Source organism: Cherax quadricarinatus, chromosome 23 (assembly GCF_038502225.1).
Source record: "Cherax quadricarinatus isolate ZL_2023a chromosome 23, ASM3850222v1, whole genome shotgun sequence".
Taxonomy (NCBI): Eukaryota; Metazoa; Arthropoda; class Malacostraca; order Decapoda; family Parastacidae; genus Cherax; species Cherax quadricarinatus.
In genome coordinates this window covers 17,510,813-17,654,991 of record NC_091314.1, presented here as the reverse complement: position 1 = coordinate 17,654,991, position 144,179 = coordinate 17,510,813, and the positions used below count along the sequence as shown (strand labels likewise).

At 41.8% G+C, this 144,179-nt stretch overlaps 2 protein-coding genes across 10 annotated transcripts in view; both read left to right on the top strand.

Moving 5' to 3' along the window:
* gus (splA/ryanodine receptor domain and SOCS box containing gustavus) overlaps positions 1-22,313 on the top strand; it is an 843,229-nt gene extending 820,916 nt beyond the window's left edge. For all 9 annotated transcript variants that reach the window (XM_053772378.2, XM_053772374.1, XM_070087992.1 and 6 more), the window contains 4 exons: positions 12,813-12,998; positions 14,295-14,442; positions 20,625-20,783; positions 20,946-22,313. In XM_053772378.2, the coding sequence (XP_053628353.1) occupies positions 12,813-12,998; positions 14,295-14,442; positions 20,625-20,783; positions 20,946-21,082 (630 nt within the window). In that variant the 3' untranslated portion in view covers positions 21,083-22,313. The remainder of the gene's footprint in view (positions 1-12,812; positions 12,999-14,294; positions 14,443-20,624; positions 20,784-20,945) is intronic.
* A 19,850-nt stretch (positions 22,314-42,163) lies between these two features.
* Positions 42,164-124,618, top strand: Got1 (Glutamate oxaloacetate transaminase 1). Its single transcript, XM_053772372.2, has 8 exons — positions 42,164-42,352; positions 44,936-45,117; positions 51,590-51,698; positions 55,598-55,782; positions 80,251-80,434; positions 90,013-90,178; positions 95,594-95,736; positions 121,008-124,618. The coding sequence occupies exons 1-8, from the start codon at positions 42,238-42,240 to the stop codon at positions 121,145-121,147; spliced, it is 1,224 nt and encodes a 407-aa protein (XP_053628347.1). The 5' UTR covers positions 42,164-42,237; the 3' UTR covers positions 121,148-124,618.
* Positions 124,619-144,179: the final 19,561 nt, after the last annotated feature.

Sequence of the window (144,179 nt, the reverse complement as noted above, 5' to 3'; positions counted from 1 at the left end):
GGATAAAAGGTTGATGGGTAGGCTCCAGGATGTACATGTTTATAGAGGGGCAACTGATATATCGGATCATTATTTAGTTGTAGCTACAGTTAGAGTAAGAGGTAGATGGGAAAAGAGGAAGGTGGCAACAACAAGTAAGAGGGAGGTGAAAGTGTATAAACTAAGGGAGGAGGAAGTTCGGGTGAGATATAAGCAACTATTGGCAGAAAGGTGGGCTAGTGCAAAGATGAGTAGTGGGGGGGTTGAAGAGGGTTGAAATAGTTTTAAAAATGCAGTATTAGAATGTGGGGCAGAAGTTTGTGGTTATAGGAGGGTGGGGGCAGGAGGAAAGAGGAGTGATTGGTAGAATGATGAAGTAAAGGGTGTGATAAAAGAGAAAAAGGTAGCTTACGAGAGGTTTTTACAAAGCAGAAGTGTTATAAGAAGAGCAGAGTATATGGAGAGTAAAAGAAAGGTGAAGAGAGTGGTGAGAGAGTGCAAAAGGAGAGCAGATGAAAGAGTGGGAGAGGCACTGTCAAGAAATTTTAATGAAAATAAGAAAAAATTTTTGAGTTAAACAAGTTAAGAAAGCCTAAGGAAAGTATGGATTTGTCAGTTAAAAACAGAGTAGGGGGGTTAGTAGATGGGGAGAGGGAGGTATTAGGTAGATGGCGAGAATATTTTGAGGAACTTTTAAATGTTGAGGAAGAAAGGGAGGCGGTAATTTCATGCACTGGCCAGGGAGGTATACCATCTTTTAGGAGTGAAGAAGAGCAGAATGTAAGTGTGGTGGAGGTACGTGAGGCATTACGTAGAATGAAAGGGGGTAAAGCAGCTGGAACTGATGGGATCATGACAGAAATGTTAAAAGCAGGGGGGGATATAGTGTTGGAGTGGTTGGTACTTTTGTTTAATAAATGTATGAAAGAGGGGAAGGTACCTAGGGATTGGCAGAGAGCATGTATAGTCCCTTTATATAAAGGGAAGGGGGACAAAAGAGATTGTAAAAATTATAGAGGAATAAGTTTACTGAGTATACCAGGAAAAGTATACGGTAGGGTTATAATTGAAAGAATTAGAGGTAAGACAGAATGTAGGATTGCAGATGAGCAAGGAGGCTTCAGAGTGGGTAGGGGATGTGTAGATCAAGTGTTTACATTGAAGCATATATGTGAACAGTATTTAGATAAAGGTAGGGAAGTTTTTATTGCATTTATGGATTTAGAAAAGGCATATGATAGAGTGGATAGAGGAGCAATGTGGCAGATGTTGCAAGTATATGGAATAGGTGGTAAGTTACTAAATGCTGTAAAGAGCTTTTATGAGGATAGTGAGGCTCAGGTTAGGGTGTGTAGAAGAGAGGGAGAATACTTCCCGGTAAAAGTAGGTCTTAGAGAGGGATGTGTAATGTCACCATGGTTGTTTAATATATTTATAGATGGGGTTGTAAAAGAAGTAAATGCTAGGGTGTTCGGGAGAGGGGTGGGATTAAATTATGGGGAATCAAATTCAGAATGGGAATTGACACAGTTACTTTTTGCTGATGATACTGTGCTTATGGGAGATTCTAAAGAAAAATTGCAAAGGTTAGTGGATGAGTTTGAGAATGTGTGTAAAGGTAGAAAGTTGAAAGTGAACATAGAAAAGAGTAAGGTGATGAGGGTATCAAATGATTTAGATAAAGAAAAATTGGATATCAAATTGGGGAGGAGGGGTATGGAAGAAGTGAATGTTTTCAGATACTTGGGAGTTGACGTGTCAGCGGATGGATTTATGAAGGATGAGGTTAATCATAGAATTGATGAGGGAAAAAAGGTGAGTGGTGCATTGAGGTATATGTGGAGTCAAAAAACGTTATCTATGGAGGCAAAGAAGGGAATGTATGAAAGTATAGTAGTACCAACACTCTTATATGGATGTGAAGCTTGGGTGGTAAATGCAGCAGCGAGGAGACGGTTGGAGGCAGTGGAGATGTCCTGTCTAAGGGCAATGTGTGGTGTAAATATTATGCAGAAAATTCGGAGTGTGGAAATTAGGAGAAGGTGTGGAGTTAATAAAAGCATTAGTCAGAGGGCAGAAGAGGGGTTGTTGATGTGGTTTGGTCATTTAGAGAGAATGGATCAAAGTAGAATGACATGGAAAGCATATAAATCTATAGGGGAAGGAAAGAGGGGTAGGGGTCGTCCTCGAAAGGGTTGGAAAGAGGGGGTAAAGGAGGTTTTGTGGGCGAGGGGCTTGGACTTCCAGCAAGCGTGCATGAGCGTGTTAGATAGCAGTGAATGGAGACGAATGATACTTGGGACCTGACGATCTGTTGGAGTGTGAGCAGGGTAATATTTAGTGAAGGGATTCAGGGAAACCGGTTATTTTCATATAGTCGGACTTGAGTCCTGGAAATGGGAAGTACATTGCCTGCACTTTAAAGGAGGGGTTTGGGATATTGGCAGTTTGGAGGGATATGTTGTGTATCTTTATACGTATATGCTTCTAAACTGTTGTATTCTGAGCACCTCTGCAAAAGCAGTGATAATGTGTGAGTGTGGTGAAAGTGTTGAATGATGATGAAAGTATTTTCTTTTTGGGGATTTTCTTTCTTTTTTGGGTCACCCTGCCTCGGTGGGAGACGGCCGACTTGTTGAAAAAAAAAAAAAACATGTATTCATATTTGACTTTCAGTATTTTGAACTTAAAAAGGGTTCGTTGGAACATAATCCCTAAATAAGTCAAGGGGCACCTGTATATTGAAATCAGAGTGGTTCATTGTATGATTTTTTTTTTTTTTTGCTAGTGCTTTGTGCTGCTACTGTATTCTGATCTGGTGTATTTTTTAAATACAGTGGACCCTCAAGTTTCGTGATAAATCCGTTCAAGAGAGTCTGCCGAATGGCAAAATTCACGAATAGCGAAATCATTTTCCTCATAAGAAATCATGAAAATTCAATTAATCCGTTTCATACATACAAAAGGATTAACAAAAAATATTTTTTTTAAAGATTAATTATAGATTACATGCAGAAAACAATGACAGATAAATTCAAAGCTCTAATAAAATTGATATATGAACATTTAACATCAAATTCACCTTTTTGAAGACTTGTTGGTGTATGGCAGACAGGTAGGAGGGGAGAGGGAGGAGAGTTTATTATGCTTCAATATGGCGCTAATATCATCTCTACAGCTTATTTATCTATCACAATTCATCTAATATGATATTATAAAGAATATTAACATAGAAACATGATATATACTCAAGAATGAATAAAATATGTCATTCCATATGTCACAAGTGGTGGTGATGTTGTTGGGTTTATATAAGGGCCACTGACAGCAAAAGCCGTACATATTAGTGGTGGTGGAGGCTGCAGCAGAAGCCACCACCACTATTCACACAGACAATGTACATAATTTATAAATAAGAAATATTTGCACTTGATAAGTAAGAAATATTTACACCTGGAGGAGATGTTGGTTTGATTAGTTTGTTGGAGGAGATGCTGGCAGAGGTTTAGGGTGGTGGAAGATAGCAGGGCAGCATAGGTTCATTGGCCCTATACACCTCTAACAACATTGGAGAGTTACTTTCATGTCGTTTTTCTATCGCTTAATCACTTAACTTACTTGCTACACTGTTAATACAGTGGACCCCCGCATAACGATCACCTCCGAATGCGACCAATTATGTAAGTGTATTTATGTAAGTGTGTTTGTACGTGTATGTTTGGGGGTCTGAAATGGACTAATCTACTTCACAATATTCCTTATGGGAACAAATTCGGTCAGTACTGGCACCTGAACATACTTCTGGAGTGAAAAAATATCGTTAACCGGGGGTCCACTGTACTACACTTTATAACTGGCTGGCGCTATAGCCTTTATCAATACCTGCTGCTTTAGTATTGTACATATCGTAGAATCACTGAGGAAGGCACATTCTCCCCTCTCTCTTGCTCCTCCACTTTGGTACTTTGCTGAGTTTTTTCTTGAATTCTATCACGTTTCTTTCCTTCTTTACCAAAGAGCTGGCACTAGGAGCCTTCTTTGGGCCCATGGTGGCTTATTTAGCAGTTCCAAGCACAAAAAACAATGGATTATTATGAAATGTATCATATGAACTCATGGGGTGATGGTCACTTGCCCACAAATCATGCCACACTGACTCTATGGAAGTTGCTTGGGAGCCTTTGTGTATGCCCGGCCGGGAGCAGCCACATGGACGCATCCCATATGACGGGCGAATCACGAGGCAGGTCACGAACCGCGAGCTTTATTTTGATGAAAGAAGTTGCCGAAAGTCGAAATTCACGAAGGGCGAGGCTCGCGAAACTCCTGGGTCCACTGTGCAGTGATCCCTTGTGCTATGATGGGCTGGAGTTAAGATGATTTTAAGTTGTGATTTGCCCTTGTATAGGTATTTAGTTTTGATTTGCAATCGAAAATTCGAGATATGATATGCATTAGTGATTTATTTACGCCATCTTTTGTGTTACCAAGCTGTCGTGGCCCCTAAATTGTACAGTAAGCAGACAGTTTCTCCGAATATCAAACAAGAACTTGTGGAAAAAACCTGATGTAGGAGTTTGAATTAGTGCATGAGTATGACTTTCCACAGTTAACCCTTATCCCTTTCAGGGTCCACAGGCCCTCTCAGAGACTTGTTCTCAGGGTCCCCCAAATTTCAAAAAAAAAAAAAAAAAAAAAAAAAAAAAAATTCTTATGAAAAGATAGAGAATCCTTTCCCGATCATAATGACACCAAAAGTATGAAATTTGATGGAAAACTTACGGAATTATGCTCTCGCGAAGTTAGCGGTCTCAACGATGTTTACGCATCGGCAATTTTGCCCACTTTGAGCCCTACTTTCGGCCAATTCCAATGTGCTGGTCGACAAGAATCGTAAATATTTCACTAGACCTCCATTTTTTCTATCGAATGAGTACAAGAAACCACCAATTTACCGATTTCAACTATTCAATACAGTGGTCAGAATTTAGCAATTTTGCCAATTTCACACAAATTTCAAAAGATGCCAATTTCCAAAAAGGGTCCAGAATAAACAAGAAAGACATTCCTGGCACTAAAATAACATTTCCTCTGCTCATTAGTCATGTCCCCAGGCCCCTCTTACATTTCTTTTGCTTTCCACTTGGAATTTTTATTCTCACAAAAAATAGAAGATTTACTGTTATGCAGACTACTGCATTAGTATAGAAATGGTATAAATAATATCGGCGCACTTGTGAAAGAATATTAGACTCACCAGTTCACGTGTATTGGACACTTAGCATGATTTGTTTATTTTAAACTTTGGTAAAAATTTAACATTTCTGCTACTTTGAGCTCAATTTCAGGGTACTTTTCATTGTAAAACCAGTCAAAATCATCTCAATTTCTGTAATATGTCTTCCATTCTATAAAATGAGACCAGGAAAACTAGAATACAGTGGACCCTCGACTAACGCTATTAATCCGTTCCTGAGAGCTCATTGTTAGTCAAAATAATCGTTAGTCAAGTTAATTTTCCCCCATAAGAAATAATAGAAATCAAATTAATCCGTGCAAGACACCCAAAAGTATTGAAAAAAAAAATTTTAACACATGAAATATTAATTTTAATACACACAAACTGAAGAAGACATGCACAGTTACATGACACTTACCTTTATTGAAGATCTGGTGATGATTGATGGGATGGGAAGAGGGGAGTGTGTTGATGGTCATAGTGTTTAGAAGGGGAATCCCCTTCCATTAGGACTTGAGGTGGCAAGTCCTTTTTCGGGGTTACTTCCCTTCTTTTAATGCCACTAGGACCAGCTTGAGAGTCACTGGACCTCTGTCGCACAACATATCTGCCCATAGAGGCCTGTACCTCCCGTTCCTTTATGACATTCCTAACGTGTTTCACAACATTGTCAGTGTCACCATTAAACACTTGTTCAGGTTTCAGTCCTTCACTGTCTATGTACTCCTTGAATTCCTGCACATATTTTTCAGCTGCTTTTTGGTCCAAACTGGCAGCCTCACCATGCCTTATCACACTATGTATGCCACTACGATTCTTAAATCTCTCAAACCAACCTTTGCTGGCCTTAAATTCACTCACATCACCACTAGTTGCTGGCATTTTTCTAATTAAATCGTCATGCAACTTCCTAGCCTTTTCACATATGATCGCTTGAGAGATGCTATCTCCTGCTATCTGTTTTTTGTTTATCCATACCAATAACAGTCTCTCAACATCTTCTATCACTTGCGATCTCAGTTTCGAAAACATAGTTGCACCTTTGGCAAGAACAGCTTCCTTGATTGCCGCTTTCTTGGCCACAATAGTAGCGATTGTTGATTGGGGTTTTGTGTACAGCCTGTCCAGCTCGGAGACATGCACTCCACTTTCATACTTAGCAATGATCTCTTTCTTCATATCCATAGTAATTCTCACCCTTTTTGCTGTAGGGTTGGCACTAGAAGCTTTCTTGGGGCCCATGGTGACTTATTTTGCAGGTGCAATCACTAAAAAGGCTGTGATAATATGAAATGTTCCGATTGTATGCTTGGAAGCGACCGCGGTGGCTGGCTGGCTTATAAACACTGGCCAGAAGTGGACGCGTCTCAGACGGAAGGAATAGTGTTGGTCGAGTTTTTTAGCGCTAATCGAGGCAAAATTTTTGCGATAAAGTGTATCACTAGTCAGATTTATCGTTAATCGATGCCATCGCTGATCGAGGGTCCACTGTACAACAATAAATACCATGCAAAAATACAGTGTAAAGCTGCTGTTTTAATCCAAAAACACAGTCAAAGTTTTTTTTTTTCTCGTTACACACTGTGTGCTGCAGGATTTTTTTTATACTGCGCACACTGGCCACACAGACCCATTCTTTCATATGTAGGACTACCATCTTTCTCTCACAAGATTTGAAGGCGCTAGAATTTATGAGTACTACAACGTCATGAACCCTGGTGCGTAAGCCGTACTAGTATGGCCGAAACCCTGAAAGGGTTAAACTGTCCAAGCAGATCTATGTTCACATGCGTAGTGCTCCAAAAGTAGATCTACGTTTTTTTACGTATTTTCAAATATAACAAAAAAAAAGTAGATCAGTTTTTTACATGTTTTCAAATGTAAAAAAAAAAAATTATTTTTTTTACATACAGTGGACCCCCGCATAACGATATTAATCCGTTCCTGAGGGCTCATTGTTATGCGAAATTATCGTTACGCGAATGAATTTTCCCCATAAGAAATAATGGAAATCAAATTAATCCGTGCAAGACACCCCAAAGTATGAAAAAAAAAATTTTTACCACATGAAATATTAATTTTAATACACGCAAACTGAAAAAGACATGCACAGTTACATGACACTTACCTTTATTGAAGATCTGGTGATGATTGATGGGATGGGAGGAGGAGAGAGTCTTAGTGTTTAGAAGGGGAATCCCCTTCCATTAAGACTTGAGGTGTCAAGTCCTTTTCCGGGGTTACTTCCCTTCTTCTTTTAATGCCACTAGGACCAGCTTCAGAGTCACTGGATTTCTGTCGCACAACATATCTGTCCATAGAGGCCTGTACCTCCCATTCCTTTATGACTTTCCTAAAGTGGTTCACAACATTGTCAGTGTAATAGTCACCAGCACGGCTTGCAATAGCTGTGTTAGGGTGATTGTCATCAAAAAAGGTTTGCACTTTAAGCCACATTCCACACATTTCCTTAATCTTTGAAGTAGGCAACTTCTTCAATTTCTCTCTCCCCTCCTCCGAAGCAGTTTCCTCAGGTCTGGCCTCATGCTGATGAAGATGATCTAGCAGCTCATCAGTGGTTAGTTCTTCATTGTCCTCCTCCACCAACTCTTCCACATCATCCCCACTAACCTCCAACCCCAAGGACTTTCCCAATGCCATGATGGATTCCTCAACTGGCATAGGATTCCCAGGGTTAGCCTCAAACCCTTCAAAATCCCTTTGGTCTACACATTCTGGCCACAGTTTCTTCCAAGCAGAGTTCAAGGTCCTCTTAGTCACTCCCTCCCAAGCCTTACCTATAAGGTTTACACAATTGAGGATATTAAAGTGCTCTCTCCAAAACTCTCTTAGAGTCAGTTGAGTTTCTGAGGTCACTACAAAGCACCTTTCAAAAAGAGCTTTTGTGTACAGTTTTTTGAAGTTTGCAATAACCTGCTGGTCCATGGGCTGCAGAAGAGGAGTGGTATTAGGAGGCAAAAACTTCACCTTAATGAAGCTCATGTCCCCATAAAGTTGCTCTGCCACGTCTGTAGGATGACCAGGGGCATTGTCTAACACCAGGAGGCATTTAAGGTCTAATTTCTTTTCAGTTAGGTAATTTTTCACATTGGGGGCAAATACTTGGTGTAACCAGTCATAGAAAAAGTCCCTAGTGACCCATGCCTTACTGTTTGCCCTCCACAGCACACACAAATTAGCCTTGAGGATTTTCTTTTGCCTGAACGCTCTGGGAGTTTCTGAGTGATACACTAATAAAGGCTTCACTTTGCAATCACCACTAGCATTGCAACACATCAACAGAGTAAGCCTGTCTTTCATAGGCTTATGTCCTGGGAGTGCCTTTTCCTCCTGAGTAATGTAGGTCCTGCTTGGCATTTTCTTCCAAAACAGGCCTGTTTCATCACAATTAAACACTTTTTCAGGTTTCAGTCCTTCACTGTCTATGTACTCCTTGAATTCCTGCACATATTTTTCAGCTGCTTTGTGGTCCGAACTGGCAGCCTCACCATGCCTTATCACACTATGTATGCCACTACGCTTCTTAAATCTCTCAAACCAACCTTTGCTGGCCTTAAATTCACTCACATCATCACTAGTTGCAGGCATTTTTTTAATTAAATCCTCATGCAACTTCCTAGCCTTTTCACTTATGATCACTTGAGAGATGCTATCTCCTGCTATCTGTTTTTCATTTATCCACACCAATGAGTCTCTCAACATCTTCCATCACTTGCAATCTCTGTTTCGAAAACATAGTTAAACCTTTGGCAAGAACAGCTTCCTTGATTGCTGTTTTCTTGGACACAATAGTAGCGATGGTTGATTGGGGTTTACTGTACAACCTGGCCAGCTCGGACACACGCACTCCACTTTCATACTTAACAATGATCTCTTTCTTCATCTCTATAGTAATTCTCACCCTTATTCCTGTAGGGTTGGCACTAGAAGCTTTCTTGGGGCCCATGGTCACTTATTTTGCAGATAAAATCACCAAAAACACTGTAATAATACGAAATGTTCCGATTGTATGCTTGGATGTTACCGCGGAGGCTGGGTGGTAAACAATGCCACTGGCGGAACATGTGAGGCTGGCTCAGGCCGCACATTAGACGCGTCTCGGACGAATAGCATTGAGCGGGTTTTTTAGCGGTATGCGAGGCAAAATCTTAGCGATAAAATGTATCGGTATGCGGATTTAACGTTATGTGATGCCAACGGTATGCGGGGGTCCACTGTACTTTCAAATGTTGAAAAAACATAGATCTACGTTTGGACAGTTTAAGGGTTAATCATGTCATTACGAGTTCATAGGTCAGTTAACCCGTAAACGGTCCAAACATATATATATACGTTCTCTCCCGTAGTGCTCCAAATTTTTTGAGAAAAAAAAATCGTTGTTTTTTAATAGGGAAAAAGAGCATATGGTACCCAGGCATCCCCAATTATTTTCATATGGCGCACAGTGAGTGCGCACACGCATTCTCTCATGTCTAGGTGACTCAGACTTATCGTGGCAATGTTGAATGTATGACAAATAAAACGTATATATACGTTTGGGGCACTAGCGGTAAAAACATATACAGTGGTCTCTCGTTTATTGTAGTTAATCCGTTCCTGGAGTTGCTACTATTATCGAAATCTACGATTTTTGAACAATTTTCCCCCTAAGGAATAATGTAAATACAATTAATCCATTCCTGACACCCAGAAGTATTAAAACAAAAATTTTTTTTACATGAAATATAGATGTAGTACATAAACAATACAATGGGAAATGATGAATGAAATATTAACAGCATAACACTTACCTTTATTGGAGATTCTTCTTAGTGTATGGGAGACTGGAGGAGGAGAGATTGGATTGTTTACAGTTTGGAAGGGGAATCCCCTTCCAGCAACACCTCGGGTACCAATTGCTTTTCTGGGGTTGCTTCTCTTCTCTGTTTCTTAATGCCACTAGGACCAGCTTGAGAGTCACTGGAGTCCTGTCTTGCAAAATAACTGTGGAGAGAGCTCTGTTTCTGGCATCTCTTTAACACTTCCCTAAAATTGCCAAGACTTTGCCACTGTACATGTTGCCAACATGGCTTGCAACAGCCTTGTCAGGGTGATGTTTCTCCATAAATCTTTCCATCTTACCCCACATAGCAAAAATCTCTTTAATTTCTGACGAAGGCACCTTCTTCCATCTCTCTTCCTCCTCCTCCTCTGCAGCAAGATTCTGAGCTGCAGTCTGTTGCTGTTCCTGCTGAAGCTCTTGCAGCTCCTCAGTGGTGAGCTCTTCGTTGTGGTCTTCCACCAACTCTTCCACATTCTTCAAACTCACATCCAACCCCATGGAACTCCCCAGTGCCACAATTGATTTAACAACAGACATAGGCTCATCAGGGTCAGTCCCAAACCCTTCAAAATCCCTCTTGTCGACACAATCTGGCCACAATTTTCTCCAAGCAGAGTTCAAAGTCCTGGTAGTCACTCCCTCCCAAGCCGTACCTATAAGAGTTATGCAATGGAGGATGCTGAAGTGTTCTCTCCAAAATTCTCTTAGGGTCAAGTGAGTGTCTGTGGTCACAGTCAAGCACCTTTGAAACATTGCTTTGATGTAGAGTTTTTTAAAGTTTGCAATGACCTGCTGGTCCATGGGCTGGAGGAGAGGAGTGGTATTCGGGGGCAAGAACTTTACTGTGATGAACCCAAACTCCTCGAAAATTAGGTCATCCAAGTTTGGAGGATGAGCTGGTGCATTGTCCATTACTAGGAGGCACTTGAGATCCAATTTCTTTTCCAGGAGGTAATTCTTCACACTAGGGCCAAACACTTCATTGAACCACTTGACGAAAATTTCCCTCGTGACCCATGCCTTACTATTGGATTTCCAAAACACATACAATTTACTCTTCATAACATTGTTTTTCCTGAACACTCTGGGATTTTCAGAATGGTACACTAGTAATGACTTCACTTTGAAATCCCGACTAGCATTAGCACAGAACATGAGCATCAGCCTGTCTTTCATAGGCTTGTGCCCTGGCATTGCCTTTTCCTCCTGTGTAATGAAGGTCCTCTTTGGCATTTTCTTCCAAAAGAGGCCTGTTTCGTCACAACTGAACACTTGTTCAGGTTTCAGTCCTTCAGCCTCTATGTACTCCTGGAATTCATGCACATATTTTTCAGCCGCTTTGTGGTCCGAACTGGCAGCCTTACCATGCCTTACCAGACTGTGTATGCCACTACAGTTCTTAAATCTCTCAAACCATCCTTTGCTGGCCTTAAATTCACAAATATCAGTACTCGTTGCAGGCAATTTCTTTACCAGAGTGTTGTGCAACTTTTTTAGTTTAATATGTTTATTATGCACCCCATACCCATCCTGTGGGCGGTAGTCAAAAGATTACAGAGGTACATAATTGGTCCAGGGACTGGACTCCAAAGTTTTGATAGCTGAGCAAGTTACAAAGGTAATGAACTAGATCTGGTCATAATCATGACCAAGTTACAAAGGTAATGAGCTCCGGGTAGAGCTGGTCACACTCATGAATAATTGCAAAGGTAATGAATCATAAACACATTAATCATGAGAATTTACAAAGGTAATGAGCTCCAGGTAGAGCTGGTCACAATCATGACAAGTTTCAAAGGTAATGAGTGATAAACACGTTATCACATGATTACAATCATAGACAAATTACAGAGTAATGAGCAGTAAACAAACATAGCAGGGAATTCATCCATTGCCCCAACAACAGATGTTGCTAGGTGCCTGTCTCTCCTCGGTAGACAGCCATTGCAAACAGCAGCAAGTTGCCCTGGGATCTGCTGCTTGCACGAGCACCATCGACCCTCCCCAAGAGGTCCAAGAAGCCAGTGACTCCGTTAGCAGCCCGATGAAGAGCTCAACTGCCTAGCCTTTTCACAAATAATCAAAGTCATAAGAGTATCTCCTGCTAATTGTTTCTCGTTTATCCACACCAATAATAACTTCTCAACATCTTCGAGTACTGGTGATCTCATTTTTGTCAGCATATTTACCCCCTTTGCAACAACAGCATCTTTGATTTCCTCTTTCTTGGCCACTATGGAACATATGGTTGTGTAGGGTTTCTTATACATCCTGGCCAGTTTGGCCGCACTTATGCCACTTGCACATTGTTCAATGATGCTTTTCTTAAATTCAATCGTATTTCTCACCTTCTTTACCACAGGCTTGGCACTATGAGCTTTCTTTGGAGCCATGGTAGCTTATTTAGTACTTGCAAGCACTAAAATGAGTGGAATATTATGAAATGTTTCATAGGAGCACGTGAGGGGACCTTCGCTCACTGGTAAACAATGCCACACTGGCTGGGTAGGGAGGCCGCCCCGGCTCACACCATACATACGCGTCCTGGACGACCTACTATTCGCGAGTCAACCTACGATTTGCGAGCCCATGTTTATATGAAAATATCCCTATGATTTCCGAAATCTACGATTCCCGAGAACTACGATTATCGAGGGACCACTGTATTAAAATTAAATTCTTTGTTTTCCTGCCAGTGTACAACAGATGCTGATTATTGGTTTCAGATTAATGCAGTATATGTTTTTTCAGGAGGATGATAAAATGACGTTCCACCGGCATCCTGTAGCTCAGAGTACCGATTGCATTCGGGGTAGAGTTGGGTACACCCGGGGCCTTCATGTTTGGGAGATCCACTGGTCCACTCGGCAACGAGGTACTCATGCAGTAGTGGGTGTAGCAACTGATGAAGCTCCACTACATTCACAAGGGTATCAGGTGAGTTGAAATTGCACAAATATAAACAATAGTAAATCCATGCTAAGAATATTTATTATTGCTGAAGATTAATGATGCTCAATGTAGTACATAGGTAGAGAACAAAGACAGTCTTATCAATGTGTTTATGATTTAAGGTTCAAAGACTGGAAACCTCCTTGTATCAGTTTTAGAAATGAGCTTAGAATAAATGAGAGTGGAATTTCCAGAGAGAACTGCTATAGCCATTTTAGGAATGATGTAAAATTACAGGATTTAAACAATTGTTGCAATTGTGAAACACTAATGAATTGAATTGGAGAAAATTATATTTCCTTGAGATGCTTGGAGGATGTTCACCAGCTAGTGAGGGTTACTAATTATTTGTACCAACTACAGACATAAAAGGACAAAATATAATGAAGGTATTTAATGTTGGACCTTGACTACTGTGTTATTTAGGGGGTGGAATATGGTGTGGGGCTGGAGAGAAAATATAATGTTCTCAGATATATAGTGGAGTGGGAGGGAGGTAAGAGAAAAGGAGAGAAAGGGTAAGGAAAGAGAGGGTCTTCACGTTATTGTACAGTACATTGTTTTTTAATATCAATGTTGACAAATGTAGCTCGAGTGCATCTCCAATTGTAACATGAATTATTGTGGAAAAACTGATTCAGTTTACAAATATCCCCCATTTAGGAGAGGAAACTTATGAAGATGTTTCAGTCTGTCCTGGACAATTATCAAAGTACATGTGAACTATGAACTTGACAGTGACCCAAGATGAAGTGAAGCATCATCATTAGTTTCCTCTTTTTAATTGTTTGTTACAGTGGACCCCCGCATAACGATCACCTCCGAATGCGACCAATTATGTAAGTGTATTTATGTAAGTGCGTTTGTACGTGTATGTTTGGGGGTCTGAAATGGACTAATCTACTTCACAATATTCCTTATGGGAACAAATTCGGTCAGTACTGGCACCTGAACATACTTCTGGAGTGAAAAAATATCGTTAACCGGGGGTCCACTGTATTTGCAAATTGTTCCATTGACTTTATTCTTTATACGTTCAGTGTTCCAAATAATTGACTTAAAAATTTCAGGAACACTTTAATGTCATAAGTGGTGACCTGTAAACTGTATTAATATGACAGTGTAACTTGGCTCTTACTTTAGTGTTTAGATGATATTACTAAAATAAGTTTTGTGGGGTGTTACTTATAGGTTTGATCATATAACTGTTAGTACTGTTGCAATGCACTTGGCTTTGATATTAGATATTCATATACGTACTAATTTTTTTTCTCTTGGCAGAGTTTGGTGGGCAGCAATGACCAATCATGGGGATGGGATTTAGGACGCAATAAATTGTATCACAATGCTAAACAAGGCAATTCCGGCATTACATATCCTTCACTTTTAAACAATGATGAGACTTTTGTCGTTCCAGATAAATTTTATGGTACGTATTTCCCATATGTTAAAAATACTTGTTAATGTAAAGTTACTGTTTCTGTAACAATCAATTTTTTCTTTTGCTTGCTGCGTCTCGCCTTCGGCAGGGAAATTGAAGAAAGAAACATTCACTATCACCTCACAACCAACCTCTCCAGTAGGTCACAGTTGTGATCTAGTGTTGAGCCATTTTTCCCCACTTTGTGAGCACATGTACTCCACTTTTCAGTTGCGTTAATGAAATACGTAATTTTACTTTTCCTTATCTGAATACTGATTGTGTATGATTCATAGCCTTCAGTAAGCATAACTTTTCCTTTCAATCATTGTCAGTCAGTTTTGTTGTTCACTTTACCTTACAACACATTTAAGGATGAAAAAGGAAGAAATGTGCAGAACATCATCACCCACCAAGTAGGTGTAACACTGGCACACGCTAACCCCTATACCTAGAATTAACAGAACCCCAATAATTAGTTATTTTTCATGTTATTTCTTTCACAGTATTGTGAAATTTGAGTTTCGATACAAGTGTTGTTCTCTTGTAACAGCCTGGTTGATCAGGCCCTGATCCACCATGAGGCCTGGTCACAGACCAGGCTGCGAGGGTGTTGACCTTCAAAACCCTCTCCAGGTATACTCCAGGTGTTGTAACTCCTACAGTGAATTAAAATACTATTCCAACACTTGATTCCCATTTGCTTTTAGCATCTCAATCTAAATCCCATTCACCCCTATAAATTCCTCCTTCCCATATTTTTTCTGCTTTGCTCACTTCTTTCACATATTCTTGACACTTGTCCAAAACTGGTTTCAGCCTCATGTAAAGCACTACATATGGACAAAGGCTCCTTACATCTGTTTTCCTCTTTTCATCTGGCAGTGTTACATTACTTCGTATCTTATGTTATCCTGGCTGTTGCACAGGTAGCTAACTGGTCAAATAGGCAGTTACAGCAACACAAATATAACAAAGATTGGGCATTACAAACAGTGGCTGTCCTAAGCCATGCCTGAATGGCAGCTCAAAATTACTATAAAAGAGCAAATAAACTGGGTATCATAATTAAACTATAATATCACCTTAATAACAAATAAGATAAAAAAAAAAGATTGGTAACTGACCATGCTAAGATGCCTTAACCCTTTGACTGTTTCTGTCGTATATATACGTCTTACAAGCCAATGTGTTTGACGTATATACTCAAAAATTCTAGCAGCTTCAAGTCAAGCAGGAGAAAGCTGATAGGCCCACATGTGAAAGAATGGGTCTGTGTGGTCAGTGTGCGCAGTATAAAAAAAATCCTGCAGCATGCAGTGCATAATGAGAAAAAAAAAACTCCAACCGTGTTTTTGGATTAAAATGCCAACTTTGAGGTGTATTTTCGTATAGTATTTATGGTTGTATTCTTGTTTTCTTCATCTCATTTGATAGACTTGAAAACATATTATAGAAATAGAAGTGATTTTGATTGGTTTTCCTATTAAAAGGATCTTGAAATGGAGTTCAAAGTAGCAGAAATGTTTGATTTTTGCCGATGTTCAAGAGTAAACAAATGACGTCGTTGACCAATAAATGTCCAACTAGCCATTCCAATACGCAGTCACGAATGGGTTGACATTATTTATACAAATATTACAATATTGCGGTAGTCAGCAAAGCAGTAAATCTTCTATTTTTTGTGTGAATAAAAATTCAAAGTAGAAAGCAAGAGTACTATAACGGGCCTGGCGACGTGACTAATGAACAGAGAAAATATTATTTTAGTGCCAGGAATGTCTACATTGTTCATTCTGGACCCTATTTTGAAACTGACATATTTTTTAATTTGCATGAAATTGGCCAAATTGCCAATTTCTGACCACTTTATTGAGTAGTTGAAATCAGTAAATGGGCAGTTTCTTGTACTCAATTGATAAAACAAATGGAGTTCTAAAGAAATAGCTATGGATTTGGTCAACTGGAACAATGGAATTGGCCGAAAATAGGGCTCAAAGTGGGCAACATCGCCGATGCATAAATGTCGCCGAGGTCGCTAACTTCACAAGAGAGTAATTTCGTAAGTTTCCATCAAATTTGTACTTTTGGTGTCATTATTATTGGGAAAAGGTTCTCTATTATTTCATAGGAATTTTTTTTTTTTTATAGATATTTTGCGACATCAGGAGACACTTCAGGATTTGGGGTTGCGACAGTCAAAAGGTTAAAACATGTACAGTGAAACCTCGATTTACGAGTGTCCAAACATGCGAGTTTTTTGAGATACGAGCCTTCGGTCAGTCAAATTTTTTGTTCTGAGTTATGAGCCAACATCCGAGTTACGAGTGAGCTTCCCCTGCTTCCCGCTCAGCCCACAACCTGCACACCTCGCTTGTTTATCTATGATTTCATGCTTTAATTCCATGGAAATCATCCTCTTTTTCTTCTCAGCACTGTCCTTTACACTTAACTTTCTTAGGACCCATGGTTAGAAAAAAGAAATTTGGCCAAATGTCTGTAAAAAATGTAAGAAAAGCATGAGAAAAATCCTTCCAGACCGAGGTAAACAGTGCACTGAGTTGGCAGCATTCTGAAACTTTCATTATTATTATTATTATTATTATTATTATTATTATTATTATTATTCTTTCTTTCTTTCAACACACTGGCCGTATCCCACCGAGGCGGGGTGGCCCAAAAGGAAAAACGAAAGCTTCTCCTTTTACATTTAGTAATATACGTATACAGGAGAAGGGGTTACTAACCCCTTGCTCCTGGCATTTTAGTCGCCTTTTACAACACGCATAGCGTACGGAGGAAGAATTCTGTTCCACTTCCCCATGGAGATAAGAGGAAATAAACAAGAACAAGAACTAGAAAGAAAATAGGAGAAAACCCATGTATGTGCTTGTACACGTATGTGTAGTGTAACCTAAGTGTAAGTAGAAGTAGCAAGACGTACCTGAAATCTTGCATGTGTATGAGACAGAAAAAAAAAAGGCACCAGCAATCCTACCATCATGTAAAACAATTACAGGCTTCCGTTTTACACTCGCTTGGCAGGATGGTAGTACCTCCCTGGGCAGTTGCTGTCTTCCAACCTACCTAGGAAAAATAAAATTCTTTCTTTCTTTCAACACACCAGCCATATCCCACCGAGGCGGGGTGGCCCAAAAGGAAAAACGAAAGTTTCTCCTTTTACATTTAGTAATATATACAGGAGAAGGGGTTACTAGCCCTTTGCTCCCGGAATTTTAGTCGCCTCTTACGACACGCTTGGCTTACGGAGGAAGAATTCTGTTCCACTTCCCCATGGAGATAAGAGGAAATAAATAAGAACAAGAACTAGAAAGAAAATAGAAGAAAACCCAGAGGGGTATGTAAGTATATATATGCTTGTACATGTATGTGTAGTGTGACCTAAGTGTAAGTAGAAGTAGCAAAATGTACCTGATATCTTGCATGTTTATGAAACAGAAAAAAGGACACCAACAATCCTACCATCATGTAAAACAATTACAGGCTTCCGTTTTACACTCACTTGGCAGGACGGTAGTACCTCCCTGAGTGGTTGCTGTCTACCAACCTACTACCTAGGAAAAATAAAATTAACTTCACAAAAAAAAAAAAAAAAAAAACCCTCCCCATTGCCTCTATGACTTTATAGCAGCTAAAACATATCTTTTAACCCTTTGACTGTTTTGGTCGTATATATACTTCTTACGAGCCAATGTGTTTGACGTATATATACTCAAAAATTCTAGCGGCTTCAGATCAAGCGGGAGAAAGCTGGTACTCCCACATGAGAGAGAATGGGTCTGTGGTCAGTGTGCACAGTATGAAAAAATCCTGCAGCACGCAGTGCATAATGAGAAAAACCACCAACCTTGTTTTTTGATTAAAATGCCGACTGGCATGCTCTCTGCCAATCTCTAAGTACCTTACATTTTTTTAATAAAAGCACTAACCATTTCAAAACTATATCCCCACCTACTTTTAACATTTCTATCTTTACCCCATCAATCCCAGCTTCTTTACCCCCCTTTCATTCTACCCACTACCCCATGCACTTCCCCCACACTCACAACTGGGTCTTCCTCACTCCTGTAAGATGTTGTTCCTCCTTGCTCTAAACACAAAATCACAGCTTCCCTATCTTCATCAACATTTAACAATTCCTCAAAATATTCCCTCCATCTTCCCGATACCTCTAACTCTCTGTTTAATAACTCTCCTCTCCTATTTTTAACTAACAAATACTTTCATGTCAACAAATGTATTTTGTTTCTTTTTTTGTGCTCTAATTAACATAACCTTATTTTTTAACAGTTGTTTATTACACCTTAATTTGAGTTCATATGTAGTTTAGTTTGAATAACAGTAGAGCAAAACCTCTCATTAACAGATCTTACATTAAAGGATTCTGGACAAAAAATTTGTTGGACAAACATGGAAATGTTGGACAAACTGGATAAAAGTCTGTAATTCCGTATTTTGTCCATTGGCATGCTTTTTTATTAACGATGTCTTAAATTTTTTAGCTAACACATTCATATGCTGGGGAAGCATCTTGTATACTTGTATAACGAGTTGACATTTATTTGGTGAAGAACTATAAATTTATTATTTACATTGTGTTAGCTGTGAGTGGTTGCCAGGTTGGGGGAGGGGATGGATAGCCACCTAGCCAATGAGGGAGGCAAGAGTCCTGGCAGAGGGGTAAGGAAAGGAGGGTGTATTGGATGACAGCCATGGAGCGAGGCCTTTCCATCTCGTACTGCTTCTCTTCATGTATTAAAAAAAACTCTTGTGTTTTATATATATAAAATGTCAATGATCTGTACTGTAGATTTATTAATTACATTGTGTTAGTTGGGTGGCAGGAAAGGTCTGGTGGAGTATTGCTGGTACACCCCTTCTGCCTGCCTGCCTGCCCACCCACCCACCTACCTACCCACCCACCCACCCACCCACCCACCTACCCACCTACCCACCCACCTACCCACCTACCCACCCACCCACCCACCCACCCACCCACCCACCCACCCACCTACCCACCTACCTACCTACCCACCTACCCACCACACCCCTTCTGCCTGCCCTCCCACCCACCCACCCACCTACCCACCCACCCACCCACCCACCCACCCACCCACCTACCCACCCACCCACCTACCCACCTACCCACCTACCTACCCACCCACCTACCTACCCACCCACCTACCTACCCACCCACCCACCCCACCTACCTACCCACCCACCTCCCCTCCCACCCCACCAACCCCACCCACCCCACCTACCTACCCACCCACCTCCCCTCCCACCCACCCCACCTACCTACCCACCCACCTCCCCTTCCACCTACCCACCCACCCTCCCACCTCCCCTCCCACCCACCTCCCCTCCCACCCACCTACCTACCCACCTACCCACCCACCTACCCACCCACCTACCCACCCACCCACCCACCCACCCACCTACCTACCTACCCACCCACCCACCCACCTACCTAAACACTCACCCACCTACCTACCTACCTACCCACCCACCCTTCTACCTAGCTAGCTACCTACCTACCTACCCACCCTTCTACCTAGCTAGCTACCTACCTACCCTTCTACCTACCTAGCTAGCTACCTACCTATCCACCCACCTGCCCACCCACCTGCCCACCTACCTACCTACCTACCCATACACCTGCCTACCTGAACCCACCCACCTGCCTACCTGAAATCACCTATCTACCTAAACCCACCCACCTACTGTCTTACCTTCCTACCTACCTAAATCCACCTACCTACCTACCTACCTACCTACCTACCTACCTACCTACCTACCTACCTACCTACCTACCTACCTACCTACCTACCTACTTGCCTACCTGCCTGCCTGCCTGCCTAAACCCACTCACCCACTTACCTGCCTAACCACCCACCCACACCACCTGGGTGTGTGTGTGTGTGTGAGTGTGTTTTTGTGAACCAGGTGTCATTGGATTGCATTGGGTCATAAGACGATTTGGATAATGGAGAGTGTCTTCATGCTGCAGATATGCAAGAAACTAGAAGGAAAGAAATATGAAAAGCTAGATAGGCATAAGAAAAAAAGACAGTATCTGGAAATGGGATATTTTTGAAGGTTAATCCCTAAAGCATGTTTAAACAGTTATATTTTTCAGTGTGTTCTAATACTGGCTTTGTCTCTTACAGTTGTTCTTGACATGGATGAGGGGACGTTGGCATTTGTGGTAGAGGGTCAGTACCTGGGTGTAGCATTTAGAGGTTTGAAAGGAAAGAAACTTTACCCAATAGTCTCTGCTGTGTGGGGGCATTGTGAGATCACCATCAGATATATAGGTGGATTAGATCGTAAGTAATTGATTTTGACTTTTAATTTACACCAAGTAGTATATTAGGAAAAATTTTTTACAGCATTAAAATCTATGTATATTCTGATGGAATAACATATTGTTGTAATAATAGAATAATGTTTTGGGTATTAAAAAATGTAACAAGCTTATCCATTTTCAGCTGAGCCTCTACCACTGATGGATTTGTGTCGACGTGTGATAAGACAGGCAGTTGGGAAACAGCGACTTTCTCGAATTGAAGAATTAAATCTGCCACCTTCAATCACACAGTACCTTTTATATCATGACCGTAGGTGATAGTTTGAGACAGCTGGTCACCCTTGTACCCCCCCCTCCAACACCAACCACCAGACCTCCCAGCCCCGCATCCCGCAGGCTCAGGCAAAGGGAGACGCTCTGCATCAAGTTGAATGATGGCGGCATGTGAGATAAAGCGTCTGCATCATCAGTTGTTTGATAATCAAAACATCCTGTTTTTGAGATGTTATTAAATTACTTGTGCCATATGGCATATTTAGTTTACCAGCATAATTTCATGCTGAAATTTGTTTCCTAATGGAATTTTAGCAGGTATTGAATCAGTGTAGGCAATTTCATTTAGATGGCCGAGACCACTGGCCTTTGAAAAATACTGCAGGTAGACGCAGTAAAATGCATATGCGGGACTTTTAGATGTACATTTGTGTCTGTGTGTGTTAGTGTGGCCATGAGCCATTGTGATAGACCAGGTCAGACTGGCATGCTGCCCCCACAGCCACCCCACTCAGGTACCCAGCCGGGAATAGTGGCAATGGAAAGAGGCAGCACCAGTGTTATGCATGGACATTGTGACAAATGCATGGAAAGTTGCATGAGAAATCAAGAAAATGAACTTTACAAATGTGTGATGTTTCTGCTACAGACTATTGTTGAAAATAGTGAAAGTGAAAACTTTTATTAGTGAAATGTGGTGGGTGGCATCCGTCTGACCAACAAGCCGACTGGTGAAGTGTTCATTGCAGGCCAACCTTGCATCTATCCTCGTCGCCTCTCTCATGTTTGTTCTGAAGACTTAGTAGTGTAAAATCGAGAGAATAGGCACTAGCACTGCAGTGGTGCTGGTTGGTTCAAGGGTGAATAGGGAGGTTATTATTGTATTGCCCCTAGTCCTTACTCTAAATCTTTGGCTCTGCCATGGAGGCTTCACTGTTTTTATGTCTTTTTTACACAGTTATTTAATGTGAAAAAAAAAGAAACTTGTCCATTACCAATTTGTGAGATGGCCATTTGGGGGCTCTGTAGTTTCCATCTTAACCCAAAACTGACTTAGTTGCTGGTTATCTCATGCAGTTCCCTCATTGTATTGTATGCTTAAGTATTTTTTTTAAAAAGTGCCATTTGCAGTAAGACTATGGTAGGACTGTGTCAAGAGCTCAACCAACCAGCATGACACAGCATCAAGATCTACTGTTCTAGTGTGTTCTTATACTGCAACAACTCTCACCTAGTACACAGCATCTTTGTACAAAAATATTAAATATTAATTACATTCCATTGTGTTATTCTTCCTTCTTTTGTATCGATGGGCAGCACTGATCATTGTGTATGATAATCTTATTCTTCAATGGATCACAACTGAGTAAAGTTGAAAAAGTTAACTGAATAACAATCATTAACTATGAATGAAGCAGCATTGCCTCGATAAATATGGAAATCAAAATAGACAGTTGTTTGAATCACTAACATCATGGATGATCAAAAGAAGTATCAATAGTTATTTTATATGTATTAACAGTATTTTTACCTTATCAAACAAAGAGTAGGTTATTTTAACTTGGGACCCTGGGATGGCAGCTCCTTTACAATCCTTTTGGTAGTGGCTGTGCTGGGTGGGCTTCAAGTTTCTCCAGGGTAGCTCTGATCTATAGAGGCTAAGCTAAGCATTGTCCTGTCCATTTACCATGCACTGACCCATGTACCCCTTGCTTTGGCATGCCTAGTTTAGCCAGCCCTTAAGAGTTGCATTTTTGGGCTTACACCCTTCAATGGAGGTTCCTTGGTGTGGAATTATAGTCACCCAAATGATCTTGACAACAGCAGGCTCATGGGGTCGCTACATTCCCAGCACAACTGTGTACATTATCTTCCATTCATCCAGGCACTGTATGACCCCTACAGGTACCTCCTCCCCAGCTCCTTCACTAACATAATGTAAATGGTTTTCTACCCATGATTTTGTATTCATATTGTTTCTTGATTTCCAGTGAATACACCCTCTGTCTCTTGTACATTCCAGATTTGAAGGGCTCTTTGGAATTCCTGCCTTGTTTACAATTTCATGCAGATTACACAATGTTTTCATTCTTCAGGTATTAGCAGTGGAACTTCACATGGGGCCACTCTCTGACTTTCCAGGATTCCATCTCCTTCCTACTCTCCCGGTACTCTTGCTCTGTACACCTCTCTTCTGTCACTCCTAAAATTCCTGAGACTTCCTCCCCATTTCTGAATTGATGTCCAGGATCTTCTTCCACTGCCCCTATGATGAATGTCTTAATAATACAAACTCCTTACAGTCTCCCATTATGCCCCACAACAATAAATTACATTCTACAGTAGTATCTTGAACACTCACTGAAGGTCAGGAACAAAAATCTCGCCTATAGCCCCTTATTTGGAGGTACTCCTGCCCTCTTTCCTCTGTGTAGCTCTGCATGAAGCTGACTGTAGAAAATATTTTAATAGTTTGCCCATGGTTTTGGCTTTTCTGCATTCATCATGGGTTCTATAATTACCAAGGTGCTTGTGGGGATCTTGTGAACTTCAAGGGGATTTTTTTGTTATTAACTTAATGAAGCTTTCATTGATGCTGGTTATTTTAATTTGGTATGGCTATTTATTATGTTATTAATTTTTTCTTTGTTTTTATTGTATTTGTTGCATATAATTTTTTATTACTGAGAATGCTGAGTGACCTTCATGACCAGGTGCTCTTTAAATGTCACAACTACTACTACTATTACATACAGTATAACTACATTTCCAGCAAATTAAAACAGTAACCTAAGCAGCCATATGACAGGATGTAGTCCATTTGTTCATCTACTTTTATCAACTCATTTGTTTCATTTTAACTCCATTGTCTATGCCTGTTGCAGACACTTAAAATAAAACAAATTCTTAGTATTATATTTTATACCTACACAACAGTTACACTAAACATTGCAATATTTAGTTTTTATAATACAGTGGACCCTCGACCAACGATGGCATCGACTAACGATAAAGTCTGGTAACAATGCGTTTTTGCATAAAAATATTGGCTCGACCAACGATGAAAAACTCAGGTAAGGACATTTGTCCCGAATGCGTCTACCTGTCCATCCAGCCTGAGTGCCTCAACTGTCTTGCCTTCAGCTAGTGTGCCATTGTTTACAAGCCAGGGCAGACGGTTCCACACATACGTTCGATACATTTTGTATTCCATTGCTTTTAGTGTTTGTAACTGCTAAATAAGCCACCAGGGGCCCAAAGAAAGCTTCTAGTGCCAACCCTGTGGTAGAAAGGGTGAGAAATACTATTGAAATACTATCGTACCATGGTCAGCTGCTGCTGTACCACTGTCAGCTGCTGCTGTACCACTGTCAGCTGCTGCTGTACCACTGTCAGCTGCTGCTGTACCACCATCAGCTGCTGCTGTACCAGTCAGCAGCTGCTGTTGCTGCACCACCATCAGCTGCTGCTGCACCACTGTCAGCTGCTGCTGTACCACAGTCAGCTGCTGCTGCACCACCATCAGCTGCTGCTGTACCACAGTCAGCTGCTGCTGCTGCTGCACCACCATCAGCTGTGCTACTCGATGAGGAGAAAGTGTTGTTGGTGTGGCTTAATGAGAAACAATTAACCCCAGAGGGTTAGCCACCCAGGATAACCCCGGAAAGTCAGTGCGTCATCGAGGACTGTCTAACTAATTTCCATTGGGTCCTTAATCTTGTCCCCCAGGATGTGACCTACACCAGTCGACTAACACCCAGGTGAACAGGAAAAACTGCCTGGAACTAGTGCTCATATTGGTGAATTTAAGGTCAGCAAAGGTTGGTTTGAGAGATTTAAGAATCGTAGTGGCATACACAGTGTGATAAGGCATGGTGAAGCTGAAAAATTCCAACCTCAACAAGTGTTCAGTTGTGACGAAAGAGGCCTGTTCTGGAAGAAAATGCCAAACAGGACCTACATTACTCAGGAGGAAAAGGTACTCCCAGGACACAAGCCTATGAAAGACAGGCTAACTCTCATGTTTTGTTGTAATGCTAGTGGGGATTGCAAAGTGAAGCCTTTACTCATGTATCACTTTGAAAATCCCAGAGTGTTCAAGAAAAAGTGTCTCATCACTCGTCAATTTATGTATTTATTGTGCATATCTCATTGTTTCTTTGTATGGAAATGTATATTTCACGTAAAAATTAGATTTCCATTATTTCTTATGGAGAAAATTAATTCGGCTAACGATAAATTTGGCTAAGGACAAGCTCTCTGGAACGAATTAAAATCGTTGGTCGAGGGTCCACTGTATATGTTTCAAATTATTTATTAGAACTTAAATGCTAAATTTTAATTTAAAGAAAAATATAATGAACTGTTAAAGAGTACTAATGATATTTGCATTTATTGAATTTTATGCAAGTTTTTGTTTTTAAATATTAAAATTATATTTCCATTAGTCACAAAAGAATGACCCTCTGTATAAAAACTCGCATTTTGACTGTACTTTTCTCTGCCTACTTCTAGTATTAACTTAATTTCTTAAGACTTTTTTTTTAGATTCTGAATCATTAATAACCTGTGTGCACTAATGATTTAATAGGGTCATTCTTCACAGATGACCAATGACCCATGCATAATGTTAGTGTGACACTGGTCATTTGGCTGTTCTTTTAAACAATTCAGTTTAATATAAAAAATGCCCTGCAAGATCTTTGTGATAAAAATTCTTTATCTCTTGTTAATAATGTAACTTATTTAGGGCATTTATATAAGTGAGCTCTTATCTTTTCAATTTAATTATTATGCTTACAAGGAAGCTTTCTCTGTTTATTGTACATTTAATGCTCTTCAACATTATTTGCTCTTATAAATTTTCCTCTTATACCTGATACGTGTAGCATTTTGTAAGTTATATACAGTACATACTGAGTTTATGAAATGTAAATCTGTAAAAAATATGAACTGTTTTAAAACAATTATACTAGAATCTAATATAGTATATGCAAAGCTATTTAGCAGTCAGTCTTACACAAAATAGTTTAAGTTATAGCTAATAACTCTAGCTAAGTAAAGTATGTCAAATACTCATACATGACACTTGTTTATAACCTCTCTCACTACTGGCTACCAACTGACTGCAGTGTATTCTTTAGCTGAGTGATTTAAACTAAAGTTAGAACATAGTACATGTTCAAACAAGTAACAGGGTTGTTCTAATTTATACTTAACAGCTTCCATATACAGTGGACCCCCGCCTTACGAATGCATCGCCTTACGTTAAATCCGCCATACGAAGCATTTGAATGCAAAAATTTTGCCTCGCCTTACGTGATTCGTCCAGGACGCATCCCACGCGTGGCCTCAGCTGCCTCGTGGGTGCCCGTGTTTACAAGCCAGCCAGTGCGGTTGCATCTAAGCACACTATTGGTACATTTCATATTATCAGTGTTTTTAGTGCTTGTAGCTGCAAAATAAGTCACCATGTGCCCCAAGAAAGCTTCTAGTGCTAACCCTGTGGTAAAAAGGGTGAAAATTACTATGGAAATGAAAGAGATAATTACTAAGTACGAAAGTGGAGTATGTGTCTCGGAGCTGGCCAGGTTGTATACCAAACCCCAATCAACCATCACTACTATCTTGGCCAACAAAACGACAATCAAGGAAGCTGTTCTTACAAAAGGTGCAACTTTGTTTTCGAATAAGAGATCGCAAGTGATAGAAGATGTTGAGAGACTGTTATTGGTGTGGATAAACGAAAAACAGATAGCAGGAGATAGCATCTCTCAAGCGATCGTATGTGAAAAGGCTAGGAAGTTGCATGACGATTTAATTAGAAAAATGCCTGCAACTAGTGGTGATGTGAGTGAATTTAAGGCCAACGAAGGTTGGTTTGAGAGATTTAAGAATCGTAGTGGCATACATAATGTGATAAGGCATGATGAGGCTGCCAGTTCGGACCAAAAAGCGGCTGAAAAATATGTGAAGGAATTCAAGGAGTACATAGACAGTGAAGAATTGAAACCTGAACAAGTGTTTAATTGCGATGAAACAGGCCTGTTATGGAAGAAATTGCCAATCAGGACCTACATTACTCAGGAGGAAAAGGCACTCCCAGGACATAAGCTTATGAAAGACAGGCTTATTCTTCTGATGTGTGCTAATGCTAGTGGTGATTGCAAAGTGAAACCTTTATTGGTGTATCACTCTGAAACTCCCAGAGCGTTCAGGCAAAACAATGTCCTCAAGGCTAATTTGTGTGTGCTATGGAGGGCAAACAGTAAGGCATGGGTCACTAGGGACTTTTTCTATGACTGGTTACACCATGCATTTGCCCCCACTGTCAAAAATTACCTAATGGAAAAGAAATTGGACCTTAAGTGCCTCCTGGTATTAAACAATATTCCTGGTCATCCTACAGACTTGGCAGAGCAACTTTCTGGGGACATGAGCTTCATTAAGGTCAAGTTTTTGCTTCCTAATACCACTCCTCTCCTGCAGCCCATGGACCAGCAGGTCATTTCAAACTTCAAAAAACTCTACACAAAAGCTATGTTTCAAAAGTGCTTTGAAGTGACCTCAGACACTCGATTGACTCTAAGAGAGTTTTGGAAAGATCACTTTAGTATCCTCAGTTGTATAAACCTTTTAGGTAAGGCTTGAGAGGGAGTGACTAAGAGGACCTTGAACTCTGCTTGGAAGAAACTGTGGCCACAATGTGTAGAATAAAGGGACTTTGAAGGGTTTGAGGCTAACCCTGAAAAGCGTATGCCAGTTGTGGAATCCATTGTGGCATTGGGGAAGTCCTTGGGGTTGGAAGTTAGTGGGGAGGATGTGGAAGAGTTGGTGGAGGAGGACAATGAAGAACTAACCACTGATGAGCTGCTAGATCATCTTCAACAGCAAGAGGCCAGACCTGAGGAAACTGCTTCAGAGGAGGGGGGAGAGAAATTGAGGAAGTTGCCTACTTCAAAGATTAAGGAAATGTGTGCAATGTGGGTTGAACTGCAAACCTTTACAGATGAAAATCACCCTGACACAGCTACTGCAAGCCATGTTGGCAACCTGTACAATGACAATGTTATGGCCCATTTTAGGAAAGTCTTAAAGGAGTGGGAGGTACAGAGCTCTATGGACAGATTTGTTGTGTGACAGAGGTCCAGTGACTCAAGCTGGTCCTAGTGGCATTAAAAGAAGAAGGGAAATCACCCCGGAAAAGGACTTGCTACCGCTAGTCCTAATGGAAAGGGATTCCTCTTCTAAACAATAACAACTTCCACACACTCCCCTCCTCCCATCCCATCAATCATCACCAGATCTTCAATAAAGGTAAGTGTCATGTATTCTGTTCTTAGTAGAGTAGTAATTGTGCATGTCTTCTTCAGTTTGTGTGTATTAAAATTAATATTTCATGTAGTAAAAATTTTTTTTTCATACTTTAGGGTGTCTTGCACGGATTAATTTGATTTCCATTATTTCTTATGGGGAAAATGAATTCGCCTTACGATAATTTCGCCTTACGATGAGCTCTCAGGACTGGATTAATAATGTAAGGCAGGGATCCACTGTACTGACTCTCAGGCAAGTGGGTGAAAATGTATTTGAATGCATTTTTACCTGGGTATAATAAAAAATCTAATTCTTTTTTTACCAGAGTTCTGGATTTATCTAAAATACATGAGTTAGTGATGTGATCACACTTCTACAAAGCATTTCTTCTTTTTTTGGGTCACCTTACTTTACCTCGGTGGGAGTTCTTCAGATTCTGTTGACTGAATTCCTTTTAAATGTTTATTAACCTATGATGTTATTAAAATCTGTAGCAGGCATAAAATATGTGGTTACCATAAAGTAGTCAACTATTACATTTTTATAGTAAATAAAAAAAAAATCTCAAGTTTGCCCACTGTTTCACACATGAAGAAATCTACCAGCAGCAATATATATTTTTTAATTATTTCTCAAACCAAACTACTTGAGATGCTCCCCTCTTTCTCTAGTTGAGATGTAGATAGATAGTTTGTCGTGTAGAGTGATACATGCAAGCAGCAGCTCCAAACATTTTGCTGTTGTCATGTTCCTCAGATCAAACCTGATTGACTTCCATTCCTCAGGCTTATCAAGTTCTAAACTCTGCTTAGAGTGAACCCTTCCAGGAAGGTTTCTTGATGCCAATTAAGGGCATCTAAACAGGAATTGGACCTGTGCTCACTGTATTGGGTCAAACCTGATTGCCTCCCATTTCTCTAGGCACTACATTACCCATATTCATATTGGTTTAGCACTTCCCCTTGGTTAAAATAATTAAACTCATTCCTACTCTGAATCATTCCATTATTTCTACCTCCATTTGTTAAAAAAAAGTCCTTTCTTCAATGTTTATATTAGTTAACACATGCCCTCTCTTATTCTTCATATTTATTGCATTGAAGATTATTTTCTTTCAGTGTCCATTTATGGCCTCGTGTGATTATGTCTTATTTCCTTTCTATCAACCATCAAGGGCTTTTTTTTTCTTTCTTTCTTGAAGCTATAGGACCCATTTTCTAGCTTATTTTTGAACACATTATGTCAGTAGTGTCACTGTGTACTTGTGAGGTACACTTAATGTACACTGAATGCATATTTTGAGCAGCTCTTCTTTAGTTTTTCCTGGCCACATGCATGCAGCCAAGCACAAACCAACTCAAGAAGGTTTAAATTATTATTATAATTCATGAGGAAGTGCTAAACCCATATGGGTCATACAACACCTTGGGATTGGGAGGCATGGGTGAGCAACTGGGTTTGATCTCAAGGAACAGGTGGTTTAATATCTCTATCTATGCAGTATCTATGCACCCTTCTTGAAGGATGGTGACAAAGCCAGGCTGCCAAGGAGGGACCAGGATGCTGGGACACTTAAAGTATGAAGTTAATAATGAAATAAGATGCATTAAGAAGCAGTGTAGAAGAGGTTGACCCCATATATGGCTTTAAACTTAGGCAAAACACGTGCTAATTCCACCGAACTTAGATATGTTAGAGTTAAATCACTTAGGATCTTGACCCCACAAGCTCTGTTAGGTAATTTTATATATGCACATATAGGAATAGCTGTAAAGACACCAAACAAGAGATCCTTTAAGATAACATACATTACATACTGTTGTGCCAGCTTATAACATGTATCAATCACCTTACCTGAAAAAAATTGAGAAGATCCAAAAAATTGCCACCCTTGTGTCACTGAGATAAAGTGCCTGTGTTATGAGGACTGACGAAAATATCCTCCCCCTCAAGGGACCTAAAAGTTATAACTTGCTCTTCAAGGGGAGGAGGGGTGCCTTGAGGCTGCTAAAGTGCTCTTGATTCAATAAATTAAGCTACCCTCCCCTTCCCTATAGGTTTAACACTTCCCCATGAAGACGGAGAAATTTAAACAACTTTCAGGCAGGCTTGAAAAGGCAGGCCCCATGCTTTCCCTTGACTCAACGTGTTTTAGAGTGTGGCACGGTGCTACTACTACGTATATACACTCGATGAATAAAGAATAGGACTTCCCAAGTGGGATGGCCCAACCTTATGAGAGGTTTGTTAACAACTACTAGACCATCATAACAGGCAAACAGTAGGGAAGCTGGGCAGACTTATTTTGTTCATCAGTCTCCTGGGAAGGCATTCATACAGTTGAAGATTGAGACACTTATGCAATATATGGGAATCTTTATTGAAGAAACGTTTTGCCACACGGTGGCTTCATCAGTCCAATACAAAGTAGAAAGTTGTAAGGAGAGGAATTTGAGGTAATCAGTCCCTCAGCCTGGTGTTGATGTGTTCAGTCCATCAATCTTGTAGAATGTACAGCATAGGGCCATTGATGTGGCTTATATACTGTAGTCAGGTGAGGCGAAGCAGGAGGAAGTGGGGTCGTAGTGGTACCATCCACTAACTGAAGTAGGTCTTCGTCCAAAGATTGGACAAGTTTTGAAGAATTCTTTGTATCAAGATCCCATGATGCTGCAGTGTCTGACATGTGATAAATGGTTTAAAAATCCGACAAGTTGAAGTTTGAGACACTTATGCAACATATGGGAATCTTTATTGAGGAAATGTAGCCTTTACGCTAATGAAGGGCTCTTGAACCAAAGAATTACAGTTACCCTCCCTTTCCTTAGAGTGAATCTGATTACTTCCCATTCCCCCAGTGTAGTATGACCCCTACAGTTTAGAGTTTTTCCCTAAATATACTTCTTAGCCCTTCAATAAAATGCTGAAAATCTGAGGCAGACAAAATATTGTTCAGGTAACCTGAAGGGGTCCAGATGTTTATAAACACTACAAGGTGCTGTATATATGACCATTATGGATTTAACACACCATGAATGTAATGATAATAACCTTAACCCATACAGGTTTAATGCTTGTTTTTTAATATATTAAGGATCCTCAAGAGACCCAGAAACTGGAACTGTAACATGTAATGCCCCTCAAGGAAGGTTCCTTGATGTAGGTGAGGGGCTCTTGATCTAGAGAATTGTACCTGTGTTCCAGTTCCCTGAATTATGCTTGAATACCTTCCACATCTCCCCACAGGTGCTGCATAATCCTATGGGTTTAGCGCTCCCCCTTGATTATAATAATAATGTAATAATAATTATGTGTAATGACTATTTTACTAAAGATATGACTTTATCATGGGATGCTTGTACAACCTGGCCATGTACCAATTTCAAATGTCAGATGCTGCCAGAGAAGCAAAGAACATAAGGGTTAATGGTTTTCAGGAGGGTATTAGTTCTTCCTGTAGAAGTATGAAAAGCAACAAATCTTTCATTGGGTGCCTATAGATATAGTCACAACATACAAGATTCTCAAGAGAGGTTCTTTGATGTCAGTGAAGGGGTCTTGATCTAAGGAATTGGAGCTGACCTTCCTTTCCCTGGATCAACCTAATTTACTTCCATTACCATAGATGCTGCATGACCCACCCTCTATGAATGTAATAACTGCTTTGGAATTCCATCGTTATTTTATGCTTTTCTATACATACCAAGTAGTAGTCGATAACTATTACCTTATTACATTATTTAGAGGGGATGAGGGCTAAACCTGTAGTGGAGCCCATGCACATCATGGACTAAGTAATAATTTCCTGTTCAAATTTCTGCTCCGGTTCCCTGAATACCTTCCATCCCCCCCACTCACATGTGCTGCATAGTCCTCTGTGTTTAGCGCTCCCCCATGATCACAATAATCCTGTTTAAATTATTTTGGGATATATGGAAAATAAGCGCATTGAAGTGAGTGTCGTGCCTGACCAAATACTGTGAATAAAGACATTCGAGTTAAGCCAAGTAACCAAGCATAACGTTACCTAATTTAACCTAACCATTTCTTATTTTAATTTCTATTGGGGTCCTCAATCTTGTCCCCCAGGATGCAACCCACACCAGTTGACTAATACCCAGGTACCTACTTGCTAGGAGAAAGGGACAAGAGGTCTAAGGAAACACACTCAATGTTTTCACCCTTACCGGGAATTGAACCATGGACACTTAGCGTGTTGAGGAAATAAACAAGAAGAAAAAGAAAATAGAAGAAAACCCAGAGGGGTGTGTATATATAGGCTTGTATATGTAGTGTGACCTAAGTATAAGTAGAAGGAGCAAGACGTGCCCGAAATAATGCATCTTTATAAGACAGAAAAAAAGCACCAGGAATCCTACCATCATGTAAAACAATTACAGGTTTCTGTTTTACACTCACTTGGCAGGACGATAGTACCTCCCTGGGTGGTTGCTGTCTACCAACCTGCTACCACATGATGATAGTACCTCCCTGGGTGGTTGCTGTCTACCAACCGGCTACCACATGATTGTAGTAACCCCCTGGGCAGTTGCTGTCTACCAACCTGCTACCACATGATTGTAGTAACTCCCTGGGCGGTTGCTGTCTACCAACCTACTACCACAGGATGGTAGTACCACCCTGGGTGGTTGCTGTCTACCAACCTACTACCACATGATGGTACTACCTCCTTGGGTGGTTGCTGTCTACTAACCTGCTACCACATGACGGTAGTATCACCCTGGGTGGTTGCTGTTTTCCAGCCTACTACGACATGATTGTAGTAACTCCCTGGGCGGTTGCTGTCTACCAACCTACTACCACAGGATGGTAGTACCACCCTGGGGGGTTGCTGTCTACCAACCTACTACCACATGATGGTACTACCTCCTTGGGTGGTTGCTGTCTACTAACCTGCTACCACATGACGGTAGTATCACCCTGGGTGGTTGCTGTCTACCAACCTACTACCACAGGATGGTAGTACTACTCTGGGTGGTTGCTGTCTACCAACCTACTACCATATGATGGTAGTACCTCCCTGGGTGGTTGCTGTCTATCAACCTACTACCACAGGACGTTAGTACCACGCTGAGTGGGTGCTGTCTGCCAACCTACTACCACAGGACGGTAGTACCACCCTGGGTGGTTGCTGTCTACCAACCTACTACCACAGGATGGTAGTACTACCCTGGGTGGTTGCTGTCTACCAGCCCACTACCACATGACGGTAGTACCTCCCTGGGTGGTTGCTGTCTACTAGCCTACTACAACATGACGGTAGTACCTCCCTGGGTGGTTGCTGTCTACCAACCTACTACCACATGATGGTAGTACCACCCTGGGTGGTTGCTGTCTACCAACCTACTACCACATGACAGTAGTACCTCCCTTGGTGGTTGCTGTCTACCAACCTACTACCACATGATGGTAGTACCTCCTTGGGTGGTTGCTGTTTACCAACCTACTACCACATGATGGTAGTACCACCCTGGGTGGTTGCTGTCTACCAACCTACTACCACAGGATGGTAGTACCACCCTGGGTGGTTGCTGTCTACTAACCTATTACCACAGGACGGTAGTACCACCTTGGGTGGTTGCTGTCTACCAACCTACTACCACATGATGGTAGTACCTCCCTGGGTGGTTGCTGTCTACCAACCTACTACCACATGATTGTAGTACCACCCTGGGTGATTGCTGTCTACCAACCTACTACCACATGATGGTACTACCACCCTGGGTGGTTGCTGTCTACCAACCTACTACCACAGGACGGTAGTACCACCCTGGGTGGTTGCTGTCTACCAACCTACTACCACAGGACGGTAGCACCACCCTGGGTGGGTGCTGTCTACCAACCTACTACCACACATGATGGTAGTACCTCCCTGGGTGGGTGCTGTCTACCAACCTACTACCACAGGACGGTAGCACCACCCTGGGTGGGTGCTGTCTACCAACCTACTACCACATGATGGTAGTACCTCCCTGGGTGGGTGCTGTCTACCAACCTACTACCACAGGACAGTAGTACCACCCTGGGTGGTTGCTGTCTACTAGCCTACTACCACATGACGGTAGTACCACCCTGGGTGGTTGCTGTCTACCAACCTACTACCACAGGACGGCAGTACCACCCTGAGTGGTTGCTGTCTACCAACCTACCACAGGATAGTAGTACCACCCTGGGTGGGTGCTGTCTACCAACCTACTACCACAGGACGGCAATACCACCCTGGGTGGGTGCTGTCTACCAACCTACTACCACATGATGGTAGTACCTCCCTGGGTGGTTGCTGTCTACCAACCTACTTCCACATGATTGTAGTACCACCCTGGGTGGTTGCTGTCTACCAACCTACTACCACATGATGGTAGTACCACCCTGGGTGATTGCTGTCTTCCAACCTACTACCACATGACGGTAGTACCATCCTGGGTGGTTGCTATCAACCTACTACCACAGGACGGTAGTACCACCCTGGGTGGTTGCTGTCTACCAACCTACTACCACAGGAAGGTAGCACCACCCTGGGTGGGTGCTGTCTGCCAACCTACTACCACATGACGGTAGTACCTCCCTGGGTGGGTGCTGTCTACCAACCTACTACCACAGGACGGTAGTACCACCCTGGGTGGTTGCTGTTTACTAGCCTACTACCACAGGATGGTAGTACCACCCTAGGTGGGTGCTGTCTACCAACCTACTACCACAGGACGGTAGTACCACCCTGAGTGGTTGCTGTCTACCAACCTACTACCACAGGATGGTAGTACCACCCTGGGTGGGTGCTGTCTACCAACCTACTACCACAGGACGGCAGTACCACCCTGGTAGGGTGCTGTCTACCAACCTACTACCACATGACGGTAGTACCACCATGGGTTCGTGCTGTCTACCAACCTACTACCACAGGACGGCAGTACCACCCTGGTAGGGTGCTGTCTACCAACCTACTACCACATGACGGTTGTACGACCATGGGTGGGTGCTGTCTACGAACCTAGTACCACAGGACGGTAGTACCACCCTGGGTGGTTGCTGTCTACCAACCTACTACCACAGGACGGTAGTACCACCCTGGGTGGTTGCTGTCTACTAACCTACTACCACAGGACGGTAGTACCACTTGGGTGGTTGCTGTCTACCAACCTACTACCACAGGACGGTAGTACCACCCTGAGTGGGTGCTGCCTACCAACCTACTACCACATGATGGTAGTACCACCCTGGGTGGGTGCCGTCTACCAACCTACTACCACATGATGGTAGTACCACCCTGGGTGGTTGCTGTCTACCAACCTACTACCACATGATGGTAGTACCACCCTGGGTGGTTGCTGTCTACCAACCTACTACCACATGATGGTAGTACCACCCTGGATGGTTGCTGTCTACCAACCTACTACCACATGACGGTAGTACCACCCTGGGTGGTTACTGTCTACCAACCTACTACCACATGACGGTAGTACCACCCTGGGTGGTTACTATCTACCAACCTACTACCACATGACGGTAGTGCCACCCTGGGTGGTTACTATCTACCAACCTACTACCACAGGACGGTAGTACCACTTGGGTGGTTGCTGTCTACCAACGTACTACCACAGGACGGTAGTACCACCCTGAGTGGGTGCTGCCTACCAACCTACTACCACATGATGGTAGTACCACCCTGGGTGGGTGCCGTCTACCAACCTACTACCACATCATGGTAGTACCACCCTGGGTGGTTGCTGTCTACCAACCTACTACCACATGATGGTAGTACCTCCCTGGGTGGTTGCTATCTACCAACCTACTACCACATGACGGTAGTACCATCCTGGGTGGTTGCTGTCTACCAACCTACTACCACATGACGGTAGTACCACCCTGGGTGGTTACTATCTACCAACCTACTACCACATGACGGTAGTACCACCCTGGGTGGTTACTATCTACCAACCTACTACCACACGACGGTAGTACTACCCTGGGTGGTTACTATCTACCAGCCTTATAGCAGACAAATTCAAGTGATGGGAACAAGAATAAAGCTGTTCACCCAAATGGTTTACAAGTGAGATATTAAAGCATTTTTACGCTATATAGATTGTAAAAAAAGTAAAACAATATATGAGATTGATTTCATACTCATGAAAAAAAAATAGACGTGATTATAAAATCAGGCCAGTTTAACACAAGTCATGCTCAAGAGCTGGAGCTCAATTCTGAATATGTAGCCATGAGTTTTTACTCACCTAAGGATGTCACAATAGTCCTTATTTAGTCGGGAAGTGATGGTATTTTTGGTGTTTTATTGGTTAGGAAACAGGACAAGTCTGTCCTGGTGCAGGTGTCACTCATGCAGGTGTCACTCATGCAGGTGTCACTCATGCAGGTGTCACTCATGCATGTATCACTCATGCATGTATCACTCATGCAAGTGTCACTCATGCAGGTGTCCCTCATGCAGGTGTCACTCATGCAGGTGTCACTCATGCAGGTGTCACTCATGCAGGTGTCACTCATGCAGGTGTCACTCATGCAGGTGTCACTCATGCATGTATCACTCATGCAAGTGTCACTCATGCAGGTGTCACTCATGCAGGTGTCACTCATGCAGGTGTCACTCATGCATGTATCACTCATGCAAGTGTCACTCATGCAGGTGTCACTCATGCAGGTGTCACTCATGCAGGTGTCACTCATGCAGGTGTCACTCATGCATGTATCACTCATGCAAGTGTCACTCATGCAGGTGTCACTCATGCAGGTGTCACTCATGCAGGTGTCACTCATGCAGGTGTCACTCATGCATGTATCACTCATGCAAGTGTCACTCATGCAGGTGTCACTCATGCAGGTGTCACTCATGCAGGTGTCACTCATGCATGTATCACTCATGCAAGTGTCACTCATGCAGGTGTCACTCATGCAGGTGTCACTCATGCAGGTGTCACTCATGCAGGTGTCACTCATGCATGTATCACTCATGCAAGTGTCACTCATGCAGGTGTCCCTCATGCAGGTGTCACTCATGCAGGTGTCACTCATGCAGGTGTCACTCATGCAGGTGTCACTCATGCAGGTGTCCCTCATGCAGGTGTCACTCATGCAGGTGTCACTCGTGCAAATGCCACTCATGCAGGTGTTACTCATGCAAGTGTCACTTATGCAGGTGTCTCATGAAGGTGTCCCACATGCAGGTGTCACTCATGCAGGTGTCACTCATGCAGGTGTCACTCATGCAGGTGTCACTCATGCAGGTGTCCCTCATGCAGGTGTCACTCATGCAGGTGTCACTCATGCAGGTGTCACTCGTGCAAATGCCACTCATGCAGGTGTTACTCATGCAAGTGTCACTTATGCAGGTGTCTCATGAAGGTGTCCCACATGCAGGTGTCACTCATGCAGGTGTCACTCATGAAGGTGTCACTCATGCAGGTGTCACTCATGCAGGTGTCACTCATGCAGGTGTCACTCATGAAAGTGTCACTAATGCAGGTGTTATGCAGGTGTCACTCATGCAGGTGCCACTCATGAAGGTGTCACTCATAAAGGTGTCACTCATGCAGGTGTCACTAATGAAGGTGTCACTCATAAAGGTGTCACTCATGGAGGTGTCACTCATGGAGGTGTCATTCATGATGTCAGTCATGCAGGTGTTACTCATGCAGGTGTCACTCATGCACGTGTTACTCATGCAGGTGTCACTCATTTAGGTGTCACTCATGCAAGTGTCACTCATGCAGGTGTCATGCAGGTGTCACTCATGCAGGTGTCACTCATGCAGGTGTCACTCATGTATGTGTCACTCATGAAGGTGTTACTCATGTAGGTGTTACTCATGAAATTGTTACTTAAGCAGGTGTCACTCATGCAGGTGTCACTCATGCAGGTGTTACTCATGCAGGTGTTACTCATGGTGTCACTCATGAAGGTGTCATTCACGCAGGTGTCACTCATGCAGGTGCCACTCATGCAGGTGTTACTCATGAAGGTGTCACTCATGCAGGTGTTACTCATGCAAGTGTCACTCATGAAGGTGTCACTCATGCAGGTGTTACTCATGAAGGTGTCACTCATGCAGGTGTCACTCATGAAGGTGTCACTCATGAGAGTGTCACTCATGAAGGTGTCACTCATGCAAGTGTTACTCATGAAGGTGTCACTCATGCAGATGTCATGCAGGTGTCACTCATGCACTTGTCACTCATGCAGGTGTTACTCATGGTGTCACTCATGAAGGTGTCATTCATGCAGGTGTCACTCATGCACTTGTCACTCATGCAGGTGTTACTCATGAAGGTGTCACTCATGCACTTGATACTCATGCAGGTGTTACTCATGAAGGTGTCACTCATGCAGGTGTTACTCATGAAGGTGTCACTCATGCAGGTGTCACTCATGAAGGTGTCACTCATGAAGGTGTCAGTCATGCAGGTGTTACTCGTGAATGTGTCACTCATGCAGGTGTCACTCATGAAGGTGTCACTCATGCAGGTGTTACTCATGCAGGTGTCACTCATGAAGGTGTCATTCATGCAGGTGTCACTCATGCACTTGTCACTCATGCAGGTGTTACTCATGAAGGTGTCACTCATGCAGGTGTTACTCATGCAGGTGTCACTCATGAAGGTGTCACTCATGAAGCTGTCACTCATGCAGGTATTACTCATGAAGGTGTCACTCATGAAGGTGTCACTCATGAAGGTGTCACTCATGAAGGTGTCACTCATGCAGGTGTCACTCATGAAGGTGTCATTCATGCAGGTGTCACTCATGCAGGTGTCACTCATGCAGGTGTTACTCATGAAGGTGTCATGCAGGTGTTACTCATGAAGGTGTCACTCATGCAGGTGTTACTAATGAGGGTGTCACTCATGAAGGTGTCACTCATGAAGGTGTCACTCATGAAGGCGTCACTCATGAAGCTGTCACTCATGCAGGTGTCACTCATGAAGGTGTCACTCATGAAAGTGTCACTCATGCAGGTGTTATTCATGAAGGTGTCACTCATGCAGGTGTCACTCATGAAGGTGTCACTCATGAAAGTGTCACTCATGCAGGTGTCACTCATGCAGGTGTTACTCATGAAGGTGTCACTCATGAAGGTGTCACTCATGCAGGTGTTACTCATGAAGGTGTCACTCATGCAGGTGTCACTCATGAAGGTGTCACTCATGAAAGTGTCACTCATGCAGGTGTCACTCATGCAGGTGTTACTCATGCAAGTGTCACTCATGCAGGTGTCACTCATGCAGGTGTTACTCATGCAGGTGTCACTCATGCAAGTGTCACTCGTGCAGGTGTCATGCAGGTGTCATGCAGGTGTCACGCAGGCGTTACTCATGCAGGTGTCATGCAGGTGTCACTCATGAAGGTGTCACTCATGAAGGTGTCACTTATGAAGGTGTCACTCATGCAGGTGTCACTAATGAGGGTGTCACTCATGAAGGTGTCACTCATGAAGGTGTCACTTATGCAGGTGTTACTCGTGAAGGTGTCACTCATGCAGGTGTCACTCATGAAGGTGTCACTCATGCAGGTGTTACTCATGCAGGTGTCACTCATGCAGGTATTACTCATGCAGGTGTCACTCGTGCAGGTGTCACTCATGCAGGTGTCACTCATGTAGGTGTCACTCATGCAGGTGTCACTCATGCAGGTGTCATGCAGGTGTCACTCATGCAGGTGTCACTCATGCAGGTGTCACGCAGGTGTTATTCATGCAGGTGTCACTCATGCAGGTGTTACTCATGCAGGTGTCACTTATGAACGTGTCACTTATGCAGGTGTCACTCATGAAGGTGTCACTCATGCAGGTGTCACTCATGCAGGTGTTACTCATGCAGGTGTCACTCATGCAGGTGTCACTCATGCAGGTGTCACTCACGAAGGTGTCACTCATGTAGGTGTCACTCATGCAGGTGTCACTCATGAAGGTGTCACTCATGCAGTTGTCACTCATGCAGGTGTCACTCATGCAGGTGTCACTCATGAAGGTATCATGCAGGTGTCACTCATGCAGATGTCACTCATGAAGGTGTCACTCTTGAAGGTGTCACTCATGCAGGTGTCACTCATGCAGGTGTCACTCATGAAGGTGTCATGCAGGTGTCACTCATGCAGATGTCACTCATGAAGGTGTCACTCTTGAAGGTGTCACTCATGCAGATGTCACTCATTCAGGTGTCACTCATGCAGGTGTCACTCATGAAGGTGTCACTCATGCAGGTGTCACTCATGCAGGTGTCAGTCATGCAGGTGTCAGTCATGCAGGTGTCACTCATGCAGGTGTCACTCATGAAGGTGTCACTCATGCAGGTGTCACTCATGCAGGTGTCAGTCATGCAGGTGTCACTCATGCAGGTGTCACTCATGCAGGTGTCAGTCATGCAGGTGTCACTCATGCAGGTGTCACTCATGAAGGTGTCACTCATGCATGTGTCACTCATGCAGATGTCACTCATGAAGGTGTCACTCTTGAAGGTGTCACTCATGCAGATGTCACTCATTCAGGTGTCACTCATGCAGGTGTCACTCATGAAGGTGTCACTCATGCAGGTGTCACTCATGCAGGTGTCACTCATGTAGGTGTCAGTCATGCAGGTGTCACTCATGCAGGTGTCACTCATGCAGGTGTCACTCATGCAGGTGTCACTCATGAAGGTGTCACTCATGCAGGTGCCACTCATGCAGGTGTCACTCATGCAGGTGTCAATCATGCAGGTGTCACTCATGCAGGTGTCACTCATGCAGGTGTCACTCATGAAGGTGTCACTCATGCAGGTGCCACTCATGCAGGTGTCAATCATGCAGGTGTCACTCATGCAGGTGTCACTCATGCAGGTGTCACTCATGAAGGTGCCACTCATGCAGGTGCCACTCATGCAGGTGTCACTCATGCAGGTGTCACTCATGCAGGTGTCACTCATGCAGGTGTCACTCCTGCAGGTATCACTCATGAAGGTGTCACTCATGCAGGTGTCAATCACGCAGGTGTTACTCATGCAGGTGTCATGCAGGTGTCACTCATGCAGGTGTCACTCATGCAGGTGTCACGCAGGTGTTACTCATGCAGGTGTCACTCATGCAGGTGTCACGCAGGTGTTACTCATGCAGGTGTCACTCATGCAGGTGTCACGCAGGTGTTACTCATGCAGGTGTCACTCATGCAGGTGTAACTTATGAACGTGTCACTCATGCAGGTGTCAGTCATGCAGGTGTCAGTCATGCAGGTGTCGGTCATGCAGGTGTCACTCATGCAGGTGTCACTCATGCAGGTGTCACTCATGTCCAGGTAACTGGTGTTTGGTCATATAACTCAGGCCGTTTCCTGATTTATTTCTCTACTTTTTTCAAAACTGAAAAAGTAAATTTTTGCCAAGAATTTGTCAACTTGCAACGCATGGAATGCAACCTCATTCTTACACATAAAAAATATGTCAATAACTACTGTATCAAATAAATTTGCAGAATTTTTTTTATGATGTATTTTGCACCGTACATATAATTAAACAACGTATAATTGATATTTATTTTCCTGATGTTTATAATTTAAGAATAAATGACATTTTTTTCGAAATAAGAACTATACGAAGGAAGGAATATGGCTGCAGCAGAATGCCAAAGTTGCCAGCAGAACATTTAAATATATATTTCACACTGTTGAGTTTATTGTTAATAATATATAGTATTTTTGTTTTGTTTAGTGGGGTATATAATGAAATTGGAGATTGTAAAGGCATTATTGTCTTGAATATTCAAATATGTTGGTGGTGAATGATGGCAGTTTGTTTAGTGATGGAGGTGGAAAGTGTTAGTGATGGCAGTGTTGCAGCTGACGTCCAGGAGGTAGCACACTTCACTTCACCTTCATCATAGTCATGGCAACCAGTCGTTTTGCAGAGGTGCAGCAAGGTGCTCCTATTGAGGTGTTCGCCGTCAGTAAGGCCTTCAGTGACAGCACTCACCAGAAGAAGGTTAACCTCAGTGTTGGAGGTCAGTTACCAGTTGCTCTTCTTATTATTATTTATTTGTTTCTTTTTATATATATATATAATACATTTCGTTGTTGGTCTCCGCCCAACCTTAAGGGTCTGGCAACCATTAGCTAGGCCCAGGTCACCCATTAATTTACTGACCAGTTGCTGTGGTGTTCACTAGTTTTCTAAGCTACTTAGTTCATATCCGCAGCTCACCAATATAAAACATTTTAGTAAGTGTTCGACTCTTAAGGAAAAATCTATAAATACTCTGCCCCTGAAGGGAGACTCCCCGATGCCGGTGATGTGTTGTGTGTTAACTTGAACCAGACCTCCCCTTCCTTGGATCGAACCAGACTGCCTTCTTTTTCATCATGCGCTGTATTTTGAAAATGAAAATGTTTATTTCCTTGCAAAGCTTACAATGTGTGGTTTACATATAAAATATTAATTACAAAGAAGACCTACATAATATACCCCAATAAAAATGTCACTGACTTTTTTGGGGTTATCTTGGGTAATTATCATTTTGTATGATAATTGTACTTGTGTACCTGTGCCTAAATAAACTTGCTGTACATTTCAAGATAGAGAAGAATTTGTTCAGATTTTTAACCCAAAGAGTTAATTACCCGGAATAACCCAAGAAAGTCAGCAAGTTATTGAGGCCTGTCTGTCATTTCCATTGGGATCCTTCAATCTTGTTTCCCAGGATGCAACCCACACCAGTCTGCTAACACCCAGGTATATACTTGCTAGGCGAACGGGGACAGCAGGGAATCGAACCATGGACACTGTGTGAAGAGAGAGCATCACCCAAAACGTGTGCCCCCCCGAAGGCACACATGTACTCGAAGCATAAATGAAACTCGCCAACAGGATTAATGTCTCCCATGAATGTAATATAATTTTTTTTTTTACGGTAGCAGATTCCTATTGAAATTGTCACAGGAAAGTTATTAAAATATAAAAACAAAATTGTAAGTCTTCACTTCCAACAGGTGGTGCTTAGTAAGCAAAATGTTTGTCGACAAAAATCCTCAACTGTTGCACATGTCTCGCTTTTCAGAGAAAATGTTACTTTAGTGGCTGGAATTAACCTGTTTTTGAATTGGGTTTTGTCAAAAATAGTACAGAATTGTCCAAAAATACTTCTGGACACTCAGAGTATACTTCTGATGAATGGACAGTTTCCTTTAATTAGTGAATGGTACAAAAGGCGTACTAGCAAATAGCTGGGAATTGGGTCAGTTTGAGCACTGGAATTGGCCTAAAATAGGTCCCAATGTGGGGGGAAAATCAATGTTCCCCAACCTCCCACTTGCATAATTCCATAAGTACATCAAATTTTGTATTTTTATTTTTATTTTAAAATATAATAAAAATGGTAACACAGAAGCCATGATTTTGGGGGGTGTCGGCAGTTAAGGGGGTAATGTGCTTTAGGACAGTATAATTGGGATCTCGGGTTAATTTGATTTTGGGTGTTGGTCTATTAATTTTCTTTACATAGTAGTACACATGTACTATATATTTGTTTATATGGTACTTAGGATAATATTCAAATATCAAAGATCCATGAGTATTTTTCAGTTTACTGAAGCAGACTATTGAATTGCCCAGGCTAAAACGGCCAATTTTAATTATCCCTTTGAGTCCCTCTTCCTTCATGGGAATGGGCTATGTTGAAAAATTTAATTTCTCTACAGTACTAGTCCTTTCAACATAATCCAGTGTATTTAGTTTACCCTTGCAAGGCATCCAGGTGTAATAACTAGATTACTAAGGGTTGTTAGTATTGTGTAATGTTTTTAAAATTGTGGGCGTTAAATGTAAACAGTATCTAGTAAAGAATGTTTGCAGCTAACATACTTATGCAGACCTACTAGAAAAGTGTTTATTTCTTGAGGAAAACTAAAACTAGGTAATTACCCATTTCCAGTTGTCGGTTCATAGGGATAGCAGATTTATACTTGTGTACTCTTCAGTAATTTGCTTATATAATTTTTAAAAATTCTAATGGTTAAATCATTTGTTAAATGTATCTTGCAATTCATTGAACTGATATACAATTATTTGAGGAAAAATTTCCTATAACACGTACTAATATCTTTATTTCTACAAGTACATATACAAGTTATACAGGCCTAGCTGACATCAGTGATGTACTACTATATAGAATGCTGCTTGTTATGCAGATCTCTTTGGGCAAATTAGATCACTTTTGTTCCAGGATGTGACCCACACCCATCAACTAACACCCAGGTACCCATTTTACTTATGGGTGAAGAGGGACAGCAAGTGTCTTATGGAAACACATCCTAATGTTTTCCAGCCATACCAAGGGATTGATCCCCAGGCCTCAGTGTGTAAGCTGAGTGTGCCAACCTCTTGTTATTCCTGTTGCAGATATTTTTTGTCTGATCTTGTGTGGTTATGTCCCCTTTTTTCTATTGGCAGAATGCCAAAGCAAAACTTCATCGTGCTAGTAATTGACACACAGGTACCTTCGATTTGGTAAATAACCTTTCCATAAAAGTGCAATCCCTGTACAAATTAAACCGATTTAAATGCTTACAAAATTAACATTCTTTGGCAGCTTACCGTACAGATGAGGGAAAACCATGGGTGTTGCCAGTGGTTAGGAAGGTGGAAGTGGAGCTTGCAGCAGATACATCTCTCAACCATGAATACTTGCCAATTTTGGGTTTTGATGCATTTTCCACTGCTGCAGCAAAAATGCTTTTAGGTGCATCTCATCCAGTCATTGCTGAAGGAAAGGTATGTTTGTTTCTTTTAAACTGGTGATTTGCACCCCCCCACCCCAAAAAAAAAAAAAAAAAAAAAAAAAAAAAAACTCGTTCAGTAACTCTTACAAGAAGTGTGCAGACATAACAGTTCAAATGACCCAAGAAATCACAACATCCGTCCCTCCTTCAGAATACAGGCAGTGTACTTCCCACTTCCGGGATCCAAGTCTGGCCTATTGGTTTTTCCTAAATCCCTTAATAAATATTACCTTGCTCACACTCCAATAGCACATAAAGCTTTAAGAACTGCTTATCTCCATTCACTTTATTATGCACTTGCACAACCCTGTTAGATGCTCAAACTACTAGCACTAATGCCCTCCTTTATTCCCCCTCCCTTCCTTCCATCCTGGGATGACCCTTACCTCTCCTTTCACTCAAGAAGCACCTTTATGGCCATCTTGGTCTGCTTCAACCTCTGTAAATGCCCAAATCACTAACCCCTCCTCAGTCCTCTAAGCTATACTTTAGATAACCCCACTTCTAATTTCTGTGTTCTGAATACTATGCATATTACTCACACCACACATTGCTCTCAAACATCACCTCTCCACTGCTTTCAGCTTCTCCTTGCTGCAGTGTTTAAAGCCCATGCTTTTCACCCATATAAGTGTTGGTACCATTATACTCTGGTACATACCCCATTTTTCCTCTAGATGCTTCAACACCACCTACCTCACCCTCCTCCTCCATCTGTTCTGTGGTTCCCCTCATCTTTTATAGCCCCATCTGCCAACATGTTGACTTCAGTATCTGAATGTTCATTGCCTCTGTATCTGATCCCCTAATATGCAGTTCATTGGTAATATTTTTTTATCTTGCTCTTTTCTATGTTCACTTTTAATTACCTCCTTTTACATACCCTCCCAAATTCCACCACAAATCTTAACTTTTCAGACTCCCAATATAACTGTCATCAGTAATGAGCAACTGTGACAACACCCAGCCTGTATCGGATCATTATCCTTTAATCCCATACCTCCCAGACATCCTAGCATTCACTTTTACAACCACTTCTACAAATATTTTTGTAGGTGTTCCTGTACCCCCCTCTGTGTAGCTTGTGACAGTACTGTTAACTGTGGCTCATGTTTCCACCAGTTTGACCTTGGCTTAGGCCATTAACCTTTATCATGATTTTTATAATTACTTATGTGCCTGTAGGTATCTTGGAATGTTTGAGTTTTAATAATGTATGGGCTATTATAACTTGGCTATTATAACTTGGTATGAGAGTATTGGGGTTGTATATTTTTGTTTATTCTTGTGTAATTTTTTTATGCCTGTGAGTGCAGTGATCTGTGATGTCAGTGCTCTGTAAATGTCACAGCTACCAATACTCCTGTAAATGTTAATCCTTAAACAGTGTCTGATTTATGGCTTATGTCAGGAAATTTGTTTAACATATATGTTGTATGCCACCTGCCATTTTGAGTCTACTCAACTGTTTGGGTCACCTGTCGTCTCATGCTTAGGGAAGAAATCTAGGCCCTGGTGGGCCTATGCTGTCCATCATAGGTGGCACTGCCTCGGGAACATGCATAAATATCCAGGACCTGTCATGCCAGCACCAACTTTCCTGCCAGCAAATGGTGTTCACTGGGATGATTTCACTGAAGGCCAGGGTACAAATCTGTGGATCAGTGTGATTTTATATTATGCTTATAGACATAAGGCATAAACATTATTGTTGCAAAAAGAAAATTCATTTCAGCCACAGTTGTCTCTTTCTACTGGTGTAGTCTTGACTGTGATGATATGGACGTATTTGCCATGGTGTACTCAAAATACTTGTTACTTTCCCTGACAATAATTTCTGTCAAGGGCTGGTCAAAGAATAGTTCAAAGAATACCAGTTCATTTGCAGTGTTTCCAAGGGAACAAGCTGGTAGGATTTCACTTTGAGTGTCTTCAAACTGATGGGGATTGGGAACAAAATTGGAACTTTGCTGCCAATCCCAGATGCGGTTTGCTGGTGGATACTGGGCATCATAAGCTGGTTGTGGTTGTAGTTGTGGTGTGGCGGTGGATGATGCTCCGCTTTGTCCTGGATCTGATGAGTCAGTGGCATGGGTCCCAGCCTGGGCTGGTGAGTCATGCATGGCTGTGGCACTACCACCACCATTACCACCACCTACTGATGCCTGTAGTCTATCCATACCAAGTGTAGCCACATCCTCACTTTTACTGTCCATTCCTGATTTAGGGCCATGGGATGTACTCCGTCCCCTTGGCACTGCACATGGAACACTACCTGAGTGCATGCAGTAGCGTATATACTGACACTTCACTGGTGAATGATTCATCACTGTCACTACTCGAATGGTCATCAAGAGCAATAAAATCAAAGTCCACATCACTATCATCACCATTACTCAAGTCTGAAGCCTGGCCATGTGAAAATGTTAGTTTTCTCTTGCGACAAGGTACAACTGAACATGACTGAGACTTGCCTATGCCAGAGGTAGATGGTTAAGGATTGTCAGGATTTTCCCCATACTATTTTCGGTATCCTGATAATTGCTTTTGGTCACTAATTGATCAAAACCATAGAATTCTTCATTTCCACTTCCATCAGAGTCAGAATTATCAGTTAGGAAGAGGAGAGTCCCATTTCACCTCGGAGTGAGAGCTGCCTTGCCACGAGGCATGGTGAACAAAGCTTACCGAGGCGGCATTCCCACAGTGCCATGCGGGCGCCTAGAATTTTTTACTGCGCGCGCACACCACGCAGGCCACTTAGGCCTACCGGCCTTCTCACACTGAATTTGAGGCTGCTAGAATTTTGGCATAGTTCTATGGTTTGGACCACAACTCAAAGCCGTAGAACTACGGCATGGACCCTGAGAGTGTTAAATGAAGAGGTTGTAGGAAACCCAAAGAGTTGAGCCGAGGTCAAAAATATTGGCAGGTGGCATATTTGAAGACAAGGAAAAATTGTGCATACTAATACATTGGACACATTCTCATCACCTGTGTACTAGTTTATTGGTTACAGTTTAAGGGCTAAGTAACTGATACAGAATGGATTGCTAGTCCCCTGCTTCCAACTTTTGTCTCCTAACACATACATTGATTACAGAGGAAGAATTCTCATTCACTTCCCCATGGCATGAAAGGAAATGCTGAGAGAGCAAGAATTCTCTAAGAAATTAGAAGGAAGCTCAGATGTGTATACACAAACGTGTAGCTACATATGATGTGTTATCTGGTGTAAGTAGTACAATAGTGGCAAGATTTACCTGTCATCTTGCACATTTGAGACAAGACCAGCAATACAGCCAGTGCAAAAATGACAGGTTTTCACTCGTGACAGGATGGCAGTACCTTCCTGGGTGGTTACTGTCTACATATCTAAAACCTGTGTGCATACTTATGGTATGTATTTTTATTAAAAAATCTAAACAGTTTAATTGCTTTAACTTTTATCTTTGCTCCTTTGTCTTGGTAAATTGTTTATTGGACATATCACATGCCTTGAAATCTTGACACCTAATAGCTCACCAAAAACATGTTTTACAAAAAATGACACATGGTCTGTTTATTACTAAAGCTGTTGCTAATTTCTTAGATTTTTTTTTTTTTTTAAAGACTGCTTTCATCAAATGCATGTCAGTGGAGTAGTATATCATATTTCATGAAATGTTAAACCCATAAGTCGTCATGTGCAAGGAATGGTGGAGGCTCAACCTTCAGCCCATTAAGTGTGGCATAATAGACGAGAGAAGAAAAATTGCTGGGAAAGTAGTACAGTTGATAAAGAATGTAGGTAAGCAAAGTGGAATTGTAGTGATTGTGTTGTATAGCCAAAACCTTAACATAGTGAAGTATACTGTCTAACTCTGCCCACTGGTTTGGAAACAAAGGTAAATTAGTGTACTGTACTTTACATTAAAATTAAATTTATCAGCCATAAAGAAATTAGTTGATATACATAATTTGATACACAATTTGATATAATGTAGGCACAGAAGAAAGTTACTAATTAAGCAATGCATTTGAGGCAAACTAATCATAATGCTTTTGTACTAAAATGTAGACATGGCATATGACATTATCAGTACAACTTGTGTAAATCACTACAATCATAACTACAGTGAGACAGGTTGCAAATGATAAATTGGTCAAGTACAAATAAATTACATGGAATTTATGTAGGTACATTTTGTGGAGTGATTGAATTGAGTTGGTGAAATCAAAACACGAGACTTTACAGACAGTTAATGGATATTACATTTGTGAGATTTAATAAGTGATCTTTAACATTAATAAAGATGTTTGCAGATGGGGGAAACTTTTGGCATTTTCAGGCATTGAGGGTCTTTTATTTTCATGGGGTTTTTGAACAAGTTGAGATATACATGGACTGTGATATATATTCCATGTATTGTATCCATATGTTTTGTTACAGATGAATACTTGTTGTATATCAGATTTAACTCATTTTATGTTTAGGAATTCTGTCCATCAAAGATGAGCTGTTGGAATGTGAGCAGGTTAATATTTTGTGAAGGGATTCAGGGAAACCAGTTAGCTGGACTTGAGTCCTGGAAATGGGAATTACAGTGCCTGCACTTCAGAGGAGTGATTTGGGATATTGGCAGTTTGGAGGGACTTCTAATCCGTTGTATCTGAGTGTTTGCAAAGAGTGATTATATATGAGTGATGGTGAAAGTGTTGAATAATGATGAAAGTTTTTTCTTTCTTTTTGAATTTTTCTTTCTATTGGGTCACCTTTCCTTGGTGGAAAATGGCTGGCATGTTAAAAAAAAAAAAAAAATCTGTTATTCAGTGCATAACTATCTTGGCTTGTTACAAAATTGTACTCTATTTCCAAAGTAGTTCCTTCCCATTTTGAATTCCAGTAAGGGCATATACAGTATTAAAGTTTACATGACTCATGAAATTGTAATGACATGATTGCAAACAAACCATACCACGGGCAGGGATAGAACCTGTGATCAGTGTCTCTCAAAACTAACACGACTGTCTGGAGTTTTGAGACTGATATCGGGTTCTATCCCCGCCCGTGGTATGGAAAATTTACATGGTAGTACATTTCAGACAGCTTCACAGATGGACCAGAGCTGCAAATGTTCCACTTAATGTAACAGTAAATGGATCACCCATCACAAGACTCAAGAGGGAAAATTCCTAGGAATCCACCTAGACAGTAGCCTCAGATTCCAGACATATACAACAAATTTCCAAGGAAATCTCTAAGACAGTAGGCATACTATCAGAGATACGGTACTATGTTCCACAATCGGCTCTCCTTGCACTGTGTCATTCACTTGTCTACCCTTATCTCGCATATGGAATTTGTACATGGGGATCAACATCATCAAATCATCTAAGGCCTCTAATAACCCAGCAAAAGGCTGCAATCAGAATAACAAATTCCCACTCGCGACCGCATACTCCACTTCTATTCAAAAGTCTAAATTTGCTCACCATAAAGAACATCCACAGTTATTCATGTGCCTACTACATACATAGAACAATACATGCAAACATAAACCCTCCACTCAAACTTCTCACCAGCCTTAACAGTACACGACCACAACACAAGACACAGATCTCTCTTTGATGTACCCTGTGTCCATATCGCACTGTAAAAACTATGGAGATAAAGGGCCCCAAAATCTGGAATTCATTACCAGAACATACTAAAGTAACCAGGCCTGAAAGTCAGTTTAAGACTCTTCTAAAAAAAAAAAAAAAAAACACTTACTCGCCCAGGACTAAGTAATCAACACTCAATATTTAACATTACCGATAAATCTCCCAATTACTTAAATCTTTAAACTTCAAGACAACATACAGTAAATTGATCATCTTGTTTGTTATACATTGTAATGCAACAAATTTGTACAACTATAATGCTTCAAAATCGAAATGTTAAAATTTCATTGTTCCAAATACTCAATTGTACTTCATATAGTAAATTGTTTACGGTAATTTTTACCACTGAACCTATCATTGCTTAGTTAATTTTAAGCCTGCCCATAATGCTCTGCATACAAGGGGCTTTTGGCATATACACCCAACTACTATAATTCCTTGTATGTATTATGTCCAAATAAACTAAATAAATATGAATATATGACTACTTATAAATTAAGAAGTACAATGGGAAGTACAATGCCTGCACTCTAAAGGAGGGGTTTCGGGATATTAGCAGTTTGGAGGGATATGTTGTATATCTTTATACATATATGTTTCTAAACTGTTGTGTTATGAGCACCTCTGCAAAAACAGAGGTTGTGCGAGTGAGGTGAGTGTTGAATGATGATGAAAGTACATATTTTCTTTTTGGGGATTTTCTTTCTTTTTTGGGTCACCCTGCCTCGGTGGGAGACGGCCGACTTGTTAAAAAAAAAAAATTATAAATTAAGCACATTATTTTGAAAACTTTACTTTATTCTGGTATAACTGAACAGGTAACAGCAGTACAAACATTGTCTGGAACAGGAGGCCTTCGTATAGCAGCTGATTTCCTGGGCCATGTCCTGAAATACAATACAGTTTACTACTCTACACCAACTTGGGGTTAGTGGCATTATACAGTATATTGGATTAATAATGATGTGCAGTTAATCATACCACAGTGCAAAATTGTTTTGCATATGTATGGAATTAGCTTATTCTTAAATACTGCACATTAATTTTCTGCTCATGCCCTGGACATTCCTGTGTTTTCTTCCATCATTTCCATAGTTGTAGGAGAGTACTGTATTTCCTGAATTTATCTTAATTTTCAGTAGGATCTGAATAAAAGATGTATCCTGTTGGAAACAGGAAGCCTGTTCTGTGTCAAAGTAACTGTAAGAGTGAGGATGCTCTGTCCAGGTTAACCATACTTTTAAACCATATCCATTTTCGTACCTTACCTTGCCAGTGCAATATGCAGGTCATCCTGGTTAATGCTGCACTGGTGATGTGCAATAAAATGTGTGATTAATTTTCATTACAGTGTACAGTGGAACCTTGGTATATGACCAGCTCCCTACTTGAACAAAGCTCAGCACTCGACCAAACAAATATGATCTGCTAGAACTTCGCTGTAAACTATTTTGTGTTTCTTCACATTTTTTGGTGTTTTTTGCATTTGTACAAGTCACCATGGAGCCTACAACGATTAGTGATAACAGCCAACCAAACAGAAAATTGGTTGGGAAGAACTTGTTTTATACTCTAACAGAGCAGCAATCGAACAGCCTTCTGGAATGAATTAAGGTCACATACCGAGGTTCCATTGTATATGAATTTTCTTGGATATTTAGAAAAATATGATAGGAAATGATGCTCAAAGGCTTAAACACAACTGGTTAAATCCAAAGGTTGCTATTTGTCACATTAAAAATGCAAGTACTTTGTGTGGATTGTTTAAGTTAGTTCACAGGTAGACCAACCCATAAGCTTAAGCAAATTAATAATCAGAAATTTGAATTATGCATCATAACATGTCCCAAAAAATTAGTATTTAGGTAGATAAATTGCTTAAATATTTTTACTGGCAAGTCCAGTAATGTTATATTAACCCCAGTCTGTTATATATTTGTAATGTGCAGCATAAAGATTGCTTCTCTTAAGAAAGGCACATAAAGAACAAAAGGGCACAATTCTGTGACAGGAACGATACACAAATAACCTGCACACAGTGGAGCTTAAGGCAACGTAAGCTCCTTCCACCTCTCTTGTCCCGTCCCTGCCAGCTGGCCTATATATACTGGCTCCTCTCCATTCTGTTAGTGTGACCAAAACGTCGTAAGCTCCCCTCTCTTATGTGCAGGTTTCTTGTGTAACGGTGCATGAGTGACTTAGTGCATTTAGTTTTGTTTTGCAAGGTTCTAATGGAAATAGAGGAAGAACAAGGTGATGTCAGGTGAGATTCAGCACACGAGTGTATCACATTTTGATATCTGTACAAGGGGAGGTCAGGCCTGCACTCAATGGTTAGCATATTCCATAATTTGTCTGCAAAATAGCCCAGAGGATAGTTGTGGAGTGCATAATAAACCAGTTAAACTCTTAAACTAAAATGGCAAAATAACAGTGTGCTGTTGAAACTTCCTTGCCTTTGATCAGCTATTGAATGAATCCATTCTCATGCACTCTCTCCATCTTGTTTTCCCTGTGATTGTTCCAGTTGTGTTGTCTTTTGTAAGAGACTGTAATGTTATGTTGTGATACTCGTTCTTTAAATTTTATAAAATTGTACTTGAGCACATTTAGCAATATTCCCAAAATAATGAATAGTATCATACAGCTACTTTCTACTGAGTTCCAAAGATGCAAATCTCATCCTACAATAAGAGTGCCTGTTCTTTCAAGAAATTAAAGTGCTTTCACACCAAACCATGATGAGGAAGAAATACCGAGGTATATACTCAAGAGTATAACAAGATCATAAGCTCTAGAAAAAAGATGCTTTCATCTGAAATTTTAAGGCATGAACAGATTTCTGACTCCTAAAACACTGGCAAGCTGTTGATCATTCCAGCTACATAAAGATTTTCTGCAAATGATTTCTCTCCAACAGCATGAAGGTGTCTAAAGGTCTGCCACAATCTGCAGAAACATTCCCAAGCCCAATATTTGGGCTGATTAAACTCTAAATGTTAAAGGGTTCATATTAAATTTTTGCCTTTATAGTGAGCCTACAGCATTTGTTCTTAATGGCCAAGTCTATATGCTCTCCAGGCTTCCTTCACTTGAAGTTATTGTATTCATAATAGCATTGTCTGTAATTTTTATTTATTAAATAACAAAAAAGACAATACCATGACTGGAATGATGCACAAATAACCCGCATGTGGAAGAGAAGAGCTTACGATGATGTTTCGGTCTGACTTGGACCACTTACAAAGTCACACTAGTGAGAGGAGGAGGAAAAGGAAGAGGAGGAGGAAAAGGAAAAGGAAAAGGAGGAAAAGGAAAAGGAGGAGGAAAAGAAGCCGCCGCCAGTCAAATACTAAGAAAGGGGAGCACTGCAAGGGAGCTAGGTGCCCACAGAGGGTAAGGGGAAGATCAGAGGGGGGGGGATAATAAAAAATACTGAAGGAACAAAAACACAAGGCAGAAGAAAGACAACCCAGAGAAGAAAAAGGAAAGGGGAAGAGGGAGAAGAAAAAGGAGCAATCAGGTTAGGTCATGGGTGTTCTGAAGTTTGGATCATTTTACAATGTAGTGGGAAAGGAAGGCATCTACAGAGTCAGATTAAGATTCATACAAGGGAAGTTGTGTATTAGGGAGGATTCAATGAGACGGCGATGTTAAAGTTGGAAGTAGGGAAGACAGTTTTAGCAGAAGACTGATCAGTAGGATGACTGTGATCACTGACATGACAGAAAAGAGCATTGTTAGTGTCGGCAAGCCTAACACTACTTTTGTGCTCCCTAAGTCTATCAGAAAGAGATCAGCCAGTTTCTCCAAAGTATTGAAGACAGGAGGAACAAGAATTAGAGTAGACACCAGGAGCATCAGTAGAGGGAGAAGAGGTATGAATGAGATTAGTGTGAAGTGTGTTAGTCTTCTGCTAAAACTGTCTTCCCTACTTCCAACTTTAACAGTTGCCATCTGGTTGAATTCTCCTTAGTACACAACTTTCCTTGTATGAATCTTAGTCCTTGCTTCGTCTCTGTAGATGCCTTCCTTTCCCACTACATTGTAAAATGCTCCAAACTTCAGAACACCCATGACTTAACCTGATTCCTCTTTCTTCTTCTCCCTCTTCCCCTTTCCTCTTCCCTTTTTCTTCTCTGGGTTGTCTGTCTTCTGCCTTGTGTTTTTGTTCCTTCATTATTTTTTATTCGCCCCCTCTGTGTTCTTGTTCTTACCCTCTGTGGGCACCTAGCTCCCTTGCAGTGCTCCCCTTTCTTAGTATTTAACTGGCTCCTCCTCCTTACTTCCCCACTACTTCCTTCCACCACCACTACTGCTACCACCACTACTGCTACCACTTCCTGCCTATATATACCCTTCCTGCTCTACTTCTTGTTAGTGTGACTTTGTAAGTGGTCCAAGTCGGACCGAAACGTCGTCGTAAGCTCCTCTCTTCTATGTGCGGGTTATTTGTGTATTTTTATTTATTATTTTAGAAAAGTCGTTAAAGTACAGAAAAGTATAAATTTAACCAGTTCTTTGTCTGGCAGTAAGGTAAGGAGGCACCATCTTCCATTCAAAAGTTGCCCTGGTACTTGTCAAACTTCTTGGGCAAATTGTAAAAAGTGTAGTTGTGGGTGTGCATGTTTAAAATGCCTGCTGTAAATTCACATTATCTAGATTGTCTTTTGGCTCCATGATTATTTCTTTTTAAACATGAACTCTTTATGCAAAATTAAATTTGAAGTTAAAAGGACTTGGATGGGTTTATCCTGAAGCTCTTGTGTGTAATAAACTTTTTATATTTTTGCGAGTTATTTTTTTATTGATCTACCTTATTCTAGGCAACCATCGTCTGATTTTCCTTCAAGCTGGGTTTTCTGAGATTTGTCAGTATCGGTACTGGGATGCAGAATCACGTGGCCTTGACATTAATGGCATGATAGAAGACCTGTCTAAAGCCCCAGAAAACTCTGTTATTATCCTCCATGCCTGTGCTCATAACCCAACTGGTGTTGATCCCACACAAGTAAGTAACACATTTTCCTCTAGCAGAAGTAAACATAATCGCCTGCTTAATATTATGTAATTTCATTTTTAAAAAAATATTCTATCAAGATCTGACTGATGGTCTGACTGTTTATTAGGTTTACAGAAAAGAAATGTAGTGTTAATTGATTTGACAAATCTGATGTGGATCTTGTATTGCTTTAAGGTTAATATTTAGTTAGGATAGGATGATGCAAAAATGTTTACTGATACAGATCTATTTTAGGCCAGTACTGTCAAAATTAGCAGATACCCACCAATACCAGTACAGATACTTACCAGTGCTCAATTTTAGACAGATACCCACCAATACTGTTAGAGACATCCCTAATATTTAGCCATTTTCTTCTCAAAGCTTTCACCGTTTCAAGTTTCTGGATGTATAATCAATTCAGTATTTGTTTTCCTGTATTATTGGGAGGAGGCATCCCACTAAAAATAAATAATTCTAGTTTTCTGCATTGTAAGTAGATTTTACTTGGTTACCCTTTGTTACAGATGATTTACTCAAGATCTGTTAAGCACAGTGTACTCCAGTGTTTTGGGTAGAAGTTAGTCTTTGTAAGGGGGACAGGAGATTGTAAAAATTATAATAGGGGAAGAAGTTTGCCAAGTATACCAAGTAAAGCGTATGATAGGGTTGTTATTGAAAGAATTGGAAGTAAGACAGAGAGCAGGATTGCAGATGAACAAGGAGGCTTTAGAATGGGTAGGGGATGTGTAGATCAAGTGTTCACATTGAATCATATACGTGAACAGTATTTAGATAAAGGTAGGGAAGTTTTCATTGCATTTATGGATTTGGAAAAGGCATATGATAGTGGATAGGGGAGCAATGTGGCAGATGTTGCAAGTGTATGGGGTAAGTAGTAAGTTGCTAAATGCTGTAAAGATTTTTATGAGTAACAAAAAAAGGCACAATACCGTGACTGGAACGATACACAAATAACCCGCACATAAGAGAAGCTTACAACGACGTTTCGGTCCGACTTGGACCATTTACAAAGTCACACTAACCAGAAGTGGAGCAGGACGGCTATATATAGGCAGGAAGAGGTGGTGGTGGTAGTAGTAGTACAAGAATGGTATATAATACCGACAAGATGAAATCGCGACACATGCGCAACACCCAGGCATCACCATCGTAGACGTTTTGCCATTCAGCCAGCCACTGGATGGCGAAACGTCCACAACAAAGACAACCAGATGCCGCGCAGATGTCTTGCTCTCTGACTCGCGTACCTACACTCCTCTCGTTTCCAACCCTCTTGATCGCATAGAGAACTTTCAACAAGAAACTAAAGACTCTCCGACCTCTGTCCTCCTGACTTTGACTTTGTTCAATGGTTTCGTGTCATCTGTCCCTCTCTTCCCTATTTCTATGGCCTTCCCAAAACTCATAAACCTGATATTCCTCTTCTTCCTTTCATATCCTCTAGAGGTTCTGTCTCTTATTCTCTTGCTTCTTGGCTGGCCAAAACCCTCACTCCCTTTCTTGGTACTTTTTCTCCTGCCCACCTCAGTCACTCTCAAGACTTCATTGAACGGGTTCGCTCTCTTCCAACCTGTAAGATGCTTAGTCTTGACGTTGAGTCCCTCTTCACCAATGTCCCTCTTGATGATGTCCTTGATTTCCTCAGAGAAGGCCCATGAAGGATTTCTACATCTCCCTATACCTACTGATGTCTTTCTTGATCTTATCCGCCTCTGTGTGGACTCGAATTCCTTTTCCTTCCAAGGGAAATATTATTCTCAAACCTTCGGTGTCGCTATGGGCTCTCCTTTCTCTCCTGTCCTTGCTAATCTTTACATGGAATACTTCGAGACTGTTCTTCCTACCCTCGATATGCAACCTTCACTCTGGCTCCGCTATGTGGATGACATCTTTGCTCTGTGGCCTCATGACTCCAGTCTCTTCCAACCTTTTCTTGAAGCTCTTAATAATCTTGCCCCTTCCGTTAAGTTTAAAGCTGAATGGGAATCTAATTCCTTGCTTCCTTTCCTTGATGTCCATGTCCACCGCTCAGATACAGGTTTTTCCTTTTCCGTTTACCGAAAACCTATGCACAGTAGCATGTACATTCACTACTTTTCCTATCATGCTTTCTCTGTCAAGAAGTGTTCTTATCTCCCTCTGTGATCCTCGGTTCCTTCCAGCAGAAATTTCCGCTCTTCATAATTCGTTTTCCCGTCTTGGCTACCCTTCCCATTTCATAGACTCTGCCCTCTCACGTGCTAAACGCAATTTCTTCTCTCCCAAACACACTACTCCTGAGAACTCTTCTATCCTCTGCCTTCCCTACATTTCAGGTCATTCTAATCTCAGCAATTCTCTGTCCCTTAGACATCAAGCTTACCTTCCGCCAGACTAACACTCTTCGCACTAATCTCGTTCATACCTCTCCTCCCTCTACAGATGTTCCTGGTATCTACTCTATTTCTTGCTCCTCCTATCCTCTTCAATACTTCAGAGAAACTGGTTGATCTCTCTGACAGACTTAGGGAGCACAAAAATAGTGTTAGGCTTGCCAACACTAACAATGCTCTTTTCTGTCATGTCAGAGATCATAGCCATCCTATTGACTGGTCTTCTGCCAAAACTGTCTTCCCTACTTCCAACTCGAACAGTCGCCATCTAGTTGAATCCTCTCTAATACACAACTTTCCTTGTATGAATCTTAGCCCTGGCTTCGTCTCTGTAGATGCCTTCCTCTCCCACTACATTGTAAAATGCTCCAAACTTCAGAACACCCGTGACTTAACCTGACTCCTCATTTTTTCTTTCTTTTTCTTCTCCCTCTTCCCCTTTCCTCTTTCCTTTTTCTCCTCTGGGTTGTCTTTCTCTCTTCTGTCTCGTGTTTCTGTTCCTTCATTTATTTCACCACTTCCCCTTTCATGCACCTCTGTGCGCTTTCTCTCCCTTTGTGGGCACCTAGCTCTCTTGCAGTGCTCCCCTTCCTTTGTATTTGACTGGCTCCTCGTCCTTATTCCCCACTACTACCTACTACTACTACCTACTACTACTACTACCTACTACTACTACCTACTACTACTACCTACTACTACTACCTACTACTACTACCTACTACTACTACCTACTACTACTACCTACTACTACTACCTACTACTACTACCTACTACCTACTACTACCTACTACTACTACTACCTACTACTACCTACTACTACCTACTACTGCTACTACTACTACTACTACTACTACTACCTACTACCTGCTACTACTACCTGCTACTACTACCTACTACTACTACTACTACCACCTACTACTACTACTACTACTACCTACTACTACTACTACTACTACCTACTACTACTACTACTACCTACTACTACTACTACCTACTACTACTAACAACTACTACTACTACTACCTACTAATGATGAAATTAAGACACATGCGTGGCGTCTGGTTGTCTTTGTTGTGGACGTTTCGCCAGCCAGCCACTGGATGGCGAAACGTCTACAATGGTGATGCCCGGGTGTTGCGCATGTGTCGCGATTTCATCTTGTCGGTATTATATACCATTCTTGTACTATTATTACTATTATTACTATTACTACTATTACTACTATTACTATTATTACTATTATTACTATTACTATTACTATTACTACTATTACTACCTCTTCCTGCCTACATATAGCCGTCCTGCTCCACTTCTGGTTAGTGTGACTTTGTAAATGGTCCAAGTCGGACCGAAACGTCGTCACAAGCTTCTCTTTTATGTGCGGGTTATTTGTGTATTTTTATGATAGTGAAGTTCAGGTTAGGGTGTGTAGGAGAGAGTGAGATTACTTCCCAGTAAAAGTAGGTCTTAGACAGGGATGTGTAATGTCACCATGGTTGTTGAACATATTTATAGATGGGGTTGTAGAAGTAAATGCTAGGGTGTTGATACTGTGTTGCACAGGTTAGAGGACAAGTTTGGGAGGGTGTGTAAAGGTAGAAACCCAAAAGTGAACATGGGTAAGAGTTGAAGATTGAGACACTTGTGCAGCATATGGAAATCTTTATTCAGGAAATGTTTCGCCACACAGTGGCTTCATCAGTCCAATACAAAGAGGAAGGCGTAAGGAGAGGAGGAGTATGAGGTAATCAGTCCCTCAACCTGGAGTCAATGTGTTCAGTCCATCAATCTTGTAGAATGTACAAGATGGTACATTCTACAAGATTGATGGACTGAACACATTGACTCTAGGTTGAAGGACTGATTACCTCATACTCCTCCTCTCCTTACGCCTTCCACTTTGTATTGGACTGATGAAGCCACTGTGTGGCGAAACATTTCCTGAATAAAGATTTCCATATGCTGCATAAGTGTCTCAATCTTCAACTTGTCGGTTTTTCAAACCATTCATCACAATGGGTAAGAGTAACGTGATGAGGGTATCAAACAACTTAAAGAAAAATTGGATATCACATTGGAAGGAGGGAGTATGGAAGAAGTGAAAGTTTTCAGATATTTGGGAGTTGACTTGTCAGTGGATGGGTTTTTGAAGGATGAGGTTAACCATAGAATTGAAGGAAAAAAGGCGAGTGGTGTTGAGGTATCTATGGAGACAAAAAAACGTTATCCATGGAGGCAAAGAAGGTAATGTATGAGAATATAGTGGTACCAACACTCTTATATGGGTGTGAAGCATGGGTTGTAAGTGCTGCAGTGAGGAGGATGCTGGAGGCAGTGGAGATGTTGTATCTAAGGGCAATATATGGTGTAAATATTGCACAGAGAATTTGTAGTGTGGAGTTACTAAAAGTATTAGTCAGAGGGCTAAAGAGGGGTTGAGGTGGTTTGGTCGTTTAGAGAGAATGGAACAAAGTAGAATGGCTTGGAGAGAGTATAACTCTGTAGGGGAAGGAAGGCGGGGAAGGGGTTGTCCTCGAAAAGGTTGGTAGAGGGGGGGTAAAGAAGGTTTGGTGGGCGAGGGGACTTGGACTTCCAGCAAGCGTGCGTGAGCATGTTAGATAGGAGTGAATGGAGACTAACGGTTTTTGGGACCTGATGAGCTGTTGGAGTGTGAGCAGGGTAATATTTTGTGAAGGGATTCGGGGAAACCGTTTAGCCAGACTTGAGTTCTGGAAATGAGAAGTACAATCCTTGCACTTTAAAGGAGGGGTTTGGGATATTGGAAATTTGGAGGGACACCTAAACTGTTGTATCCGAGTGCCTCTGCAAAGACAGTGATTGTGTAAGTGTAGGTGAAAGTGTTGAATGATGAAAGTTTTTTCTTTTTTTTTTTGGTGTGTGTGTGTGTGTGTGTGTGTGTGTTCTTTTCTTTTCTTTTTGGGTCACCCTGCCTCACTGGGAAATGGCAGACTTGTTAAAAAAAAAAAAAAAAAAAAAAAAAAAATTTGGTCATTGTCGGTGAAAAAGGGACTTTTTTGTAGGGGAATATTAGGAGTTTTCTCTTACTCTTGTAATTTGTGAAATTGTGCTCCATGGGAGATGTTTAGAGTAAATTTACTAATATTGTACATGCATATTCATGTATATCCAGTGGACTGTTTCCCACAAAAGCAAGATAGCACATGCACTCTTCCTAAATACTTGTATACTGTACTTTAGCCCTTTTCACTTTCACAACCTTCAAAATTAAAAGTGCTGATTGCTATGATTTAAAACAAAATCTAAAGTGATGGAGAATTGAAACTTGATGCACAATTTAATGGGAGACTTGCAGAGTTAGCAATCTGGGCACAATTTATGCATCAGTGATTTTGCCCAGTTGGTCCTATTGTAAGCCAATTCCATTGCTCAGTTTGACTTAATCTATAGCTATTTAGCTAGGTTTCCTTCCATACTATTGAGTGTAAGAAACTGCTCATTCAACTGTCAGAACTACCCCTATAATGTGCACAGAAATTGGTAGATTGGCCAATTTTACACAGTTCAACAAATTTAAATTTGAAAAAAAAAAAGTCCAAAATAAACACTAGTCTTTCCAGTGACTAAAGCAACCTTTCTTCTGTTCATTAATCTTGTTCCCAGGTCTCCTATAATAACACTTGCTTTCCATTTTGAATTCATTATCACACCAAAAACTGAAGTTATGTCCAATTTCTTGGACAATAAAATATAACCAAGAATAGTTGGTCATGGTTTAGGGCATCCTAATTTAAGCAGACCTAGTAAAAATCCATGAAACAATTGAGAAAGGGTAAAGGGGGCCTACCCTTCCTTGGTAAAATTGCCAAAAATCATCTGTTTCTCTAGTCTAGAAAACACTTCTGTTATTTTAAATAGAACATGAAGTCAGATGCATACTTTCCCCCTTATGCACTGTGTAAGGGCAGGATTATTTATACCGTACAAACCCACTGCACAGACCCATTCTCTCAATTTTAGGCCAAAATTTACTGTTCACAGTATACTAAAGCCTTAACTAGTACTAATTTAAATAGTACGAAATTAGAATAATTTTTTTTTATTATTTTTTTATTTTTTTTTATTTATTTTTTTTTTTTTTTTTTTTCCCAACAAGTCGGTCGTCTCCCACCGAGGCAGGGTGACCCAAAAAAGAAAGAAAATCCCCAAAAAGAAAATACTTTCATCATCATTCAACACTTTTACCACACTCACACATTATCACTGCTTTTGCAGAGGTGCTCAGAATACAACAGTTTAGAAGCATATACGTATAAAGATACACAACATATCCCTCCAAACTGCCAATATCCCAAACCCCTCCTTTAAAGTGCAGGCATTGTACTTCCCATTTCCAGGACTCAAGTCCGACTATATGAAAATAACCGGTTTCCCTGAATCCCTTCACTAAATATTACCCTGCTCACACTCCAACAGATCGTCAGGTCCCAAGTATCATTCGTCTCCATTCACTCCTATCTAACACGCTCATGCACGCTTGCTGGAAGTCCAAGCCCCTCACCCACAAAACCTCCTTTACCCCCTCTTTCCAACCCTTTCGAGGACGACCCCTACCCCTCTTTCCTTCCCCTATAGATTTATATGCTTTCCATGTCATTCTACTTTGATCCATTCTCTCTAAATGACCAAACCACCTCAACAACCCCTCTTCTGCCCTCTGACTAATGCTTTTATTAACTCCACACCTTCTCCTAATTTCCACACTCCGAATTTTCTGCATAATATTTACACCACACATTGCCCTTAGACAGGACATCTCCACTGCCTCCAACCGTCTCCTCGCTGCTGCATTTACCACCCAAGCTTCACATCCATATAAGAGTGTTGGTACTACTATACTTTCATACATTCCCTTCTTTGCCTCCATAGATAACGTTTTTTGACTCCACATATACCTCAACGCACCACTCGCCTTTTTTCCCTCATCAATTCTATGATTAACCTCATCCTTCATAAATCCATCCGCCGACACGTCAACTCCCAAGTATCTGAAAACATTCACTTCTTCCATACTCCTCCTCCCCAATTTGATATCCAATTTTTCTTTATCTAAATCATTTGATACCCTCATCACCTTACTCTTTTCTATGTTCACTTTCAACTTTCTACCTTTACACACATTCTCAAACTCACCCACTAACCTTTGCAATTTTTCTTTAGAATCTCCCATAAGCACAGTATCATCAGCAAAAAGTAACTGTGTCAATTCCCATTTTGAATTTGATTCCCCATAATTTAATCCCACCCCTCTCCCGAACACCCTAGCATTTACTTCTTTTACAACCCCATCTATAAATATATTAAACAACCATGGTGACATTACACATCCCTGTCTAAGACCTACTTTTACCGGGAAGTATTCTCCCTCTTTTCTACACACCCTAACCTGAGCCTCACTATCCTCATAAAAGCTCTTTACAGCATTTAGTAACTTACCACCTATTCCATATACTTGCAACATCTGCCACATTGCTCCTCTATCCACTCTATCATATGCCTTTTCTAAATCCATAAATGCAATAAAAACTTCCCTACCTTTATCTAAATACTGTTCACATATATGCTTCAATGTAAACACTTGATCTACACATCCCCTACCCACTCTGAAACCTCCTTGTTCGTCCGCAATTCTACATTCTGTCTTACCTCTAATTCTTTCAATTATAACCCTACCGTATACTTTTCCTGGTATACTCAGTAAACTTATTCCTCTATAATTTTTACAATCTCTTTTGTCCCCTTTCCCTTTATATAAAGGGACTATACATGCTCTCCGCCAATCCCTAGGTACCTTCCCCTCTTTCATACATTTATTAAACAAAAGTACCAACCACTCCAACACTATATCTTCCCCTGCTTTTAACATTTCTGTCATGATCCCATCAGTTCCAGCTGCTTTACCCCCTTTCATTCTACGTAATGCCTCACGTACCTCCACCACACTTACAGTCTGCTCTTCTTCACTCCTAAAAGATGGTATACCTCCCTGGCCAGTGCATGAAATTACCGCCTCCCTTTCTTCCTTAACATTTAAAAGTTCCTCAAAATATTCTCGCCATCTACCTAATACCTCCCTCTCCCCATCTACTAACTCCCCTACTCTGTTTTTAACTGACAAATCCATACTTTCCCTAGGCTTTCTTAACTTGTTTAACTCACTCCAAAATTTTTTCTTATTTTCATTAAAATTTCTTGACAGTGCCTCTCCCACTCTTTCATCTGCTCTCCTTTTGCACTCTCTCACCACTCTCTTCACCTTTCTTTTACTCTCCATATACTCTGCTCTTCTTATAACACTTCTGCTTTGTAAAAACCTCTCGTAAGCTACCTTTTTCTCTTTTATCACACCCTTTACTTCATCATTCCACCAATCACTCCTCTTTCCTCCTGCCCCCACCCTCCTATAACCACAAACTTCTGCCCCACATTCTAATACTGCATTTTTAAAACTATTCCAACCCTCTTCAACCCCCCCACTACTCATCTTTGCACTAGCCCACCTTTCTGCCAATAGTCGCTTATATCTCGCCCTAACTTCCTCCTCCCTTAGTTTATACACTTTCACCTCCCTCTTACTTGTTGTTGCCACCTTCCTCTTTTCCCATCTACCTCTTACTCTAACTGTAGCTACAACTAAATAATGATCCGATATATCAGTTGCCCCTCTATAAACATGTACATCCTGGAGCCTACCCATCAACCTTTTATCCACCAATACATAATCTAACAAACTACTTTCATTACGTGCTACATCATACCTTGTATATTTATTTATCCTCTTTTTCATAAAATATGTATTACTTATTACCAAATTTCTTTCTACACATAGCTCAATTAAAGGCTCCCCATTTACATTTACCCCTGGCACCCCAAAATTACCTACTACTCCCTCCATAACATTTTTACCCACTTTAGCATTGAAATCCCCAACCACCATTACTCTCACACTTGATTCAAAACTCCCCACGCATTCACTCAACATTTCCCAGAATCTCTCTCTCTCCTCTACACTTCTCTCTTCTCCAGGTGCATACACGCTTACTATAACCCACTTTTCACATCCAATCTTTATTTTACTCCACATAATCCTTGAATTTATACATTTGTAGTCCCTCTTTTCCTGCCATAGCTTATCCTTCAACATTATTGCTACTCCTTCTTTAGCTCTAACTCTATTTGAAACCCCTGACCTAATCCCATTTATTCCTCTCCATTGAAACTCTCCCACCCCCTTCAGCTTTGTTTCACTTAAAGCCAGGACATCCAGTTTCTTCTCATTCATAACATCCACAATCATCTCTTTCTTATCATTTGCACAACATCCACGCACATTCAGACTTCCCACTTTGACAATTTTCTTCTTCTTATTCTTTTTAGTAATCTTTACAGGAAAAGGGGTTACTAGCCCATTGTTCCCGGCATTTTAGTTGACTTTTACAACACGCATGGCTTACGGAGGAAAGATTCTTATTCCACTTCCCCATGGATATAAAAGGAAAAGTAATAAGACCAAGAACTATTAAGATAAAATCAAAGAAAACTCAGATGAGTGTGTATAAATAAACGTGTCCATGTATGTGTAGTGTGACCTAAGTGTAAGTAGAAGTAGCAAGACGTACCTGTAATCTTGCATATTTATGAGACAGACAAAAGACACCAGCAATCCTACCATCATGTAAAACAATTACAGGCTTACGTTTTACACTCACTTGGCAGGACGGTAGTACCTCCCTGGGTGGTTGCTGTCTACCAACCTACTACATAAATGTGAATTGTAAAATACCAGACCTTATTTAGAGTCAAACTTTGGTTAGTAAAAGTTTGCTGCCCACCCTGCTTGCTCCTGCTTCAGTTGTCAGTAAGACTGCCTGTTGTGCAAAGATATGCTGCAGCTTATATACCCATTTACAGTAATATTTTAAATTTTGATAAACTGCTCTTAGCAGATATGGATAAATGGAAAAATACTTAGTGCAGATAATGCAAGGGTAAAAAAAGAGGCTTATTATGTTTGAACAAAACACTGATGTAATAAAGTAACTTACACATAATAGCAATTCTAAAAGTAGTAGAGATGTTGGAATACTTGAATCTGTGGTATGTAATATTATAAAACACAGATGAACAAAACACTGATGTAATAAAGTAACTTACACATAATAGCAATTCTAAAAGTAGTAGAGATGTTGGAATACTTGAATCTGTGGTATGTAATATTATAAAACACAGATGAACTAAAAGAAAAAGGTACAGTGCATCGGCTTTTTGTGGCTTGCAAATAACTCCTAGAAATAGCATTGCAGTAATGGAAATGGAGTGTCTTATTGAACAAAAGCTTTGAGTCTTTACTGCAGTGAGAGAATACAGAATTCATGTAGAAACTGAAGAAATTTTTATTGCAAACAAAGGTTGGCTTGACCATTTTAGAAATAGAATTCAATTGCATAATGCTAAAATTACTTGAGTCTGTCAGTGCAGATAAGTAGCAGCTGCTGCTAAATAATTTTTTTTTTTTAAATAGTGGAAGATGGTGGATGCACAGACCAACAAATTTGAAAGTATTTCCCATGCTCGGGAAGAATTAACTCCAAGCAATAAGTGTGCAGTGTGAAAACACACTTTGCCTCATTGCACAAATAATTTGAGGGCTTTTCCTCTAAATACAATCTGCTGTTGAGGAAATAAGACATTGGAAGGCAGCTTGGTTTCCATGATCTGTACTCTACAGATGTGAATAACTTGTTTTATTCATACTTAGAAGAAATGACTTATGGAGACCTTCTTAATTTAGCTCAACAATAAAACTGTTTTTGTTGGTTAGAATGTACGGTGGAACCTCGGATTTCGTCCGGTGCGGATATCGTATAATCTGCATTTCGACCACTTTTTGGGCAAAATTTTACCCCGGGTTTCATACCTCCGCTTGGAAATCGTCTGTACCAAACGCTTCCGCTCACATGTATGTGACTTGCTCTGCCTCTCATTTGTTCAGTGAGCAATACTTTGTGCATTCATCTGAAACATTTCATAATAATCCATTGTTTTTTGTGCTTGTTTATTGAGTGCGACTGCAAAATAAGCCACCATGGGGTCAAAGAAAATTTCTAATGCCAGCCCTTTGGTAAAGGTGAGAAACATCATAAAATTCAAGAAAGAGCTTGTAGCAAAATATGAAAGTGGCATACGTGTGGCTGAGCTTGCCAGGATGTATGGCAAGTTCAAATCAAGTCATTTCTATCCTGACAAAGTAGAAATCAAGGAAACTGATGTTGCAAAGGGGTAAATATGCTAACAAAACAGATCACAAACAATCGAAGACGTGGAGAAGTTGTTTTTGTGGATCATTGGAAAACAGTTAGCAGGAGAGTGTTGTGGAGGCAATAATTTGTGAAAAAGCAAAGCAATTTCATGCAGATCTCTTAAAGAAAATGCCTGGAATGAATGCTGCTGTTAGTGAATTTAAGGCCAGCAAAGGCTGGTTCGACAGATTCACGAAGCGAAGTGGCATGCACAGTGTGGTAGGGCATGGCGAGGCTGCAAGTTCGGACAAACGTGTGGCTGAAGAATTCGTTGATGAATTCAAGGAGTACATAGAGGCTGAAGGATTCCTCCCCCAGCAAGTGTTCAGTTGTGACGAAACAGGCCTCTTTTGGAAGAAAATGCCAGAGGACCTACATCACGCAGGAGGAAAAGGCACTGCGAGGATAGAAGCCAATGAAGGATAAATAACACTCTTGTTCTGTGGTAATGCTAGTGGGGATTTCAAAGTGAAGCCTTTACTGGTGTATCACTCTGAAAATCTCCAAGTGTTCAAGAAGAACAATGTCAAGAGTAAATTGTGTGTGATGTGGAAGGCTGACAATAAGGCATGGGTCACGAGACTAATTTTCATAGTGGGTCAATGAAGTGTTTGGCCCGAGTGTGAAGAAATACCTCCTGGAAAATAAATTACCACTCAGGTGCCTCCTGGTAATGGACAATGCTCCTTTTCATCCTCCAGACTTAGAAGACCAATTGTTTGAGGAGTTTAGTTTCATCAGAGTGAAGTTCTTTCCCCCTAATACCACTCCTCTCATCCAGCCCATGGACCAGCAGGTTATTTCAAACTTCAAAAAACTCTACACCAAAGCAATATTTCAAAGGTGCTTTGAAGTGACCTTGGACACTGAAATGACCCTGAGAGTTCTGGAGGAATCACTTCAATATCCTCCATTGCATAAGCCTTATAGATGAGGCTTGGCAAGAAGTGACTTCCAGGACGATGAATTCTGCTTGGAGAAAATTGTGGCCAGAATGTGTCCTTGAGAAGGATTTTGAAGGGTTTGAGGCTGACCCTGATGACCCTATGCCTATTGTGGAATGTATTGTCTTTGGGGAAGTCCATGGGGGGTTGGATGTGAGTGGCCAGGATGGGGAAGAGTTGGTGGAGGACCACGGGGAAGAGCTAACTACTGAAGATCTGCAACACCTTCAACTGGAGCAGCAACAGATTGCAGCTGAGGAAATTGCTTCACAGGAGGCACAGAGAGGGGAGAATGTGCCTTCTTCAGTGATTAAGGACATTTGTGCAAAGTGGAGTGAGGTGCAAAGTTCTGTGGAGAATTATCGCCCATATAAAACTGTTGCAAGCAGTGTCTGCAACATGTTCAGTGACAATGCCTTGTCCCACTTTAGGCAAATCTTAGAGACGCCAGAAACAGCTGTCTGGACAGATTTTTGGTTTGTGCGACAGGGGTCCAGTGACTCAAGTTGGTCCTAGTGCTAGTAAAAGACAAAGAAGGGAAGTAACTCCAGATAGGGCTTTGTACCTGAAGTCCTTATGGAGGGGGATTTTCCTTCCAAACAGTAACCTCTCCTCCCTCCCCCCTCCTCGCCTTCTTCCATACGCCAACAACTGTCTTCAATAAAGGTATGTAATAGTGATTTAAGTGTTCATTTATCCATTAAAATTAGTCATTTATATTTATTTCTCATTGTTTTCGGTATGTAAAACTATAATTATTCTCTATGAAATGTATTTTTTTTTTGTTAATATTTTTGGGTGTCTGGAACGGATTAATTGGATTTACGTTATTTCTTAAGGGAAATATTACTTCGGTTTTCATCCATTACGGATTTCAACCAACCTTCTGGAATGGATTAAGGACGAAAACTGGGGTTCCACTGTATTAAACTTTAATAAGAAATACATTTTTGTTATCTTTTGCTAATATATTAAAAAATTTTATATGCTATTTTATTGGTGTGGGACTAATTACCATACTTTGCATTATAACAGCTTCAAAAAGTACAAATTTGATGAATGCAATCATTTAATGGGATTCATCATTCATACTAATCAAAGCTTTGCTCTATATTTGACTGTTTGCTTAAAACGACACTGGCATCAATAAATTAATCTCCGTGGGAGACAGTGAAACGGTTAACTCTACTTTTATTCTTGGGTTGATATTTTATTTGCCAAAATGTTAATCTGTTTTTTCCAATTATTTAACTTTTTTCTGTTGTCTTGTTCTTGTGATTTTCTCATTCATGTCTTGCTGGATAACTTGACTAAAACCCATCTAATATTCCTACTGTAACTACCTGTATTTGTGGGAAGTGTTGCTCTTTAATGTCCTTTAACACTTTTATTTGTGTATGATTTAGTAATTACGAAGAATTGTTGAGGCTTGCTAATTGTTAAATAAAGAGGAGTTGCAGCATCTTCCCTTATTGAGTCTCCAATTTTTTCCCTGGACTTTTTCTGGCTTTGAAGCCAGGGTCTGTGCCATAGTACTGTCATGAGCTCAGCTCGCTCAGATAAGCTGTGAGTGGTAAATTTCGGCCTAGATATGAGAGAATGCATCTGTGGTAAGTGTGCACTATATAAAACAAATCCTGCAGCATTCAGTGCATAATGAGGGAAAAAAAAACTGTGACAGTGTTTTTGGATTAAAACAGTGACCAGTGTATTTTTGCATAGTTCTTATGGTTGTATTTGTGGTTTCTTGGTCTTGTTTGATAGAATGGAAGATATATTACAGAAATAGAGATGATTTTGATTGGTTTTAGTACTCAAAATAGCTTGAAATTGAGCTCAGTAGCAGAAATGTTTGATTTTTGCCGATGTTCAAAAGGAAACCAGTCACATCACGCATCCAATACATGTCAGCTGGTGGTTCTGATGTATGTTCACAAATGTGCTAATAATATTTATACAATTATTACAGTGTTGCATAACAGTAAATCTTCTATTTTTTGGTGTGAATAAAAAATAAAAATGTGTGAAGCCTAGAAATGTAACTGATAAACAGAAGAAATATTATTTTAGTGCCAGAAATACCTGCATTGTTTATTCTGGATCCTATTTTGAAATTGGAATATTTTGAAATTCGTGTGAAATTGGCAACATTACCAATTTCCAATTTATTGGGTAGTTGAAATAGTTGATTGGGCGATTTCCTGTGCTCGATAGATAAAATGCAACACATACTAGCAAAATAGTTAAGAATTTGGTCTAATGGAACAATGTAATTGGCCAAAAATAGGACTCAAATTGGGCAAAATCACCGTTGTGTAAATATCACTGACACAACAAAATTAGCGAGTGTAATTTTGTCAGTTTTTGATCAGATTTCGTACTTGTTTCATTATCTTCAGAAAGATTCTCTACCATTTCATTTTTTTTTTTTTTCAATTGTTGGACCCTGTGGGGAATTTTCAGATTGGGGGGGGGGGGTCTGGACCCTCAGATGGTTAAGGAGTGGGATTAGGTAACTGATAAAAAATGGGAGCTAATTATGAAGATTCTGAAGATAATTCTGCAAAGATTGGTGGATGAATTTAGGAGAGAATGTATTAGGAAATTAAAAGTTAACGTGGAAAAAGAGTAAAAGTTAAGAGTAACAAGGTCTAGACAATGAAAAGATTGGGGGTGTTGAGGTAGTGGGTATACAGTACAGTGGACCCCTGCCTTACGATATTAATCCGTTCCTGAGAGCTCATCGTAAGCCGAAATTATCGTAAGGCGAATTAATTTTCCCCATAAGAAATAATGGAAATCAAATTAATCCGTGCAAGACACCCCAAAGTGTGAACATTTTTTTTTTTAACCACGTGAAATATTAATTTTAATACACACAAACTGAAGAAGACATGCACAATTACTACTCTACTAAGAATAGAATACATGACACTTACCTTTATTGAAGATCTGGTGATGATTGATTGGATGGGAGGAGGGGAGAGTATGAAAGTTATTGTTTAGAAGGGGAATCCCCTTCCATTAGGACTTGAGGTAGCAAGTCCTTTTCTGGGGTTACTTCCCATCTTCTTTTAATGCCACTAGGACCAGCTTGAGTCACTGGACCTCTGTTGCACAACAAATCTGTCCATGGAGCTCTGTACCTCTCGTTCCTTTAAGATTTGCCTAAAATGAGCCACAACGTTGTCATTGTAATAGTCACCAGCACAGCTTGCAATAGCTGTGTTAGGGTGATTTTCATCCTTAAAGGTTTGCACTTTAACCCACTTTGCACACATTTCCTTAATCTTTGAAGTGGGCACAGTGGATTCCACAACTGGCATAGGCTTCTCAGGGTTAGCCCCAAACCCTTCAAAATCTTCCTTAATTTCCATACCAATTCTCACCCTTTTTACCACAGGGTTGGCACTAGAAGCTTTCTTGGGGCCCATGGTGACTTTGCAGTTACAAGCACAAAAAACACTGGGATAAGATGAAATGTACTGAATGTATGCATGAATGCGACCGCACTGGCTGGCTTGTAAACACTGGTGCTGAGGCCACACGTGGGATGTGTCCCGGATGAATCACATAAGGCGAGTTTATCGTGAGGCAAGGCAAAATTTTTGCACTCAAATGCTTCGTATGGCGGATTTAACGTAACGCGATACGTTCGTAAGGCGGGGGTCCACTGTACTTAGATATTTGGGGGTGGCCATGGTGAAGTGAACCCGTGATTAAGGAAAGAAGGTAGGTGTTGAGGCATCTGCGGAAAGAAGTTTATATGCAGAGGAAAAAAGGGGTAAGGTACAGTGGTACCTCGAATTTCGGCTTTAAATTGTTCGAGAAGGCTGTTTGAGTGCCGTTACTGAACGAATTTGTTCCTATAAGGAATAATGTAAATTAGATTAGTCTGTGTCAGACCCCCCAAAAATACACTTAAAAAAAGTACTTACAAAAATATACTTACATAATTGTTCGAGTTGGGAGCTGTTCGAAATTCACGGTACCACTACCAAAATACTTGTAGGGGTGTGACACATTGACATTGGAGGCATAAACTTTCAACATTGCAGCAAGGATCCTTGAGGCAGAGGAAATGTCATGTTTATAGCAATAAGTGTATCAATATTATGCAGAGAATTAAGAGTTTAAATACTAGATGGTATGGGGTCAGGATGATATGGGATGGTATGGGAGGAGGATGAGGTGGAGGATGATCTAGAAAAGATGAAGGATAAGATGAAGAGGGTATATAAATGAGGGGAAGGAAGGAAAGGTAGGGGTTATAGAAGGATGGAAGAAGGAAATAAAAAGTTTTGAATGCTAGGAGCTTGAGCATCCAGCAGGTTTGTGAGATAATTAGATCAGAATGAATAGAGAAATCTTTTAATGAATGACGAAATTGGTTGGACAGGTACACGAGTGAGTGAGATTTGGACTTGCCTAGCATGGGCCAGTAGGGTTACTGCAGTGCTCTCTGTTCTTTATGCTGGCATGCTATTAGCACGAGTAAGGAAACACATGGAGGGATTCAGATGCTGCCTGATTGTATTAGTCCTGGAGGTGGGAAGGGCAGTACCTTCACTGAAAGAGTGGTAGGTATGTACTGGACTGAGGTCACTAGTTTGTGAAATGTTTCCACAGCAAATATACTCAAGTGTTGCATGAGTGTCTCATTAATCAGTTTGTTTTTTGAACCTGCAGGAAGATGGGGTCTTGTAAAAAATTGAAATTCCATGGGTACTGCCTTACCTTGTACATGTTGAGTAGTGAGAGCATCGAAGTGGCTTGTTGGCTCTTTACAGTGATGAAGCAAATTTTGTGTGTAAGTTTTGGGAAGAAAATTTATTTGGGTGGGGGCATAAGTTCTGGTCTACTGCCTTTGCCCCTTTTACCAACTCCTTTCTTGAGGCACCACCTTAACTCTTTCACTGTCTGTCCCATAATATTGTGGCTTGCAAGCTAGCAACGGTTCCGTAACACTACGCCAAAATTTTAGCTTCTTCCAATTTTGCGGGAGATAGCTGGTAGGCCTACATATGAGAGATTGGGTCTGAGTGGTCAGTATATGCAGTATAAAAAAAAATCCTGCAGCACGCAGTGCATAATGATAAAAAAAACTGCGACTGTGTTTTTGGTTTAAAACTGCAACTTTGCGGTGTATTTTCGTATGGTCTTTATAGTTGTATTCTCGTTTTCTTGATCTCATTTGATAGAATGGAAGATATATTACAGAAATAGAGATGACTTTGAATGGTTTACAGACTAAAAGTACACCTCAAAATTGAGCTCAAAGCAGGGGAAGTGTTCGATTTTTGCCAATGTTCAAGAGTAAATGAATTGTCACGCATCCAATACACATCAACTGGTGGGTCTAATATGCTTTCACAAATGTGCTGATATTATTTATACCATTTTTACAATAATGCAGTAGTTTGCATAACAGTAAATCTTCTATTTCTTGTGTGAATAAAATTACAAAATGGAAAGCAAGCTTAATGTAAGAGGTGCCTGGAGATGTGACTAATGAACAGATAGTTATTTTAGTGCTAGGAATGTTTGCATTGTTAATTCTGGACTCTGTTGAAATTGGCTTTTCTTGAATTTTATATGAAATTGGCCAAATTACCAATTTCTGATCACTATTGGGTAATTGAAATGGGTAAATGGGCGGTTTGTTGTACTCAATAAAAGAAAAGGTTCTAGCGAAATAGCTATGAATAGTGAACTGGAACAAAGAAATTGGCACGAAATAAGGCTCAAAATGTGTGAAATCGCTGGTGTAAATATCGCAGAGACTGCTAACTTTGCAAAAGCGTAATTCCGTAAGTTTTCCATCAAATTTTGTACTTTGCTTTCATTACCATCCAGAAAAGATTCATTTCAAAAGAATTTTTTTTTCTAAGTCCTTCAATAGTGAGCAGGAATCTTGACAGTGAAAGGGTTAAACACTATGTCAATCATTCTTCATATCAACTGCAAGGAACTGATGGCACCTCATATTGTACGAGTCCATTAATTTCTCTCAGCATATGAGACTAGTATTCTAATTGGACAACAAGCCTGCATGAACTCAAATGTCCTGGCTCCTGTATATAGTTTTTCATCCTTGCATAGTGTGAACTTTTTGTCAGGGTATTCTGGGATGACTGAACATTTCAGGATTCCTGCCCTGACACCTCCCAGTAGTTTTCTACTAGGCACTTCACTGAAACTTTTGTCGTTAACGAATATTTGAGAACTCTGCATATGGACTTCGTTACATTTGTTACAAGCTACCAATCTTTGTATTGTCTTTCCAAGACCTTCTGACATGGGTTGCAGATGTGATGTTGAATTGGAAGGGGTTCCATTTATTATATATACCTATTGTCTCCAGTGCCTTTGACAGATGTAGCCCAGCTTTGCAAGTTTTGTATGCATTGTGTTCCACAGAGCCCTTTCCAGCTTTGATTCCTGACTGTACAGAACATTGAAAAAGAGGATATTCATCCATGTCATAATTGACTCCTGACCAAAGAAATTTTATTACATTGACCTTAATGTGTGTAGTGTGATAACCTTGACTCGTAAAGGCTCTATCCGACTCTTAACTTCATTAGCAAGTACAGTTTGTGCTTAACCACTGTAGAGCCTTGACATAATGGCCATACAGGTCTGAATTGCAGGTGTTACAACTTGATTTATAGGATGAGAACTACATATAAGGATCACTTGGTTCATTGTGTTAAAAAATATTCCTCGCTGTTCTGCACATGCCATTGCACAAAGTACAATATTACTGTGCCTTGGAGAGTAGCATCATTAGGGCATTTCTGTGTAGCCCTCATCATAGAAATGGATACCAGAGTGATCTTTGGTCTATATTTAATCCAACACCACTTTCATAACACCTATGTAGTGCAATACTGGATCTTGTTTTTCAGGTGCCCATGTAGCACCTTCTATTTTTCACCCCTGAGACTTGATTAGCCTCACTCAGAGATTAGTTGCTTCTGAAGGACTGGAGAATTCATAAAACCCTATGCATAAATGATTTTACAATTATGAGTTTGTATGTTCCAATATAACTAAATCATAAGTACAGCAGGGCCCCGCTTTACGGCGTTCCACTAATACGGTCATTTCAAATTATGACCAAAACTCGCTATACGGCTCCCCCCACCTGACTTTCTAATACGGTCACTGCGCCCCACCCTGTTTGTTTACATTCTTCGTGAGCTCAGTAAGCACTAAGTCTCTCCATTTTGTCTGGAAACTCCAAAATTTCAAATGTTTTTAAAAGTTATTTCATATTTTATATATACTCTGATAATTATACTTATGTATACCTGTACTTAAATAAACTTACATACTGTGCTGGCGTGCAGGTACACATAAAAATCAGTAAGAGTGTCTTATGTCTCCAGACGTCATATTAGTAATGATGATAATCATCGAGTCTCATTTAAATGTCGTATATTACGTTAAATACACATTTTCATTAATCCATCTATGATATTTTTTCAAAATTATATAATAAACATGATACATAACATAAAAAGATGATAAATACACCCCACAATAGAATAAATAAACATAAATATGAGATGTGGTAGCAGACGACTTGCACAAGTGACGCCATATTAGAAATGCTAATAATAATAATAATAATCACCGAGTCTCATTAAATGTTGTATATTACGTTAATATACACATTTTCATTAATCCATGATATTTTTTTCAAAATTATATAATAAACACGATACATAACATAAAAAGATGATAAATACACCCTACAATAGAATAAATAAACATAAATATGAGATGTGGTAGCCAGATAACTTGTACAAGTGATGCCAAGAATAACATTTTCTCTAATCTAACATAAGAGAAAATGTGTTACTGGGGGTAACTGTAGAAAATTATTCCTTTCGTATGTATGTAAGTTTATTCAGGTATACACAAATACAGTTACATAGATTATCATACATAACATATGTGTAGAGAACCTAGGATAACCCAAAAAAGTCAGTGACTTATTTCCATTGCCTTCACTCAGAGCATCATTTCTTCTCAAAATGATGTTACACGAGAATGGGAGTGTTCTTCTTTATTTATTCTACCGTATCAATGTAGAGACAACCTGTACACAATGTAACTTGTACACAAACCAGACGTGTACACTTCGTTTACAAAACTTACTTTCGCCTGGTTTGTTTACATAACTCTGCGCCTGTCCTCTCTCATGCACTCATTCTTTCTCTCTCATTTATTCGTTTTATCTCATTTACTTACTCCTGACCCTACATTAAGAATACAAATATTTTAAGGTAAGTACTGAGTGAACTGTATATACATTTTATCGCTCTGGGATGCTTAAATGTAATAGAATATTATGTGTAGGTGGGTTGGCCTGGTATGGTAGCCCGGCTGACTACCATACATACCACACTTGATTTTTTACAATAAATACTACTCATCTCACCCTATATTTTAAGGTAAGTAATGAGTGAACTGTACATACATTTTATCACTCTGGGATGCTTAAATATCATAGAATTGTATGTGTGGGTGGGGTGGCCTGGTATGGTAGCCTGGCTGACTACCATACATACCACACTTGATTTCTTACAATAAATACTACTTGTCTCACCCTAGATTAAGACTAAAAATATTTTAAGGTAAGTAATGAGTGCACTATGTGTGTATTGTACTTTTTTATTGTTTTTTGATGCCTGGTTCTATTGCTAACTTAATATATGTTAGTGTAAACTTGTTATCTAGTGTTTGTATGCATTTGTAAGTGGAAAAAAAGGGTGTTCCACTTTACGGCGGTAGCCTGGAACCTAACCAGCCGTATAAGTGGGGCCTTCCTGTATATAGTTTTGGTGAATTAGATAAGTATGATTCATGGGTATCTTTGAAACATTTTGCCCATCAGGGGCTTTAAAGTCTAATAGATACATTAGGAAGGAGACTTGTGTAGGGGAACTAGAGATGAGCAAGAAGCGGTGCTATGTAGTAGTGTTTACTTGGGTATGAGCAGGGCTTGTTAGTGGAGATGCAGTTTGCTAGCCATGGAAGTAGTGGTCCAGGTTTTATGTTCAGCGTAATCATAGTGGTCACGTAAATGGGCATTTCTTGGCATTTTAAGATTGAACCAGAATTACAGATATATTTAAACTGTTTTAGAATGGATCTTGCTAAGTAAAATGGTAAAATATTAATTGGAGCTTTGCATACAATTAGTTTTATATTCTTATCCTAAATTTTCATAATCAGATGTAATAGAGGTAGGTGTTACCAAAGCACAAGTTTTGTATCTCATAATTCCTGTATAGTGTGCTGCTTGTAATTGTTTAGAAATACAGGTGTCTCTTGCCTTATGCATTAAATACATTTCTGGCCCATTAAAGAGAATTCATGTAAAACAAACCCAGACAGCAAACAGATTTGCTTTGAGACTGCAAATTCCACATTTCTTGATTTTACCAGAAATTAGCTTATCACAAGTGTACCAAACGGTCATTTATGTACCTAAAATTAAATGTAATTGCTCAAGAAACAAATGAGAAAAATTACATATAAAATTCAGTACTCTTCTTCCACCTTTTACATTTCCTCCTACGTCTTGCCACTAATTAACCAGCCTGTCTTTGGATTGAAGTGCACTTGTTATGACTGTAAATACATGTCTCCCTACTACTTTCCTACTCCCTTAACCCATCTTCCCAACTTTCAGATCAACCCAGCTTCATCTGCTGCATGTTATTTTCTTAAGACTGTGTGAAAGATGCTTAAAAAAAAAAAAATTCCATTCAGAATATGTTCACTGTATTTTCCTTGACCAAATCTGTTTTTTGTCTTCTCTTGTTTTTAATAAATGTCAATTTAGTGATACCAAAGAAGATATGGCTAAGATAGTGACAGCTTGGGCGATTGCATAAGCACATTTATACTGCTTAGTGAATTACTGATAGAAATGGGTGATTGAATAAAAGGGAATTTGCCTACAGCAAAACCAGTGAGGAGAAACGTGTGTGTGTGTGTGTGTATATATATGTATATATGTATATATAAATAAATAAATAAATAAATGAGTAAGACGGAGAATAGGATAGCAGATGAACAAGGAGGCTTTAGGAAAGGTAGGGGGTGTGTGGACCAGGTGTTTACAGTGAAACATGTAAGTGAACAGTATTTGGATAAGGCTAAAGAGGTCTTTGTGGCATTTATGGATTTGGAAAAGGCGTATGACAGGGTGGATAGGGGGGCAATGTGGCAGATGTTGCAAGTGTATGGTGTAGGAGGTAGGTTACTGAAAGCAGTGAAGAGTTTTTACGAGGATAGTGAGGCTCAAGTTAGAGTATGTAGGAAAGAGGGAAATTTTTTCCCAGTAAAAGTAGGCCTTAGACAAGGATGTGTGATGTCACCATGGTTGTTTAATATATTTATAGATGGGGTTGTAAGAGAAGTAAATGCGAGGGTCTTGGCAAGAGGCATGGAGTTAAAAGATAAAGAATCACACACAAAGTGGGAGTTGTCACAGCTGCTCTTTGCTGATGACACTGTGCTCTTGGGAGATTCTGAAGAGAAGTTGCAGAGATTGGTGGATGAATTTGGTAGGGTGTGCAAAAGAAGAAAATTAAAGGTGAATACAGGAAAGAGTAAGGTTATGAGGATAACGAAAAGATTAGGTGATGAAAGATTGGATATCAGATTGGAGGGAGAGAGTATGGAGGAGGTGAACGTATTCAAATACTTGGGAGTGGACGTGTCAGCGGATGGGTCTATGAAAGATGAGGTGAATCATAGAATTGATGAGGGAAAAAGAGTGAGTGGTGCACTTAGGGGTCTGTGGAGATAAAGAACTTTGTCCTTGGCAAAGAGGGGACTGTATGAGAGTATAGTTTTACCAATGCTCTTATATGGGTGTGAAGCGTGGGTGATGAATGTTGCAGCGAGGAGAAGGCTGGAGGCAGTGGAGATGTCATGTCTGAGGGCAATGTGTGGTGTGAATATAATGCAGAGAATTCGTAGTTTGGAAGTTAGGAGGAGGTGCGGGATTACCAAAACTGTTGTCCAGAGGGCTGAGGAAGGGTTGTTGAGGTGGTTCGGACATGTAGAGAGAATGGAGCGAAACAGAATGACTTCAAGAGTGTATCAGTCTGTAGTGGAAGGAAGGCGGGGTAGGGGTCGGCCTAGGAAAGGTTGGAGGGAGGGGGTAAAGGAGGTTTTGTGTGCGAGGGGCTTGGACTTCCAGCAGGCATGCGTGAGCGTGTTTGATAGGGGTGAATGGAGACAAATGGTTTTTAATACTTGACGTGCTGTTGGAGTGTGAGCAAAGTAACATTTATGAAGGGATTCAGGGAAACCGGCAGGCCGGACTTAGTCCTGGAGATGGGAAGTACAGTGCCTGCACTCTGAAGGAGGGGTCTTAATGTTGCAGTTTAAAAACTGTAGTGTAAAGCACCCTTCTGGCAAGACAGTGATGGAGTGAATGATGGTGAAAGTTTTTCTTTTTCGGGCCACCCTGCCTTGGTGGGAATCGGCCAGTGTGATAATAAAAAAAAATAATAATAAATATAAATATATATATATATATATATATATATATATATATATATATATATATATATATATATATATATATATATATATATATATATATATATATATATATATATATATATATATATATATATATATATATATATATATATATATATATATATATATATATATATATATATATATATATATATATATATATATATATATATATTATACACACACACACGTATGTATAAAATACATATTTTAACATTTTAGGATCAGTGGAAGAGGATAGCTGATGTAGTTGAAGAAAGGAAGCTATTTCCCTTGTTTGACTCTGCCTACCAAGGTTTTGCATCAGGCGACCTAGACAGTGATGCATGGGCAGTGCGGTACTTTGCCAGTCGTGGTTTTGAGATGATGAGCAGCCAATCCTTCTCAAAGAACTTTGGCTTGTATAGTGAGTACAGTAGTCTTCATAGTTTACACGGCTTCCTCTTGAGTTCAAACTACTTCCCAGCTTTTAAAACCGTCTTATTAACTGTTTCTTGGAGTCCCTTTGCAGATAAAATATTACATTGGAATCCATTAACATGCTGTATCTCAGACATTTTATTTCTACTCCAGTCTTGTATATTTTTATAATTATCCTGAAAGCTCAAGTTCCTGTTTCTAGATGCACCTTTCCCATCACTCCAACTGTTGTCCCCGACATCACTTTTCATTCATCTCTTGTTTATACACCCATTCTTTCAATTTATCTTGCTGCTTTCATAGCTAAACAACCACTAACCCTCTGCAAATTAAACTTTTCATACTGCCATGCAGTTCTAATATTCCCCTCCAGGGCGGTGCCTTGATTCCAATGAAGGGATATTAATCCAGGGAACTAGACTCATCCTTCCCTTCTTTGGATTGAACCTTAAGGCCTTCCATTTCTGAAGTACTGCATGAACCATACAGGTTTAGCACTTCCACTTGATTACAATAAATTCCTTACTCATTGCATAACTGCACCACACAGATATCAGATTAAATATTTACTCTACTATTTCTATCATCTGTTACAACATTGAGGTACATGCTTCACACCCATAGAAAAGCAAACACCACTTTATTCTGATGTTTGTATATTCATTTTTACGTACATTTGCTTTTTGTAATTGTTGTCGGTGAATTTATTCTTATAATTGAATATTTCCACTTTAATTTCCTAAATGAGGTAACATTTGAGGAAATTTGCTCAGTGTGGAGAAGAGTAAAATAAAAAAAAAATAAAAAGTTAAATGCCTATATAAGAATACATGGGAGAAAGAAGCATGACAGGATAGTGAGGTACGTCATAATATGCTTATAAAACAGTGACTAGGAAAAGCAAAGTAATTGTAATCAGGGATTTTGGCCATTTAAAAAATGGAATGGTTAGCAAATGGTCAGCCAATTACCTAGACATAACAGTTTTGAGTTCAAGTATATTAAAGAAATACTTGGGTGAAAAAAAGGAAATGCACCATCAGTACTAGACCTAGAAAGAAGAAATTTTCAACATTGACTGTTACTCTAGCAGTCATGTTCTATATTCTTGTTAATTTTTTTTTTTAACACTGGTTGTATCCCACCAAGGTAGGATGACCTTAGTCTTTAAATTTAGTATTTATACAGGAGAAGGTGTTACTAGCCCCTTGCTCTCTGCATTTTAGTCGCCTCTTATGACACTCATGACTTAGAGGAAGAATTCTTTTCCATTTTCCTATGTAGTCCTTATTAAATAGTGGTAACAAATCCCATGCTCCTGACATTTTATGTTCTGAATCTCCTAGCTTACCAGAGAAGGATAATAACGAAGTTAGATTTGAGGAACATTGAAGAAGTACACAGGAAAATGTCTAGTGGAAGTTAAGGTTAGCCTAAGATCATAATATTCAGGAGACAGTGAAAACTGGGACTTTGTAAACAAATAAGACATTCAGCTGATTCAAGTTTCATCACTTGCTTGACTTGACTTAAGAAATCGTAATGACACGATTGCAAATAAACCATACCCCCGGCCGGGATTGAACCCGCGGTCATAGTCTCAAAACTCCAGCCCGTCGCGCTAGCCACTAGACCAGCTAGCCACAATAAGATTCATCCAACTAGGTATATTTCTACACCATAGGAAAGTTAGCACAGGCACCTCTGTGACCACAAATGCAAGTTTTTACAGACGAATCTCCAGCTAGCGTGGCCGTGACGAACTCTAGCTCAAGTCCCTTCACTGCCGTCAACATGACTTAAGAAATCGTAATGACACGATTGCAAATAAACCATACCCCCGGCCGGGATTGAACCCGCGGTCATAGAGTCTCAAAACTCCAGCCCGTCGCGCTAGCCACTAGACCAGCTAGCCACAATAAGATTCATCCAACTAGGTATATTTCTACACCATAGGAAAGTTGGATGAATCTTATTGTGGCTAGCTGGTCTAGTGGCTAGCGCGACGGGCTGGAGTTTTGAGACTCTATGACCGCGGGTTCAATCCCGGCCGGGGGTATGGTTTATTTGCAATCGTGTCATTACGATTTCTTAAGTCATGTTGACGGCAGTGAAGGGACTTGAGCTAGAGTTCGTCACGGCCACGCTAGCTGGAGATTCGTCTGTAAAAACTTGCATTTGTGGTCACAGAGGTGCCTGTGCTAACTTTCCTATGGTGTAGAAATATACCTAGTTGGATGAATCTTATTGTGGCTAGCTGGTCTAGTGGCTAGCGCGACGGGCTGGAGTTTTGAGACTCTATGACCGCGGGTTCAATCCCGGCCGGGGGTATGGTTTACTTGCTTGACAGTACCTCCTTGGACAGTTTCTATCAACTATCATTTGATCCTTCACAATAGAAACTTCCTCTGAGAAGACAGCCATTAGAGAAAAGCTTTCCAGCAGACTATTTAATTGTATTCAGGTCCTGTTATGAAAATGTTTTGTATATTTTTATCCCTTAACTTTGTCATCATGATGGCTGCCTACCAGTCTTTTATGGTCCTTGTATTGACAGCCCCATTATGTATGGTACTCTGTACAATTGCAAAGTATTCATCTTAACCTGTTGTACTATTGCTAGTTTGATTTTAAACCACCTTATCCTCTGTTTCTGTAATGAACTACTTTAGTTATTTGAGAAATTCCACATTAAATTCTTAGTTTTATCTGTAGGCAGTTGTTTCCTCGAGTGAGGGTTGGCAGTAGTATACACTTGCAATACTTCGATCTTTTCAAAGTGATCCAGTAACCTGTTTTTACCTTTATTTTTTCTTCACAGTATACTATTTGTAAAATATAACCTTAGACCGAACCTAATTACCCCCCAATCCTCCCTTCCCTATCCTATCCTCCCTTTTTCCTTTCCTCCTCCTCCCTGCCTCTCCCTTATTCCCTCTCTTTTTTGGCCTTTGGGATTCTTCCCACAGGCACACTAGTTCCTAGGTAGGGGAAGGGTACCGGGGTCCATCCCATTTCTTTGAGGTTCTTGGCGGTGGTGTAGTTTGCCGTGGAATCTGGATCGCCTGGAGATGTCCCGATCCCTCTCCGGTCTCCCGGGGGGTGGCTTTGGGTGTCTTTTGGGCAACGGGTGTATCTCTGGAGGCCGCCTTTCGGATTCTGGTGGTGGCCAAAGGAGGTATGCTTTGTGCCAGATATCTGGCTGCCCTCTCTTTTGTCCACCGAGGTAGCTCGGCACACGTGAGGGTGCTATCCTGGATTGCTGGTTTACTGGCATGAAGGGTAGGGTATGGTACGGGTTCCATGCCGCATCTGTGCTACTTGCGGTGCTGAGGTCCTCTTGGGCGTGGAGGGAGATTTCTGGCCCTTTCATTCCTCTTAGGAACTATTCCTCCCCGTTCCCCCCTTTTATTTTTTTCCTTAAAAACAAAAAAAAGTAACCTAACCATGGAGGACCCAATCCATGACCCTGCTACCTCTGGGCCCTTTCTTGATACTGCACCCCATTCTGACCCTCCTTCGTTTTGACCACTCTTCGGACACTTCTAATGCCCCTGCACCTCTTGCTGGTGCTGTTTCATCATTCGCTTCAGGTACCGGGGTTTCAACTGACTCCTTCGATTTGTCTGACCTCCGCTCTCTCCTTTGACTATGCCTCCGGTCTCTCTCTACGGTGCGGCAGTTTTTGAATCACCAGCTCATCCCACGTCGGACCAACTTTGGTCCCACTCCTAAACGCCAGCAACAATTGCCTGACGATACTTCTTCGCCACCTTTTCGTTCTACTCGGAAAAGACGAACATCATGCACTCCCTTTCCATGCTCAGTTTCGGAATGCACAATGGACTAAATTCTTTACTTTACAACCAACTTCTTCTATTACCTATCTTTCTGACCATAGTATTGGCAAGGTGCTCCTATGCCATATTGGTAGAGATATTTCCTTTCATGCTCTCGAGCGGTACACGCATCATCACTGTCCAGAATGCTGCCTAAGCTCGTGATCTTTTTCTTTCACACATCGATACTATTCCTGTCACTATTGAAAAACATCATTCACTCAATTCTTGTAATGGTACTGTCATTCTGCCCTATACCATAGTCCAACAGAATTTCCAGACATGTGGCAATGACATTCTCGAACAGCTGGAACTCCAAGATCTCCCAATCCTCAAAGTAGACACTTATGTCCTTCCTGTCTGCGGGCAGAGATGATACCCTTGCAGTGTGGTTCAATTAACTTTCAACAGCCGTAAACTCCCATCCTCTGTTAATGTAGCAGGACATTGGTTACAAGTTCGAAAGGTGATCCCTACACCGCAACAGCGTAGAAATTGCTGGTGATTTGGTCACCCAGCGAAATATTGCAGATCTATAGCCAAATGCCCAGTCTGTGGTGCCGATGACCATTCCAATACATCTTGTAGTTGACCTCCCTCTTGCCTTAATTGTCATGAGGCTCGCCCTTCTTACTCTCGCCATTGCCAGGTCTACTTAAATGAGCAAGAAGTCCGTTGCCTCAAAGAGGCAGAAGGTCTCTCTTATGCTATGGCAGTTTCTCATCTACGCCTCCAAGGGAGACTACCCCGTATTTTTCATTCTCGTGTTTCTAAACGTCTCCCCACTTCTGGAGTCCCCATCTGCAGCCTCCTCTGTGGTTACCCCTCCCATAGTCACTCCTGTCTCTAATTCTTTTGCTGTCCTGGGCTCAGAAATCCCTACTTCAACACCTCAGTCTGTTCTCACTTCTTCGTGTTCTCCCTCACAAGCCCAAACCTCCTCCCAGTTGCCCCTCTACTTCTCAGAAGTCCCAAAAATCCCCATTGCTCAAATCTCCTTTAACACCTCCTTTCCTTCTTCCACCTCCACATTTTACCTTTCCAGTCTCTGTACCTGGTTCTTTCCCTCTCACTGGCTCTGTTACAAGTGTGGAGGTTCACCCTCCTCGTGCTGTGCCTTCCTCTCCTGTCATCTTCCAAGTTTTTTCCTCTTATACCACCTCCCAAGTTTCTGCCTCTTCAGTCCCCTCCCACACTTCTCCAGTTCCCTCCACCCTTTTGTCCCCCCTCTATTTTGGTACAGTTCATTACTATCCCAATCTTTACTCGCCCTCCTCCTCCTATCTCCAGTATTGTCTCCCATACAACGTCTTTGAATTGCGAAACACTTGAAGCTATCTCGGAATATATTGCAGAAACCAAACCATCAATAGACACTGATCCACCCCCTGTTCCTTCTCGTTCCTCCCCTCCATCTGCTCAATTCCTTTCTTCGCAGCGCGCCGTTCCTTTGCTACTTGAACGTTTTCCGCTGCCACCACGTGGACTTTTCTAACCCCTCTTGTCCGTAGGTACCCTTACCTGTGGATTTCTGGTATCTTTATCATTGCCGATCATGGCCTATTTACAGTGGAATATCCGCGGCCTCAGGGGTAAACTTCAGATGTTGCTCTCCCGGTTTTCCTCTGTTTGTGTTTGCTGACAAGAACCAAAATTACACTCCGCTGTTATCTGTCCCATCTCAGGCTATAATTTATTGTATTCTTCGGATCCTTTTTCTGATGGGACCTTTAATGAAAGTGCCCTTCTTCTATGCACTGATATTCCGTACCATCAGCTATTTGTTCGTACTTCACTGCATTACACTGCGGCCCATATCCACTTGCATAAGTGGTATACAATCTGTTCTTTGTATCTCTCTCCTTCTCGGGCATTATCTATCCCGGATGTTGCCTTTTTGTCTTTACCACCACCACTTCTGTTACTTGGCGATTTTAATGCCCATCATTTTCTCGGGGGGGGGGGGGGGGGGGGGGGTCGCGGTGATTCCTGTGGCATTCAGTTGGAGGCTTTTCTTGCTTCTCACCCCCTCCATGTTTCAAATACAGGTACTCCCACCCATTTTTATCCTCATACTCCTACTCTCTTGCATCGATCTCTCGGTCTGCTCTTTCTCCACTGCACTAGACTTCACCTGGTCTATTCTCCCGGACTTACATGACAGCAATCATTTTCCAATCATTCTTTCTTCATATTCGCCACCTCTTTGTAGCCCACACTGGCAATTTGATCAAGCAAAGTGGGACCTTTACTCGCAACTAACTGCTTTTAGTGAGGTTCCTTCTTCGTCCTCCATTGATGAGCTTTTACACCTCTTCTTGTCCTCAGTTTTAATCGCAGCTTCTCATTCTATACCCCAAATCTTGGGCAGGCAATCTCAGAAGTGCGTGCCTTCTTGGTCTCCTGCTTGTGCTCGTGCAGTACATTTGAAACACGCTGCATGGGGCAGGTACCGGTACAATAGAACCACTGAGAGACTTCTTGATTTTAAGCAGAAGCGTGCGGTCGCTTGCCGTGTCATCCGTGACACTAAAAGCACTTGCTGGCGAGATTGTTTCCATCATCACCTCTTCTTCCTCTTGAGTGCAGTCTGGAAAAAAGTACGGAAACTGAGCGGTAAATACTCTCCTGACCTGACTCCTGTTCTGCGGGTTGCCGGTGTTGATATAGCCAACCCTCTTGACGTTGCCATTGAAAATGGTAATCGTCTGGTCCATACTTCTCAGGCTCCATCTATGCCCCTCGTTTCTTTCCTCAAAGTCTGCTAGAGAGTTAGCGGCCTTCGACTTTTCTTCTCTCAAAGAATAATCTTGTAATGTACCTTGTCGCCTTCAGGAACTGAAGGCGACGCACTCAGCTTGCCAATCATCGGCAGCTGGGCCAGACTACATTCATATTCGGATGTTACAACATTTACATCAGTCAGCCCTTGCAGTCCTCGTACACCTCTTCAATCTTATTTGGTCACAAGTTCTTCCCTGGCTGTGGAAATCTGCCATTATTCTCCCTTTCCGCAAACCGGGTACTACGGGACATTATACCTCCCACTATCGTCTCATTGCTCTTACCAGTGCAGTTTGCAAAGTGATGGAACGTCTGGTAAATCGACGTTTAATATGGTATTTAGACACACGACAGTCTCTCCGCTAGTCAATATGGCTTTTGTAAGGGCCGTTCTACCATAGACCCCTTACTATGCTTGGACACGTATGTTTGTAATGCCTTTGCAAATAACCACTCAGTTATTGCCATATTTTTTGACCTTGAGAAGGCATATGACACAACTTGGAGGTATAATATTTTGGCCCAGGCCCACTCCTTAGGCCTTTGAGGCACTGCCATTCTTCCTTAAGAACTTCTTAACTGACAGACATTTCCGTGTTCGGGTTAATAATATGCTCTCCCTGGACTTTGTCCAAGCTGAAGGTGTTCCCCAGGGATGTGTTCTGAGCACACAACTTTTTCTCCTTCCTATAAATGATTTGGCCTGTTCTTCCATCCAATATTTGGTCATCACTCTATGTAGATGACTTCGCTATTGCTTGTGCAGGCGCTGACTGTCACCACCTTACAGTTTCTCTCCAGCATGCGGTCCACTGTGTTTCCAATTGGGCCACCACTCATGGGTTTAAATTTTCCCGTACCAAAACTCGCCAAATTACTTTCACTAGACGCTCTGTCATCTCCGATCATCCTTTGTACCTCTATGGCTCCCGTACCCCTGAACGTGATAGTCAGGTTTCTAAGCCTTCTCTTTGACCGTAGGTTATCCTGGAAACCCCACATTACCTCTCTGAAGGCAGCTTCTCACAGCCAGCTGAACCTTCTTAAAACCCTTGCTCATGTTTCATGGGAGCTGATCGTCGAACTCTCCTTTGCCTACATTCAGCCCTCATTTTATCGAAACTCGATTATGGTGACCAGATCTATTCAGCGGCCTCTCCTGCCACTCTCTCTAGCCTTAACCCCCTCCATCACCAAGGATTACGTTTATGCCTTGGTGCTTTTCGCTCTTCCCCTGTTGAGAGCCTCTATGCAGAAGCGAATGTTCCATCCTTGTCTGATCGCCGTGATGCCCATTGCCTTTGCTACTATATACGCCCTCACGATCTCTGCAATCCTTCCATTTATAGAATGGTCACTGATATTAGTAGACATTCTTTGTTTGCCGCCCCTGTTTGCTCCGTCCCTTCTCTCTTCGCCTACATTCGCTCTTGTCTTCCCTTCAGTTACCACCTTTATATGTTCATGTAGCATCTCACTTTTCCCTACCCCCCCTGAGAAGTTCCAGCTGTTCTTCTCACTTCCTTTCTCGAAATCCCAACTCCCTACGGTGGCTTCCCGCTCTTTTTCTTGACCAATTCCACTCTCTCATGCCATCGCAGTGTACACAGATGGCTCTAAGTCTTCTGACGGCATCGGATTCGCAGCAGTGTTTCCGGACAGTGTCGTGCGAGGGCATTTACTATCTTCGGCTACCATTTTTACTGCTGAATTGTATGCCATTCTTGCAGCACTTATTAGTATCGCATCTATGCCTGTGTCATCATTTGTGGTTGTCTCACTCTCTTAGTGCTCTACAGGCTATACGGAAATTTGATACACCTCACCCCCTAGTTCTCCGTATCCAACTTTGGCTACGCCGTATCTCGACCAAGCATAAAGATATTGTTTTTTGTTGGGGCCCTGGTCATGTTGATGTACAGGCAGACACTGCTGCACGGTCAGCAGTATATAACCTACCAATTTCATATAGAGGTGTTCCATTTCCGGACTATTTTGCTGTAATAGCTACCCACCTTCACACCCGTTGGCAACAACGTTGGTCAACTCTACTCTGTAACAAACTTTATTCTGTTAAACCGAGCATAGGTTACTTGCCATCTTCTTATCAGTGCCGAGGTTGGGAGACGACTCTCTCTCGCCTTCGCATTGGCCACACTCGTCTTACTCATGGGTATCTCGTGGAGAGGCACCCTGTTCCTCTCTGTGAGAAGTGTCAAGTTCCAGTATCGATTAGCCACATTCTGTTAGACTGCCCTCTCTATCAACGAGCACGCAGAATTTACCTCCATTGTCGTCTCCGCTCTACTACTCTCTCTTTACCTTCCCTTCTTGCTGATGGACCCTCCTTTAATCCTGACACACTCATTGACTTCTTAACAACAACTAATTTACTCCACAAACTCTGATACCTTTTGCACTCCTCTCAGCCCTTTCTACCTCAATCTCTTGCTGCCCTCTACCCTTTCACCATCCACTGCCCTGCTGTTCTCCGTAACCTATTACTCGTCCATCTGCATTTTACCACCTGATACCCTTGCTTCCTTCCTGCACTGCAGCGCTGTATAGCCCTTGTGGTTTAGCGCTTCTTTTTTATTGTAATAATAATACTACCTAGGTTTAAACTGTCTCCAAACATTAAAAATTTGCTGTGCAGGCTCTTATGTGGAATGTGTACCTTAACACTGCTACTGCAAATTATAGGTAAATTTCATTAATGCTACTTGCATTAGCAAGCCTAACCAGTCCAGTATATCTGTTCTTTGACTGTATTTAAAGCATTTCTGTAAATTACTTAAAAGCAGGTACAGTGGAGAGAAGGACAATGTTCATTATTAAGATCTTAAAATACACTAACACTGTAATTTCAATTTACAAATGACTGTAGAAATACATAGTCTTGTAAATTTGCAAGTTTCTCAGTGGCTTATTTTCCTGACAGATGAACGTATTGGCAATCTTGTGGTTGTGGTGAAGGACCCATCCTGTATTACTGCAACAAGATCTCAGCTAACACTGCTGGTACGAGGTTCTTATTCCAACCCACCTTGCCATGGTGCCCGTATTGTGTCCAGGGTTCTCAGTGATCCTGTACTCTTTGAAGAGTGGTGAGTTGTATTCTGTTTTAACATAATTCTCCTTTTGAGTTGAATTTCTTTAAAAGTAATTGGCTGGATGATTTGTTTGGCATGTTACAACTGTATAAATTTATTTACTAGTTATATTAGTAAAAAGCAAAATCTTAAAATTATAAGTTACAATACACTTATCACGCAGTTTCCTCAGCTGTGGTCTGTTGCTCTTGCAGATGAAGCTCTTGTAGCTCTTCATTGGTTAGCTCTTCACTGTGGTCCTCCACCAACTCTTCCACATCCTCGCCACTCGCATCCAACCCCATGGAATTCCCCAGTGCCACAGTAGATTCCACAACAGGTGTAGGGTTTTCAGGGTCAGCCTCAAACCCTTCAAAATCCTTCTGTTGGACACATTCTGGCCACAATTTTCTCCAAGCAGAGTTCAAAGTCCTGGAAGTAACTCCCTGCCAAGCCTTATCTATAAGGCTTATGCAGTTGAGGATATTGAAGTGATTCCTCCAGAACTCTTAGGGTCAATTCAGTGTCTGAGGTCACATCAAAGAACATTTGAAACATTGCTTTGGTGTAGAGTTTTTCAAAGTTTGCAATGATCTGCTGGTCCATGGGCTGGATAAGAGGGGTGGTATTATGGGGGCAAGAACTTCACTGTGATGAAACTAAACTCCTCAAACGATTGGTCTTCCAAGTCTGGAGGATGAGAAGGAGCATTGTCCATTACCAGAAGGCACTTAAGTGGCAGTTTTTTTCCAGGAGGTATTCCTTCATACTCGGGCCAAACGCTTCAGTGAACCAATCAAGGAAAATTTCCCTTGTGACCCATGCCTTACTTAGCCTTCCACATCGCACACAATTTACTCTTGGCGACACTGTTTTTCTCGAACACTGGGATTTTTCAGAGTGATACACCAATAAAGGTTTCACTTTGAAATCCCCACTAGCATTACCCCTTCTCCTGTATACAATTACTAAAAAAGAGAAGAAGAAAAACTTTATAAAACTGGGTTGCTTAAATGTGCGTGGATGTAGTGCGGATGACAAGAAACAGATGATTGCTGATGTTATGAATGAAAAGAAGTTGGATGTCCTGGCCCTAAGCGAAACAAAGCTGAAGGGGGTAGGAGAGTTTCAGTGGGGGGAAATAAATGGGATTAAATCTGGAGTATCTGAGAGAGTTAGAGCAAAGGAAGGGGTAGCAGTAATGTTAAATGATCAGTTATGGAAGGAGAAAAGAGAATATGAATGTGTAAATTCAAGAATTATGTGGATTAAAGTAAAGGTTGGATGCGAGAAGTGGGTCATAATAAGCGTGTATGCACCTGGAGAAGAGAGGAATGCAGAGGAGAGAGAGAGATTTTGGGAGATGTTAAGTGAATGTATAGGAGCCTTTGAACCAAGTGAGAGAGTAATTGTGGTAGGGGACTTGAATGCTAAAGTAGGAGAAACTTTTAGAGAGGGTGTGGTAGGTAAGTTTGGGGTGCCAGGTGTAAATGATAATGGGAGCCCTTTGATTGAACTTTGTATAGAAAGGGGTTTAGTTATAGGTAATACATATTTTAAGAAAAAGAGGATAAATAAGTATACACGATATGATGTAGGGCGAAATGACAGTAGTTTGTTGGATTATGTATTGGTAGATAAAAGACTGTTGAGTAGACTTCAGGATGTACATGTTTATAGAGGGGCCACAGATATATCAGATCACTTTCTAGTTGTAGCTACACTGAGAGTAAAAGGTAGATGGGATACAAGGAGAATAGAAGCATCAGGGAAGAGAGAGGTAAAGGTTTATAAACTAAAAGAGGAGGCAGTTAGGGTAAGATATAAACAGCTATTGGAGGATAGATGGGCTAATGAGAGCATAGGCAATGGGGTCGAAGAGGTATGGGGTAGGTTTAAAAATGTAGTGTTAGAGTGTTCAGCAGAAGTTTGTGGTTACAGGAAAGTGGGTGCAGGAGGGAAGAGGAGCGATTGGTGGAATGATGATGTAAAGAGAGTAGTAAGGGAGAAAAAGTTAGCATATGAGAAGTTTTTACAAAGTAGAAGTGATGCAAGGAGGGAAGAGTATATGGAGAAAAAGAGAGAAGTTAAGAGAGTGGTGAAGCAATGTAAAAAGAGAGCAAATGAGAGAGTGGGTGAGATGTTATCAACAAATTTTGTTGAAAATAAGAAAAAGTTTTGGAGTGAGATTAACAAGTTAAGAAAGCCTAGAGAACAAATGGATTTGTCAGTTAGAAATAGGAGAGGAGAGTTATTAAATGGAGAGTTAGAGGTATTGGGAAGATGGAAGGAATATTTTGAGGAATTGTTAAATGTTGATGAAGATAGGGAAGCTGTGATTTCGTGTATAGGGCAAGGAGGAATAACATCTTGTAGGAGTGAGGAAGAGTCAGTTGTGAGTGTGGGGGAAGTTCGTGAGGCAGTAGGTAAAATGAAAGGGGGTAAGGCAGCCGGGATTGATGGGATAAAGATAGAAATGTTAAAAGCAGGTGGGGATATAGTTTTGGAGTGGTTGGTGCAATTATTTAATAAATGTATGGAAGAGGGTAAGGTACCTAGGGATTGGCAGAGAGCATGCATAGTTCCTTTGTATAAAGGCAAAGGGGATAAAAGAGAGTGCAAAAATTATAGGGGGAGAAGTCTGTTGAGTGTACCTGGTAAAGTGTATGGTAGAGTTATAATTGAAAGAATTAAGAGTAAGACGGAGAATAGGATAGCAGATGAACAAGGAGGCTTTAGGAAAGGTAGGGGGTGTGTGGACCAGGTGTTTACAGTGAAACATATAAGTGAACAGTATTTAGATAAGGCTAAAGAGGTCTTTGTGGCATTTATGGATTTGGAAAAGGCGTATGACAGGGTGGATAGGGGGGCAATGTGGCAGATGTTGCAAGTGTATGGTGTAGGAGGTAGGTTACTGAAAGCAGTGAAGAGTTTTTACGAGGATAGTGAGGCTCAAGTTAGAGTATGTAGGAAAGAGGGGAATTTTTTCCCAGTAAAAGTAGGCCTTAGACAAGGATGTGTGATGTCACCGTGGTTGTTTAATATATTTATAGATGGGGTTGTAAGAGAAGTAAATGCGAGGGTCTTGGCAAGAGGCGTGGAGTTAAAAGATAAAGAATCACACACAAAGTGGGAGTTGTCACAGCTGCTCTTTGCTGATGACACTGTGCTCTTGGGAGATTCTGAAGAGAAGTTGCAGAGATTGGTGGATGAATTTGGTAGGGTGTGCAAAAGAAGAAAATTAAAGGTGAATACAGGAAAGAGTAAGGTTATGAGGATAACAAAAAGATTAGGTGATGAAAGATTGAATATCAGATTGGAGGGAGAGAGTATGGAGGAGGTGAACGTATTCAGATATTTGGGAGTGGACGTGTCAGCGGATGGGTCTATGAAAGATGAGGTGAATCATAGAATTGATGAGGGAAAAAGAGTGAGTGGTGCACTTAGGAGTCTGTGGAGACAAAGAACTTTGTCCTTGGAGGCAAAGAGGGGAATGTATGAGAGTATAGTTTTACCAACGCTCTTATATGGGTGTGAAGCGTGGGTGATGAATGTTGCAGCGAGGAGAAGGCTGGAGGCAGTGGAGATGTCATGTCTGAGGGCAATGTGTGGTGTGAATATAATGCAGAGAATTCGTAGTTTGGAAGTTAGGAGGAGGTGCGGGATTACCAAAACTGTTGTCCAGAGGGCTGAGGAAGGGTTGTTGAGGTGGTTCGGACATGTAGAGAGAATGGAGCGAAACAGAATGACTTCAAGAGTGTATCAGTCTGTAGTGGAAGGAAGGCGGGGTAGGGGTCGGCCTAGGAAGGGTTGGAGGGAGGGGGTAAAGGAGGTTTTGTGTGCGAGGGGCTTGGACTTCCAGCAGGCATGCGTGAGCGTGTTTGATAGGAGTGAATGGAGACAAATGGTTTTTAATACTTGACGTGCTGTTGGAGTGTGAGCAAAGTAACATTTATGAAGGGATTCAGGGAAACCGGCAGGCCGGACTTGAGTCCTGGAGATGGGAAGTACAGTGCCTGCACTCTGAAGGAGGGGTGTTAATGTTGCAGTTTAAAAACTGTAGTGTAAAGCACCCTTCTGGCAAGACAGTGATGGAGTGAATGATGGTGAAAGTTTTTCTTTTTCGGGCCACCCTGCCTTGGTGGGAATCGGCCGGTGTGATAATAAAAAAAAAAAAAAATAAGAGTTAGCCTGTCTTTCATAGGCTTGTCCTGGGAGTGCCTTTTCCTTTTGTGTGATGTAGGTCCTCTTTGGCATTTTCTTCCAAAAGAGGCCTGTTTCATCACAATTGAACACTTGTTTGGGGAGGAATCCTTCATCCTATACATGCACCTTGACTTCATGCATGAATTTTTCAGCGACACAGTTGTCAACTTTCAGCCTCGCCATGCCTTACCACACTGTGTATGCCATTATGCTTCTTAAATCTGTCAAACCAGCCTTTGCTGGCCTTAAATTCACTAACATCAGCACTTGTTCCTGTCATTTTCTTCGAGATTGGCATGCAGCTGCTTGCGTTTTCACACATTATCGACTGCATAACACTATCTCCTGCTAACTGTTTTCAGTTGATCCACACTAACCACAAATTCTCAACATCTTCGATTATTTGCGATCTCTTTTGTGAGCATATCTACCCCTTTGACAACAACAGCTTTCTTGATTTCCTATTTCTTTGCCACGATAGAAATGATAGTTGAATGGGGGCTTCCCGTACATCCTACTGAGGTTGGCCACATTCACTCCTTTCATATTTTGCGATTTCTTTAACTGTAGTGTTTCTCACCTTCTTTAGTAAAGGCCTGGCACTAGAATCTTTCTTCGGGCCCATGGTGGCTTATTTAGCAGTTGCAAGCACGAAAAAGAATGAATTATTATGAAATGTATCGTATGAAAGCGCAGGGTGATTGTCACTCTCCCAGAAACAGTGCCACACTGACTCTGAATGGTGTGTGGGAGCCTTTGTGTGCACGGCTGCTGGGAGGCTACTCCGACACATTCCGTATGACCACCGAATTTTGAGGCAAATCGCGAGGCTATATTTTGACAAAAATTTGCCAAAAGTCGAAATTCACGAAGCACGGGGCTCTCATAACTCGGGTCCACTGTAGAACCCCCAAATTGTCAACATTTCTCCATTATTTGTATTAAATAAATTTTTGCTGTAAGTGTGCTAAACATTTTGAGAGGCATCTGGGAAAACTTTGACTTGTTAAAGGTTTTAAAAATTGTGAAGGGGTTAAATGATCACCCAGATTTTTATTTTATTTATTGGGAAACACTAAACCTACAAGGGGTCATACAGCACCTGGGAAACGGGAGGTAATCAGGCTTGATCCAAGGAAGGGGAAGTTAACTAAAATTCCTTGGATAAAGCCCAGATTAAAGGTACCCACCCATAAGGGTTCTTAATCATCCTTTACTTCACAGGAAAGGCTGCATAAAGACGATGAGTGGGCGCATTATAGAAATGCGCAAAGGTCTCAGGGAACGTCTAGAGAAGTTGGGTACACCAGGCACTTGGGACCACATCACTGCCCAAATTGGAATGTTCTCCTTCACAGGGTTGTCTGGTAAGCTTGCACATTTTAATGTTTTCCATTTTATAGATATTTGTTCATGTATTTGGGATTTAACCCTTAAACGGTCCAAACGTATATATACGTTCTTGAGCGTAGCGCCCCAAACATATATGTACATTTTATTTTTCCTGCCTTCAAATTTGGCATGAATGGCCTGAGATGCCTTGTCAGCATAGAATGGGTCTTAACACTCGGTGTGCGCGGTAAAAAAAAAAAAAACTGGGACCACTTAGTACCTTGTGGGAGCGTCAGTTAAATTGAGCACCAGCTAGAGCAAACAATGCGGCAAACACCAAGGATTCACTGATGTAATGTCATATTAACACACTTCTTTTAAGAGGAAAGTGACAGACCTAAGTTTAGGGTCTATCTCTGTCTACCTCTCTTTCTCTATCTGTGTCTCTCTGTATCTCTTTCAATCTATCTGTCTCGCAGGTACACACAAATACAAGTATACATAGTGTAAATTACCTAGGATAACCCAAAAAAATCCAGACAGTGCTATACTCTGCTTGAAGATATGAGTAAAGGTGATGATGCAGTCTTGTGGCGCTCTGAGACAGAGCTAGATGGATAAACAGGGAGCTTGAGAAACAGACAAATACAGACAGACGTGTTTGTGTACCAGCAAAAACAAAGTGAGGGCGATGCTCATCAAATATCACCTCTAATCTTTTATCTGCTGCACCCTTCCCCACCCTCCTGTATGCTCGTCAAACGTCACTCTTATCAGATGTTCTCATCTTATCATGTCACTGTCAGGGGTGGACTTTGTTTTTCATGCTTCAAGGGAACTTCTTATTATCTATTATTCTTCCCTTTCTTTTCCTCCTCCTCCTTCTCTTCCTCTTCCTCTTCGTCTTTCTCCTCCTCCTCTTCGTCTTTCTCCTCCTCCTCCTCCTCCTTCTTCTCCTTCTCCTCCTCCTCCTCATTGTTATTATATACTTCCACATATCCAAAACATTGCTGGGACATATAAATACTTTGTATATATTCCAAGACAATAGTAAATGGCTAAGGCAGGTGTAAATGTCCACCTGCCAGTGTGTTTGTGACAATTTGAGTACAATTTCAGTACTTAATACTAGTGTCAGAACAAAGATTGGTTATAAAATTATAAGAACTACTACAGATTGTAATTATCAGAACATAAAAATTACATAAAACATGAAAAATAGAAAAAAGGTATATCGGCAACACTTCTGCAAGCGGCAGGACTCGATGTTGCTGTCACATGAGCATCCAGTGCCAACTTCTCGGCCTCATATCTCAGTAAGTACTGACCCTGGTTTTTTTTTATTCTAAAACGTGTTAAAAAATGTGTTCTTTTTTCTATAATTTTTTTTTTTTTTTTTCCAAAATATTTGGGGCACTGCACGAGTGAAAGTATATACATGTATGCACTTGGACCGTTTAAGGGTTAAGGGATGGTTAAAATATTACACAAAATGTTCATCACTGCATTTCGTATTGACATTGAGCAGTGAGGTGGCCAACTGGAGAGGGTACTAAAGTAATGAGGTACACTACAATAGTAAAATTGTCACAGTACAGTGGACCCCCGCATAATGATTACCTCCGAATGTGACCAATTATGTAAGTGTATTTATGTAAGTGCGTTTGTATGTGTATGTTTGGGGGTCTGAAATGGACTAATCTACTTCACAATATTCCTTATGGGAACAAATTCGGTCAGTACTGGCACCTGAACATACTTCTGGAGTGAAAAAATATCGTTAACCAGGGGTCCACTGTATAGTGCAAATTACTGTTACCCCTTCGAGGGTTAGAACCCCTGCTCCTCAAACTTGCTCTCAGGGTTGGAAAATTAAAAACAAAAAATCTTGTGAAATGGTAGAGAATCTTTTTCTGAAGGTAATAAAACAAAAAAAATACCAGATTTGATGGAAACCCTAACGAAATTACACTTTTGTGAATTTTGCCGTGAGAGCGATATTTACGCATCAGCAGTTTTGCCCACTTTGAGTCTGATGTTAAGCCAGTTACATTATTCCAGTCGACCAGATTCTTAGCTATTTTACTAGTATACCTTCCATTCTATCAATTGAATACAAGAAACTGCCCATTTAACTATTTCAACTACCCAGTAAAGTTATCAGAAATTGGTAATTTGGCCAATTTCAGACAAAATTCAAGGAATGCCAACTTCAAAATAGGGTCCAGAATAAGCAATGCAGATATTCCTGGCACTAATATAACATTTCCTCTGTTCATTAGTTATGTCTCCAGGCCTCTCCAATATTACACATAATTCCATTTCAAATTTTTATTCACACAAGATATAGAAAATTTACTGTTATGCAGACTAGTCCATCATTGTAATAGTTTTATAAATGTCAGTGCATTCTTAAGAGCATATTAGACTGGACAGATACACGTATTTGTGTACTCTGGAATATTGGCAAAAATCGAACATTCCTGTTACTTTGAGCTCAGTTTCAAGCTTTTTTTTCCTTTCTGAAACCAATCAAAATCATCTCTTTCTGTAATATATCTTCATTCTGTCAAATAAGACCACAAAACCTAGAATACAACCATAAAAACCATGCAAAAATACACCATAAATTCGCTGTTTTAAACCAGAAATGGTTGGTTTTACCCCACTATGCATTGCTTGCTGAAGGATTTTTTTTTTTTTGTGGCATAGTCATATCTAGGCCCAAATTTACTGCTCACAGCCTATCTGAGTGAGCTGAGCTCATGGGATTGAACTATGGGACCAACCAGAGCTTCAAAGCCATAAAACAGAACCCCCACTTAAAGGGTTAACAATGACCTCTTGTTAATGGATTTCGGCAAATTTCAGACAAACTGAACAAAATTCTGGAGTTCCAGTGTCCATAGCCATAGTGTCTTGTCTTAAGCATTGGGCCAATGCCACTAGTTCTCATACTTGTCTGGTATGGGCTAAAGTGACCACACCAAAGGTCTGTCTGTTTTCATTGTTCCCTGAGCTGTAGGCCATCTACACATGTTTGTGCTCGCTTGTGCTTTTGCTCATCATCCAGTCTAATAATTTTTCCTGGATTTATTAATACAGGTATACCCCACTAATATAACATGTTAGGTTCCAGACTGCTGCCATAAAGCAAATCAGCATTTTTTCACTTGTTAGTGCATTTAAAAGCATAAAAAAAGTAAAAATAAAATGTTTTTGAAAATTGCCAAAAACCATTTTAAGAGCAAGGCAAGTGCTGAAAATAAACGTGAATACAAGTGAAAAGCCCCACGTTAGCTCCAAAGCGAGTGCTGTATTAATGAGATATGCCCGTATATTAAGTGCAATTAACGCTGGCTTCTAAAACAAGTGGTGGTCCAAGAGAAAATGTGTGGTTCTCAGCCATCTTCATTATTTTCTCTGGTAACCTTTACAACTCCTCTGGCACAGAATAAGTTATTCTAAGTCATCAATATTGATTACAGCAGTTTACACCTCATTACCCCAAAGAAGTAAGTTAAATTACTGTAATTATGTAGAGTACTATAAAAGTACTAGACTGTAATGTAGTACAACAGGTTACAGTACCTCTGTTCTGAGTGTCTGGTTGTCTTCTGCATTGGGGAGCCAAGTCCATTATACAGAAGACAACCTGGACGCTAGCGAAATATTAATTTCATAATTTGGGAGTTGCGGACAATTGGCATTATCGTGCACCCTCTCTTCCCTATTAGTCTGTTAAGAGGTTTTACTGTGACTATAAATCTTAATCCATTTTAACCATGATATTTCTTAATTCTTCAGTTATTTCCACATCTCCATGACCTGGTCTCGGACCTGGTCTCAGACCAGGTCTCGGACCAGGTCATGGCGGTATGATCACTAGGTTTTGGTGTCATTGAACAAATGGAAGATTGTGTTGTGAAACAGTTTCCACATCTGAGATTGATGAGAAAATAGGCACACAGAATAGAAGGGAAATTTTTTTCCTGGATAAAGGCATGGTTGACAGATCGGCAAGTTTGCCATAAATCAGGAGAAATCAGAGTGAGGATGGGTTACAAGTGGTCTTCCACAGGTGTCAATGTTGACTCCTTTGTTAACAATATACATGTCATGCTGAATAGGCAGAACTTGCGATCTTGGCTTAAATAACAACGCTCATCTTGCCATATAGGACAAGCGAAAATTTGTGTATGCAATAATTTTGCCAAAATCATTCTGAACCTAACGAAAAAAATACATTTCACTGTGTTTGTTTAGTATTAAATTATTGTAAACAAATCTAAAATATATTTAGTTGGGTTAGGCTAAAATAAATTGTTCTTGTTATAATAAGGTTAGGTAAGTTTTCTAAGATTCTTTTGGAGCAAAATTAAAAATTTTTATATTAACATTAATGAAAAAAATATATCTTTAAACGTATAAGAGAAAATTTTAGAAAGGACTTAATTTTAAATGAGTTCTTGCTAATTCACCAGTTTTACATATTTGGCACAACATACATAAACGACATAGATTAGGGATACTATACACACATAAAAATAACCAGCACATAGGTGAAAGAAACTTTGGCAACGACGTCATAAAGTTTTCTTCCTATGTATGGGTTATTTGTGTATCATACCTTTGTGTTCTTTATAAATGTGGGAATAAATAATTAAGTTTGCTAATGTGGCCAAAATAGGCCATTGGATTCATTCTGATGAGGACACTAGAGCGCTATAGAAAGATCTAAGTAGACTGATGCAGTGGTTGGAGAAGTGGCTGCTGCACTTTAATATATGCAAATGCAGAATTCTAAACCTTGAAAAAGAAAATAACCATGGCACTTGTAAACTAAATATTGTAGATCTTAATCACACTGAATGTGGAAAAGGTTTAGGAGTTCTGGTTAGCAGTAATCTAAAGCCAAAACAATAGTGTAGTGTTTGCAATAAAGTGAATAGAATTCTTGGCTATCAAGAAGAGTATAACAGGAGTCCTGTTATTCTTCAACACTATCAGTGGTTACCTCTTCAAGGGGGGGGGGCTCCTTGGCATGGTGAAGAGGCTCTTGGTCTGAGGAATTAGACCTGTCGGTCTCCTTCCTCAGACCGAACCTAATTACCCCCCAATCCCCCGTTCCCTATCCCATCCTCCCCTTTTTCCTTTCCTCCTCCCCATCCCTCCCTTTTGCCCTTCCTTTTTGGCCCTTTTTTTTTTTTTTTTTTTTTCTTCTCCACAGGCACGCTAGTTCCTAGGTAGGGGAAAGGGTACCGGGGTCCATCCCATTCCGTTGAGGTTCTTGGCGGTGGCGTAGTTTGCCGTGGAATCTGGATTGCCTGGGGATGTCCCGATCCCTCTCCGGTATCCCGGTGGGTGGCTTTGGGTGTGTCTCGGGTGACTGGTGTATCTCTGGAAGCCACCTTTTGGATTCCGGGGGTGGTGGCCGAAGGAGGTATGCTTTGTGGCGGATTTCCGGCCGCCCTCTCTTTTGTCCACCGAGGTAGCTCGGCAGATGTGAGGTTACTATCCCGGATTGCTGGTTTACTGGCATGATGGGTAGGGTATGGCACGGGTTCCATGCTGCATCTGCGCTACTTGCGGTGCCGAGGTCCTCTTGGGTGCGGAGGGAGATTTCTGGCCCTTTCATTCCTCCTAGGAACTATCCCTCCCCGGTCCCCCCTTTTTTTATTCTTTTATTTTTATTCTTTTTTTTTTTATTTTATTTTCTTTCTTTTTTTTCTTAAACAAAAAGAAAGAAGTAACCTAACCATGGCAGCCCTAGTCCATGAACCTGCTACCCCCAGGCCCCATCTTGATACCGCACCCCGTTCTGACCCCGCCTCGTCTTTGGACCACTCTTCGGACACCCCTCATGCCTCTGTACCTCTTGCCGGTGCTGTTTCCTCCCCCGCTTCAGGTACTGAGGCCTCGACTGACTCCTTCGATTTATCTGACCTTTGCTCTCCTCTGACTATGCTTCCGGCCTCTCCCTCTACAGTGCGGCAATTTTCGAATCACCGGCCCGTTCCACGTCGGACCAACTCTGGTCCTACGCCTAAATGCCAACGACAATTACCTGCTGATGATACTTCTCCACCTTCTCATTCTTCTCAGAAAGGATCGACACGTCGTTCACTACCTTTCCACGCTCAGTTTCAGACTGCACAATGGACTAAATTCTTCACTTTACGACCGACTTCCTCTACTGCCTATCTTTCTGACCACAGTATTGGCAAGGCACTCCTACGCCATGTTGGTAAAGATATTTCTTTTCATGCTCTTAAGAGCGGTACGCGCATCGTCACCGTACAGAATGCTACCCAGGCTCATGAGCTTTCTCGTCTTTCCCATATCGATACTGTTCCTGTAACTATTGAAAAGCATCATTCCCTCAATTCTTGTAGTGGTACCGTCATTCTGCCTCATACCATAGTTCAACAAAATTTCCAGACATGTGGCACTGACATTCTTGAACAACTGGAACTCGAAGATCTCCCAATCCTCAAGGTTGACACTTACGTTCTTCCTGCCCGCGGGCGGAGACGATACCCTAGCAATGTGGCTCGTTTAACTTTTGACAGCCGTGAACTCCCATCCTCAGTTTATGTAGCAGGACATCGGTTACAAGTTCGAAAGGTGATCCCTACACCGCAACAGTGTAGAAATTGCTGGCGATTTGGCCATCCAGCGAAATATTGCAGATCTATCGCCGAATGCCCAGTCTGTGGTGCCGATGACCATTCTAATACGTCTTGCAATCGACCTCCCTCTTGCCTTAATTGTCATGAGGCTCACCCTTCGTACTCTCGCCGTTGTCAAGTCTACTTAAACGAGCGGGAAATCCGTTACCTCAGAGGCAGAAGGTCTCCCTTATGCCATGGCAGTTTCTCATTTCCGCCTCCAAGGGAGACTACCTCGTGTTTCTTATTCCCGTGTTTCAAAACGTCCCCCCACTTCCGGTATCCCATCTTCTGCACCCACCTCTGTGGTTACCTCTCCCATAGTCACTCCTGTAGCTAATTCTTTTGCTGTCCTCGGCTCAGACGTCCCTACTTCAACGTCTCAGTCTGATCTTGCTTCGTGTTCTCACAAGCCTCAGTAGCGACGAGATCTCATATGACACCTCCTCCCAATCATCCCTCTACTTCTCAAAAGTCAAAAAAAGGTCCGTTAACACCTCCTACCCATCTTCCACCTCCTCATTTTTCCTTCCCTGTCTCTGTACCTGGTTCTTCCCCTCTCACTGGCTCTGTTACTAGTGTAGAGGTTCACCCTCCTCCTCGTACTGTACCTTCCTCCCCTGTTCCCTCCCAGGTTTCTGCCTCTTCTGTCCCCTTCCACGCTTCTACAGTTCCCTCCACTCTTTTGCCCCCCCCCTACCTTGGTACAGTCCATTACAGTTCCAATCTTTACTCATCTTCCCCCTACTATTTCCAATATTGTCTCCCATACGACGTCTCTGAATTCTGAAACACTTGAAGCAATCTCTGAATATATTGCAGAGACCAAACCATCAATGGACACTGATCCACCCTCCACTCCTTCTCTCTCCTCTACTCCATCTGCGCAACTCCTTTCTTCACAGCGCACCGTTCCTTCGCTGCTTGAACGTTTTCCACTGCCTCCGCGTGTGGACTTTTCTAACCCCTCTAGTCCGTAGGAACCCTTACCTGCGGATTTCAGGTATCTTTATCATTGCCAATCATGGCCTATTTACAGTGGAATATACGCGGCCTCGGGTAATCGGGGTGAGCTTCAGATGTTACTCTCCCAGTTTTCCCCTGTTGGTGTTTGCTTACAGGAACCAAAATTACACTCTGCTGTTATCTCTCCCATCTCAGGCTATAATTTGTATTCTTCAGATCCTTTTCCTGATGGGACCTTTAATGAAAGTGCCCTTCTTCTACGCACTGATATTCCGTACCATCAGCTATTTGTTCGTACTTCGCTGCATTGCACAGCAGCCCGTATCCACTTGCATAGGTGGTATACGCTCTGTTCTTTATATCTCTCTCCTTCTCTGGCATTATCTATTCCGGATATTACCTTTCTTGTTTCGTCATTACCACCACCGATTCTGTTACTTGGTGATTTTAACGCCCACCATTTCCTCTGGGGGGGTCTCACTGTGATTCCCGTGGCATTCAGTTAGAGGCTTTTCTTGCCACCCACCCCCTCCATGTTTTAAATACAGGTACTCTCACCCATTTTGATCCTCGGACTCACACACACTCTTGCATCGATCTCTCGGTCTGCTCTTCCTCCGCCGCATTAGACTTCACTTGGTCTGTTCTTCCAGACTTACATGACAGCAATCATTTCCCAATCATTCTTACTTCCCCTTCATATTCACCACCTCTTCGCATCCCACGCTGGCAATTTGATCAGGCAAATTGGAACCTTTACTCACACCTAACTGTTTTTAGAGAGGTTTCTTCTTCGTCCTCCATCAATGAGCTTTTACACCTCTTCTCGTCCTCCGTTTTAACCGCAGCTTCTCATTCTATACCCCAAACTTCGGGCAGGCATTCTCAGAAATGCGTGCCTTGGTGGTCTCCTGCTTGTGCTCGTGCAGTACGTTTGAAACGCGCTGCATGGGGCAGGTACCAGTACAATAGAACCACAGAGAGACTTCTTGATTTTAAGCAGAAGCGTGCGATCGCTCGCCGTGTCATCCGTAACGCTAAACGCACTTGCTGGCGAGATTGTCTCCACCATCACCTCTGCTTCCTCTATGAGTGCAGTCTGGAAAAAAGTACGAAAACTGAGTGGTAAATATTCTCCTGACCCGGCTCCTGTTCTGCGGGTTGCCGGTGTTGATATAGCAAACCCACTAGATGTTGCCAATGAAATTGGCAATCATCTGGTTCGTATTTCTCAGGGACTCCATCTATGCCCCTCATTTCTTTCCTCAAAGTCTGCCAGAGAGTTAGCACCCTTGGACTTTTCTTCTCTCAGAGAAGAACAGTATAATGTGCCTTTTACACTTCAAGAACTGGAGGCAACACTCTCAGCTTGCCGATCATCGGCAGCTGGGCCCGACGACATTCATATTCGTATGCTACAACATTTACATCAGTCAGCCCTTGCAGTCCTATTACGCCTTTACAGTCTTATTTGGTCACAAGGAGTTCTTCCACAGCTGTGGAAATCTGCCATTGTTCTCCCTTTCCGCAAACCAGGCACGACGGGACATGAAACCTCCCACTATCGTCCCATTGCTCTTACCAGTGCAGTTTGCAAAGTGATGGAACGCCTAGTAAATAGACGTTTAGTGTGGTATTTAGAGACACACAACAGTCTCTCCACTCGTCAATATGGCTTTCGTAAGGGACGTTCTACCATAGACCCCTTACTACGCTTGGATACGTATGTTCGTAATGCCTTTGCGAATAACCACTCAGTTATTGCCATATTTTTTGACCTTGAGAAGGCATGACACAACTTGGAGGTATAATATTTTAGCCCAAGCCCACTCCTTAGGGCTTCGAGGCAATCTACCATCCTTCCTTAAGAACTTTTTAACTGACAGGCATTTCCGTGTTCGGGTTAATAATGTGCTCTCCCTGGACTTTATCCAAGCTGAAGGTGTCCCCCAGGGATGTGTTCTGAGCACAACACTTTTTCTCCTTGCTATTAATGATTTGGCCTCTAGTCTTCCATCAAATATTTGGTCATCACTCTATGTTGATGACTTCGCTATTGCCTGTGCAGGCGCTGACTGAAACCCACCAAATTACTTTCACTAGACGCTCTGTCATCTCCGATCATCCTTTGTACCTCTATGGCTCCCGTATCCCTGAACGTGATAGTCATGTTTCTGGGCCTCATCTTTGACCATAGGTTATCCTGGAAACCTCACATTACCTCTCTGAAGGCAACTTGTCACAGCCGGCTGAACCTTCTTAAAACCCTTGCTCATCTTTCATGGGGAGCTGATCGTCGGACCCTCCTTCGCCTACATTCCACCCTCATTTTATCGAAACTTGATTATGGTGCTTTTCGCTCTTCCCCTGTCGAGAGCCTCTATGCAGAAGCGAACGTTCCATCCTTATCCGATCGCCGTGATGCCCATTGCCTTCGCTACTATGTACGCTCTCATGATCTCCGCAATCCTTCCATTTATAGAATGGTCACTGATATTAGTAGACATTCTTTATCTGTTCGCCGCCCCTGTTTACTCCGTCCCTTCTCTCTTCGCCTTCATTCGCTCTTGTCTTCTCTTCAATTTCCACCTTTCTATGTTCATGTAGCATCTCACTTTTCCCTACCCCCCTGGGAAGTTCCAGCTGTTCGAGTCTGTTCTTTCTCTCTCCCTTGCTCGAAAGCCCAACTGTCTACGGTCGTTTCCCGCTCTCTTTTTCTTGACCACTTCCACTCTCATTCTCATGCCATTGCTGTGTACACAGATGGCTCTAAGTCTTCTGACGGCGTAGGATTCGCAGCAGTGTTTCCAGACAGCGTCGTACGAGGGCATTTACTATCTTTGGCTAGTATTTTTACTGCTGAATTGTATGCCATCCTTGCAGCACTTATCCGTATTGCATCTATGCCTGTGTCATCATTTGTGGTTGTCTCAGACTCCCTTAGTGCTTTACAGGCTATACAGAAATTTGATACCTCGCCCCTTAGTCCTCCGTATCCAACTTTGGCTACGCCGCATCTTTACCAAGCATAAAGATATTGTTTTTTGTTGGTTCCCTGGTCATGTAGACGTACAGGGCAATGAACAGGCAGACACTGCTGCGCGGTCAGCAGTACATGACCTACCAGTTTCATATAGAGGTATTCCATGTACGGACTATTTTGCTGCAATATCTACCCACCTTCACACCCGTTGGCAACAACGTTGATCTACTATGCTCGGCAACAAACTTCAATCTATTAAACCGAGTATAGGTTACTGGCCGTCTTCTTATCACCAGTGTCGAGGTTGGGAGACTACTCTCTCCTGTCTTCGCATTGGCCATACTTGTCTTACTCATGGATATCTCGTGGAGAGGCGCCCTGCTCCTCTGTGAGAATTGCCGAGCTCCATTATCAGTCAGCCACATTCTGTTGGACTGCCCACTTTATCAATGAGCACGCAGAATTTACCTCCGTCGTCGTCTTCGCTCCGCTGCTCTCTTTACCTTCCCTTCTCGCTGATGGACCTACCTTTCATCCGGATTCTCTCATTGACTTTTTGACAACTGACTGACTTCACAAATTCTGATACCTTCAGCCCTTTCTACTTCAATCTCTTGCTACCCTCTACCCCCTACCCCCTTACTATCCCCTGCCCCACTATTTTCTGTAACCTACTGATCATCCCTCCTCCCACCCAATACCCTCGCTTCCTTCCCTACCCTGCAGCGCTGTATATCCCTTGTGGCTTAGCGCTTCTTTTTGATTATAATAATAATAATATCATTGGTTAGGCCTCATTTAAATTATGTTGCACAGCTCTGGTTATATTACAGAAGGGACATAAATGTGCTGGAAAATGTACAGAAAAGGATGACAAAGTTGATCCCATGTATCAGAAATCTTTCCTTCAAGGATGGACCGAGGGCACTGAATCTGCACTCTACACAGGTGTAGAATTAGTTGGATATGATTGAGGTGTATAAATGGAAAACAGGAATAAATAAAGGGGGATGTAAATAACATGCTAAGAAGATCTAACCAAGACAGGACTCTCAGCAGTGGGCTAAAGTTGGAAAATTTTTTATTTAGAAAGGATATAATAAAGCATTGGTTTGGTAATAAGAGCTGTGGATGAGTGGAACAAACTCCCAAGTAGCATTATTGAAGCTAAAATCTTGTGCAGCTTTAGAAATAGGTCCTCTTCAAGGGGGGCTCCTTGGCGTGGTGAAGAGGCTCTTGGTCTGAGGAATTAGACCTATCGGTCTTCTTCCTCAGACCGAACCTAATTACCCCCCAATCTCCCCTCCCCTATCCCATCCTCCCCATCCTCCCCTTTTTCCTTTCCTCCTCCTCCTCCCCACTCCTCCCTTTTGCCCTTCCTCTTTTTGTCCTTTGGGATTTCTCCCACAGGCGCGCTAGTTCCTAGGTAGGAGAAAGGACACCGGGGTCCATCCCATTCCGTTGAGGTTTCTTGGCGGTGGCGTAGTTTGCCGTGGAATCTGGATTGCCTAGGGATGTCCCGATCCCTCTCCGGTATCCCGGAGTAGCTTTGGGTGTCTTTTGGGCGACGGGTGTAGCTCTGGAAGCCACTTTTCGGATTCCGGGGGTGGTGGCTGAAGGAGGTATGCTTTGTGGCGGATATCCGGCCGCCCTCTCTTTTGTCCACCGAGGTAGCTCGGCAGATGTGAGGTTGCTATCCCAGATTGCTGGTTTACTGGCATGAAGGGTAGGGTATGGCACGGGTTCCATGCTGCATCTGCGCTACTAGCGGTGTCGAGTCCTCTTGGGCGCGGAGGGAGATTTCTGGCCCTTTCATCCCTCCTAGGAACTATCCCTCCCCGGTCCCCCCTTTTTTTTTCTTTTTTTTATTTTTATTTTCTTTTCTTCTTTCTTTTTTTTTCTTAAAAACAAAAAGAAAGAAGTAACCTAACCATGGCAGCCCTAGTCCATGAACCTGGTACCCCCGGGCCCCTTCTTGATACCGCACCCCGTTCTGACCCCGCCTCGTCTTTGGACCACTCTTCAGACATTCCTCATGCCTCTGTACCTATTGCCGGTGCTGTTTCCTCACCCGCTTCAGGTACTGAGGCCTCGACTGACTCCTTCGATTTATCAGACCTTCGCTCTCCTCTGACTATGCTTCCGGCCTCTCCCTCTACGGTGCGGCAATTTTCAAATCGCCGACCCGTTCCACGTCGGACCAACTCTGGTCCCACGCCTAAACGTCAACGACAATTACCTGCTGATGATACTTCTCCACCTTCACCTTCTCGTTCTTCTCAGAAACGATCGACACGTCCTTCACTACCTTTCCACGCTCAGTTTCAGACTGAACAGTGGACTAAATTCTTCACTTTACGACCAACTTCCTCTACTGCCTATCTTTCTGACCATAGTATTGGCAAGGCACTCCTACGCCATGTTGGTAAAGATATTTCTTTTCATGCTCTTAAGAGCGGTACGCGCATCATTACCGTACAGAATGCTACCCAGGCTCGTGAGCTCTCTCGTCTTACCCATATAGATACTGTTCCTGTCACCCTTGAAAAACATCATTCCCTCAATTCTTGTAGTGGTACCGTTATTCTGCCCCATACCATAGTTCAACAAAATTTCCAGACATGTGGCACCGACATTCTAGAACAGCTGGAACTCCAAGATCTCCCAATCCTCAAGGTAGACACTTACGTTCTTCCTGCCCGTGGGCGGAGACGATACCCTAGCAATGTGGCTCGTTTAACTTTTGACAGCCGAGAACTCCCATCCTCCGTTTATATAGCAGGACATCGGTTACAAGTTCGAAAGGTGATCCCTACACCACAACAGTGTAGAAATTGCTGGCGATTTGGCCATCCAGCGAAATATTGCAGATCTATCGCCGAATGCCCAGTCTGTGGTGCCGATGACCATTCTAATACGTCTTGCAATCGATCTCCCTCTTGCCTTAACTGTCATGAGGCTCACCCTTCGTACTCTCGCCGTTGTCAGGTCTATTTAAACGAGCGGGAAATCCGTTACCTCAAAGAGACAGAAGGTCTCCCTTATGCCATGGCAGTTTCTCATCTCCGCCTCCAAGGGAGACTCCCACGTGTTTCTTATTCCCGTGTTTCAAAACGTCCCCCCACTTCTGGTATCCCATCTTCTACACCCACCTCTGTGGTTACCTCTCCCATAATCACTCCTGTATCTAATCCTTTTGCTGTCCTCGGCTCAGACGTCCCTACTTCAACGCCTCAGTCTAATCCCGCTTCTTCGAGTTCTCTCTTACAAGCCTCAGTATCGACGAGACCTCGTACGACACCTCTTCCCAATCGTCCCTCTACTTCTCAAAAGTCAAAAAAAGGTCCGGTAACACCTCCTACCCATCTTCCACCTCCTCATTTTACCCTCCCTGTCTCTGTCCCTAGTTCTTCCCCTCTCACTGGCTCAGTTACAAGTGCAGAGGTTCACCCTCCTCCTCGTAATGTACCTTCCTCCCCTGTTCCCTCCCAAGTTTCTTCCTCTTCTGCCACCTCCCAGGTTCCTGTCTCTTCTGTCCCCTGCCACGCTTCTCCAGTTCCCTCCACCCTTTCGCCCCCCCCTACCTTGGTACAGTCCAATACAGTTCCAATCTTTACTCATCCTCCCCCTACCATTCCCAATATTGTCTCCCATACGACATCTCTGAATTCCGAAACACTTGAAGCAATCTCTGAATATATTGCAGAGACCAAACCATCAATGGACACTGATCCACCTTCCGCTCTTCCTCTCTCCTCTGCTCCATCTGCGCAACTCCTTTCTTCACAGCGCACCGTTCCTTCGCTGCTTGAACATTTTCCACTGCCTCCGCATGTGGACTTTTCTAACCCTTCTAGTCCGTAGGAACCCTTACCTGCGGATTTCAAGTATCTTTATCATTGCCAATCATGGCCTTTTTACAGTGGAATATACGCGGCCTCAGGGGTAATCGGGGTGAGCTTCAGATGTTACTCTCCCAGTTTGCCCCTGTTGGTGTTTGCTTACAGGAACCAAAATTACACTCTGCTGTTATTTCTCACATCTCAGGCTATAATTTATTGTATTCTTCAGATCCTTTTCCTGATGGGACCTTTAATGAAAGTGCCCTTCTTCTCCGCACTGATATTCCGTACCATCAGCTATTTGTTCATACTTCGCTGCATTACACAGCAGCCCGTATCCACTTACATAGGTGGTATACGCTCTGTTCTTTATATCTCTCTCCTTCTCGAGCATTATCTATTCCGGATTTTGCCTTCCTTGTTTCGTCATTACCGCCACCGATTCTGTTACTTGGTGATTTTAATGCCCACCATTTCCTCTGGGGAGGGTCTCACTGTGATTCCCGTGGAATTCAGTTAGAGGCTTTTCTTGCCACCCACCCCCTCCATGTTTTAAATACAGGTACTCACACCCATTTTGATCCTCGGACTCATACTCTCTCTTGCATCGATCTCTCAGTTTGCTCTTCCTCCGCCGCATTAGACTTTACTTGGTCTGTTCTCCCGGACTTACATGACAGTGATCATTTCCCAATCATTCTTACTTCCCCTTCATATTCGCCACCTCTTCGCACCCCACGCTGGCAATTTAATCGGGCAAATTGGAACCTTTACTCACACCTGACTGTTTTTAAAGAGGTTCCTTCTTCGTCCTCCATCGATGAGCTTTTACACCTCTTCTCGTCCTCCGTTTTCACCGCAGCTTCTCATTCTATACCCCAAACTTCGGGCAGGCATTCTCAGAAATGCGTGCCTTGGTGGTCTCCTGCTTGTGCTCGTGCAGTACGTTTGAAACGCGCTGCATGGGGCAGGTACCGGTACAATAGAACCACAGAGCGACTCCTTGATTTTAAACAGAAGCGTGCGATCGCTCGCCGTGTCATCCGTGACGCTAAACGCACTTGCTGGCGAGATTGTCTCCACCATCACCTCTGCTTCCTCTATGAGTGCAGTCTGGAAAAAAGTACGAAAACTGAGTGGTAAATATTCTCCTGACCCGGCTCCTGTTCTGCGGGTTGCCGGTGTTGATATAGCAAACCCACTAGATGTTGCCAATGAAATTGGCAATCATCTGGTCCGTATTTCTCAGGGACTCCATCTATGCCCCTCATTTCTTTCCTCAAAGTCTGCCAGAGAGTTAGCACCCTTGGACTTTTCTTCTCTCAGAGAAGAACAGTATAATGTGCCTTTTACACTTCAAGAACTGGAGGCAACACTCTCAGCTTGTCGATCATCGGCAGCTGGGCCCGACGACATTCATATTCGTATGCTACAACATTTACATCAGTCAGCCCTTGCAGTCCTATTACACCTTTACAATCTTATTTGGTCACAAGGAGTTCTTCCACAGCTGTGGAAATCCGCCATTGTTCTCCCTTTCCGCAAACCAGGCACTACGGGACATGAAACCTCCCACTATCGTCCCATTGCTCTTACCAGTGCAGTTTGCAAAGTAATGGAACGTCTAGTAAATAGACGTTTAGTGTGGTATTTAGAGACACACAACAGTCTCTCCACTCGTCAATATGGCTTTCGTAAGGGACGTTCTACCATAGACCCCTTACTGCGCTTGGATACGTATGTTCGTAATGCCTTTGCAAATAACCACTCAGTTATTGCCATATTTTTTGACCTTGAGAAGGCATATGACACAACTTGGAGGTATAATATTTTAGCCCAAGCCCACTCCTTAGGCCTTCGAGGCAATCTACCATCCTTCCTTAAGAACTTTTTAACTGACAGGCATTTCCGTGTTCGGGTTAATAATGTGCTCTCCCCGGACTTTGTCCAAGCTGAAGGTGTCCCCCAGGGATGTGTTCTGAGCACAACACTTTTTCTCCTTGCTATTAATGATTTGGCCTCTAGTCTTCCATCAAATATTTGGTCATCACTCTATGTTGATGACTTTGCTATTGCCTGTGCAGGCGCTGACTGTCACCTCCTTACAGTTTCTCTCCAGCATGCAGTCGACCGTGTTTCCAATTGGGCCACCACACATGGGTTTAAATTTTCCAGCACTAAAACCCACCAAATCACTTTCACTAGACGCTCTGTCATCTCTGATCATCCTTTGTACCTCTATGGCTCACGTATCCCTGAACGTGATACAGTCAAGTTTCTGGGCCTCCTCTTTGATCGTAGGTTATCCTGGAAACCTCACATTACCTCTCTGAAGGCAACTTGTCACAGCCGGCTGAACCTTCTTAAAACCCTTGCTCATCTTTCGTGGGGAGCTGATCGTCGAACCCTCCTTCACCTACATTCCACCCTTATTTTATCGAAACTTGATTATGGTGACCAGATCTATTCAGCGGCATCTCCTGCTACTCTCTCTAGCCTTAACCCCATTCATCACCAAGGATTACGTTTATGCCTTGGTGCTTTTCGCTCTTCCCCTGTCGAAAGCCTCTATGCAGAAGCGAACGTTCCATCCTTATCCGATCGCCGTGATGCCCATTGCCTGCGCTACTATGTACGCTCTCATGATCTCCGCAATCCTTCCATTTATAGAATGGTCACTGATATTAGTAGACATTCTTTATTTGTTCGCCGCCCCTGCTTACTCCGTCCCTTCTCTCTTCGCCTTCATTCGCTCTTGTCTTCTCTTCAACTACCACCTTTCTATGTACATGTAGCATCTCACTTTTCCCTACCCCCCTGGGAGGTCCCAGCTGTTCGAGTCTGTTCTTTCTCCCTCCCTTGCTCGAAAGCCCAACTGTCTACGGTCGCTTCCCGCTCTCTTTTTCTTGACCACTTTCACTCTCATTCTCATGCCATTGCTGTGTACACAGATGGCTCTAAGTCTTCTGACGGCGTAGGATTCGCAGCAGTGTTTCCGGACAGCGTCGTACAAGGGCATTTACTATCTTCAGCTAGTATTTTTACTGCTGAATTATATGCCATCCTTACAGCACTTATCCGTATTGCATCTATGCCTGTGTCATCATTTGTGGTTGTCTCAGACTCCCTTAGTGCTTTACAGGCTATACAAAAATTTGATACACCTCACCCCTTAGTCCTCCGTATCCAACTTTGGCTACGCCGCATCTTTACTAAGCATAAAGATATTGTTTTTTGTTGGGTCCCTGGTCATGTTGACGTACAGGGCAATGAACAGGCAGACACTGCTGCGCGGTCAGCAGTACATGACCTACCAGTTTCTTACAGAGGTATTCCATGTACGGACTATTTTGCTGTAATATCTTCCCACCTTCACACCCGTTGGCAACAACGTTGGTCTACTATGCTCGGCAACAAACTTCAGTCTATTAAACCGAGTATAGGTTACTGGCCGTCTTCTTATCACCAGTGTCGAGGTTGGGAGACTACTCTCTCCCGTCTTCGCATTGGCCATACTCGTCTTACTCATGGATATCTCATGGAGAGGCGTCTTGCTCCTCTCTGTGAGAATTGCCAAGCTCCATTATCAGTCAGCCACATTCTGTTGGACTGCCCACTTTATCAACGAGCACGCAGAATTTACCTCTGTCGTCGTCTTCGCCCCGCTGCTCTCTCTTTACCTTCCCTTCTCGCTGATGGACCCACCTTTCATCCGGACTCTCTTATTGACTTTTTGACAACGACTGACTTACTTCACAAATTCTGATACTTTCAGCCCTTTCTACTTGTATCTCTTGCTACCCTCTACCCCCGTACTATCCCCTGCCCCGCTGTTTTCTGTAACCTGCTGATCATCCCCCCTCCCTCCTGCCATCCAATTCCCTTGCTTCCTTCCCTACCCTGCAGCGCTGTATAGCCCTTGTGGCTTAGCGCTTCTTTTTGATTATAATAATAATTTAGAAATAGGTTAGACAAGTACGTGAGTGGGCTGTGTAGGACCTCCTCTTCAAGGGGGGCTCCTTGGCGTGGTGAAGAGGCTCTTGGTCTGAGGAATTAGACCTATCGGTCTTCTTCCTCAGACCGAACCTAATTACCCCCCAATCTCCCCTCCCCTATCCCATCCTCCCCATCCTCCCCTTTTTCCTTTCCTCCTCCTCCTCCCCACTCCTCCCTTTTGCCCTTCCTCTTTTTGTCCTTTGGGATTTCTCCCACAGGCGCGCTAGTTCCTAGGTAGGAGAAAGGACACCGGGGTCCATCCCATTCCGTTGAGGTTTCTTGGCGGTGGCGTAGTTTGCCGTGGAATCTGGATTGCCTAGGGATGTCCCGATCCCTCTCCGGTATCCCGGAGTAGCTTTGGGTGTCTTTTGGGCGACGGGTGTAGCTCTGGAAGCCACCTTTCGGATTCCGGGGGTGGTGGCTGAAGGAGGTATGCTTTGTGGCGGATATCCGGCCGCCCTCTCTTTTGTCCACCGAGGTAGCTCGGCAGATGTGAGGTTGCTATCCCAGATTGCTGGTTTACTGGCATGAAGGGTAGGGTATGGCACGGGTTCCATGCTGCATCTGCGCTACTAGCGGTGTCGAGTCCTCTTGGGCGCGGAGGGAGATTTCTGGCCCTTTCATCCCTCCTAGGAACTATCCCTCCCCGGTCCCCCCTTTTTTTTTCTTTTTTTTATTTTTATTTTCTTTTCTTCTTTCTTTTTTTTTCTTAAAAACAAAAAGAAAGAAGTAACCTAACCATGGCAGCCCTAGTCCATGAACCTGGTACCCCCGGGCCCCTTCTTGATACCGCACCCCGTTCTGACCCCGCCTCGTCTTTGGACCACTCTTCAGACATTCCTCATGCCTCTGTACCTATTGCCGGTGCTGTTTCCTCACCCGCTTCAGGTACTGAGGCCTCGACTGACTCCTTCGATTTATCAGACCTTCGCTCTCCTCTGACTATGCTTCCGGCCTCTCCCTCTACGGTGCGGCAATTTTCAAATCGCCGACCCGTTCCACGTCGGACCAACTCTGGTCCCACGCCTAAACGTCAACGACAATTACCTGCTGATGATACTTCTCCACCTTCACCTTCTCGTTCTTCTCAGAAACGATCGACACGTCCTTCACTACCTTTCCACGCTCAGTTTCAGACTGAACAGTGGACTAAATTCTTCACTTTACGACCAACTTCCTCTACTGCCTATCTTTCTGACCATAGTATTGGCAAGGCACTCCTACGCCATGTTGGTAAAGATATTTCTTTTCATGCTCTTAAGAGCGGTACGCGCATCATTACCGTACAGAATGCTACCCAGGCTCGTGAGCTCTCTCGTCTTACCCATATAGATACTGTTCCTGTCACCCTTGAAAAACATCATTCCCTCAATTCTTGTAGTGGTACCGTTATTCTGCCCCATACCATAGTTCAACAAAATTTCCAGACATGTGGCACCGACATTCTAGAACAGCTGGAACTCCAAGATCTCCCAATCCTCAAGGTAGACACTTACGTTCTTCCTGCCCGTGGGCGGAGACGATACCCTAGCAATGTGGCTCGTTTAACTTTTGACAGCCGAGAACTCCCATCCTCCGTTTATATAGCAGGACATCGGTTACAAGTTCGAAAGGTGATCCCTACACCACAACAGTGTAGAAATTGCTGGCGATTTGGCCATCCAGCGAAATATTGCAGATCTATCGCCGAATGCCCAGTCTGTGGTGCCGATGACCATTCTAATACGTCTTGCAATCGATCTCCCTCTTGCCTTAACTGTCATGAGGCTCACCCTTCGTACTCTCGCCGTTGTCAGGTCTATTTAAACGAGCGGGAAATCCGTTACCTCAAAGAGACAGAAGGTCTCCCTTATGCCATGGCAGTTTCTCATCTCCGCCTCCAAGGGAGACTCCCACGTGTTTCTTATTCCCGTGTTTCAAAACGTCCCCCCACTTCTGGTATCCCATCTTCTACACCCACCTCTGTGGTTACCTCTCCCATAATCACTCCTGTATCTAATCCTTTTGCTGTCCTCGGCTCAGACGTCCCTACTTCAACGCCTCAGTCTAATCTCGCTTCTTCGAGTTCTCTCTTACAAGCCTCAGTATCGACGAGACCTCGTACGACACCTCTTCCCAATCGTCCCTCTACTTCTCAAAAGTCAAAAAAAGGTCCGGTAACACCTCCTACCCATCTTCCACCTCCTCATTTTACCCTCCCTGTCTCTGTCCCTAGTTCTTCCCCTCTCACTGGCTCAGTTACAAGTGCAGAGGTTCACCCTCCTCCTCGTAATGTACCTTCCTCCCCTGTTCCCTCCCAAGTTTCTTCCTCTTCTGCCACCTCCCAGGTTCCTGTCTCTTCTGTCCCCTGCCACGCTTCTCCAGTTCCCTCCACCCTTTCGCCCCCCCCTACCTTGGTACAGTCCAATACAGTTCCAATCTTTACTCATCCTCCCCCTACCATTCCCAATATTGTCTCCCATACGACATCTCTGAATTCCGAAACACTTGAAGCAATCTCTGAATATATTGCAGAGACCAAACCATCAATGGACACTGATCCACCTTCCGCTCTTCCTCTCTCCTCTGCTCCATCTGCGCAACTCCTTTCTTCACAGCGCACCGTTCCTTCGCTGCTTGAACATTTTCCACTGCCTCCGCATGTGGACTTTTCTAACCCTTCTAGTCCGTAGGAACCCTTACCTGCGGATTTCAAGTATCTTTATCATTGCCAATCATGGCCTTTTTACAGTGGAATATACGCGGCCTCAGGGGTAATCGGGGTGAGCTTCAGATGTTACTCTCCCAGTTTGCCCCTGTTGGTGTTTGCTTACAGGAACCAAAATTACACTCTGCTGTTATTTCTCACATCTCAGGCTATAATTTATTGTATTCTTCAGATCCTTTTCCTGATGGGACCTTTAATGAAAGTGCCCTTCTTCTCCGCACTGATATTCCGTACCATCAGCTATTTGTTCATACTTCGCTGCATTACACAGCAGCCCGTATCCACTTACATAGGTGGTATACGCTCTGTTCTTTATATCTCTCTCCTTCTCGGGCATTATCTATTCCGGATTTTGCCTTCCTTGTTTCGTCATTACCGCCACCGATTCTGTTACTTGGTGATTTTAATGCCCACCATTTCCTCTGGGGAGGGTCTCACTGTGATTCCCGTGGAATTCAGTTAGAGGCTTTTCTTGCCACCCACCCCCTCCATGTTTTAAATACAGGTACTCACACCCATTTTGATCCTCGGACTCATACTCTCTCTTGCATCGATCTCTCAGTTTGCTCTTCCTCCGCCGCATTAGACTTTACTTGGTCTGTTCTCCCGGACTTACATGACAGTGATCATTTCCCAATCATTCTTACTTCCCCTTCATATTCGCCACCTCTTCGCACCCCACGCTGGCAATTTAATCGGGCAAATTGGAACCTTTACTCACACCTGACTGTTTTTAAAGAGGTTCCTTCTTCGTCCTCCATCGATGAGCTTTTACACCTCTTCTCGTCCTCCGTTTTCACCGCAGCTTCTCATTCTATACCCCAAACTTCGGGCAGGCATTCTCAGAAATGCGTGCCTTGGTGGTCTCCTGCTTGTGCTCGTGCAGTACGTTTGAAACGCGCTGCATGGGGCAGGTACCGGTACAATAGAACCACAGAGCGACTCCTTGATTTTAAACAGAAGCGTGCGATCGCTCGCCGTGTCATCCGTGACGCTAAACGCACTTGCTGGCGAGATTATGTCTCCACCATCACCTCTGCTTCCTCTATGAGTGCAGTCTGGAAAAAAGTACGAAAACTGAGTGGTAAATATTCTCCTGACCCGGCTCCTGTTCTGCGGGTTGCCGGTGTTGATATAGCAAACCCACTAGATGTTGCCAATGAAATTGGCAATCATCTGGTCCGTATTTCTCAGGGACTCCATCTATGCCCCTCATTTCTTTCCTCAAAGTCTGCCAGAGAGTTAGCACCCTTGGACTTTTCTTCTCTCAGAGAAGAACAGTATAATGTGCCTTTTACACTTCAAGAACTGGAGGCAACACTCTCAGCTTGTCGATCATCGGCAGCTGGGCCCGACGACATTCATATTCGTATGCTACAACATTTACATCAGTCAGCCCTTGCAGTCCTATTACACCTTTACAATCTTATTTGGTCACAAGGAGTTCTTCCACAGCTGTGGAAATCCGCCATTGTTCTCCCTTTCCGCAAACCAGGCACTACGGGACATGAAACCTCCCACTATCGTCCCATTGCTCTTACCAGTGCAGTTTGCAAAGTAATGGAACGTCTAGTAAATAGACGTTTAGTGTGGTATTTAGAGACACACAACAGTCTCTCCACTCGTCAATATGGCTTTCGTAAGGGACGTTCTACCATAGACCCCTTACTGCGCTTGGATACGTATGTTCGTAATGCCTTTGCGAATAACCACTCAGTTATTGCCATATTTTTTGACCTTGAGAAGGCATATGACACAACTTGGAGGTATAATATTTTAGCCCAAGCCCACTCCTTAGGCCTTCGAGGCAATCTACCATCCTTCCTTAAGAACTTTTTAACTGACAGGCATTTCCGTGTTCGGGTTAATAATGTGCTCTCCCCGGACTTTGTCCAAGCTGAAGGTGTCCCCCAGGGATGTGTTCTGAGCACAACACTTTTTCTCCTTGCTATTAATGATTTGGCCTCTAGTCTTCCATCAAATATTTGGTCATCACTCTATGTTGATGACTTTGCTATTGCCTGTGCAGGCGCTGACTGTCACCTCCTTACAGTTTCTCTCCAGCATGCAGTCGACCGTGTTTCCAATTGGGCCACCACACATGGGTTTAAATTTTCCAGCACTAAAACCCACCAAATCACTTTCACTAGACGCTCTGTCATCTCTGATCATCCTTTGTACCTCTATGGCTCACGTATCCCTGAACGTGATACAGTCAAGTTTCTGGGCCTCCTCTTTGATCGTAGGTTATCCTGGAAACCTCACATTACCTCTCTGAAGGCAACTTGTCACAGCCGGCTGAACCTTCTTAAAACCCTTGCTCATCTTTCGTGGGGAGCTGATCGTCGAACCCTCCTTCACCTACATTCCACCCTTATTTTATCGAAACTTGATTATGGTGACCAGATCTATTCAGCGGCATCTCCTGCTACTCTCTCTAGCCTTAACCCCATTCATCACCAAGGATTACGTTTATGCCTTGGTGCTTTTCGCTCTTCCCCTGTCGAAAGCCTCTATGCAGAAGCGAACGTTCCATCCTTATCCGATCGCCGTGATGCCCATTGCCTGCGCTACTATGTACGCTCTCATGATCTCCGCAATCCTTCCATTTATAGAATGGTCACTGATATTAGTAGACATTCTTTATTTGTTCGCCGCCCCTGCTTACTCCGTCCCTTCTCTCTTCGCCTTCATTCGCTCTTGTCTTCTCTTCAACTACCACCTTTCTATGTACATGTAGCATCTCACTTTTCCCTACCCCCCTGGGAGGTCCCAGCTGTTCGAGTCTGTTCTTTCTCCCTCCCTTGCTCGAAAGCCCAACTGTCTACGGTCGCTTCCCGCTCTCTTTTTCTTGACCACTTTCACTCTCATTCTCATGCCATTGCTGTGTACACAGATGGCTCTAAGTCTTCTGACGGCGTAGGATTCGCAGCAGTGTTTCCGGACAGCGTCGTACAAGGGCATTTACTATCTTCAGCTAGTATTTTTACTGCTGAATTATATGCCATCCTTACAGCACTTATCCGTATTGCATCTATGCCTGTGTCATCATTTGTGGTTGTCTCAGACTCCCTTAGTGCTTTACAGGCTATACAAAAATTTGATACACCTCACCCCTTAGTCCTCCGTATCCAACTTTGGCTACGCCGCATCTTTACTAAGCATAAAGATATTGTTTTTTGTTGGGTCCCTGGTCATGTTGACGTACAGGGCAATGAACAGGCAGACACTGCTGCGCGGTCAGCAGTACATGACCTACCAGTTTCTTACAGAGGTATTCCATGTACGGACTATTTTGCTGTAATATCTTCCCACCTTCACACCCGTTGGCAACAACGTTGGTCTACTATGCTCGGCAACAAACTTCAGTCTATTAAACCGAGTATAGGTTACTGGCCGTCTTCTTATCACCAGTGTCGAGGTTGGGAGACTACTCTCTCCCGTCTTCGCATTGGCCATACTCGTCTTACTCATGGATATCTCATGGAGAGGCATCTTGCTCCTCTCTGTGAGAATTGCCAAGCTCCATTATCAGTCAGCCACATTCTGTTGGACTGCCCACTTTATCAACGAGCACGCAGAATTTACCTCTGTCGTCGTCTTCGCCCCGCTGCTCTCTCTTTACCTTCCCTTCTCGCTGATGGACCCACCTTTCATCCGGACTCTCTTATTGACTTTTTGACAACGACTGACTTACTTCACAAATTCTGATACTTTCAGCCCTTTCTACTTGTATCTCTTGCTACCCTCTACCCCCGTACTATCCCCTGCCCCGCTGTTTTCTGTAACCTGCTGATCATCCCCCCTCCCTCCTGCCATCCAATTCCCTTGCTTCCTTCCCTACCCTGCAGCGCTGTATAGCCCTTGTGGCTTAGCGCTTCTTTTGATTATAATAATAATAATAATGTGTAGGACCTGCTTAGCTTCGACCAGTAGGCCTACAGCAGTGCTCCTGCTTACATTCGTATGTAAAGAAGGTTAAGAAGTTAACAGTAGGCAGACATGGATAATGAAAGACTATGATTAAGAATGCATCAAAAGTGACATGGCTTGAATAGAAGTACTCATTATATTTCTTTACTTATGAATTTAATCTATTCATTGTTTCTTTAAATTAAAGCTTATTTTTTTTTCTTTGCAGCAAAGCAGTCAAAATACTTGGGAGAAAAGTACCACATCTTCCTTTTGTCTAGTGGTCGTATAAATATGTGTGGCATCACAACAGGGAACATAGATTATGTTGCAGAGGCAATTAATGATGCAGTCTGCAATGTGTCCTAGATTGTCCTGTAAAGTATATTAACATCAATGTTGACAGATTAAGAAAAATCAGAAGCCTGTATAGCTACTGCTACCACCTGCTGTGATAATGTAAAGATTATACCAAGTTCATATAATGGTCAAGGAAGTATGACAAGCAAGTAGAATTTAAGGGATTTTCTTAGTTCTAATTGGTTGTCTAGTAGATATTGTATATATAGTTTCATGTACCCTATGTTACTGGCCATAACAAACTTTTTGCTAGGTATGCTGAATAAAATATCCCATCTTAAGAGTGCAAGGCCTCGTCCCCCACACACACGTATACACAGTGGAGAAGGTATCTTAGGTTTTGTTGTTGTAGGGTTACGGCAGTTTCATGAGGCTCTTACTGACTGGTGTGATGACTACAAAAATTCTTTTGTAAATATAAACTATTTAATTTTATTAAAGTAAGACAGCATAATTTCCTCACATTTTCAGGGATAGAAATGAGTGGATAGGAGCAGGTTGTGAACATTTCCCAGAGAGGAAGGCTATCTGCACATCCTTGCTTATTTATCGAGAGTTAACTAAATGATGCACACGGTATATATAATTTCCTCTGTTTTACCCTGATTATGCAAATGTAAACAGAGGATACAAGTACCACTGGGAGAAGTAGCTCTTGTGAACAGCACCAGAATCTGTGACTTGATCACAAAATTTACTTTTAGCTCTTGAACAGTCAAGGGCCCAAAATTAAACTTGTCACTGGTGCCCATGAAGATCTACTTGGATGTCACTGTTGCTTATGTAGAGCTACATTTTTAAGCACAGCACCCTGAAATATGCTCTGAGCAGTAAATTTTGGCCTAGTCATGAGAATGCATCTTAACGGTGAGTGCACAGTATATAAAAAATTCCCATTCCATATGATACATGGGGGGAAAAGCAAACCTATGACCTTGTTTGGTTTAAAATAGAAACTGGGGGTTTTCTAGGGAGGTTTTATTAGATATTTCTTATCAGTTGATAGAATGGAAAACATACTAGTGACATGATCTTGGTCTATTTTAAGGCCAGAAGTAGCTTGAAATAGGGCTCTAAGTTGTGGAAATATTCAGTTACTGGACATTTTCCTGAGGAAGGGTAGAGCCTCCTACTCTCTCTGCGGGTTTAACGAGATTTTATTAGGTCTGCTTCATTTGTTGGATGCCCTAAACCATGATAATTTTTTCTTTGTTATATTTGATCCTTGTGGCTTAGTGCTTCTTTTTGATTATAATAATAATAATGTTATATTTGATCATTCAGTGTTTTGAATCTGTAGAACCATTTCCAACTTGCTGTTGGAACAGTCTAGGTCAAACTAATACATTAATCTGCTTGGGAGTAAGAATCATTTCAGCATGCCATGGTGGACTGACATTCTATTCCCATAATGCCCTGTGGGGGCCATGGTGTTATGTATTTTGCACACCCACTGTGTAACTAGTTTTTGGCTAGGCCTCACAGCCAGATTTGAAGGTGCCATGATTTGTGTAGATCTATGGCACCCATACTGATGAAACTGATGCTCTATATATTTATATATATATGCTTCTAAACTGTTGTGTTATGAGCACCTCTGCAAAAACAGTGATTGTTTTTGCAGAGGTGGCCAGAAAACAACAGTTTAGAAGCATGTATGTATAAAGATACACAACATATCCCTCCAAACTGCCAATATCCCAAACCCCTCCTTTAAAGTGTAGGCATTGTACTTCCCGTTTCCAGTACTCAAGTCCGTCTATATAAAAATAACTGGTTTCCCTGAATCCCTTCACTTATTACCCTGCTCACACTCCAACAGCTCATCAGGTCCCAAATACCATTAGTCTCCATTCACTATCTAACGTGTTCATGCATGCTTGCTGGAAGTCCAAGCCCCTCGCCCACAAAACCTCCTTTACCCCCTCCCTCCAACCTTTTCGAGGACGACCCCTGCCCTGCCTTCCTTCTACAGATTTATATGCTCTCCATGTCATTCTACTTTGATCCATTCTCTAAATGACCAGACCACCTCAACAACCCCTCTGCAGCCCTCTGACTAATACTTTTATTAACTCCACACCTCCTAATTTCCACACTTCGAATTCTCTGCATAATATTTACACCACATTTCCCTTAGACAGGACGTCTCCACCGCCTCCTCGCTGCATCATTTACAACCCAAGCTTCACACCCATATAAGAGTGTTGGTACCACTATACTTTTATACATTCCCTTCTTTTCCTCCATAGATAATGTTTTTTGTCTCCACATATACCTCAATGCACCACTCGCCTTTTTTCCTTCATCAGTTCTTTGGTTAACCTTATCCTTCGTACATCCATCTGCTGACATGTCAACTCCCAAATATCTGAAAACATTCACTTGTTCCATACTACTCCTCTCCAATTTGATACCCAATTATTCTTTATCTAAATTGTTAGATACCCTCATCACCTTACTAGTTTCTATTAATTTTAACCCTGATTATGCAGTGGAAGGAAGCAGAAATCGGTATGAAATCACTTACATTGACTGCTGTGCAGGAAATGGCTAATTTAGTCACATTTGTTAGACCTGCGACTCCCAGGTGATAGAATTTAAACAAAAATCAATTTCCTTGTAAGATATGAAAACTGGTTTACTCCCATCTGTGAGGCCTGATATTACCATGTCTAATATCTGGGGTTATGCAAAAATGATGTGGCCAGTAATATAATAGTTTTCAGAATAATGAATATTGTTTAAGAAATTTAATTTCAAATTAGATAATCTCTTAAATTAGGTTAAATTTCAAGTTATCAACTCTTAATATAATTGGTTTTCAATACTCTCTTTAAAACTGCAATGAGTTCTTGGTTTACAAAGATTATTTTATGTGGGTGGTTTAGCACTTTCTTTGATTATAATGTGGGTTTTAAACATAAATTATGCAGTAGCACAGAATCTAAGTGTAGGGAACTAGCACCAAAGAAATTGTATGTTAACTACATGATGAAGTACATTTCACATTTAAAAGCAAATGCTGGCAAGCACTGTTTATCATTAATGAAAAAAGTAATTGTACAAGTATCATGCAATATTAATAAGCAGTAATTTTTCTCAAACACTAAAAGCAAAATGTTTGGCAAACTGTGTATTATCAAATTTATATAGTTTGTATTTTACACTTGAAACACTTCTTTCTCTCAATTGAACACTTGCTGAATTAGAGAGGCTATCATTAAGGTACTTCAATTTAGAGAATACCTAGTGTGTTATTATTAAACCAGGTAATACTGACCTTAAAAGAAAACTGAATTAGGCTGTAACCTTCTAGTATGAGATTTGTCTATAGGGTTGGTTTGTGGTTTTATGTGGTAAGCCTAAGTAGTCGACGGTAGCCCGTGTAAATACTCGAGTGTGGCAAGACAGTAAGTGGTCAAGGGTAGTGCATGTAAATACTTCATGTGTATTCAATGAAAGTAAAATGTATAAATTCTTTGCCTTTCTTTTTCCCACCTAGATCAATCTTTGTGTATGCAGTCTTCACAGGAACAGAAAAGTGGTTATATTCAAAAGCACATAACAATCCCACAAGTAAAACAAGAAAAAGATTAAGGGAAAAATCTAGGGGAGGGGGGAGTTAACAGTGCATCACTCATTGCTCCTGCACTATTGAGACCCCCAGTAGGTTTAGCACTTGGTTTTGATTATAATAATACTGCACTATTGCAACACTACTACAAGCACTTTCAAAGCCAATTAGAGACCTGTTTAGTACTAATGGTATTCATGACTTTTTCACCACTAACAACAGTATGTATTAGCACTTTTATACACTAAAAAGTATTTATTAGTACCTGTACTTCTGTATAGTCCTTGTGGCTTAGCGCTTCTTTTTGATTATAATAATAATAGTACCTGTACTGTGTAGCCCTAGTGGCTTAGCGCTTCTTTTTGATAATAATAATGTATAACCCTTGTGGTTTAATGCTTCTTTATTATAATAATAGTACCTGCACTTTTAATAGGGCTTATTAACTCTACTAAAAGTACTTTCCAACACTTGCCATTAGTATTAATACTGTTAGCACATACCAAAAATGCTCTTTCAACCTTAGTATCAGGACTGTTAGTACTGAAGTAATCAATATTTCAGCAGAACTTTAAAGTTTTACAGGTCACAAAAAAACTGACCATCCTAATGACAGTGGTCCTGCCCTTTCCTGGGTATCAGCTCTTCCACTGTGTCAAGGTGATAGTAGAGGGCAGAGGGTTGTGTGGTAACTATGGCAGTAGGTTCTTACAGCAATCCCCCTCAAGGAAGGCTCCTTGACGCTGGTGAGGGGCTCTTGATCTAGGGAATTGGATCTGTGCTCCAGTTCCCTGAATTAAGCCTGAATGCCTTCCATCCCCCCATAGGTGCTGTATAATCCTACGGGTTTAGTGCTTCCCCCTTGATTATAATAATAATAATCTCGCAGCAATCTTGGGTAAGATTATTAGTATGAATACCAATTTGGAAAGGTTCTCTACAGGCTGAAGTGTAGTACAATAACTGGAGTTTAATGGCAGTCTGGAAACTTAAAGGGCAAGAAAACCATGCTCAAATGCCATGTTTGTAAGTAGAGGCGAGTTGAAATTGGTGAGCAAGATAGACTACATCAGAAAAAGGTACTTGTACAGGAAAAAGTGAAGTATGATGTGGTATTTCAGTTTGACAGTTGTTCTTGATATGTTTTAAGCAAACACTTAAGGGTTTGGCAAACTGTAATATACTGATTTTTACATAAGCAAAAAGTAACTACTCCCATTTTGTATTTGATTCTCCATAATTTAATCCTCCTTCCCCAACACCCTAGCATTTACTTTTTACAGCTCCATCTATAATTGTTAAACAACCATGGTGACACAAATTTGTCATAAGGCCTACTCTTCAGTAAAAGTAATCTCCCCCTCGCCCTAACCTGAGCCTCTATATCCTCGTAAAAAAAAAAAACTTTACAGCCTTTAGTAACTTGCTACTTATTCCATACACATTCAACATCTGCCACATTGTTTCCCTATTCAGCTGTATAGCCCTTGTGGCTTAGCGCTTCTTTTTGATTATAATAATAATATTCATTCTATCATATGCCTTTTCTAAATTCCATAAATGTAATGAAAACATCCCTACCTTTATCTAAATATTGTTCATATAATCATATGCTTCAATGTAAACACTTGATCCACACATCGCCTGCTGTCTTACCTCTAATTTTTTCAATAACCCTACCATACACTACCTGGTATACTCAGTAAACTTATTCCCCTATAATTTGTACAATCTCTCTTGTCCCCCTTTTATGTAAAGAATTATACATGGTCTTTGCCAATCCCTAGGTACAGTGGAACCTCTGGTCACAACCCGATTTGGTCGTGATCCAAACCTAATTTCCCCATTGGGTTGTATGTAAACACGATTAATGCACTCCAGACCTCTACGAACTTTGTAAATATTGTTTTTAAGATTTTTTTAAGCACAAAAAGTTTAATTATACAGGTACCATCCGACTTATGACCGGTTGGTCAGAACCAAGCTTGGTCATAAGTCAAAATGGACAAAAGTCGAACCTTACTACTGAATATCATCACACTTTGGTAATGATTTTATTTTATTTTGGTATTTCTTAACTTTTTATGCTGTTAGTACTGTATTTCATACAGTAAGGTTTAGGATAAACACTGTGTACAACACAAATATTTATTTCCCAGAAATTTGGCATAAAAAACATGGTTGTAAGTAGGATGGTAGGGGTATTATAGAGTGCACTGAGAAAACACACTGCACGAGTCCATTCTAGACCCCTACAAATCATTTGCTGTAAACTTTATTTTTTGTGCTAAAAAAAAAAATTGAAAAATCCTTATACAAAATAATACACAGTTTAATAGAGAAAAATGCCTTAAATAACACACAAAAAAAAAAGACTGAGGCAAGGGTCTTTGTTAGGTGTACACAAACAGGAAGTGGGGGACAAATGGCATAGAATGTGAAAATTGGCACGGCTGTGTTTGTTCGGCACCTGACTGACCAGATGCAAAAATTTGGCAAATTTTTTGGTTGTAAGCTGATTTGTTTGGAATTTTTACCCAGCTGTGGAAATCTGCCATTGTTCTCCCTTTCCGCAAACTGGGTACTACGGGACGTGATGCCTCCCACTATCGTCCTATTGCTCTTACCAATGCAGTTTGCAAAGTAATGGAACGTCTGGTAAATTGACGTTTAATGTGGTATTTAGTCTCTCTCTCTCTCTCTGTTTGGATACATATGTTCGTACTGCCTTTGCGAATAACCACTCTTCATTCTCCGTCTACATGGATGGCTCGGCACAGTCCTCCCCCCCCCTTCTACATCATCTGTGGCCTTCTTCGCTAATCTCTCCATCAAACGTGGCGGTTGGACCCTGCTCATTCTGTTCTGGCAGGGGAGCTCTTCGCCATTCACCAGGCTCTGGCTTTTGTCCTATATCACATTCCCCCCACAACCACTGGTCCTCTTCTCTGATTCCCAATCTTCCCTGGCACTTTTGTGCTCTGCGCGTCCTCGTTCGTCAGACACAATCTCTCCTCCTGCGCTTCTTGCAGAGCCCAGGTTGGAGCATCTCCCTTCAGTGGGTTCCCGCCCATGTTGGAATCTGGGGAAATGAAGTGGCAGATCGGGTGGCCTCCCTTGCGCACACACTTCCTACTGTTACCCCTCTTGCCCTGGGCCATAGTGATTTCACAAGGGCTGTCTGGAAGGGAATCAGTCATCAGTGACAAGAGGGCCTTGCACACTTCGGCGTTGGGCTCTGTCCGAACTTTTAATGGCCCCTGCCCTTGGGCTCGCCATCTCAACCGCTCGGTGGACGTTGTACCGACTCTCCAAGTCTGTCACTCGCGACTCGTCTATATTGCCTTCAGATGACGGACTCTCCGTACTGCCAGTGGTGTCCCTCACAGTCTGAGACGGTGGAACACTTCCTACTGTGGTGCCCACATTATCACTCTGCACGGACTACTCTTCGTGCAGCCTTGCGCACACTTTCACTCTACCTGCTGTATAGTCCTTGTGGCTTAGCGCTTCTTTTTGATTATAATAATAATAATTTCACTCTACCTGTTCTCCTCAACGGGGAGGGGTTTCCTCCTCTGGACCGTCAGGAGATATTGGCTTGTACCTGCTCCTTCCTGCTGGCTTCAGGACATATCAGAGACATATGATATTAGTCAAGACATTCTTCCACTTTGGTCGATATTCCCTCTCCTAGCACTGGACGGCCGGGCTCGATACAGCGTATGCTGTCAGTGGCCTTGAAACCCCAACAGAAGAAGAACCACTTGGTTATTGCCATATTTTTTGACCTTGAGAAGGCATATGATACAACATGGAGGTATAATATTTTGGCCCAAGCCCACTCCTTAGGTCTCTGAGGCAATCTACCATCCTTCCTTAAACTTTTTAACTGACAGACATTTCCATGTTCGGGTTAATAATGTGCTCTCCCTGGACTTTGTCCAAGCTGAGGGTGTCCCCCAGGGATGTGTTCTGAGCACACTTTTTCTCCTTGCTATAAATGATTTGGCCTCTAGTCTTCCATCCAATATTTGGTCATCGCTATAGCTTGTGCAGGTGCTGACTGTCACCATTACAGTTTCTCTCCATCATGTGGTCGACCGTGTTTCCAATTGGGCCACCACACATGGGTTTAAATTTTCCAGTACCAAAACTCTCTCTGTCATCTCCGATCATCCTTTGTACTTCTATGGCTCATGTATTCCTGAATGTGATAGTCAGGTTTCTAGGCCTTCTCTTTGACTGTAGGTTATCCTGGAAACCTCGCATTACCTCTGAGGGCAACTTGTCACAGCCAGCTGAACCTTCTTGAAACTCTTGCTCATCTTTCATGGGGAGCTGATCGTCTAACTCTCCTTCGCCTACATTCAGCCCTCATTTTATCGAAACTCAATTATGATTAGGTCTATTCAGCGGCCTCTCCTACCTTAATCCCATCCCTCACCAGGGATTACATTTGTTCTTTGGTGCTTTTTGCTCTTCCCCTGTCGAGAACCTCTATGCCGAAGTGAATATTCCAGCCTTGTCCGATCACGGTGACGCCCATTGCCTTCACTACGATGTTCGCTCTCGTGGTCTCCGCAATCCTTCCATATATAGAATAGTCACTGGTGTTAGCAGACATTCTTTATTTGTTCGTCGCCCCTTTTCGCCTACATTCGCTCTTGTCTTCCCTTCAGTTACCACCTTTCTTTGTTCATGTAGCATCTCACTTTTCCCTGCTTCACTGGGAAGTTCAAGCTGTTCGAATCTGTTCTTTCTCACTCCCTTGCGTGAAAGCCCAACTGCCTACGGTAGCTTCCCGCTCTCTTTTTCTTGACCACTTCCACTCTCATGCCATCGCAGTGTACACAGATGGCTCCAAGTCTTCTGATGGCGTCAGATTCGCAGCAGTGTTTCCGGACAGTGTCATGCGAGGACATTTACTATCCTCAGCTAGCATTTTTTACAGCTGAATTGTATGCCATTCTTGCAGCACTTATCCATTCTGCATCTATGCCTGTGTCATCACTTGTGGTTGTCCCAGACTCTTAGTGCTCTACAGGCTACACGGAAATTTGATACACCTCGCCCCCTAGTTCTCCATATCCAACTTTGGCTATGCCGTATCTCTACCAAGCATAAAGATATTGTTTTTTGTTGGGTCCCTGGTCATGTTGATGTACAGGGCAATGAACAGGCGGAGACTGCTGCACGGTCAGCAGTACATGACCTACCAGTTTCACATGTGTTCCATTTACGGACTATTTTGCTGTAATAGCTACCCACCTTCACACCCGTTGGTAACAACGTTGGTCTAATCTACTCGGTAACAAACTTCATTCTATTAAACCGAGTATAGGTTACTGGCTGCCATCTTGTCATCAGTGTCGAGGTTGGGAGACTACTCTCTCCCGTCTTCGCATTGGCCATACTCGTGGGTATCTCATGGAGAGGCACCTTGTTCCTCTCTGTGAGATGTGTCAGGTTCCAGTATCGGTTAGCCACATTCTGTTAAGACTGCCCTCTCTATCAACGAGCACGCAGAATTTACCTCCATCGTCGTCTCCGCTCTACTACTCTCTCTACCTTCCCTTCTTGCTGATGGACCCTCCACAAACACTGATGGTACCTTCTGCACTTCCCTCAGCCCTTTCTACCTCAATCTCTTGATACCCTCTACCCCTGCACTATCCACTGTTCTCTGTAACCTACTAATTATCCCTCTCCCTTTTGCCACCAGATACCCCTGCTTCCTTCCTGCCCTGCAGCACTGTATAGCCCTCGTGGTTTAGCACTTCCTTTTGATTATAATAATTGGAAGTGTTTGTGACCAGAGGTTCCACTGTACCTTCCCCTTTGTACATTTATTGAACAAAAGTTCCAACCACTCCAAAACTATATTCCTCCCCCCACCTGCTTTTAACATTTTCTGTCATGATCCCATCAGTTCCAGGTGCTTTACCCCCTCTCATTTTACTTAATGCACCTCCCCTACACTCACATCCGGCTCTTCTTCACTCTTAAAATATTCCTGCCATCTTCCCAATACGTCCAACTCTCCTATTTTGTTTTTAACTGTCAAATACATTCATTCCCTAGGCTTAATTAACCTATTTATCTCGCTCCAAAATTTTTTCTTATTCTCGGCAAAATTTGAGTGTCTCGCCTACTTTATCATTTGCTCTCTCCTTTTGCAGTCCGTCACCACACTCTTCACTTCTTTTACTCTCCATGTACTCCACCCTTCTTATATCACTTCTGCTCTGTGGAAATGTTTCATGTAGAGGTATTCCATTCTCAGACTACAGTGGACCCCTCCCTTTACGAACGCATCGTGTTACGTTAAAGCCGCCATATGAAGCATTTGAACGCAAAAATTTTGCCTCGCCTCGCGATAAAAAACTTGCCTTACGTGATTCGTCCGGGACACATCCCACGTGTGGCCTCAGCTGCATTGTGGGTGCCAGTGTTTACAAGCCAGCCAGTGCGGTCACATCTAAGCATACATTCGGTATATTTCATACTATCAGTGTTTTTAGTGCTTGTAGCTGCAAAATAAGTCACCATGGGCCCCAAGAAAGCTTCTAGTGCCAACCCTGTGGTAAAAAGGGTGAAAATTACTATGGAAATGTAGAAAGAGATAATTGCTAAGTACGAAAGTGGAGTGTGTGTCTCGGAGCTGGCCAGGTTGTATACCAAACCCCAATCAACCATCGCTACTATCTTGGCCAACAAAACGGCAATCAAGGAAGCTGTTCTTGCAAAAGGTGCAAGTTTGTTTTCGAAACAGAGATCGCAAGTGATAGAAGATGTTGAGAGAGTGTTATTGGTGTGGATAAACGAAAAACAGATAGCAGGAGATAGCATCTCTCAAGCGATCATATGTGAAAAAGCTAGGAAGTTGCATGACGATTTAATTAGAAAAATGCCTGCAACTAGTGATGTGAGTGAATTTAAGGCCAGCAAAGGTTGGTTTGAGAGATTTAAGAATCGTAGTGGCATACATAGTGTGATAAAGGCATGGTGAGGCTGTCAGTTTGGACCAAAAAGCGGCTGAAAAATATGTGAAGGAATTCAAAGAGTACATAGACAGTGAAGAACTGAAACCTGAACAAGTGTTTAATTGCGATGAAACAGGCCTGTTTTGGAAGAAAATGCCAAGCAGGACATACATTGCTCAGGAGGAAAAGGCACTCCCAGGACATAAGCCTATGAAAGACAGGCTTACTCTTTTGATGTGTGCTTATGCTAGTGGTGATTGCAAAGTGAAGCTTTTATTGGTGTACTCACTCAAACTCCCAGAGCGTTCAGGCAAAACAATGTCCTCAAGGCTAATTTGTGTGTGCTGTGGAGGGCGAACAGTAAGGCATGGTTACACCATGCATTTGCCCCCACTGAAAAATTACCTAATGGAAAAGAAATTGGACCTTAAGTGCCTCCTGGTATTAGACAATGCTCCTGGTTATCCTTCAGACTTGGCAGAGTGACTTTCTAGGGACATGAGCTTCATTAAGGTCAAGTTTTTACCTCCTAATACCACTCCCCTCCTGCAGCCCATGGACCAGCAGGTCATTTCAAACTTCAAAAAACTCTACACAAAAGCTGTTTCAAAAGTGCTTTGAAGTGACCTCAGACACTCAATTGACTAAGAGAGTTTTGGAAAGATCACTGTAGTATCCTCAGTTGTGTAAACCTTATAGGTAAGGCTTGGGAGGGAGTGACTAAGAGGACCTTGAACTCTGCTTGGAAGAAACTGTGGCCAGAATGTGTAGAAGAAAGGGATTTTGAAGGGTTTGGGGCTAACCCTGAAAAGTGTATGCCAGTTGTGTGGAATCCATTGTGGCATTGGGAAGTCCTTGGGGTTGAAGGTTAGTGGGGAGGATGTGGAAGAGTTGGTGGAGGACAATGAAGAACTAACCAAAGATGAGCTGCAAGATCATCAACAGCAAGAGGCTAGACCTGAGGAAACTGCTTCAGAGGAGGGGAGAGAGAAATTGAGGAAGTTGCCTACTTCAAAGATTAAGGAAATGTGTGCAAAGTGGGTTGAACTGCAAACCTTTATGGATGAAAATCACCCTGACACAGCTACTGCAAGCCGTGTTGGCAATCTGTACAATGACAATGTTATGGCCCATTTTAGGAAAGTCTTAAAGGAATGGGAGGTACAGAGCTGTATGGACAGATTTGTTGTGCGACAGAGGTCCAGTGACTCTCAAGCTGGTCCTAGTGGCATTAACCCTTTCAGGGTCCAAACCATAGATCTACGCCAAAATTTAGCGCGAGAAGGCTAGTAGGCCTACATTTGAGAGAATGGGTCTGGGTGGTCAGTGTGCGCACTATAGAAAAAAATCTGGATGCCCGCATGGCATCGTGGGAACGCCGCCAAAGTAGCTTTGTTCATCGTGCCTGGCGGCAAGGAAGCTCTCACTCTCCTGGCAAATTCTGACTCTCCTCTTCACAACTTACAGTTCTAAGACTGATGGAAGTGGAGCTGAAGAGGAATTCTATGGTTTTGAACCATATGGTACCATTGTACCATATGGTACATTGGTGCCATGTCATACAATGGTATCATATGGTACAATGTGCCATATGGTACATTGTACCATATGGTACATTGTACCATATGGTACAATGTACCATATGGTACAATGTACCATATGGTACATTATACCATATGGTACATTATACCATATGGTACATTATACCATATAGTACATTATACCATATAGTAAAGGGTACAGGGTCCCTAATGGAAATAATTGACTTTTTTGGGTTATCCTAGGTTCTCCAAACATATGCTGCTAAGTATGATATTCTATGTAACTATTTGTGTATACCTAAATAAACTTACAATGCCACATGTGCTTGAGTAAGTTTATTCAGGTGTACAGAAATACAATTACATGGATTATTATACATAGCATATGTATAAAATCCTAGGATAACCCAAAAAAGCCAGGGTGACTTATTTCCATAGGGATCCTTGTATCTGTACCATATGGTGTCCTGTACTGTATGGTACCCTGTACCATATGATACCCTGTGCCATATGGTACCCTGTACCATATGGTACCCTGCACAATATAGTACCCTGCACAATATGTTTTCCTGTACTGCATGGTACCCTATACCATATAGTACAATGTACCATATGGTACCCTGTAACATATACCATGTACCATATGGTCAATAGATGTTGGTGGCACAAGACACCAGCCAAGACTGAGTGGCGACGCAAGCTAGCTACTGACTCAGCAGTTTCTAAGACAAAGCGCTTTGTCATCCACCTCAAGGAACATGTCGAGTTCCTGTACGTTTGTAAATACAGTGGAACCTCAAAAATCGAACTTAATCCGTTCCAGGAGCTAGTTCTAAATTCAAAAAGTCTGAAATTCGAAGCAATATTTCCCATAAGAAATAATGGAAATACAATTAATCCGTTCCAGAAACCCAAAAATATTCACACAAAAAATACATTTTATAGATTAATTACAGTTTTACATACAACAAATACTATAGTTTTTAATTATGTATAATAACACATATAAAATAACATTTTTACTTACCTTTATTGATGGCATCTGGAAGATAGGGAGGAGGAGAGAGGGAGTTGGGGTTAGTGTTTGGAAGGAGAATCCCCCTCCATGAGGACTTCAGGTAAAGCCCTCTCTGGGGTTACTTCCCTTCTCTGTCTTTTAATGCCACTAGGAACAGCTTGAGAGTCACTGGACCCCTGTCTCACAAAATAACTGTCCACAATCCTGTGTTTCTGGCACCTCTTTAACATTTCCCTAAAATGGGACATGGTTCTGTGACTGAACTTGTTGCAAAGATGGCTTGTTTCAGCTTGCTCAGAGTGATGCTTCTGCACAAACATTTGGACATCATTCCACTTGGCACAAATCTCCTTAATCTTTGAAGAAGGCACCTCATCCACTCCCTATATTAACACCTATCGCAACATCAGCTTCCTTGATTTGTTCTTTCTTTGACAGGATAGAACCGATGGTCAACTTGTTTTTCCCATACATCCTGGCAAGCTCAACAAGTCTCACACCACTCTCATACTTCTGTATTTCCTTCTTCACATCTATGGTGTTTCTCACTTTCTTTACCACAGGGGTACCACTAGCAAGTTTCTTTGGGCCCATGGCAGCTTATTTCATAGTCCCACAAGCACTAAACACAACGAAATAATCGTAAAATGCGTGAATGAGAGCACAGGTTAGTGTTCACTCAAGCATAAACAAAGCTAGGCGGCTCACGGTGCCTGCACGGGGATGCAGACAGCGGGCGGCAGACAGGTCCAGTACCCGGTGGTCCGAAAATAGGGGCGCGTTCGATAATAGGGACACAGTTTGTTCGAAAAAATGGTCCTATTTTCGAAACGTTCGATATGTGATACGTTCGATTTTTGAGGTTCCACTGTATATAATAGAACATTACTAATATACAACATTTTTGCATATTTTTGTTGTAAACAATTATTGTAAACAAAATAATGATGAAAATATAAGTGTGTTTATTGTGTTGAATACAACAGTACCATATAGTACAATAAACCATATGGTATCATTTTACTGTATGGTACAATGTACCATATGATACCATTGCACCATATGGTACCACTGTACCAAATGGTGCCATTGTACCATGTGTCACTGTACCATATGGTACCATTATACCATATGGTACAATTGTACTACAGTGGTCCCTCGTTTTTCGTAATTAATCCGTTCCTGGAGCCGTTACTATAAACGAAATTTATGATTTACGAATCAATTTTCCCATAAGAAATAATATAAATACAATTAATCCGTTCTTGACACCCAGAAGTATTAAAACAAAAATTTTTTACATGAAATATACATGTAGTACATAATACAATGGGAAATGATGAATGAAACATTAACAGCATAACACTTACCTTTATTGGAGATTCTTCTTAGTGTATGGGAGACTGGAGGAGGAGAGAGAGTGGATTGTTTATAGTTTGGAAGGGGAATCCCCTTCCATCAACACCTCAGGTACCAATTGCTTTTCTGGGGTTGCTTGTCTTATCTGTTTCTTAATGCCACTAGGACCACCTTGAGAGTCATTGGGGTCCTGTCTCGCAAAATAACTGTGGAGAGAGCTCTGTTTCTGGCATCTTTAACACTTCCCTAAAATGGCCCAAGACTTTGTCACTGTACATGTTGCTAATATGGCTTGCAACAACCTTGCTAGGGTGATGTTTCTCCATAAAGCTTTCCATCTTACCCCACATAGTAAAAATCTCTTTAATTTCTGAAGAAGGCACCTTCTTCCATCTCTCTTCCTCCTCCTCTGCAGCAAGATTCTGAGCTGTGATGTGTTGCTCTTCCTGCTGAAGCTCTTGCAGCTCCTCAGTGGTGAGCTCTTCGTTGTGGTCTTCCACCAATTCTTCCACATCCTCCAAACTCACATCCAACCCCATGGAACTCCCCAGTGCCACAATTGATTTTACAACAGACATAGGCTCATCAGGGTCAGTCCCAAACCCTTTAAAATCCCTCTTGTCGACACAATCTGGCCACAATTTTCTCCAGGCAGAGTTCTAAGTCCTGGTAGTCACTCCCTCCCAAGCCATACCTATAAGGGTTATGCAATGGAGGATGCTGAAGTGTTCTCTCCAAAATTCCCGTAAGGTCAAGTGAGTGTCTGTGGTCACAGTCAAGCACCTTTGAAACATTGCTTTTGTATAGAGTTTTTTAAAGTTTGCAATGACCTGCTGGTCCATGGGCTGGAGGAGAAGAGTGGTATTCGGAGGCAAGAACTTTACTGTGATGAACCCAAACTCCTCAAAAATTAGGTCATCCAAGTTTGGAGGATGAGCAGGTGCATTGTCCATTACTAGCAGGCACTTGAGATCCAATTTCTTTTCCAGGAGATACTCCTTCACACTAGGGCCAAACATTTCATTGAACAACTTGATGAAAATTTCCCTCGTGACCCATGCCTTACTATTAAATTTCCAAAACACACACAATTTACTCTTCATAACATTGTTTTTCCTGAACACTCTGGGATTTTCAGAATGGTACACTAGTAATGGCTTCACTTTGAAATCCCCATTAGCATTAGCACAGAACATTAGCGTCAGCCTGTCTTTCATAGGCTTGTGTCCTGGCATTGCCTTTTCCTCTTGTGTAGTGAAGGTCCTCTTTGGCATTTTTTTCCAGAAGAGGCCTGTTTCGTCACAACTGAACACTTGTTCAGGTTTCAGTCCTTCAGCCTCTATGTACTCCTGGAATTCATGCACATATTTTTCAGCCGCCTTGTGGTCCGAACTGGCAGCCTCACCATGCCTTACCACACTGTGTATGCCAGTACGGTTCTTAAATCTCTCAAACCAGCCTTTGCTGGCCTTAACCCTTTCAGGGTCCGTCCCGTAGATCTACGGCTGGTCGGTGAGTGTCCAAACCGTAGATCTATGCCAAAATTCTAGCGCCGTCAAATTTAGCGCGAAAGCGCTCATAGGCCTACATATGAGAGAATGGGTCTGCGCCGTGGGTGTGCGCCATAGCCATACACAAAAAATCTAGGCGCCTGCATAGCATTGTGGGAACGCCGGCTCAGTCACCCTTGTTCACCATGCCTCGTCGCAAGTCAGCTCTCACTCCCCGGAAAATTGGGACTCTCCTCTTCCTGTCTGATAGTTCTGACACTGATGGAAGTGGAAATGAAGACGAATTCTACGGCTTTGATAAGTTAGTGACCAAAAATAATGACCAGGATATCGATAATAGTGCAGAAAACCCCGACGATCCTCGACCTTCTACCTCTGGTGTGGGCACTCGTGACTCACGGTCGGGTGTTCCTAAACGTAAGAGAAAACTAATATTTTCCAGTGGCCTGGCCTCTGACTTCAGTAATGACGATGATTCTGACGTGGATTGTGATTTTATTGCGCTCGACGATCATTCGAGTAGTGATAGTGAGGAAACATATTCACCAGTGAAGCGTCGGTATGTTCGCCGCCGCATGCGCTCGGGTAGTGTACCCTATGCTGTGCCCAGGGGACGGAGTACATCCCGGAGTACATCCCGTGGCCCTACACCCGTTTTAGGTAGTGATAGTGAGGATGATGTGGCTACACTTGGCATGGATGGGCCACAGACATCAGTGGATGGTGTTAGTGGGGCTGGTGGTGGTAGTGGCACCACCATGCGTGACTCGCTGTGCCACACGGGGACCCACGCTGCTGACTCGTCAGTTCAAGGACAAAGCGGAGCGTCACCCACCAGCCCGCCACAACCACCCGTACAACCAGCCTATGATGTCCAGTATCCACCAGCAAACCTTATCTGGGATTGGCAGCAAAATCCCAATTTTGTTCCCAGCCCTCACCACTTTGATGACTCTCAAAGTGGAATTTTACCTACCTGTCCCCTTGGAACCACGGCCAATGAACTGGAATTCTTTGAATTATTCTTTGACCAGCCATTGATGGAAATTATTGTCAGGGAAAGTAATAAGTATTTTCAGTACACCATGGCAAATACGATCTTATCACCACAGTCAAGACTACATAGGTGGAAAGAGACGAGTGTTGCAGAAATGTATTTGCTTTTTGCAACAATAATGCTTATGCCTCACGTCTATAAGCATAATATAAAAGCATACTGGTCCACAGATCGGCTAATTTGTACCCCATCCTTCAGTGAAATAATACCAGTGAACAGGTTTATCTTACTGTTACGTATGTTGCACTTCTCTGACAAAACCAGGCCTGACAGAAGTGACAGGTTATACAAGATTAGAAATGTTTTCATGTATCTCAAACAAAAGTTCAGGATATACTTTTATCCATTCAAGAATCTTGTAATTGACGAGTCTTTGATTTTGTTCAAAGGTAGACTGTCATTCAAGCAGTATATACCGAGCAAGAGGAACCGCTTTGGTATAAAATTGTTTGTACTCTGTGATTGTGACAGTGGCCTGGTGTTGGATATTGTTGTATACACGGGTAGTAAAACATTGAAAGATACCAAGATGTTATTGGGTATATCAGGTGACGTAGTGAGAAACATGATGGCACCTTATCTTGGTAAGGGCCATACATTATATACCGATAACTGGTACACAAGCCCATTACTCAGTGATTTCATGCGAGTGAACAAGACAGATGTGTGTGGCACAGTGCGTTCTAATCGTAAACATATGCCCAGGCTCAACGCAGGTGTTCGTGGTGATGACGTGCAGGTGTTTACTGCCAATGACATCATGGCATTACGGTGGCATGACAAACGAGATGTCACATTGTTGACAACCATTCACCGTAATGAAATGCAAGACAGTGGCAAAGTTGATCGAGTGACTAATGAACGTATTCGAAAAGCAGTGACAGTGATTGATTATACACAAAACATGCGCTTGGTTGACAAGTGTGACATGCAGATTGGTTTTGTTGACTGTGTTCGTAAGAGTTACAAGTGGTACATGAAACTTTTCTTCCATCTCATGGACATTTCAATGCTGAATGCATATAATATGTACCAAATAAAGACTGGTAACAGACCACCGTATGGTGAATTTTGTTTGTCTGTTGTCAGACAACTCATAATGAAGTACCAGGTAACAACACCTGCAATACAACATGGTCCTCGAATTCATCACAATATACCCAAGCGTTTGAGGAGAGAAGGTGATCATTTCATAATACAGCTTCCTTCAACTCAAAAGAAATTTGCTCAGAAGAGATGCATCGTCTGTGCACAAACAAAACGACGGCAACAAAGACGCAAAGACACTCGGTTTATGTGTGAGGAATGTAAGGTGCCTCTGTGCATGGTGCCTTGTTTCAAGGAGTTCCACAAGCTCCAGCAGTTCTAAAACCATGTCCAGTGATTGTAAATATGTAAATATATGATAGAACATTAGTATTATACAATATTTGTGCATGTTTATTGTAATAAACAACAGTGGTAAACAATAATATGATAATAACTTTAGTGCGGTTATTGTGTTCAATACAGTGAGTATATATATATCAATTATATACAGTATTGGTCTCTCAGGCCCCAAATGTTAGTAGGAATAGAAAAAAATTGGAAAAGAAAAGAAAAAACAACTAAAACAACAAAATAATATAATACGCGTATGTGGAATTCGTCGATGTTGCTGCCACCACATCATTTTCTACAAACTTCTTGGCACTGTATCTCGGTAAGTACTGATCAGATTCTATTTTTTTTTGTTTTATTACCTTCACAAAAATATGCTCTTTAATTCTGTAAGAAAAAATATTTTTTTTTTTTTTCAAAATTTCTTGGACACTGGTGCGTGACTTCAGATTTTGGCCTTGGACCCTGAAAGGGTTAAATTCACTCACATCACCACTATTTGCAGGCAATTTCTTTACCAAATTTTCATGCAACTGCCTAGCCTTTTCACAAATAATCGAAGTCATAAGAGTATCTCCTGCTAATTGTTTCTCATTTATCCACACCAATAATAATTTCTCAACATCTTCCAGTACTGGTGATTTCATTTTTATCAGCATAGTTACACCCTTTGCAACAACAGCGTCCTCGATTTCCTTTTTCTTGGCCACTATGGAACATAAGGTTGTGTAGGGTTTCTTATACATCCTGGACAGTTCGGCCACACTTGTACCACTTTCATATTGTTCAATGATGGTTTTCTTAAATTCAATCGTATTTCTCACCTTCTTTACCACAGGCTTGGCACTAGGAGCTTTCTTTGGAGCCATGGTAGCTTATTTAGTACTTGCAAGCACTAAAATAAATGGAATATTATGAAATATTTCGCTGGAGCACGTGAGGGGACCTTCGCTCACTGGTAAACAATGCCAGACTGGCTGCCGCCACGGCTCATGCCGTGGGTACGCATCCCGGACGAACTACGACTCGCGAGTCAACCTATGAAAAGCGAGTCCATGTTTATACGAAAATACCCCTATGATTGGCGAATTTTACGATTGCCGAGAACTACGAAAAGCGAGGGACCACTGTATATGGTACCATTGTACTATATGGTACCATTGTACTATATGGTACCATTGTATTCAACACAATAACTGCACTAATATATTCATCATTTTGTTTACAATAAACTTGTAAACAAGTTTTGTAAGCAATATAATGATAAATCAGTGTAGGTATTGTGTTGAATACAATGAGTGTACACTTATACAATATACATTATATTGGTCTCACAGGCCACAAATGTTACTAGAAAAAGAAAAAAAGTATAAAAAACGTAAAATAAAAAAAATGCGATTTTGTGGAAGTCACTGATGTTGCCGCCACCTGGTCATTTTGGGTCGACTTCCCGCCACTGTATCTCAGTAAGTACTGATCAGATTTTTTTTTGTTTTATTACCTTCACAAAAATGTTATCTTTAATTCTGTAAGATTTTTTTTTTTTTTTTTTTTTTTTTTTCAAAATTTCTCGGACACTGGGGCACCACTTCAGATTTTGGCCTTGGACCCTGAAAGGGTTAAAAGAAGAAGGGAAGTAACCCCGGAAAAGGACTTGCTACCTCAAGTCCTAATGGAAGGGGATTCCCCTTCTAAACAATAACTTCCACACTCTCTCCTCCTCTCATCCCATCAATCATCACCAGATCTTCAATAAAGGTAAATGTCATGTATTCTATTCTTAGTAGAGTAGTAATTGTGCATGTCTTCTTCAGTTTGTGTGTATTAAAATTAATATTTCACGTGGTAAAAATTTTTTTTTCATACTTTGGGGTGTCGGGAACGGATTAATTTGATTTCCATTATTTCTTATGGGGAAAATTAATTCGGCTAACGATAATTTCGGCTTACGATGAGCTCTCAGAACGGATTAATATCGTAAGGCGGGGGTCCACTGTATTCTGTTGTAATCTCTAACCACCTTTGCAACTGTTGGTCTGATATTACTCTTGACAAATTACATTCTAACAAGCCAAGTTTGTTTCTGGCCTTGTCATTGATGCTGAGGTTGGGAGACCACACTATCCTGTCTTTGCATTGGGTACACCCATCTTACTTATGGGTATATCATGGAGAGGTGCCCTACTTCATTCTGAGAGACTTGTCTGGCTCCAATTTTGGTTTGCCATGTTCTATTAGACTGTCTTGTGTTTCAACAAGCACACATAATTTACTCCAATGTTGTCACCACTAACAGCCTTACTGTATTTTCCCTTCTTGCTGATGGCCCCACCTTTGACAACCTCCCTCTTTGACAGCAACCACTTACACAAACTTTGATAATACTCCCTTTAGCACTCCTCGCAGCCTTCTCTAACTCTACCTCTGTTATCCTCTCCACCTTGTTACCCTATGCCCCTCAAGGGAGGTTACATGACTGGTGAGGGGCTCTTGATCTAGGGAATTGGATCTGTGCTCCAGTTCCCTGAATTGAGCCTGAATACCTTCCACCCTCCCCCCCCCACATGCACTGCATACCCTATGGGTTTATCGCACCATGGTTATAATGCTACTATATGATCCAGCATAACCTCCCCCCCTGCAGTGCTGTACAAACCTAGGGGGTTTAGTGTTTTTAATGTAATATCTTCGATTCTATGAAATAATCCCAAGAAACTGAGAATACAACCATAACCATGTGGAAAAACAAACACCAAAGTTGCAATTTTAAACAATTATTTTTTTTTTTTTTGGGGGGGGGGGGGATACTGATAGACCCATTCTCATACCTAGGCCCAAATTTACCACTTGCAGCTTATCTGAGTGAACTGAGCACCAACAGTGACCAGTCAGCAAAAGGGTATCCTGTATCCCACCAGGGTTTAAAACCCTGGTCAGACAGTAATCTGAAACTAGAAAAGTATACATGGTCAGAAACTGGTATGAAAAATTACAAAAAATTATAACTGACCAGTTTAGGGCCAGAAATGTTAGAAAATAAAAATGTACTTTGAAACTATCCAACTTTAGAAAAATATAAAACTGGCCAGAAATCATGGTAAAACAAAAATCTATGTGGTTAGAAATGCCCTGGTTTGACCATTCAGTATTTAGATTTTTCTATGGTTTGATTTCTGACCATGGTTTCAGACTTTGTTTCTGACCATATTTAGATTTTTTCTATAGGGCATTCAGAAAATATCTAAACACCCTATCTGTGCTCTGGTTCCCCGAACTGAGCCTGAATACCTTCCATACCCTCCCCCCACATGCACTATAATCCTACAGGTTTAGTGCTCCCCATGTTTATTATTATATTTAGTGCTCCCCCATAATTATAATTAAATTCCCTGAAACTCTGGTCTCTAACAGTGGTTCAAAACCATGGGCAGAAACTAGGAAAAAATTTTAAACAATCAGAAATAAAGGTCAAACTGGCCAGAAACTTTGGAAATCTAAATATGTCAGAAATGGCCTAAAACTATGCTCAGAAAGTTTTCATTAGTCATTTTTAATTTTTTGTTAATTTAATCTACCAAAAACCAAACCAACCCTAACCTAATGTAACCTAGCTAACCTAACCTAAAATTATGAAAAATGAATGAGAAATTATGAAAAAAAAAAAAATGAAAATTTATGAAAAATTAACTTAAAATTAGGATGAAAAGTAACTTTTCATTCATTTTTCAAAATGTTTCGTTCATTATTCATAATTTTTTTTCACACACTGACTCAATCGCTAAGCAAAATGTCACAGACATGGTACAATTTTCAGCAATACATGTGAAAAGTGTATGCTGTTTGTGTTAGTTGTGCCATATTTAGGTCAATTTTATATTTTACATTTCACTTGTTAGGCAAGTTGAAAAATGACTATGCAAAACTTAGGTGCTCAGTACAACAAATATGACAAACTCTGTAAATGAATGTTTTAAATCATTAGGAAGAATGTCTGTATATTAACTTTTCCCCTTCATATGTCACAGACCATGGTATGATTTTTAAGCCATATTCAAATTATTAACAATCAAATTAAGAGCTAAACCCTGAAGGATCATACAACACTGCAAACTGTAAACATGTATGCTAAAATCCTTAGAAATTACAGCTTTCTCTCTTTGTCCAAATTTTGGTTTCTTCTAATTTAATACAGCCTCTCCTCACTTAACAATGGAGTTCCGTTCCCGAGACCACGTAGGTAAACCAATTTGTAGCTAAACGAGGTGGTGGGTTTGTGTCGACCATCTTTGATATTTTTTTAATGTCACCTTAGCACCATTAGTATATTTTTAAATGTTTATACAGTAGTGTACTGTATATCGGAATAAGCAGAATACAGTGGACCCCGCATACCGTTGGCATCACATAACGTTAAATCCGCATACCGATACATTTTATCGCTAAGATTTTGCCTCGCATACCGCTAAAAAACCCGCTCAACGCTATTCGTCCGAGACGCGTCTAATGTGCGGCCTGAGCCAGCCTCACGTTCCGCCGGTGGCATTGTTTACCAGCCAGCCTCCGCGGTAACATCCAAGCATACAATCGGAATATTTCGTATTATTACAGTGTT

What these genes read in the sequence shown, in the direction of transcription:
- Got1 (XM_053772372.2), top strand. Translation starts at nt 42,238, where the DNA reads ATGGCAACCAGTCGTTTTGCAGAGGTGCAGCAAGGTGCTCCTATTGAG. An exon ending in CTGGTGTTGATCCCACACAA is followed by an intron (nt 55,783 to 80,250) that starts GTAAGTAACACA and finishes TTAACATTTTAG; the next exon opens with GATCAGTGGAAGAGGATAGC. An exon ending in AAAGAACTTTGGCTTGTATA is followed by an intron (nt 80,435 to 90,012) that starts GTGAGTACAGTA and finishes TTTTCCTGACAG; the next exon opens with ATGAACGTATTGGCAATCTT.